Raw genomic sequence first — 141,558 nt, 5'->3', positions numbered from 1 at the left:
AGGCAAATATATAGTCTTTGACGCCTATTAGTTATAGACTGTCAGGACATCAATCAAAGCCAAAAGATATATACATGAATTTGCCCCAAAACACTAAAAGGTGTTGATTCAATAATTTGCGAAACTAGCATAATTGTATTAAGTAACCAGCTTGCATTTTGCAGGGAAATGAAAGAATAAATAAAAATGGAAACACAGAGAGAGAAAGAGAGATTATACCAAAGAAAAAGAAGACATTAACATAATGCAAGATACCCTTTTTTTAAATATTTGCAAAATAACTGAAATTACATAGTAGCATAACCGTTAACTGATACTAATACTAGAATACGAAGACCAGAGAGCTAGTCTTTTGGAAAAGATTATTTCCCGTCATATGGGCTACTTAACAATTCCTAACAAATGCCCCCCAGCAGGCTTTATTCTTAGCTAACCCCATTAAGCTCCAAACATGCACATTGTAAATGTCTTGTGGTTCTGGTACAGTGTGGTACAGTGAACAGACTTGGCTAACATCATGTTTACTGTACCACTTATTTTAGCGTCTTCTTGCAGCTGTTTCCCTTTGAGCATTGAAATAGACAGCTGCAACAGGGAGGCCCAGTTCGTTTTCTTCTGCAAACTTTCTGGTATTGAAATGATCCCTTGATGAGGGTGTACTTATCACTGCTTGCCTGCGTTTCTGCTTGAAGAGGAGGAACACAAACCTGTGGATCCCTATGTTTGGCCTTGGCATTTCATAGTTCACCACTTCCCTTCCTGGTGTTTTATAGAGCATGTATAAAACCATAACAAATTAAGTTAGTCCTGTTCCTGTTACTTCATTCTCTATCATATGCTCTCTCTCTCAGTGGATTGAAAGGACTTACCAAATGTGGCATCAGTTGTGCCGGGTATATCTGTCACTATCCTGTGAGATTTTCAATTCAAGTTCAAAGAATCAGTGTATTGCTTAAAGATGTGTATTCTTAGTTTGATTTTCTTTTCTTATTTGATAAAACTTATTACCTTTGTTTTAGCATAATTAAACCTGGAAAATCAGGAAATCATGAACTCTAATGTAACAGTCATATATAAATAGAGAAAGTGTAAGCTGCCCTATGAAAAGTACAGGGTTTTTTCTTTATTTTTTGTAATTTTGGGGTTTGGATTATTTGTAGGTAAATGCTTAGTGCCAAAATGCTCCATGTAGTCCTGCCTCAATTAAATCATGCCTTGTTACTTGCCCTAATGTACACAGGGCATAAGGTAAAAGCTATTTTGGTATTAAAAGTTCTTATACAGACATATATATATATATAGATGATGGAGTTTAATTAAGAGAAAATTAAAGGAAATATTACACTACCAGTGTAAGTGCTCCCTCAGGTAAGGGTCACTAGGACCAGGAACGTCTGGGTCTGTCATGACCTGCAGTATTATAGAAAGACGATTGATGACTCTTTATGATACATGGCCTAGAATAAGATTCAAAGAAAAGAAAGAGAAGCTATAGAGGTGCTGAAAAGTGTAGTTTACCAGGGTGAAAAAGGATCTCATATCGCCTCCATGGACATCAACCTTAGGCTTGTTAGTTACTGAGGATGGAAATAACTCATGGCCATTATATACCTGCTTGTTGGCGTTGAAAGTGACAGTCATTTTCACAGATGGGGTGATAGCATCGATAACATCTCCAATCACTCTCCCCACTACAAGAGGATCTGACAGTTTGGCCATCCCAGGGTGAGATAAAAGAGACAGGCAAAGGAAAAGGGAAAAAGGAGTGATGAAGACTGAAGACTGGAAGTTGTTATAAGAGTCTGGATAAGCTTATATGCTTCTTTTCTCTTTTGGAAGGTTTCTTATTGGGCAATGAAGTAGAAGAAGCCCCCATATTTATAGTGCTGAGAAGCACCCTCAAGCTAAATTGAGATCCACTAGTGGGGGTTGAGGGAAAAAAGAAAAGGTTAAGAAAGTGGAACATCAAAAACAGCAAAAGTTTATAATGTTCTGTTATCTAATAAGCTATACCATCAGAACATGTACTATTAGGATATATTTCTCAAAGGTGAGCCATTGCAGGACACTCTTACTACTATATTTTGCTATAAAATCTTTTCTTCAATGGCATAAGTTCACTTTTAGCACATTTATATTACATTTTTACTTTGTTTATATTATAAGGTTAAGTTTGATTTGATCAGAACCTAATCAATAAATTTATAAAACCTTATGCTCATGAATTCATATCACAACAAGCATATTCATTTATCATTGAAATTGAATATATTTGTTTAACATTTTTCAAGCCGTTACTTAGAGTAGACAAAAAATTTCTCTGGTACTAAAGACCATACCAATTTGTAACAGGCGCTGTGATGAAAGTTAACAGATAGAGAACAATTGTCTTTGTTAACAGAAAACAATAGATATCTAAAGTTTTCAAGTTTGGGATATTCCCTAGGGCCCCCTCCCAATGCTATTGCATACTCTCAAGGAAAATTGGTACCCGGGAGAACTCGTTATAGGAGCGAGATTCCTTCTAGGTCTCCCACACAAGGATAACATTGTTGGTGTACATGGGACATGGCTTGTGTTATTTACCCTCTGTTCCGTTGGATATAGTACATGGCCTTTTTTCCCTCTCTATCTTAACCATTGGTGTAGGAGAGGACTTGGAAGGACATTGAGGATTTTATTTCCCCTCTTTTTCTCAAAGGTAGGAGTTGAAAGACATGGCTAATCAACGAGGAGAAATTAAAGAAAAAGAGAGGTGGGACTTAAGGTAGTACGAACTTATTTTAAGGACAAAGAGACTGATTTGGTGCAGTAATTGGTTTGGCATACAGATCCCTTTTTCTCCCAGGTGCGTTGCCATTGAAATGGATATCTAGACAACATTATGCCAAAGGGTTGATTTCTTCAAAATCAAAGCAAGGGAAACCCCTTAAAGTTTGTCAAGGCAGAAAGAGAATATATGTTCATTAATTAGGACTTAAGGGAAGTACTCTTTAGAAAGAAATGCCCAAGGAAAAGAAACAATATTGTGGGTCTCTCCTACATCTACTACTCTTTTATATATATATATATATTATTTGTTAATTTGTGTAGCTGTAGTTATCCCTGCAGAGCTTGAAAGCCATGAATTTAAATGTGGGTCTCCACTGAAGCAGTCCCCTCATTTTTTCTGCTCTTCTTTAACATAATGGAAAGGCAGAATTTTCAGCAGATCATCCTGGTAAAAACATTGTCAAGCTGGGGAGAGACTACTCTTGACCTTTTGCATTAAAGGTAAAAAAGGGGAAATTCCTGAGATGCATTTATTTCAGAACTTTCCCAATCTAACCATTCACTTATGAACATGTTACTGGTTTTAGGGATATTTTAAGGAAGGGGTTTGGACTTTTGGAGCATAAAGGAACTCCACCAGCACAATTAATGTGCCGGTGCCACAACAAAGACTGCTGTAGTGGTGAAGGGTCATTTCAGAGTAAAGAGATTTCAAGTTGGGGTGTCATTTCTCTACTTGAAATAGTAGTGAAAGAGAGTGGGGTTCCTATATTTGGAAACTCTTGCACTTCTTTTCTTCATATTCCACCCTGGAGTTACCTTTTGATAATATAAACTACTGACTTCCAACCATGTATTTTATTCTACATACTTTTCCTTCACATCTGCCCTTCCTTTTTCCAGTTTTTTTCTGCCGAAAGGTATATATCAGTGCTTCTTCTGCCAACAGTTTATATGTGGCCACTGGCCCAGACTAAACATCACATTCCCTAGGAAACTCATGGTTTAAATGAACTTCAAGAATATTCGAACATTATTTCCCACCAACAAATTTGTAGGTATATATATATATATATATATCAAAATATGCAAACCCATATTTTTTCCTGTCACCCTTTTCCTTTCTTCATTGTCTTCTCCTACAAATGTAGATAATGTAAGTGATTTATGTGCTTACATTTAATTATAACCAAATCTTACATTTATAAGGGGACAAGTATTTAGAAGAATAAATAACAAGACCGGCTAGCCATTACAAAAAATATAAAAATCATAAGATAATTATACTAGTATATAAGTGACCAATACATATGAAGCAACTCATTTTGAGATAAATACTCATGTCTCATGTATAAATCTTTTTACTCATTTTTAAGATTCAAATTATACTACTATTTATTGTTACCTATTACATGTGAATATATATTTTAAATAATAATCTTATAAAATTCAAATATCTCTAAAGTGTAAAGTTTAGTCTATAAATAAAATATAATTATAGTTAAAATGTTTAAAAAAATATTAATCTATAAATTATTTAATACTATTAAATTTAAAAAAAGTTAATGAAATTCGTTCAATGCAACAAGAATTCTTATTTACAAATGAGATTAATCTTAGTAATATTTATAATAAAAATATTTTTAATGCAAGTCGTTTTATACAATTAAAATTTTTATATATTTACCTAATAAGATTAATTTTATTAATATAAATAATAAAAAATACTTAAAATAAAAAATTTAAAATATGATAAAAAAATTTTCTTATATAGTATAGATAAAGTCTCTAAGTTAGAAGTTTTAAATCCAAACCTTTAAATGTATAAACATGTCACGAAATTTACGTATAAAATCTTTTAAAAAGCATTGCCGACTACGGTAGTCCTGTTGTTTAGAATATATGTGGAGCAAAGGGTGCAAGTATCCAAATTTAAGCTTTAAAGTATGTACCTTTTCTGTTTGAAAGGCCAAAAAGAACATCACCTTCGTAAAAGTTTTCCTTCCCTTTAGGAAAAAAGAAAAAGAAACAAGTAAGAAGCTTTGCCTAATTCATTGCATTTGCAAATGCTTCCATGCATCCAATCAAGAGTAAAAAGGCAAAGACTATTTCAAAAGTCTTTTGGTTCTTGCAGTGCATGCAACTGCTTCGACCGTGGAGAATTAGGCAAGCTTTAAAGCTAGTGGACAATAATTTATTTATTTACCTTTTTCCATTATAAAAAGCTATAGCACATTGCTTGTGCATGCATGACACCTCCACTCCTCCATTCTCCTAGGGTTTCTATGTTTTATGTCTTCTATATTTCTAGGTTTTTTGCATTATTCTTGAAGGGCTTTCTCTCTTTACAAAATTTTTGGAACAGTTGGACCTTTTGTGGAATGGGGATTGATAAAGTGGTGACGTTCTCCCCCCGACAAAAAAATATATATATATAATTATCTTAATATTTGATTTATTTATGAGTTATGTCTTGGTGTTTACTTGGATAGAATATCGAATAATATGTACATATAAGATAAAATAGCATTATGACGACTACTTTACCATGTAAAAATTTAATTATAGTAAACATTACTTGTGCATAATGAACGTACATAGATGAGGTATTTAAATTGTTTAATTATCTAAACTATTGAGGTAATGCAGAGTAATTAATAATCACCAAGCAAGATTACTTAAAATTATTGGCAGAGCGGCATAAATTTAACTACAAATTCATCATGTTTGGAAGAAAGTAGAAAATGCTCTCTGTGTACAGGCAAACCTTCCCTTGGATTTCACCCTCTCAATCTCTTAGCAAACACATGATTCGATTTTAACTAGTTAGTATTATAACTATCAAAAGATATTACTAATTATTTTCTTTTATAAAAATAAAAGTTTATAGTATATAATACTATTAGCAAAATTAGTTGATACCTTTACAAGGTGGAGGTTTTGATATATGTTATAGAGGCACCATAGCCACCCTTGATTCCTGCTCTCTCTCTCTCTCTCTCTCTCTCCTCCGGAGTTCACTTGATAAATTAATATCTAGAGGCCTAGGTTGCCTTTACGTGATTCTCTCCCTAGCTTTGGGTAAAATACATATATTATTAACCTAATAATAATTCAATTAGATAATATAAAGATGGTGTTGCTTAATGATGTGTGCAGGGGGGCCTTGCAACACTTGTTTTTGGGAATGTATTTGTTGAAAGAAAGCAAGCATTTTCACTTCTTCTTTGAATTATTCATTCAGCTTTAAAATATGTTATCATATGAATATTTCTAATTAACTAAAAGTTTACATACGTGTATCCAATAGCGACAAAAAATTTAATCAATGCCACAAAAAGTAGGACTTTCATGGCTTCGAAATGAATAATGCATTTTGTTTTTTCAAAGGCTAAAAGTAATCTATTAATCATAAAAGAATGTAGAAAAGTTTGTCAAAAGAGATCAAAGAAAATTTCCCCATCAAAAGATCACATTTTGAGAGCAAGCAAAAGCCCACAAAAGAGCATCATGAAAGGTTTCATGCACCTCTTCCACTCATCCCATCTCTTCCATCATTAGTTTATCCATAATGATGAAAAATGAATAAGGGGTTATTTGATAAACCCAAAATAAAAATTCAATATTAATGAAGAATTAAATATTGTTGAAAATGACTCTCCCCCTTTCTTTTCTCTCTTAAACAGTAGTTTGGATGATTAAGAATCTGCCAAGTAGTAGTGAAGGGATGACATGACCAGATGAAAGAGATCAAATAGCATACTAAATAATGGTGGAGAAGTCTGTGAGAAGTAGTATATTAGGTAGCAACACTATGAAGGCTGTTTATGTTTAAGGCTTGGGGGAACAAATTCCATTTCCATCCAACAAGAATTGAGCTTAAGCAATCTGCTTTTGCTTGTCAAATGGGCAAGGGCCACCCCTGCCCAATTCACATAATCAGGGCTTGAGCCTTCCTACCCAATCAATTCTTACGCAATAGGCCGCTTTCATTGTCAATATGGATGGGCATCGAAAGAGGCCTCCAAGCTCTTTCCAGCCTAAATAAATTAAAAGATAATATTCCTTTTTTAAAAAAAAAATTTTCTTCTTAAGGCGTCACTGAACTCCCAAAAGTACCAACTCATCCCTCTATGTCTCACTGGTAAAATTCTCACATTCTTCGAAGTGGTAACTTCCAAGCTTCGAACTTTCGCGACTCCAATCTTAGTATTGTTGTCTTTTTGTGACAACACAAACAAAAGTACCTAATTCGGACACTAATACTAAGTTGCATTCAATGCACGTTGCTGGCTGCTTTTTGGAAACTGGAATAAATATCATTAGGCACTGTCGGTCGCAGTGAGCCCTGTGGATCAAATTCTAACTTGGGTCTTTTTCAAGAAAGAGACTCTTGCTTCCATCTACTTATTTCAGGTAGGAATGACAAGTGGCCAGATCAAGAAGAAGGTCTCAGCTGCATCTGCCAGAGCTCATACGAGAGCTAACAGAGCCAGATCCAGTTCGTTTCCAGGTTGGGTTTTTTAATTTTCTTTTCTTCTCTCAACTACTTTTATTTAAGTGCTTACAAAAATTTCTGGTGTCTATTTATTTGGGATCAATTTATTGTCTTTGAGTATTTATGAGTCAAACCCATTGTTACTTACTGTGTCTTTATGAAACTTCCAATTTTGGTTTGGTTGATATGTTCTTGAAGAAATGGCAAGAAATCTTTTTTTTTTTTCTTTTGCTCAGTAAATGGAAAAAAATCTTATCGAAGGATACATGTTTGGATTTAAATATCTGATTCTTGGGATATGTATGCTATTGCTTTCTCTATGTTTATGCAGATTCCACACTAATTATGTGTAAGTTGAGAGCTGGTCTGCAGCTAATTATAATACTTTTTCTGCTGCTGTTGCTTTTGTTGCTTCTTTCCTGTTCTGCTGTAGTTCTAGTAGTCTTATCAGTTTTCCTGCTTTAGTATTTGGTTGATGAAACTTCCATTGATCCCGAAAGGTAAAAAGAGATTTTATATATATATATATATATTTGCGGTAAGGACTTAATCCAATCGAAACTTTTGTGATAGAATTATAAAATGAAAACTTTAGTTATTAATGTTTTAAACCACATGTTTCAAATATACTATTGGAAAAAGCTTGATAGTTTTTGCACGATCAGAATATGAAAATCACCCATGTTTTAGGCAAATAAGCATCTGCTTCCCTCTATGTCCCCTTTTTACGTGAAGATCTAGCAGACTCTGTATGTTTCAGAATGTGAAAATCAATCCATGTTTTGTGAAAATCTAGCAGGGTCTCTGAGTTGTGGTCTGCATTCTTTTTCTCTTGTTTCAGCACAAGAAGAAGATAGATACGTAGATGAACAAAACATTGGAAAAGGAATCCCTGTAATGCCTTTTGATAAAGGGACAATGTTACTTGGTTCTTACTTCTCAAGAACAGTTATCTATGAATTTTTAGAGAGTCCAAGAACCATAACCACATTTTGCTCACCATTTTCTCTATTCATGCTGTCTTTCTAGGTTTCTGATTATCACCTGGTGTAAAATCTTTGTAAAATTTATAGCTTACAGATTTGGATGAATATCACCAGTTGTAGATCTTCTATCTGTCTTCTTTCTTTAATTATTTCTGATATGATGGATATTATGGTATTTTCTCCCTTTGCAGCAATGATTGCACCTATAGCAGTAGCTTTGACAGTAGGTCTTATGGGATGGGCTTATCAGGCATTAAAGCCACCCCCGCCAAAGATATGTGGCTCAGCAGATGGGCCTCCTGTCACTTCTCCTAGAATTAAGCTCAGTGATGGGAGGCATTTGGCATACAGGGAAGCTGGAGTTCCCAAGGAAGAGGCTAAGTACAAAATTCTTGTCATTCATGGCTTTGACAGTTCCAAAGATATGAATTTACCTGCCCCTCAAGTATGAACTTCTTTTGATTATTTACAACTTTGCACACCTTATCATATATAGTTCTAAACCATGTTGCTGGAATTTACTTTGTTACTTCTCAATAAATATGGAAGAATGAAAGCTAGTTTGCTATTTAGACATGCTACATGATATGTTTATGAGCACTTCCATTCATTCTCTATAAAATGCTAGTACTAGTACTAGAAACAGAAATGTTTCATTGATTTTGCTTAGCGTTTTATCCACTTATTGGATAAAAAGCATATTTCAAATTCTTTAGTACACTTGAGAAGAAGGCTGGAAAAAAAACCCAATCACATGTGTGCATTTAGATGTTTATATATGTAGCTCAGCAGTACTGAGCAACAGACAAAGGGACCAAGTCATGACCAAGCACTCAAGGAGCCAAGTGCAACTATAACATCTGTAGTGGTTTGCTGGCACCAGTGCTTCGGTCAAGCAACCAAATATTGACTTAATGAAACCAGATTGGCATACTTTACAATCCCAGCATGTACCAATATGTAGTCTTCTCAGATCAAAACATCATGAGCTGCAAGTTGTCAACTTGGAATGTGCAATTTGAATGGATTTTCTAGAAAATGAAAATATTGGTTGTACAGTTATTAGGAGAGAAGTATGGGAAAATGTGTAGCAGGGTTTTGGAGTGCAAAACCGTATGCTTAATTCTTGAGAGTGGCTAATTTAGTGATAGGCTATACGTGAGACTTTTTCCATTTCATCCCTCAAAGAACCTTGCTTTGATGGAACATAACTGGTCAATCGCGCAATTTATATTGTTTCATTACCTACATGATTTAAGTTGGCTTTGTCCATAAAGCTGAAATATTTGATATGAGAAGATGTTGTGAAGCTAGCATTATGGTTTGGTTTTTCAGGAACTTATAGAGGAACTCAAGATCTATTTCCTCTTCTTCGACAGAGCAGGTTATGGAGACAGTGACCCAAATCCAGCACGCTCAGTGAAGAGTGAAGCATATGATGTTCAAGAGCTAGCTGACAAGTTGCAGATTGGTTCTAAGTTTTATGTGATTGGGATCTCTATGGGAGCCTACCCTGTTTACAGTTGCTTAAAATACATACCTCATAGGCATGTTGCTCAATTTATTTGCAAGCTTCCTATATTCTTCCTTTTGACATAGCAGAATTCTTGCTTTCTAATTATACTAAAGGAAAGGAGCTACCTTGGCAATGTCATTTTTTTAATCTTATTTGCAGATTGGCTGGTGCTTCCCTGGTAGTTCCATTTGTCCACTACTGGTGGCCTTGTCTTCCGGCCAATTTATCGAGCGAGGCATTTGACAGGTTGCTTGCACAGGACCAATGGTCATTTCGAGTTGCTCATTACACTCCTTGGTTATTCTACTGGTGGATGACCCAGAAATGGTTCCCTTCATTGAGCATTGTGGCTGGTAACATGGCAATTTTTAGTCAAAGTGATTTGGAGATATTGAAGAAGTGGTCAGAAGCTCCAATTGTTGGTCAGGTTGTTACAGTTCTTATAAATTGATTTATCATAAGAAAGAAAGAAACTGCTATAAATTAATGCATTGCTAAAGTTATGACTAACGTGATGCTTAATGCCACTGGGCATACATTGCAGAACCTTCTCCAAAGAGGAGTAGTTCCTCATCAAACTTATGGTGGTTGACAATAAAAGATGAGATTTTAAAAAACACAAGAAAGAATTTGTCTTACCTTGAGTTTCCATAATGCAATTTTCTTAGACATTTGATTCCACTATCAAATACATAAGTTATAAACTTGCTTACTTTTAAAGCAAGGTCCCCAACTGATGTTGCTTAGCACGTCTGACTGCAGGAAAAGATTCGACAGCAAGGGGTTCATGAATCTCTTGATCGAGATATAATGGTCAGTTATGGAAAATGGGAATTTGATCCCATGGATCTAGTTAATCCTTTCCCTGACAATGAGGGCTCTGTCCATATTTGGCAAGGTTATGAGGACAGAATCATTCCATTTCAAGTAAATCGTTATCTCTCAGAAAAGCTTCCTTGGATTCATTATCATGAGGTTCCTGATGCTGGACACTTACTGATTTTTGAGAGCAAAAACTGTGAAGCTGTTTTACGGGCGCTGTTGCACAGATAAGACCACAACTCTTCATAGTAAGATCTATACTGCACTGAGCATTGTACTATATTTAGTGAACTGTTCAATGTTTTGCATGTGTGAATTTTCTTTTCTTTTCTTTTTTTACCTTCTTTGGGGGGATGGGGGGTGTTCTCAGTACTCAGGAGGGTAAGAGGGATTAAACCTTGGCTCCATTAAAGGACTAACAACTGCTATACCAAGTTTAGATTGTTCTTTAATGAGCTGTATGATGGTCTTGTAGAAATGTAAATGACAGGGCTCTCCCCCAAGATAGCAATGATTTATCAGTATAACAATTATAAACACTTGTGCTAAAATTCTGAAAGGGAATCTAGTTTTACTTTATAAGATAGAAACCAACACTAACTCCTCTAAACTTGTTATTTACCTAAGAATTTCTGCCGATTTACTGTTGAACAAATATTTGATGCTTCCAAATCAAGTACATTTTGTCATCTCCAGAAAGGCCACACCACTCGTGTAAAGCTCTAATCAGTCAAGCTGGGGTAAGCACATTATTTTCCCAAGTCTAAGTAGACACTGGAAAGTAACTCAGGACTTTCAAAAACTGATAAATATAGTAATTGCTTGGCTAAGAATAATATCCTACCAAGGAGGACTTCACGCTATAGTTTTCGTCTTGCAATTCGCCCCAATTGGATACCTGAATCAGCTGCAAGAGACTGGTGTGAATCATTCAGAATGAAATCTGTAACGATTGAGTTTAGTTTCTGCTACTTCTTTTCCTTTGTCCACGGACACAGACGACGAGAGGATGTCTGTGGAGGTCTGAAATGGCGAAACAATGACTTAAATAAAAGAAAAGGACCAAGGGGTGGCACTGAAACGAGGGCCAGAGCTTCGACTGTACCTAACTAATGGAAGGCATTTGTCTTATAAAGAAGCGGGTGTTGCAAAGATGATGCTTAAATACAAAGTCGATGTTTTCCATGGCTTTGATAGCTTTTCCACTTGCCATTATCTCAAGTGAGGAATCCATTCAAGAATAATTAATGTCACAGGGGAAAGGTGTGGTTGGATCAGCTACTGCTTTTCAGGGAGGGCTAAAGTTTTTGTTGGGATATTTTGGTTTGGCACTGATTCAAACCTGAAAACACTCTTGTATATGTCTGACAGACTGAGTTAAACCTAGAGATGGAAGCCTTATTTCAATCTCAACAATGAACTAAGATCAAGCCCTTCATTAGCTTTATATCTTATAGAATCTAAGTGGTCCTCCTCAATTTTGTCATGACTTGTTTATAGAACTTCTCCTTCATTTTGTCCGTCAATGGATAAGAAATATACAAAAATTATATAAAAATCAACCAAGATTTCACCCTTCAATTGGGCCAAGACAACAGTTATCGCTTTAGGATATGACTTTCGATAATGCAATTGTATTGCAGGCAGTTTTTCATGTTTTTATTTAAAACTGTTTGAACTTGATGGGAAATTGGTGGAAGATAGCTTGTTATATGTTAGATGTAATTCCACTGGTCTAGCTAGAACATTGTTTTCGAAGATGCTCAATGCTGCGGATGATCATATGTTAGATACTTTCCTTTCCTTTCCCTACTCTCATTCGATCCAAACACAATGTTAGGTCAGAACAAGTTGATGGGATACCTTTTGAGTCCCCTACGTCCCTCTTGTTTTGGCAACATCCCTAAAAAGGACTGAGAGGGATGTGGTTTTTTTGGCTTTAGTGATAGCGGTCCCCAAGCATGACACAGGCTGTAACGACCCACTACTACGGCCGTTACCAACGCATAAGTCACGGAGGCGAGCCTACACAACCCAACAAGCTTTGTACATATATTAATCTTACAAATAAGTTCTTTGCTTTATCATATACTCTCGATCTTGTATAACCAGAATTACAAATTTAATTCTTAAACACTTCTAAAAATTCTTAATTAGAGATTTAAAATATGTGTTTATATTTGATGCACTGACATAAGCTATACACTGTCAAGCTACCAAAATGTGCCACCTCATTTATAAGATAAAACTAGAAATCATTAGGAGCTTAAAATTAAATATTAAAAAATTTTCAACATTTAATGAGGTAAAAACTTAAAATTTTTTTTTTACTATCTCTAAAATCTCCTCCACGTTTCTCTCTAACCTTTTGATCTCAAAAATTTTTAGATCTTCCATGTCTCTCTAAAAATCTTTAGGATCTTGTTTTTCTTCTTTTCGGTTTAAAGTTGTTTTTTTCTTTCAGGTTTAAAGTGCAAAGGGGAAGAGTAACTTTCTCTCTAAACTCTAATCCATCTTTCCCTCTAAACTCTAATCCACCTTTCCCTCTAACCTTTCTCTTGTTCTTTTTAAACAATCGAAAATTTATTCAAGTTCAGCTTTACTTTACATGTGATTGATTAAGATTTGAAATCGATAATGAAATTTTCAATTTAGAGTGTGAGATTTGAAATTGAGAGTCTTCGGTCTATATTCTTGTTATTGATTTAATTAACTATTTTCATAGGATCATAATGTGGTATTACTTTTTACTTGTTACTCATGGATTGATTTTTTTTAAAGAGTACTCACGGATTGATTTAACAATCTTGGTTCCTTAAAACATGAGACATGCAAGATTTTTATTTTGATTAGTTCCTATGGTATTAGACATAAGTTATGTATGTTATACTGTTTTCGTAATCTCCCTAGATCTAGATCTAGGAACAAGTAGAGATGATAATAGTGCAAAGGAGAAGAACTCATGGAAGGGAATTTAGAGAAAAGGTAAAAACTTTTAATTATCATCGCTCTTGATATTGCATAATTTTATCAAATTTAATCTTAATGGAAGAAGAAGAGGAGAAGAAGATAATGGAGTTTGAGAGAAAAAAAAATAGTTGAGAGGAAGTTGGAGAGAGAAAAAAAGATTTTTTTTTAAATATTAGTATTTTTTTAAGTCCTTAATGGATTTTAATTTTACCTCATTAATTAGGTGTCACATTTTGGTAGCTTGACAATATATAGGAAGATATACATTGTCAGTGCAAATATAAATTCTTAATATATATGTACAACACATCTTCAAATGTAAACCTTCAAAGATTACACCATTCAAAATTAATCAAATAGCAACTAAGGGCCTCGACCCAAAATAGTTTTATGAATGCACCACTTTATTTAAAAACAATAGACAACGTGACATCTAGATAGTGGAGTGACACGAAGGAAGTGCTATAAGACACCAATTACCTATGCAGCAAGTTGAGGTTCCCTCACCACGACTGCTCCCAAGTAATTCACTTATCTGCCATTGTCAACTAGTTAAGGTTATACCTGTCAAAATGGACTTAGCCCATTGGATTGGCTCATTTTTATAAAATATGGAGTGAGCTGGGCCTAAAAATTTAGACCTATATTAAAATCGAGTATAAATGAGCCAACCCACCAAATCAAAGGGTCGGGGTGAGCTGGGGCGAGCTAGCCCTATGGGCCAAAAAAATTAATAATTTTATATATTTAATTATATAAAATTAATAATTTAATTACCAATAATATTACTTATTTTATATATTTCAATGTGTTTAATCTTTACTTATCAATTAATAATTTTAATTTATGAATTAAATCATAAAATAATTTTATTAATAGAAATTTTATTAAGTAAAATTATAAAAATAATTTTTTTTAAAAAAATGAGCTTGCCCAACCCAACCCATGGGCTAGCTAGGGGTGGGCTAGGGTTGAGGTTTTGATAGCTCATATAAAAAATAGTTTGACTTGGCTCAACCCTATTTTCTTAACCCACAAGGGCTTAGGCCGAGCCGGACCGAGCCAGCCCATATTGACAGCTCTAGTTAGGGTGAGCCTTTCATACTCAATGAGTGGACAAGAAGGGAAACACACATTAAGGTAGAGTTTTGGGATAAAAAAATAAAATAATAACACATACATATGATGAGATAAACTGTGCATAGAGTTAATAAATTGTGTGTAAATCAATATAAGATGCTTGAGTTTAAATCTCAAAATTAGATCATCAAGGTATTCTGTAAATTTCATACTTATTATAAAACAATTAACCATGGCCATTTTTAGTATAGTAAATTTCCAGTATGTCATGTAAACAAATAAATCACAACCATGGTTTTCTCAAAGCAAGTATAATAGTAGTGTCATGCTTAATTTGTAAAAACATATCAATTAAGGTATCTTTGGGTAAGTTTAATATATAACCCCATAGGCTCTCTCTCATATCAATAACCTTAACACCTACTCGTGGGAACTTCTCACGCCATCAAATATGAGTTAGGGCTTTAGGTCCTTTTTACCTACTCGTGAGAATTTCTCATGTCATCAAATATGAATCGGGACTTCAGGTCCCCCTTTATTATCAATTATCAATCATCAATAACCATTACTTTGTGCACAAAAATCGTACAAATTTGATGTAGTAATAAGACTGTAACGACCCAAGTCCAACTACTGACTCAACAACTTTTTGGGCCTAAACCACATGACCTTCAAAAGCTTATTCGTTTCAGACTAAATATTTATATTTATTTTCATGAAAACATATATGCATACATTATACAAAGTCATATATAAAAATCAGAAATCATACTTTGTATAAGCCACATTCTAAATCCAACATATAAGATTCATATAGATATCTATTTTGCATGCTCAACCCGATTTTAATAAATCATAGGACAAAATATCATATATCATGTACAAATTCATTTTGAAGCTAATTTTTAGGGTGTGAAAACACCGAAGGGATATCAGTCAATTACCTGATATTGTTAATTTCACTTTCAAACAGCAAAGTAGAAAATCTTCCTAGTAACCTAATATTTCAAGAAACACATACAAAAATTGGAACTGAATTTGCAACCAGATCCTATAAGGCGACTTTCCGTTGACCATCCTAAGCACTTATGGTGTGTAGCAACTTCTATTACAATTTAGGAACATTTTCGATTAATAAAGTAATATTATATATATATTTGAATTAATAAAATTTTCAATAAAGTTGAGAATTAAACTTAAATCATAAAATCAGTAAGGATTTTAATTTCAGATAGAAAGATAACACTAATTTCATTCATAAAAATCATATTTAACATTTTTCATAAAATTTTGATATTTTAATAAAATTTACTAATTTAAGAAATAAATTTATAAAATATAAATATATATACTTTTAGATATAAAAAATAAAGTAGAAATCGCATATCCAATATTTATGAATTTTACAACAGAATTTATCATATATTAATTAAAATCAAAATTTTAAAAAAATTAAATGAAATTTTCTATTTTCTGAAATTTCCAAAATCTAGATGGCTATTTGGCCTCCTTTGAGCTCTTGTAACTTTTAACCTGAATAATTTTCAGTGATGAAATCAACACCAATATGAATTATTCATATCATACTACAACACCAAAATTTGTTTCAATTAAAAAAAGTAAAAAATTCCCAAGTTTCGAAAGTCAAAAGTCTCAAAATCGTCACAAAAATATTCAGATTTTTAGGTTTTCAGTATCAATGTACCTACTTTGAGGCTTTAATTCTCTTAACACAGGAAGCTTCTAACTGAGCCATTGACGCCATATTAAATATCTCATTTCATACTACAAAAGCCCTCAAAGAAACGACCAAAAATATTACCAGAATATGGAGTTTCGGTGACCCAAAGTTGAATTGTCAAAACTTAAGCTTAAACTTTTGAGGATCATGTGGTTTAAGCCCAAAAAGTTATTGGGTCAGTGATTGGACTTGGATCGTTACAAGGACCTATACCCATAAAGTATACCCAAAAAAATAGACCAATAGAATTTGAAATAAGTAAAATTAATTTCAATCATAAGCTCAATAAGCATGTATGTATATTTAAATAATGAAAGCCGTGAGCAATATATAACCAAGTTTATCATAAAATCAGTGAATAATAAAATAGCAAGTTCACATATGCAAATCAATGAACATGGCATAGTTAAAATATTTCACTCAAGCATCATGAAAATTGCCACCAAGGCAAATTAGAAAATTCATTAACGACCACTCTAGGGCCTTTATACGGGAGTGTAATACATATAATTTTGAATGCTTCAAAATAGAGTAAACAAAATCTCATCATATTTCAGGGGCTTGTTTCCCATTTGGTAAATAGCTTAATAGTTTTGTATGCCCACAAAAACAATTCATACAAAACGAGGTTAATAATCATTTCTAATCATTAACAGCTGATGCAATCCAATTGCAATTCAATTATAAATATTGGAATTCAATGTAATTGAATAATATCTAAACAGTGAGCATATCGAACATATTTAATATATTATATTTACCATTCAATAATACTTTAAAAAGGAATTGCCCACTCACCTCTTCCGTAGAAATTCACACCAATTTACTAACCATTCCTTTTTATTTGATTCAGCTTCCCTTAGCAGATTCCAGCAATTTAAATGTTCACCACCCAAATCCTCTTCACCCTTTTCTTTTTCTAGCAAAGATCAGATTTGCTCAATCAAATTCCTAGCAACAACATGTCACCACCAATTAATAAAATTTGTGATGCTTTTACATTTACTTTTTTGGCCAACAGAATATTAACAACTTAAACCTCAATTTCAATCATTAATTCTTACTATTTTTTATATTAATTTTCCACATCCATCAAAGTTTAAGCCTCGGGTTAGTCAAAGTTTTCAATATAATTCCTTCTTCACTAATTTTGCTTAGAAACTAAGCACCAGCTCAATCAATCTCCTAGTCATCAACAATTTATATTTACTTAATATATTTTCTAGGACTATCTACTTGTACATGTGACAGGCAGTTAAAATGGTAATCTAATTTCAAATTCCAATTTATTTCCTTACCTTCCCAACTTCACCAATCAGCCTTTGGTACTAAGCCACGGTTTGGAAACATTTTCAGCAACTTCTTCCTCTTATAATCCCTTACAACAAGGCACATTTAATTAATTGAACAAGCACAATTTTTTTTTTTTTTTATAAACCGTAGCTAATTTGGGTGAGCAATTAACCATTAGTTTCTAGCACCTTACCTCATTGACAGCTTAACTCATCCAAATTCTTGATTTTCAACACTACTTCACCCACATCACCAAATCTGCCACGATGAGTTCAAAAGCTATAAATTTCTTAAACTTAAATCTTTAAAGATTAACTCATAATTTCCTAGTCTACACATCAAACTCCCGGCTCCTAGCTTCCATTTGTGGGGCCTTGATCCCTTCAAAATAAGTAGGTAGCCACGGGTTGCAAGGAACCAATAGGAATCTCTACTATATATTACATGGATCACCTTTAAAACCAACTTGAAAGAATTCCATAGGAGCCCTCGGGTTCACTCAAATAATGAGGATAATGGAAGCTTGAGTGGCTAGATTTTTTGTAACTTTAGCTCTCTTTGGAAAGTAGGAATGATAGAAAAAATCTTGAGAGAATTTCTTTGGAGTTCTCGGGCTTTCCAGGAAAAGAGGGGGCAGAATGTCTAAGCTCCAAAGAATGGGCGATTCCCCAAGCTTAGTTCCTTTCAATTCAATCCTCTGTTTTTTTTTTTTTTGTTTGTTTGCAATATTTCCTTTGCATAGGAGGACAACATTGCTTTGTCTCCCCTCCTCATTGGTGTAATTTTGTTCCTTTTATTTCTTTCTCCTTTGGTTGTTGCATGGGTGGTCAACTTTGTGTTGACCGCCCATTTAATCCTTAACATCTTCTACATACATATTTGTTTTTAATTTAATTTAAGGATAGATTAATTGCCAATAAGTTCTTCAACTTTTTTTATTTTCCGTTTAACCCTCCAAACTTTTTCTCTTTCATAATTTAATCCTTCAAACTTTTCATATATTATAATTTAATCCTCAAACTTTTTGCTAATTAAAAATTCAACCCGTTAACTTTTTGTTTCAACCATTCTTTTGGCTTTATCTATCTTCTATTATTTTTCTTGTACTCATATACTTACAAAATATCCATTTTACATGTCATCAATATATCACAATAATATTTAAATATATTTAAACATATTTATGCTTTATTTTTTTCATAACGACACGTAGGTCCCATCATGCTACATTTCTTTAAATTTATTTTAATCTCTCCCATTTTGGCCAAACCTAACTCCATGAAATCGACCAATAATGTTTTATTCTTTTATTCGGCCATCATCTTTATTTTAATATTATTTTATTATAAAAATATTATTTTAATTTTACATCAATTTCTCCACTCTCACATGACTTTTCTCATCATCAATAACCACAATTCTTCTTAAATTTCAAATAACGTTTTCGTTTAAATAACATCCCAAGGATGGGATGTTACACGGGCTATTAGACAAGTGGTCTACCAGTTTTGTCTAGTGAGTAGTGACTTTTTGTTCTTAGTTTGTAGGAACAAAGAAAGCATGCAAAGTTGACACAAAATATACCATGAGTGAACCAGTTCAATTCGCATTCTAGCTAGACCACATTAATTTATGGCTAAGGACATGATTTCCAAATTCCAATATGCAATTGTTTTACAGGTCAAGTTTCTATCACTTAATTGCACTTATATGAAAATTAGTCGAAGCTTTTAGAAAATTTTACAAGCATGGGTTGAATATATGTTTGATATTTGCTATAATATAACTATGTCTAGCTAGAACTAGTCATAAAGATGCTGCAGATCGTCATAGCTGGTTTTGGCATGTAGGAGGTGATGGATGAACTGGGTGTATATGTTTTGATATGTGACAGAGCTGGATATGGAGAGAGTGATCCAAACCCAAACAGTATGGTGAAGAGTGAGGCACTTGACATCCAAGAACTTGCTGATCAGCTTCAACTAGGACCAAAGTTTTATGTGATTGGGGTCTCCTTGGGGACTTATGCCATCTGGTCATGCCTTAAATACATACCACATAGGCATGTTCATGGCTTTTGCTTTTTCAGGCCTTAAAGTCGCTTGCAGGTTAGCCGTTGCATCTCTAATAGTGCCAGTCATAGACTTTTGGTGGCCTTCTTTTTCTATTTTATGCATCATGTGAAGTAATGTTCAGCAAGTTTTGTGTCACAACCCAATTTTCGGGCCATGACCGGCGCAAGGGCCCAATAAGCATAGCCCACTAGGCCCTAGTAAGCCTTCCTATATAAACTTGTATATTAGCCCATTTATCATCCATATTCTCTTTTAAGATCTATAACTCATAATATTCAAATAATAACTTCATTGAAATCAATTCATAAAATATAAGCTTATACTCATAATGGTATTCATCAATCATAATATACATAAATAGTTTACCAAATGATTCTTAGCAAATTACATCCAGTTTACATGTACACAGTCAAAGACTCTGACGTCAGCGGAGTGAGTCTGGGCGTGGGTGCTAACACTTAGTATCATGGCAAACCTACCGAACAATGGATAGGGAGGATCACCTCGTCCTAGGATCCAGTCACATTTTACTCAGAAACCTGATGCACTTATTTTAAAAACAAGCAAGCAGTATGGAAAGTTTAGGAAACATGATGCACTTATTTTAAAAACAATGCAATTTAGTTTAATTTCTTGTTAAAACCCCATAATTTAGCCTTTGATTATTTATTCCTTTAATGTTGACAAAAATCCATGATCAACCATGAAGTTGGAAGGTGAAAATTACTGCAAATATCCACACAAAATAGAAAGTTTGTCAAATCCTGTTCTATAAAATAATTACGACGTCATTTACATGCTCAATAGAATGTTTGCATATTTAGAAAGTTCGAGAAATCGTTAATCGACTTAATGGTACCATTAGGGGTAATATCGTCGATTAAGCCTCGAACTAGTTCAAATAGGAATTTTAAGGTGAAATTAAGAGTTTCACAATCTAGGGATGACTCAAAATGGTGATTCGGAGTTCGAGGATCAATTTGGAGTTAAACCAAAATTTTCACTATTTAGGGGTAAAATGGTCATTTGCACCTAGGGACAAAATGAGAATTTTAGAAAAGATTTTTTAGCCCCATTTGACTTATTGGAGTATGATTTGAGTATTTGAGTATGATTTGAGGTTTATAAGTGAAAAATTTTAATTTTCGGTATAATTTGGAGTATAGGGGTAAAATGGTAATGTTGCCACCTTAGGGGAAAAATTGTAATTTTCCACCACTAGGACATTTGTGCAGCACATGGTCTTCCCTTATCCTCATTTTGACCTTTGACTAATCATGTGGTGAAGAAAAAGGTTTAAACTTTTTAAAGTTTTAAAAATGGACCAATGGAAACATGCCATGCGTCAAGCTAGGATATTTTATTATTTAACTTAAAAATCAGCATAAATCAGCCCATTATCTCTCCAAATATTTGGCCAAGCAAGGAAGAGAGGGAAAGAAAGGAAGAACAAACCCTAGGTAAAGAATTTCAAGAGAAAAAGTGTGGAAAATCAAGGAAAACAAGTGAAAAAGGTAGGATTTTTCAACTTAAGCTTGAAACCTATTTTCCTTAAGCATTTATCCTTATTTTCCATGCTTAAATTACATGTTTTCATGATGAATTCATGGCTGGTCAAAATGGGTAAGGAGAGAGAAAGATGTTGGATTGATTTGATTTTAAGATATGTTAGTGTTTTTAGTTAGTTTAGCATATTTAGAAACAAAACAACAAGAAAAGAATCCATTTTCCCCATGAATCTTCATTGGCCGAATCTTCCTTGATGTGTGTGGGTGATGGATTGTTATTATTTCAAGAGAAATGGCTTAGAAAATGATGAATAATGGTGAGAAAATTAAGTAGGAAAAATCACGGTGTTAGTACACTATAATGGCTGAATTTTTCCATGAAGAAATGGGAGGGTTTTGATGCTGAAATTAGTGTTATTGGAATTGTATTTAGAGAATTGAAATATTAGAAATGAAATAGAGCAATTTGGAGCCAAATCAGACACAATGGTCATTTAATCGGGTAATAAGCCGAATTAGGTCAGCACCGCATTTAAGCGGTAGTCGGATAAGTTGCATATCATATCATGCATATACACTGAGCCTGAATTGATTTTATAATGGTCAAGCATTAATGTGGTGAATTACGTATTGTACATTGTGGATAGGTGGTGAGCAAATTACACTGGTAAAAGTACAGAGATTGTGCTTGAAGACTGAGATTAGGAGTACATCGACTCCTAGAACTATGAGTGGACAATTTATCGTATTAAATATCTAGAGTAATTATACTTGTTTGATGCCTTTATTAAATGGTGAGTTTAAATTATAAAATATTATGTTTTTCAATTAAAATGTTTTTTTAATAAAAATGAAATTTATACTGATTTTGAATCAAATATTGTTTTGGGAAAATTGAGTATATGGAGGCTGTGTTGAATTTATGATTTTATATGTTATTAAAACTGTGGCTTATGACACTATGATAGCATGATGGCTAAATTTTTGGGGTTGACATGAAATATATGAACAGTTTTGGATTGGTCTCGGTAGACTGGATTAAATTTTATTCGCCATGTTATGCTATTGAAAATTTTATGGGTCTTGTGGTATATTAAATGGTCACTACAGTGATGGGGGTTTCCATGGACTGCCTATGAGAGGGGCACAGTAACCCAATTATATATTTACCTTCGGGGGGGGGGGGGGCAGATGTTGGATAAAGTATCTTCTGAGGTAAGATTTGAGTGCACCTCACGTTCGGGCCACCACGTGAGTGTGAGACTCAGCCAACGCCAAGGAACAGCTGTGTGTCAAATGCGAAAACATGTTTATGGGTATGGGACATTTAACAGCCTTGGCGGTCTCAGTGGGATACCTTGACGAAGGTACCCGTGAGAATGATTCTGGCAGCGGCCAAGTTTAAGAAATCCATAAGTCGAAAAATTTTGACAAAAAAAAATTGTTTGGTATAGATTGAAACGAATTTTGCGTTATGAACATTATTGAGATATAACGTTTTTATATTGTCTCCATCTACTCGGATATGGAGTTTGCGGCCAAGTTTTAGATGCTTTTGATGGTAATTGTTTACTCACTAGGATTTTATAATCTCACCACCCTCCTTTCCTCACATTTCAGGCTCAGAGAATTTCATAGTTATCTAACTTTGATAAGGACCTTCATTTGGACTTGAATCGGCAAAAGCTGTAGGTTTTCAGCTTCCGATGCATTTTGGTTAGATGTGGGCCCACTTGTCGCTATAAAAGTAATTTTATACTTTGGTTATTTGCTTTATAGTATATATGAATATAATTAACTTTTATGCTATAAGAATTATTTACCGATAGCTTTATAAAAATTATTTTACAAGAAAATAGCTTATTTTATTGAATATTTTTATTATATTCAAATGGTCAAATTTTCACTACAAATGAACGTTTAGATACTTAATTTGTTTTTAAATCACTAAATATATATTTTCTGCTTACCTATTACATTTTTAGTAAGTTTTGAGATTTTCAATGAAAAATGACGAAAATGCCCTTGTGAGCCAGAAAATAATATTTTATTGTTTTGATTTGGAAACGACTTATGATTTCTTGAAATGCGAGATTTAATAACTGTCGCTCACCAGGGAGATGCGAAAGCTGATGCTAAGCCTTGTAGGGTTCCGATCGACATTCGGGTTAATGAGTGTCTATCGAAATGTCGCGACGATTGTCATGGGCTCGATGGGAGTTCCGGATCGAGACAAAGTTTCTCGTCGCGACGAAAATGGAATTTCGCTGCAGAGAGAATAGTGTTTGTCGCGCACACACGAAAGTTTCTCGCCGCAATGAAAATGGAATTTCGCTGCAACAAAATTCAAGGCAAGTGGAATTAGGGGGATTTTTGCTATATTAAAAATCCGTTCCTGATGCAACGAAAATCAAATTGAACACATTTGACAATAATCAATTTTTCAACATTCAATACAAGCATATATTATTTTCATAACTTTTTCTATAGCATATAAAAACATATTTATAGCATATATATATATATACAAGCATGTATACAACCACCACCTCACCCAGCTCATGTGCACTCCGCACCGCACATAGCTGGAGTCATCGTGTGCACCCCCACATCGCGCACAACTAATGCCATCATGTGCTCCCCCCACATCGCACACATAGGCAATCTCATCATCCACACTCCCTCACCCCGTAATCACCGGCATGTGCACTCCCACACCGCACATGCATGGTCATAATTATCAACACACAACATATATATATATATATATATTTATATATATACCAACATAATACAATATTACATGGATTTATCACAGTCACATTTCACAACGTAGAAACATTTCATCAAGAGCTTGTTCCCATGCATGTTTGTAAGAAAAGACAAATAAATTCTTTCTTGTGATTCATTCAACACACATGCCAATATCCCAAAACATTTAAATGCAAGTTCACTCACCGGTCTTTGTTGATGCTTTGATTGACTCTAACTTCGACCAATGCTCCGAATGGAGATGTGGGATCTCGTTGGAACCTATCACACCCAATAGCATCTCAATCATCCAAATTGGCATTAATATAATTCCAAAAGCTATTTCCTAACTCAGGTTCAGCTAGTTTTTCCTAACTAGCTTCCAATCACCATTAAGTGGCTATTTATTCATTACTGTAGTCACCCTAAAAATGAATAAACAACCTCAACAATAAAACACTCATAAATCCCATTGTTAGCCATTATCAATATCTTAAAAATCAATCCTAACTTATTACTCACCTTAAGGTTTCGTTGTAGTTGAATTCCTTTTCAAAAGCTTTCAAACTATTGTGGGAAATCTCTCACTCTCTCTCTCTCTCTAGAACGTCTAGCTAGTGAGAGACAATATTAAGGAAAGGCTTTTGAGGGTTCTTAAAGTGTAAAAGTGGAATAGCATGAAAAACCCTATGAAAGAGTGGGCAAAAGCATGAAACTTGGACTTTCTATTAGAGATTTATGGAGGATTCAAGGTTTCTTCCTATGGAAAATAAAGAAAAACATGACATGGAGATAAGGAATGGGATAAAGAAGAAAGAGCTGCTAGAAGTTGCTGGAACTTAGATAATTATGCTTCAAGTTAATCCAAATTTCACTTAATTTATCAAAATACCCTTAACATGGTGGCTTTGTCTTCCTCCCATCCTTTGTGTAACCTTTTTACTCTTTTGATACTGAGACAAAATCCATAATAGTTTAAAAATACTCGGGTTCACGAAAACGTAAAAATTTAGACTTGAGATGCAAAATGACCATTTTTTCCCTATTATGGAAATTATCAGTGTTTCTATCTTCTTCATTTATTTATTCCTTAGGCTTACTTAGACCTTAATAACATTAGAAAACTACTTCTAGGAGCTCACCATGAGAAATGACGAAATTACTCTTGGTTCGAGTTATAGCGTCTACTTCTAGTTATCGGTCTATGGAGGTCGAGGTTTCACAATACGAGGATATTGGGTGTCACATTTTGCTTGGTGAAGAACCCTCTATTTAACATATCATATCCAGAAGATGTGCTTAGTTTGTTTGTTATTTTAGAGTTAAACTTCAAATTATATTTTGATCAATTCTTAGGCACCCAAATCCTAAGAGAAAGGAAAAGAAACATCTAGGCAAATACAAGGCAAATTATTCCCATTCACATGGAAATCAACCTGTCAGAACTTCGCAAGATACAACGAAGATGATAATTCATATGCATACATTATTATTACTATATGATTACTCATAGGCTAATACAGAAACCTAGAGTTTCGATCAAGTGGAGATTGACAAGGGGCGAAATCCATGCTTAAGACTAGCCTCCCAAACTTTGTCAATGCTGAAAGTGGTGCCACCGCACTCGTTGACTTCCCAGCCTTCTGGACCATGAATTATGCCAGCCGCACGACTTGCACTCATAACCCTTCTCGGCAACCAGTCCTGTTTCAATTTATTTTTTGTTGAATTTTTAACATATTATACAACTAAAATAAAAAGAATGGTCTCCATGGACCATACTGATTCCGTTCATCTTCCACAAATTCATTTCTTGACTCTGTAGTGCAATGATACAAGTAATGAAGAAAAAAAGTGCAAATGTAGTACTCAAAGCACATCCCATCGTTTGGGAATCAAATTTTTTAAATTCCATTTGGATAAGAAAATTTTGGTCAGATAAGTAACTACTAACCTCACAAGAGTGCATGTTCTCCACAGATTTGGGAGCCTCCATAGCCGGTGTAGTATGATAGTAGCAATCTTTGCGGATTTGATTTGGAGGGAATATGGAAAATGGAATGAATAATGTTCCTTTTGGTGCCTTGGACTGTTCCTTATCAGTCAGTCCGTCTCCCACCAGCCATACCTGCAAAAATATATCAACGATTAAAACAATCAGCATGTAAACATTATACAGGAAGATACAATCATAAACCAAAGAGATTTTACCTTGACATCATATCTTGCTGAAAGAACCAAATTGCTTTCAAGCTTGTTATCATACTTTAGCAGCTTCTTGTAATCATCCACTTGCAATGTGACCACCTGCTCATTATAAATTGAAGTATAAACTCTTTAAATCCCTTAATTTAATGCTTTGATCCTATAGTTTTCCAAGGGATTATTTGAAGTTTACCTGGATACCCTTTTGGCATAAAGCTTGAACCAAGAGACAAGCATCCTTTGAAATTCTGCCTCTAAGGAGTACTTGGGTTGTTTCTTTAGGAATGTAGTTTAGAACAATAGCTGCTGCTAAACTGCTTCCATCTACAACCTTGATTTTAAGCTGAGGGTGCCTTTTGATATAAAGCTCTATATTTCTGCTAAACACCTCATGCTGCACACACACACAGACACACGTGTATATAGATATATATACAGTAAACTTGAGAAGTTTGTAATAAAGTAAACATAATTTTTGGATTAGAAATATGTAGGCAGTGAAATTTTAAAGGCTGCATTAACAATTAAACATACCTGATTCAGAAGGCCTAAACTCAGCACCTTAGCTCCCTTCTTATCTGCATCTTGAATAGCTTCTCCAATCAATTTACTGATAGTTTCTCTTTGCCATTTTGAGAAATACTACAGGAAAAAAAACATATGCAGATTAAATTATAATTAGGTAACACTCTGAAGAATCAAACGCCAAGATGAAAACATGTTAATTTCTTACTTGCATATTGTACTTGGGAACAACCCAAGCTTGAAGTTTGAGTTTCTTAAAGGCGTTCCTCTCCGAAATAAAGGCATGGCCATAAATCCAAGTCAAGAGCACAGACCAGAGCGTGACAGGCCACATAAACAGGAGGTACCATTTGGAAGCTTGGGGCTTGGAGGACAATGAAGGGAACCCAAGAGGCAGATGGTAGATGGAGTCTGGCGTGGTTAGATGAGTTAGATGAACCACGTCAGGTGACTCTGCCTCTCTTTTGATCGTGGTTTCATACAAAGTATCTGTCCACTTGTCCACGGTGCCATAGACATAATCATAGAATGGACAGTATAGGGAGTAATTGGTACGAAATTGAGTGTGATGTAGAGAGTGAAACCTGTCATAAAATAGAATGATGATTGGAAATTTACCCACATATATACCTAAGTACATATAAACAAACATTAATTAATCTAGATATTGTATGTTTCGTTTTATCTTTCCTCGTAATAGACAAAATTCATGAATTTTACTTGGATTTTGTTTATAAACAAATTTGTAAGGAGAAAACTAGGTACTTCTGTACTAGAGAAGAAAGGAGTAAAGCAAGAGACTTACGATGGGGTGTACACAATGTACTTGAGAGGAGGGAAAATGGTGAAGGCCCATTCCGGGATGAACTCAAAGTTGCAGTGTCCCATGTTGCTCAAGAAATCAATAACAGTAAAGTAAGTAAACACTCCGATGATGGAAGCTTTTCCGATATATATCGATGTCGATATTGGTATCAGAAAGAGCACATAATAGGAAAGTACTTCTGCGAATGGGTGCACAAATGCTGCCAAACAAAAATATTTGCATACATTAGAAGGGTAACCTAAGGAAGTCAAAAAATTTTATTTTTATTTCTACCTCAATACTTTGAAATTAAGACAAATTAGCACCTCTTACATTAATTCGTTTAAATTCAAAATCGTTACAAATATAAATCTCAAATATATGACTTTTATGAAATACGGTACATCTTATCCTGACAGTCTGATCTTCAAAAATTAAATGATGTTTTTATCCAAATTGTAGGCATATGAATGGTTAATTGGCTTACAGGTGTTGGGCTCGGTGACAATGGAAGAATGGTGATGGGAGTGGTAACGAGCGTAGAGGTAATGGTGGTGCAATGCCCTGTGAAGCCAATAGTAGACGAACTCTGCAGGACCCCAGTGAAGTAACAGTGTGATTATTGTGCCATCTGCCTTAAAGAAGGGCATGTTGAACTGATCTCTTAATACTACGCCCGCCGCGTAGAACAAAATTCCGTTCACTACCATCTGATCATCCCTGCCAAAACATCCAACACAATTCAGAATACAGGGTTAAGGACCTTGCGCCAAGAAAGCACATAATTCATTCTTTATTTCTTATTAATGTACGTCATCAATAACATTAGTTTTAAATTTATTTAATTTTGACTGGGATGACTCGGTGTACTGAAAGTCAACATGGAGGAAAATGCCAAAGAGGGAAACAGCCAAGTTACAACGGTCTAGCTATTGGACTGAATCTGTAAGATTTACATAAATCAAACGTGAGTAGAAAGCTAATATACGGATTTTATAGGTCTGAGGCTTCCAAAAAGAATCTCTTAGAACAGCCGTTGATGACCTTTTACCTAAATGAAAAATTACTTGAAAAAATTTGAGAGGAAGTTTGAATGATTTCCCAGAATTGAAAGCAAGAAGAGAGAGAATGATAGTCTGCAAAAAAAAGGTGGTAGCTGAGAGAGCTAACCAGCTCCTTTCTCTGTCAACTTGCTCGAAGTCGAGGCTCTTGTCAACAATCCTGTTGTTTCCTTTGGCAGTTCGGTAGCGAGAGACAGAAATCCATAGCTGGTGGTGAGCGAGTCTAAACAAGAGGAATGGGAAGACCAGGAACATGAACAGGTTCCTCTCATTTTCTGCTGTGGTTATGAAGGAGTATGTGCTGTAAATAGCCCCAGGGACCAGAAGAGCATACTGCCAAAATTCATTCACAATCAATGTCGGAAAATAGCATTTCTACCGAAAGTTTCAGTTCTGCATTAGTCAATAACTCGACACTTCAACTTTCACATTGTACTCTATTTCCCATCCTTTGACATATTTCATAACTCTTTAGAAACAATGAAACAGGCCTAAGAAAGGATTTGATTCAACAACAAAAGGATAGATACAAGTCCATCAGCAATTGCTTAAACATGAAGTATAAGTTTTTTAAGCAGATCAACGTAAGAAAAAGAAGCAACAAAAGCTTCGTGTTAAAACTTTATGATTTTCGTAAAAAAATAACAACCCTCAAATCATCTGATTATTTGTAAAAAACACCTGTGTGATTATATATTATTATGCATATTTACATATATAAAGTGCATGTAGGTACGTGCATAACTGTAACTCAAAGTAAAGAGGGAGACGAAGTACCTTGAAGTACCCAATAGACTGCCATGGCGAATCGGTGAGAATGCCTGGCTTACTAGCCATGTTTCTCCACCACTCTTACTGCCCTTTGCAGTATGAAATATCGGGTTATCAACACTTAATACATACATACATACATATATATATATATAGTCGGTTGCAAACTAGAAATAGTTTAAGCAATGAGATTATAGATTTATTGTATAAAGAATTGGTAATTAAATTACCAATGTAATTTAATTAAGTCTAAAATCTCGAATCTCAACACAAGAACGAAAAAATTTATAAGATTGAAAAGAATATTTATTACCCATAATCTATTGAGATTTCATATATCTTAAAAAAAAGGAAATGACCTTTATCTTCTAAAGCAGAACCTAATTTGTGCATATCTTTTTTATTCAAACCATAGTGTATTACTGTATTAGTTCCCCACAAGAACAAAACGTATTGAATTGTAATACTGTCATCGCTATTAATTGAGGAAACTTTTTATTTCATATGTAATGAAAAGCCTAATTTGGAAAAAAAAAAGGAATTATTTTTACCAAAAATTAGTTAACATCGTCAATTATATACTAACAATGGAAGAAATTTAAAAGTTAACAATGGAAGAAATATAATTTGACAAAATAAATATTAAAAAAATTAATAAAATAAAATGATATTATTCGAAAATATATATTAACAAATGAAGTAAAGGGCTTATTTATAGGTTAATATTAACCCTTTATAAGATAACGATAATATTAAAAGATTATATTTGAATGGATTAAATCTTAATCTTACTCCAATTTAATCTACATTTAAATCTAGATATATATAATCAAATCTAAGAGTTCAAATCAGATAACACTTTTATGTCTAGCTTGTTGGGTTGTTTGGTCTGTTTGAGCGACCTGACCTAGTCTAAACTCTTAGGTTATAACATAATAAATATTTACACATATATTCATAATACTCTCCCTTAAATGTCTATTGTATAAAAAATATACCTCCATTGTTCCTCGGAGATATCGAAATATGTGTTTAATTCCATTTCAATCTTTTCGAGTTGGAGAAAAACTATATATTACTAATAAATTTACAACAAATGATATATCAAATAATGTATTGCTAGTCAGATACATTAGTGTTTCAATTACATTAAGATATGATACTTCAAAACCTAGAAACTTTTCATCATCCTCATGAGGTTAGAAAGAGTCTTTTCTTACATCTAGTGACCTTACAACCCATTGGTGAACTCAATAGATGTGCTTTTGTCCATATAGAATCGTTTTAGCACTTTTACCATATACTTTGATTGATTGACAAAAATTTTATTTGCCAAGTGTACAATCTGAAAATCTAAACAAAACTTTATTTTTTATAAGTCTTTTATCTCAAATTCTTTCTTTAAGTAATCCACGGCTTTTGATAACTATTCAAGAATTTCAATAATGTTTAAGTCATCAACATAAATAGCAATTATCACAAATTCACATTCAAATCTTTTTATAAAAACACATGGCCATATAGAATCATTTTTATAGCCTACTTTCAACAAAGTGATCATACCACACACGTCCGAATTATTTTAATCCATATAAAAATTCATTTAATTTGATCGAATAAATTTTTCGAGAATTTAAAATTTGTACTGTAGGCAACTTAAGTCCTTCAACGATTTTCATAAAAATATTGTTATCAAGTGAGCTATATAAATAGGCTATAACTATATCTGTCAGACATATTTCAAGCTTCTCATGTATTGTCAGACTAATTAAAATCGAAATATAATTACATCCACTACAGGAGAATATGTCTCTTCATAATCAATACCAAGTTTTTGGGTAAAACCATATGCAACAAACCATGCTTTAGTTCTCACAATCTCATTTTTCTCCATTTCATTTTCACACAAATACTCATTTATATCTCACTGATTTTACATCATTTGATGTACGGATTATAGGTTCAAAAACTTCACATTTTGCAAATGAATTCAATTCCACCTTAATTGCGTCTTTCCACATTGGTCAATCATTTCTATGTTTACATTCTTCAACAGATGTAGATTCAAGTTCCTCATTTTCTTTTATAATGTTGAACGCTACATTATATGCAAAAATATCATTGATGTTTATTTCATTTTGGTTCCATCTTTTCCCGTAATGACATAATTTGTTGAGATCTCTTCATTTTCGATGATTTTAAGTATTTGAATTTTTTTGAAATTTTATCAATTATATCAAATGTTTCTTTTAGAGTTTCTATTTCTTCTTTTTGACCATCTTGTATATTTGTTCTTTTTCTTTTTTAAGGATTTTATCTTCAAAACTGATTGATTTTCCATGCTTCTGGCGTGCCTTGTTTTATAAGGTCATCAATTCTAATAAGAGTTTTTACAATTGGTATATAAGATTTAGTAATTCACTTTAGGTCAGTAAATACGTTTGGTAACTGATTTACTATATTTTGCAAATGAATTATCTTTTAAACTTCAAGTTCACATTAATTTATTCAAAGATTAAAACTAGATAAGGATCATGCATTCTAAGAAATTTCTTTTTTCAACTACTTATTTTCTCCCTTTAGTGTTGGAAAAACTGTTTCATCAAAATGACAATATTTTGTAAACTTTGTTATGAATAAATCTCTTGTTGATACTTCTAGATATATAATTATAGATAGAGATTTGTATTCAATATATATTCCTAATCTCATTTGAAGACCCATTTTTGTGCATTGTGATGGAGCAATTAGGACATATACCATACATCAAAAAATTCTTAGAAGGGAAATATTTGGTTCATAACCATAGACTAATTGTATAAGAGAGAATTTATGATAATTTGTTGGCCTAATGTGTACAAGTGTTACTATATGCAAAATGGCATGCTCCAAGCAGAAATGAAGAGTTTGGTTTTCATAAGCAATGGCCTTTCAATCAATTAAAAGTGTTTAATAAATGATTTTATTAGACCATTTTGTGTATGGACATGAACAAAAGGTTATTCAACCTTTATTCCGACTAATATGCAATATTCATTAAAGGCTTGATATGTAAATTTATCTGCACTGTCAAGACGAATAGTCTTGATTGCGTAATCAAGAAAATGTACTCACAAACTAATGATTTAAGCGAGTAATCTTACAAATGTCAAATTACAAGTTGATAATAAACATACATATGATCATCTAGTCGATACATCATTAAAACCATAAAAATATCTAAATAGTCCACATGATGGATGTATGGATCCACATATATCATTCTAAATATATTTCAAAAGTGTAGGGGATTCAATCCCAACTTTAGTTACCGATGGCTTTATAATCAATTTTCCTTGAGAGCAAGCAACACATAAGAATTCATTATATTAAAAAATCTTCTGGTTTTTCCATGAATGACCACAAAAATTTGTAATAATTTTTTGTATCATTGTTGATCCAAAGTGGCCCAACCGGTCATGCCAAATATTAAAATTATTAGTAAATTTCTTGTTTACTATGGCATGAGTTTCAATAATTCTAATATTTGTTTAATATATTCTAAAGAACATAACAAGTAATTTTTTCAATACACACTTCTTATCAAAGATAATTGATATAATATAGAGGTATTAAGTGTCTCTTTCATTTATTGTCTCAATATAATATCCATTCTTTAAAACTTAATAAATTTCTTTGAGACTTAATAGAAAATAATACATCTTTTATTTTAAACTTTATTCCTACGGTAGTAAAATATTAGCTAGTCAAGAGGTTATACTACCATATATTGTATTAATATTGGTTTCTTCCATTGTCATGTGCGAAAAATATTTTTTGTCTTTAAATATAGTGTGCATTGTAGCACTGTTTGCTAAACATATATCTGTATCATTTTTTTTTTTTTGAAATAAGGGAGGCATTTATTCAGTAAAGCTCAAATTACATAAGTCTGGGCCAAGATATGCCCAATATATCAACTAACAATAAAGATAAGATATTTGGTGGAGGAACCTCAAACACATGGAGGCCTAGGGGAAGATCATGTTGTTTAGTTGCCTTCTAGTCAGCGCAACTATTGGCTTCGTGCAACACATGAGATATGGAGTAGGACCAATTTCTCTAAAGAAGCATCTTTATATTCTGCACAATACTTGCACATGGATCCAAATGAAACTTCTACTAAGATAGCCTCTGAAAGGCAAGTTTAAAGTCGGTTTCTATCAAAACCTTTATGAAACCTTTTTCCCAACACAATTCTAGCCCCTTTAAAATTGCCCAAAGCTCTGTTCCAAGTGAGAAAGAGATGCCAATTTTATAAACAAACCCAAATAGCCAATTGCCATTCCCATCCGTAACTAATCCTCTTGCTACGGCATCCCCTGGTTGGCCTTTAACAATGCCATCAACTTTCAGTTTCACATAGGGGTGATCTGGCTTGACCCAAGAAACAAGAATTTCAGACCTTATTCTCGGTTGTTGACAATGCAAACTGTCCCAAGCCTCCTTGGCTTTAGCCCATATCTGTTGAGATGCATTTTCTAGCCACTAAAAAGATTCCTCGAATAGACTTAAATTCCTCCAATACTAGAGCATCCAAAGTGTGTGAGTGAAGATAACACCCCATGGCAATGTATCATAAAGCACATTACTGGTCATATTTTCTTAGACCCACTGTTGCAAGTCTAATGCAAAGAAAGTGCTTGAGAGCAACTCTGGTTTAATTTTCAGCCACATATCTCTAGATGAGGAGCAATCTCTCAAGGCATGTATGATATTTTTTGTAGTATTACTGCATCTGATACAAAAGCTGATGAGCCTAGACTTCTCGTCATCAACCATTCTGTTGCAAGGAGAGATTCATGCAACACACGCCATATGAACATCTTGACTTTCCTACAGCTCCTAAGGTTCCATACCTGACGCCATTGTTCCATTTTAATGAGATTTGTTTTAACTTGGCTTTCATAAGCAGTTTTGATAGAAAAATTGCCACTGCTTGTCAAAGTCCAAAAACTAATGTCACTCTTAGTGTTGCCAGGGTCGATGAAAGATACTACAATCATTTGGGTTTCATATGCTGGTAGGGAGTCAGAAAGAAAATCTAAATCCCAGTTTCCATAAGCATCACAGAAGCATGCTACTAGTAAATCAATTTCAGCTAAAGACAAATCTCGTGTAGCAAAGCCAATTAATAGGCCACAAGGCAACCAAAAATCTAGCCAGAATTTAGTGTTAAGCCCATTGTTCACAATCATTCTCAAACCCTTAGCAATGACCTCTCTCCTTTTTAATATACTACTCCAAATGTGAGAGTCAGATGACTTTGCTTTGACTGAAAATATATCTCTATTCTGCAAATATTTCTTCTGCAAAATTTTGACCCATAAGGAGTCCTTTCCTTTCCACAATTGCCAACCAAGCTTAGCAAGCCAAGCCAAATTAAATTTTCTGGTCTCTCTAATTTGTAAGCCACCTAGTTCTTTAAGAAGACAAAGAGTGCTCCAATTCATAGCATGAATTTTCTTCTCACCACTTAAGTGTCCCCAAATAAAATTCCTATATAACATGTCAATTTCCTTAGCCACATGAGTAGGGATTAAGTTGGTTTGCATAACATATGAAGCCATTATGATAGTGGTTGCTTGTACTAATGAAACTCTGCCCACCATAGAGAGAAACTCATTATTCCACTATTCAAGCTTTCGCTTCACTTTACTGCATAAAAAAGAATAAGTAGTTCTTTTAATCCTACCATGAAGCATCGGGGTCCTCAAGTATTTACCAAAATCTTTTGTGAGGTTGATGCAAGCAGTTCAACTTAACTCTTTAGCTCTAGTGGGGTTGATATTCGAAGAAACAAGCATTCTAGATTTCTCAAGACTCACTTTCTGGCCTGAAACTAAGCAAAACTTATGAATGATCCGCATCATAACTTGCAATTGGGTCTTGGTACTAGTTCCAAATAACATGATGTCATCTGCAAAGCACACATGGGAAAAAGTTGGACCATTTCTTATCAGGGATAGAGGTTTCTAGTTGCCCAATTTAACTTCTTCATTTATAAGCAAGGATAGTTTTTCCAAGCATAGCACAAATAAGTAAGGAGATAATGGGTCTCGTTAGCTAATGCCTCTAGATGGAGTGAATTTTTTAGACTGTTTACCATTCCATATAACAGAGAAAGAAGGAGTCTAGACAATATACCAAATTAAAGAGATCCATTGCGGAGAAAGGCCTATCTCTACTAGGAAATCTTGAAGAAAAGACCATTTAAGTTTGTCATAGGCCTACTCTAGATAGAGTGAATTTTGTGAGGCTGTTTGCCATTCCATATAACAGAGAAAGAAAGAGTCCAGACAATATACAAAATTGAAGAGATCCATTGCGGAGGAAGGCCTATCTCTATTAGGAAATCTTGAAGAAAGGACCATTTAAGTCTGTCACAAGCCTTCTCAAGGTCAATTTTTATAGCCACAGCTCCTTATCTTCGCTTCATACCCCGCATTGTGTGAATGACTTCTTGCACTACAATAACATTATCAGTTGCTTGACACCCTGGTATAAAACTACTCTGTGTGTTACTAATAAGCTCATTCAGTAATGGACGTAGTCAATCGACAAGAATTTTGCTAAGCGGGTTCAGAGGTATTGAACACAAACTTATAGGGTGAAATTGGTTAATCTTCTCAGGTCCTTCCACTTGAGGAATAAGAGTAATAAGTGTATGGTTTCAGGATGGTGCAAAGGAGCCTTTGAGATAGGCGTCTTGTACAAATTTAATGAGATCATTACCAATATGCCTCCAATTTTTATAAAAGAAGCTTGCTGGAAATCCATCATATCTCGAGCTTTTGTTGGGATGCATATCAAAGAGAGCATGTTTAATTTCGTCACTCATAATCGGCATGGCCAAAGTTGATGATTTTTCAAGGTCCAATCTCCAATATGTGTATGACAGTAATGATTCACTAACCCCATCATATGTGTATAAATTCATAAAGAAATGAACCACTAGCCTTAAAGTTCTAAAAGATCTGAGCACCAAGAGTTATCTTCTCTTTTAAGAGCACTTATCTGTTTCCTCCTCTGTTTACTCTTCACCATGGCGTGATAGAACTTGCTATTACCATCTTCGTATTTGAACTAGTCTATCTTTGCTCGTTGTTGCCATATTACTTCTTCCTGGTGTAGGACTAAATTATATTATTCAATGAGAGAGAATTCAAGATTCTGGAGATAATAATTGGGCCCAAATCCTCTTTACCCTTTTTTTTTCTCTAGCAATGATCAGATTTGCTCAATCCAATTCCTAGCAATAACATGTCATCACCAATTAATAAAATTTGTGATGCTTTTACATCTACTTATTTGGTCAACAGAATATTAACAACTTAAACCTCAATTTCAATCATTAATTCTGGCTTTTTTTATATTAATTTTCCACATCCATCAAAGCTTAAGCCTCGGGTTAGTCAAAGTTTTCAATATAATTCCTTCTTCACTAACTTTGCTTAGAAACTAAGCACCAGCTCAATCAATCTCCTAGTCATCAACAATTTATATTTACTTAATATATTTTCTAAGACTATCTACTTATACATGTGACCAGCAGTTAAAATGGTAATCTAATTTCAAATTCCAATTTATTTCCTTATCTTCGAACTTCACCAATCTGCCTTTGGTACTAAGCCACGGTTTGGAAACATTTTCAGCAACTTCTTCCTCTTATAATCCCTTACAACTAGGCACATTTAATTAATTGAACAGGCTCAATTTTTTTTTTTATAAACCGTAGCTAATTTGGGTGAGCAATTAACCATTAGTTTCTAGCACCTTACCTCATTGACAGCTTAACTCATCCAAATTCTTGATTTTCAACACTACTTCACCCACATCACCAAATCTGCCACAATGAGTTCAAAAGCTATAAATTTCTTTAACTTAAATCTTTAAAGATTAACTCGTAATTTCCTTGCCTACACATCAAACTCCCAGCTCCTAGCTTCCATTTGTGGGGCCTTGATCCCTTCAAAATAAGTAGGTAGCCACGGGTTGCAAGGAACCAATAGGAATCTCTAATATATATTACATGGATCACCTTTAAAACCAACTTGAAAGATTTCCATAGGAGCCCTCGGGTTCACTCAAATAATGAGGATAATGGAAGCTTGAGTGGCTAGATTTTTTGTATCTTTAGCTCTCTTTGGAAAGTAGGAACGATAGAAAAAATCTTGAGAGAATTTCTTTGGAGTTCTCGGGCTTTCCAGGAAAAGAGGGGGCAGAATGTCTAAGCTCCAAAGAATGGGCGATTCCCCAAGCTTAGTTCCTTTCAATTCAATCCTCTGTTTTTTTTTTTTTTGTTTGTTTGTTTGCAATATTTCCTTTGCATAGGAGGACAACATTGCTTTGTCCCCCCTCCTCATTGGTGTAATTTTGTTCCTTTTATTTCTTTCTCCTTTGGTTGTGGCATGGGTGGTCAACTTTGTGTTGACCGCCCATTTAATCCTTAACATCTTCTACATACGTATTTGTTTTTAATATAATTTAAGGATAGATTAATTGCCAATAAGTTCTCTAACTTTTTTTTTAATTCTCTGTTTAACCCTCCAAACTTTTTCTCTTTTACAATTTAATCCTTCAAACTTTTCATATATTATAATTTGATCTTCTAACTTTTTGCTAATTAAAAATTCTACCCGTCAACATTTTGTTTCAACCATTCTTTTGGCTTTATCTATCTTCTATTATTGTTCCTTTACCCATGTACTTGCAAAATATTCATTTTGTATGTCACCAATATATCACAATAATATTTAAATATATTAATAAACATTTATGCTTTATTTTTTTATAATAACATGTGGGCCCCACCATGCTACATTTCCTTAAAATTTTTCTCTCTCCCCCACTTGGGCTAAATCTAACTCCATGAAATCGGCCAATAATGTTTTATTCTTTTATTCAGCCATCATCTTTATTTTAATATTATTTTATTATAAAAAAATTATTTTAATTTCTCCACTCCCACATGACTTTTCTCATCATCAATAACCACAATTCTTCTTAAATTTCAAATAACGTTTTCTTTTAATTAACATCCCAAGGATGGGATGTTACACAGGCTATTAGACAAGTGGTCTCCCAGTTTTGTCTAGTGAGTTGTGACTTTTTGTTCCTAGTTAGTTTGTAGGAACAAAGAAAGCATGCAAAGTTGACACAAATACATACCATGATCGAACCAGTTCAATTCGCGTTCTAGCTAGACCACATTAATTTATGGCTAAGGACATGATTTCCAAATTCCAATCTGCAATTGTTTTACAGGTCAAGTTTCTATCACTTAATTGCACTTATATGAAAATTAGTCGAAGCTTTTAGAAAATTTTACAAGCATGGGTTGAATATATGTTTGATATTTGCTATAATATAACTATGTCTAGCTAGAACTAGTCATAAAGATGCTGCAGATCGTCATAGCTGGTTTTGGCATGTAGGAGGTGATGGATGAACTGGGTGTATACGTTCTGATATATGACAGAGCTGGATATGGAGAGAGTGATTCAAACCCAAACAGTATGGTGAAGGGTGAGGCACTTGACATCCAAGAACTTGCTGATCAGTTTCAACTAGGACAAAAGTTTTACGTGATTGGGCTCTCCTTGGGGACTTATGCCATCTGGTCATGCCTTAAATACATACCACATAGGCATGTTCATGGCTTTTGCTTTTTCAGGCCTTAAATTCGCTTGCAGGTTAGCTGCTGCATCTCTAATAGTGCCACTCATAGACTTTTGGTGGCCCTCTTTTTCTATTTTATGCATCATGTGAAGCAATGTTCAGGCAAGTTTTGCTTGGTGAAGAACCCTCTATTTAACATATCATATCCAGAAGATGTACTTAGTTTGTTTGTTATTTTTAGTGTTAAACTTCAAATTATATTTTGATCAATTCTTAGGCACCCAAATCCTACAGTCTACCAGAGAAAGGAAAAGAAACATCTAGGCAAATACAAGGCAAATTATTCCCATTCACATGGAAGTCAACCTGTCAGAACTTCGCAAGATACAACGAAGATGATAATTCATATGCATACATTATTATTACTATATGATTACTCATAGGCTAATACCGAAACCTAGAGTTTCGATCAAGTGGAGATTGACAAGGGGCGAAATCCATGCTCAAGACTAGCCTCCCAAACTTTGTCAATGCTGAAAGTGGTGCCACCGCACTCGTTGACTTCCCAGCCTTCTGAAGCATGAATTATCCCAGCCACACGACTTGCACTCATAACCCTTCTCGGCAACCAGTCCTGTTTCAATTTATTTTTTGTTGAATTTTTAACATATTATACAACTAAAATAAAAAGAATGGTCTCCATGGACCATACTGATTCAGTTCATCTCCCACAAATTCATTTCTTGACACTGTAGTGCAATGATACAAGTAATGAAGAAAAAAAGTGCAAATGCAGTATTCAAAGCACATCCCATCCTTTGGGAATCAAATTTTTTAAATTCCACTTGGATAAGAAAATTTTGGTCAAATAAGTAATTACCAACCTCACAAGAGTGCATGTTCTCCACAGATTTGGGAGCCTCCATAGCCGGTGTAGTATGATAGTAGCAATCTTTGCGGATTTGATTTGGAGGGAATATGGAAAATGGAATGAATAATGTTCCTTTTGGTGCCTTGGACTGTTCTTTATCAGTCAGTCCGTCTCCCACCAGCCATACCTGCAAAAATATATCAACGATTAAAACAATCAGCATGTAAACATTATATAGGAAGATACAATCATAAACCAAAGAGATTTTACCTTGACATCATATCTTGCTGAAAGAACCAAATTGCTTTCAAGCTTGTTATCATACTTTAGCAGCTTCTTGTAATCATCCTCTTGCAATGTGACCACCTGCTCATTATAAATTGAAGTATAAACTCTTTAAATCCCTTAATTTAATGCTATGATCCTATAGTTTTCCAAGGGATTATTTGAAGTTTACCTGGATACCCTTTTGGCATAAAGCTTGAACCAAGAGACAAGCATCCTTTGAAATTCTGCCTCTAAGGAGTACTTGGGTTGTTTCTTTAGGAATGCAGTTTAGAACAATAGCTGCTGCTAAACTGCTTCCATCTACAACCTTGATTTTAAGCTGAGGGTGCCTTTTGATATAAAGCTCTATATTTCTGCTAAACTCCTCATGCTGCACACACACACACACACACACGTGTACACATATATATATATACATATATATATATATATATATATATATATATATACATACAGTAAACTTGAGAAGTTTGTAATAAATTAAACATAATTTTTGAATTAGAAATATGTAGGCAGTGAAATTTTAAAGGCTGCATTAACAATTAAACATACCTGATTCAGAAGGCCTAAACTCAGCACCTTAGCTCCCTTCTTATCTGCATCTTGAATGGCTTCTCCAATCAATTTACTGATAGTTTCTCTTTGCCATTTTGAGAAATACTACAGGAAAAAAAAACATATGCAGATTAAATTATAATTAGGTAACACTCTGAAGAATCGGACGCCAAGATGGAAACATGTTAATTTCTTACTTGCATATTGTACTTGGGAACAACCCAAGCTTGAAGTTTGAGTTTTTTAAAGGCGTTCCTCTCTGAAATAAAGGCATGGCCATAAATCCAAGTCAAGAGCACAGACCAGAGAGTGACAGGCCACATAAACAGGAGGTACCATTTGGAAGCTTGGGGCTTGGAGGACAATGAAGGGAACCCAAGGGGCAGATGGTAGATGGAGTCTGGCGTGGTTAGATGAGTTAGATGAACCACGTCAGGTGACTCTGCCTCTCTTTTGATCGTGGTTTCATACAAGGAATCTGTCGACTTGTCCACGGTGCCATAGACATAATCATAGAATGGACAGAAAAGGGAGTAATTGGTCCGAAATTGAGTGTGATGTAGAGAGTGAAACCTGTCATAAAATAGAATGACAATTAGAAATTTACCCACATACCTAAGTACATATAAACAAACATTAATTGATCTAGATGTATGTTCCGTTTTATCTTACTCGTAATAGACAAAATGCATGAATTTTACTTGAATTTTGTTTATAAAAAAGTTTGTGAGGAGAAAACTAGGTGCGTCTATACTGGAGAAGAAAGGGGTAAAGCAAGAGGCTTACGATGGGGTGTACACAATGTACTTGAGAGGAGGGAAAATGGTGAAGGCCCATTCCGGGATGAACTCAAAGTTGCAGTGTCCCATGTTGTTCAAGAAATCAACAACAGTAACGTAAGTAAACATTCCGATAATGGAAGCTTTTCCGATATATATCGATGTCAATATTGGTATCAGAAGGAGCACATAATAGGAAATTACTTCTGCGAATGGGTGCACAAATGCTGCCAAACAAAAATATTTGCATACATTAGAAGGGTAACCTAAAGAAGTCAAAAAATTTTATTTTTATTTCTACCTCAATACTTTGAAATTAAGACAAATTAGCACCTCTTACATTAATTCTTTTAAATTCAAAATCATTTATAAATCTCAAATATATAATTTTTATGAAATACCGTACATCTTATCCTAACAGTCTAATCTTCAAAAATTAAATGATGCTATTATCCAAATTGTAAGCATATGAATGGTTAATTCGCTTACAGGTGTTGGGCTCGGTGACAATGGAAGAATGGTGATGGGAGTGGTAGCGAGCGTAGAGGTAATGGTGGTGCAATGCCCTGTGAAGCCAATAGTAGAGGAACTCTGCAGGACCCCAGTGAAGTAACAGTGTGATTATTGTGCCATCTGCTTTAAAGAAAGGCATGTTGAATTGATCTCTTAATACTACGCCCGCCGCGTAGAACAAAATTCCGTTCAATACAATCTGATCATCCCTGCCAAAACATCCAACACAATTCAGAATACAGGGTTAAGGACCTTGCACGAAGAAAGCACATAATTCATTCTTAATTTCTTATTAATTTACATCATCAATAACATTAGTTTTAAATTTTTTTAATTTTGACTGGGATGACTCGGTGTACTTAAAGTCAGCATGGAGGAAAATCCCAAAGAGGGAAAAAGCCAAGTTACATGGGTCTAGCTATTGGTGTGGTACCAATCAAGGGCCCGACAGCCATATGACCGCCTTGCCAATAATTACCATGTGCTGGGGACTGCAGGCTGCAGCACACTGCCCGATAAGTTGTAGTATTAGTTTCTTTTTATTATATACAAAAACAATGGTTTTATCTTTGTGAAGAACTGAATCTGTAAGATCCACATAAATCCCACGTTATTAGACAGCTAATATACGGATTTTATAGGTCTGAGGCTTCCAAAAAGAGTCTCTTAGAACAGCCGTTGATGACCTTTTACCTAAATGAAAAATTACTTGAAAAAATTTGAGAGGAAGTATGAATGATTTCCCAGAATTGAAAGCAAGAAGAGAGAGAAGGATAGTCTGCAAAAAAAAAGATGGTAGCTGAGAGAGCTAACCAGCTCCTTTCTCTGTCAACTTGCTCGAAGTCGAGGCTCTTGTCAACAATCCTGTTGTTTCCTTTGGCAGTTCGGTAGCGAGAGACAGAAATCCATAGCTGGTAGTGAGCGAATCTAAACAAGAGGAATGGGAAGACCAGGAACATGAACAGGTTCCTCTCATTTTCTGCTGTGGTTATGAAGGAGTATGTGCTGTAAATAGCCCCAGGGACCAGAAGAGCATACTGCAAAAATTCATTCACAATCAATGTCAGAAATATAGCATTTCTACCAGAAGTTTAAGTTCTACACTTGTCAATAAGTCAACACTTCAACTTTCACATTGTACTCTATTTCCCATCCTTTGACATATTTCATAACTCTTTAGAAACAATGAAACAGGCCTAAGAAAGGATTTGATTCAACAACAAAAGGATAGATACAAGTCCATCAGCAATTGCTTAAACATGAAGTATAAGTCTTTTAAGCAGATTAACTTAAGAAAAAGAAGCAACAAAAGCTTCGTGTTAAAACTTTATGATTTTCGTAAAAAAATAACAACCCTGAAATCATCTGATTATTTGTAAAAAACACCTATGTGATTATATACTATTATGCATATTTGCGTATATAAAGTGCATGTAGGTACGTGCATAACTGTGACTCAAAGAAAAGAGGGAGACGAAGTACCTTGAAGTTCCCAATAGACTGCCATGGCCAATCGCTGAGAATGCCTGGTTTAGTAGCCATGTTTCTCCACCACTCTTTCTGCCCTTTGCAGTCCAAAATATCCGGTTATCAACACTTAATACATACATATATATATATATTTATATAGTCAGTTGCAAACTAGAAATAGTTAATATTATAAATTTTTTTTACACTTTTTTTTTCTATTCAATCGCTGTTTTTTTATTAGTCAGTGTCAGTGCTTGGCCCGCCTCCAAAATTACTTTCAAAGAAGAGCTGACTCACAATGTTACTCTAGCATTTAATTATTAATATGGTACGATATATGGTATAATTATCAATATGTTACCAATGTAATTTAAATAAGTCTAAAATCTCGAATCTTAAGAGAAGAAGGAAAAAATTTATAAAATTGAAAAGAATATTTATTACCCATAATCTATTGAGATTTCATATATCTAAAAGAAATGGAAATGCCTTTGTATCTTTCTAAAGCATAACCTAATTTGTGCACATCTTTTTTATCAAACCATAGTGTATTACTGTATTAGTTCCCCACAAGAACAAAACGTATTGAATTGTAATACTGCCATCGCTATTAATTGAGGAAACTTTTTATTTCATACGTAATGAAAAGCCTAATTTGGAAAAAAAAATGAACTATTTTTACCAAAAATTAGTTAACATTGTCAATTATAAACTAACAATGGAAGAAATTTAAAAGTTCTAAGCAAATTACTTTTCGAATAACATTCAGCTATCAGAAGGGAGACAAAACTGTTTAGTTCCGTCCTTATCTAAAACTAAGCAGCAACTAAACAAGACAAATGTTTAGGTACACTCCTCGCTGTTGTTTTATTAATAATCGTCGGTGTTAGGCCCTCCTCCAAAATTTCTTTCAAAGAAGAACTTAGTCACAACGTTAGTGTAGCATATAATTATTAACATGGTAAGATATATGATATAATTATCAATCTGTGTTTTTTTTTTCTCAGTCAATAACCTTATCAATCAGTTATTAATGTATTTTAAACAAGTCTAAAATTTCGAATCTTAAGATGACAACTATAAAAGTTATAAAATAAAAAGAAATATTTGTTACCCATAATCCATTAGGATTTCATATATCTAAAAGAAATGAAAAATGAGGGATGTTGTATCTTTCTAACACATAACCTAATTTATACACATCATTTTTATTCAAAATCATAAAAGACAATATAAATTTTATTAACAGTTACGATCTATCATCTAATTAAAAATGGTTATTGAGAGTAACAAAGAGACATTCCTCGAAATCTATATAAAAAATTAAATTATAACATTACAAAATATTTTTAACAAACTAATAAATTTGAAGAGTAAAAATATCTTTAATAATATTATATAGTGTAATGTAATCTGATTGTATTATTTTTGAATTGCAATCATGTGATTATAATGTGATTGTATTGCAATCTTATATTACAATGGTTTTTTTTTAATTGGAGAAAGAAGATTCGAACCCTACTCTTTAGGCAGAGGGATCATCCATCAACCTGAGCCAAATACTCAGATGCAATAGTTTGTTGCAAAATAATCACCGTAATATAATTTAATTAAGCATATTACACGAAATGTGCTCTTACTTTCTTCACACCAAAAGTTGTTTTGTTAGCTTTTGGTTCTAATGTTCATGGATCTATCATTCTAGTATGGGGATTAATTCTTTTGTCCATGATTAATGCAATTAATTTAACATTTAGCAGATAATAAAAAACTTAATCAAGACTTATATATGCTGTCAAATAAACTAATAATCTAAGACTTAATAATACAAGATGAAGATTACGGAATCAAGCGTGTACCACGCGGGACACATTGAAAATGAGTAAACAAAAAAACAAAATTCCTCTCATTATCCATTGGTCGTCAATTTTCAACGAGTGGCGCATGTGGGAACCCTAGGCCCTTGTCTATCTACCCAAAAGCTCTCTGAATTACAGATTACATCAGCCACATTACACTATGACTCTCGGGAAGTTTTTTTTTAACTGGAAATACATGTATTCCATCATGCAAACTTCTTTATTTATATTACACATAACACAATAAGAGATATTTTTTTCGTATTTTATCTAAATTTCATCACTTTCATTTTAAAAGGAATAATACAGTATTAAAATTACGTCTGACTAAATATAATGGCAGGATGAAATACTAAGAAAAAAATCATAATTTAAAAGGTAATTAATTATTTTGGTATAGTTGTATACTTTGGAGCTTAAGTTTAGATTTTCCCTCTATTAGCATTTTTCTTGAAAAATAATTACATGGACTTTATTTTTCTAGCTTACCATAGCTTTGGCCCCCGCAAGGAAAATTTTTCTGGACTGGATTCCTCCTTGATAAAGATGTGATTAATAATCAATACAATATGAAGTGATGACCCTATGATAGATTCGGATCTTAATAATTTTGAAGTTAAGTTAAGCTTTTGAGAGAATATATATATATCACATGTTTAAGCTTTTGGCTTTTCCCTGATTTGGTCCCCAAAATTGTTCTGATACTCTCAGGCTAAGATGTTATGAATTTGATATTCTAGCTGGGACTTGGAACTTTTATTACTGCCAATTATGCATCAGTCTATCTTTATAACTAATGTCAAAGCATAAATACCTTATAAAAATTCTACTGAATTACATTATAATATATAAAATTTTTTAATGTGTAAACAATTTTCAAGTTTCAAAAGTTATAATTCATATGGCATACAAAGAAAAATTAAAATCTAACTGATAGAAGAAGAAAAAAATGTAAGAAAAATTAAAGGGTAGCATACATTTAAAAACAAAATTAGAGGTTATAGGAAAAAACGTTTAGAAAAAATTAAATGCACAATTAATTTTGTAAAAACATTATAATACTTTAACTTTCTTTAATTATTTTTCTATTATTAGCATAGAAAGAAAATAGTTTGACAGACCATAGTTGATGTCTATTTCATTAACTGAGAAGAAAATTTCTTAATTTAAGAAAGTAAATAATTATGTCTAACAATGATTAATTAGATTAAAAAAATTTAAAGATCCGATGAAGCTTTAAACCAAAAAGAGATAACAAATTTATCATATCAATGTATAGATATTTTCAAAATGGGGCCAAATTGAAATTCTTGGAATCAGTGGCTATACTTGATCATCGGCGTTTTCTTATAGCTTGGATTATAAGGAACCATAATTAATTTATCTAAATCCAAAATATTATGTGGACAAAATAGGAGAAAGATTTAATATATGTCAAATCAAAAAGAAAAAAAAGAAGGATTTGAAGACTTGGCATCGAATCAAATTATAAGATTTTTGCAGGGTTCGGTGAAATGAATCACATGCCTCTGTCTCAAAAGTAAAAACCGTAATCATAAAATGAATAATAATTCTGGATATTATTATTATTACATTAATCAATAAAATAAATAAATTAGATTTCTGGATAAGGTGCCAGCATGGGAAGCGATATTCCATCTCAAGCAAGCAATAGTGACTGACGTGACGCAGAAAGAAACGTGGCATAGCATGGCACACCCACTATTGAACACCACCCATTTACAGATTACGAAAATATCTCCACGAATTGCCCACATGCAATAAATATCGTTCTGTTCATTCATGCAGCCTCAACAACCTTCCCAGTTGTTCACATCTGCGTAGGTGATAACTGCAGATTTTGACCTTTGCCACTCTTTATCAAATGTTGATATATAAATACAAAAGAATACTTCTTACCTTATCTTGTTCATGAAAATAATTTTATCTTCCCCATCAGTCACGGGTACTGCTGAGATAATTAACTATTGGAGTTCATATTTGTAAACTGTCCAGTTCCAGCTTAATCGGTTTGAGAAACACGTGGAATCGATCCAGTTTGAACCTATTAAAATACAATTATTGACATTTGATTTAAAAAATCCAGATTTTGACATGTTAATATCATTGATTTAGAAATAATTACCTTGTTAATCAATAGAAAATAAAATTCAACAATGGAGGGAAAGCTCTTCTTTCCCCAAATCATCACCATTCACTTTGGATAGAAAAACTGGTAGGGTTGGTAACATGCTTATTAAATTGGACCTGGATAAAGCTTGTAATAGATTGGAATGGAATTTCATTGGGAGACTTCAATGTTTTACAACATTGATCTCTCTTAGAATTATGCCTCGCATTGGTATTTTTTTTTTTTTTGAGTAAAATACTTTAACATTTTTAAGTTTTAATCTAAATTTTAAGTAAATTCATTAATTTTTAAAATAAATATTCTATCCAAAAAATATAAACACAAGATTATGAAAAAATTAAAATATATATTTTTTGTATTAATTTAAAAAATTATTCTTATATTTAAAAAAAATAAAACAATGAGAGAGCACTGCTCGATGCTCCCCAACAAAAGATAGCACCGGTCCCCCAAGGAAAGGGGAGCATCGGTGGTGCTCCCTCTCTAGGGGAGCATTAGATCTAGTGCTTCTTTTTGAGAGGAACACTTTGGAAGCCCCATGTGGTGCTCTCTATTTTTTTTTTTTTTTAAATATAATAATAGTAATTTTAAATTAATAAAAAATATATAATAATAATTTTTAAAATTAATAAAAAGTAAAATTATTATTTCAATATTATCATATCATCAAACTAACAAAAATATTAATTATAGACTAACAGTTAAACTTATGTGTCTAACGCATAATATTTTTTAAAGTAGAGAGTTTATTTTAAAATTTAATAGATTTATTTAAATTTAAAATTTCAATTAAAATTTAAAATTTAGATATAGGTATTTTTTTTTCAAAAAAAAAAGCAAAGCATGTTTAGAGAGAAGACTTACCCCAAGGCTCCACTGATTACAAGCGAAAGTGTTCAAACTGGAAAATCATTCCCTATGAATTTATACAATTTCCCTAATATCATCACATTCATAATCTACAGAAGTCCAAAGTACGATCAGCATATTCACAGTTCCAAAAGTTCCTGTTAGTCCTACGTCACAAAATCATAACAGCACATATCCAGTACTTGTATTTGTCATGTTAAGCTTTCCATCCTGCGAATGGTAATAAAACTGAATCCATCAAGGGGCATCAGACTAGGAGATCCCCTTCCCATTATATTTCCTTTTTGTATGGACAATAGTTGCCTCTCAAAATCAATCCTGAAGGTTGGGATTCTTTTAAGATTTTAATGAGCGGTTCTGATTTAATTCTGGACAATTGCATTGTTATTAATTCCGTGGATGAATTTTGTTCTTTCTCTGCTCAAATCATTCACCAATCACCATCACAAGTCCAAGATTCTGTTTTCAAAAAACATTGATTTTCTCATCTTAAAAAAAAAAAAAAAGATATTTTTCAATGAAATTTTTATCAAAAAACCTTCAAAAAAAGGTTTTATTGATAAAAATATTTATTGAAAATACTTTAGTCCTTAAAAATTTTTCATGGAAAATTAAATATTTTGTCAGAAATGCTTAAAAATTATGAAAAAAATAAAAATAAAATAATCATTTAACTTAGGCCCAACCTTTCATCTAAAAAGACTCAAATTTTATAAAAAATATATTCAATTTCTATCCAAAGAAACTCAATTTTGATCGAAAAAGGCTTCTACAATATGCATGTGTGCGTAAGTGTTTTGTTCGTCGTGAAAAAATTACTAAATATAATGTTATCCAATTACTGAACTATCTTTTTCATTAAAATTAATATAAAATGATATTACACTACTTGGTTCTTTATTTGTTTAGAGAATTTAATTTTTTTTACAAGAAAAAAAAATTTGCAAAATATTATCCAAAAAAAAACTGTACAGAAAAGCTTGACCAGTGATTGATATGTAGAGTTTGTTTGACTCACCGATAGATTTATGGAATAAAAAGAAACATGTGCATATTGTACTTGGACTTGGATAAGCCTGCCTATCTAATATGTGTGAGACGAGGACTCAATGTTTACTGTAATCTAGCTCAGTCCAGCTGAAATTCGGCCTTGTGCTCTACTCCAAACTTAGCCTACTACAATTCCAAGCCCAGACCTGCAATGGAGTGGTCCATTCTCTGGGCCTGCAAAAGCTTTAAAGGCATTCTTTCTGCCTGCAAAAGACGGATCAATTTAAAGTAAAACTTGTTATAAATTATAGTAATTAAATGTTTTTTTTTTGCCTTTTAAAGTTTCATCTCACAAAGGGCAAGTCAATTAGAAAAAATTTTCACACAAAAATTGAACAATTTTCTGTTGGTACAACAAAAAAGGGTTGTTTATTTTTTGGGGTTTTTTTTTAAATAGGTTAAGAGGACTTGAGCAACCATGTTGTATAGGAGAAGAATGGTGTCCCAAGTTAAAAGCAACCAAAACAATAGAAAAATGGTGGTGTTGCAATGGTTTGTAAGAGCAGCCAGCACAGTCCTGCAAGGAACTACAAGAATATTCTTGGGCATGGTATAAACTCATAGATCATGATGTCATGGTAGGAACCCTGGAAAATCATATGCCTAATAATTGTATTTGTACATGACATAAGAGCAGAGAGCATGCCAATGAACCCATTTCCACCAAATCCCTTTTTACTTTATTTTTTGCCACTTTGATTTTCATTTTTTCTTCGGTTTTTTAGGCAATCTATGGAATTATCATTGGCATCTTAGTTGATGTTAAAAAAAACTAGATATCTCATGGTTATTCAATTTGTTTGTGTAGTAAATTTGCATGAATGAGGTTGAACAGTCATGACATACACCATGATTGTCCTTAAACTTGGGAAATGATGAATATTCTTGAATTGTTTTCCTCCTCCTTCCATGCCTATGATAAATTCTGGGTATCAAACCCCTAAATAGGTATGGTTTCTTCCAAACATGGAAGGAGGCTCAAATACGTGGTCATAAGCCTTCACCTCACCACATTTCCTTGTAATTTCCTTCCCTTTTAAAAGATGGGGAGCCACAGAAAAAACACTTGAGTACCCATTTTAACTGACAGGATAGTTGCCCCAAACTGGCCCCTCCTAGCATTTGAAAAGCATGTAACATCACTTCTTTGAGAGAGTAAAATATTTTTTTTTTTCAGTTTTAACAGAAAGTATATGAAAATTTATTAATTTTTAAAATTAATATTTCATCTCAAAAGCATAAATACTTTTAACAGAAATTATAAAAAAAATTAAAATATTTTTTTATTTTTATTAATTTAAAAATTATAATTATATTTTAAAAAATAAAGATGCTTCCTAAGAAAAGAGAGCATGGACCGGTGCTCCCAAGGGAGGAGAGCACCGATCGATGCTCCCCGAAGGAGGGAAGAACCATATCCATGCTCTCCAAACATAGAGTTTTTGTTTAATCAATAAAAATAATAAAATTATAAAAATTAATTAAAAATAAAATTATCTTTTTATTTTTACTATTTTAATAAGATGACGAAAATATTAATAGTTGATTAACGGTTATATTTATGTGTTTAATAAAAAATATTTTTTAAAAATAAAATATCTATTTTAAAAATTGATGAATTTTCATATAATTTTGATTAAAATTTAAAAAATATTTTACCTTATTTTACCATTGGGGTTATATTTCATTAGCTGTACTTGAGAGTTGGGAATTACCTGTACTTTGCAAACAATATTCAAATCACGTTGCTCCTAAGCGACATGAAAGTTACTGCAAATCATAGGGCTGGTATTCATCTTTCATTTTGAATTTTTGAGTTGAATAGAGCAGGTCAATCACAACCCTTGGGGCCCACAGAGAGGAAAGCACAAAACCACTAGATCCTCAAGGAATCATTATATTCTCTCTGGGAAATTCTTCCGTTTAAACTTTAAACTTTAAACTATATATCAATGATTGATAATTAGACTCATACTTTACTCTCCAACTTTGCTTTCTGGTTTGAAGAATATTCCTAGTAAGCTATAGCAGACCACCACTTGACAAGGATGCTGCACTGACTGTGCCAAAAGTAACTCATGAGAAAGTGGCAGCTGCTTAAAGGGAAAAGCAAGCAACGAATGCAGGTTTTCTAAACTGCTGTTCTGTCTGTTAACTAATTCCTTGATAGAAAGGCAGCTGCAAGCATCTGCAAGTCAAAGGAGAAAGAGAAGGCAAGGAAATCAAACATCATTGATCTGGGGAGTCACCTGAATCTCAAATACAACATTTCTTTTAGTGGAATTTGAATGGTGAGTAACCTGAATCTTTCCTTTATGGTATATTGCTGAGATGATTTAATTGAAGTATAGTTGCTAGGTATACTTTTTTCTTCAAAAAAAGTGGTGATATTGCTGATTGATTTTCTGGGAATAATTTCTCAGGCCACACGACTTCCTGCTCCACAGGAAACTGATGGTTCACTAGAGGATCCTCCAGTTAAGTCACCAAGAGTCAAACTCAGTGATGGAAGACATCTAGCTTACAGAGAGAGAGGTGTGCCCAAGGCCAAATCAAACTGCAAGATCATTATTGTTCATGGCTTTGGAAGCTCCAAAGAAATGAATTTTCAAGTTTCCCAAGTACAAAACATTTAACTCTCTTCTCAAATTTACAGTGCTTTGGATATTAAGATAATTAGGCTTTAGAATATAGGAAATAGATGGGATATGAAACAGAAAAAGGGTATTGGTAAAACTTCTAGAGTTTATTAGTTGGGCAGAAACTAGTCTTTGAATTCATAGGAATTGCCAGGAAAACATATTAGGAACCCATATGGCATGATTTGGAGTTTTTTTTTTTTTAACAGCAATATTCAGAAGAATTTATTGAGTGTTTTATATGACTAATAAAAGTGCATGTATTTTTCACAACAATAGTTGTTATGTCATCTTTTCTTGAAAATTTCTTTAGATTGTTTAAAAATCACCCTTACTAAAAATTCTATTGTTTAACAAGGAGAATCCTGTTACACCTTCCAGTCAAGGAAGAAAGAACGTGTAGGCCTAAATCTGTGAACGTTAAATGAAGTTAACATCAAAGTTGGTTAAGTTTCCAGGAACTAACAGAAAAGTTGGGGATATATTTTCTGCTATATGATCGGGCTGGCTATGGAGAAAGTGACCCTAATCCAAGGCGCTCAGTTAAAAGTGAAGCATTTGACATTCAAGAACTTGCCGATCAATTACAGATAGGACCCAGGTTTTATGTGATTGGAGTCTCAATGGGATCATACCCCATCTGGAGTTGCCTCAAATATATACCACAAAGGCAAACCACTCAAATGTTCTGATGCAAAGTTTTGCTGCTTCACTCCTGTCATTATATATTTTACTTACCTCAAAACCATTTGTGCAGGCTAGCAGGTGTGGCTATGGTAGTCCCAGTCATTAATTATCGATGGGCCTCCTTTCCTGACAGTCTGACAAGAGAGGATTATAGGAGAGCACTTGTCAGGTTGTTATATTGGATAGCAAAATATGCCCCTACGCTGTTACACTGGTGGGTTACTCATAAATGGTTCCCTTCACCTTCTATCATGGAAAAAGAGCCTGTATTCTTCAATAAAAGAGATATAGAAGCACTGAAGAAAACAGAAGGATTCCCCATGCTCACCAAGGTAAAGATAACATTGTGTTTGCACAAACAAGGGACAAAGAAAAGGCTTCTTACTGAACACAAAATTTGAAAACAATTCTTCTACATCAACATAAATCTATACTTGCACAATAACAGTCAAATGATAATCATGTTGACAATTATGTTTGTGTCAACAGGAAAGATTACGAGAACGATGTGTTTTTAATACTCTCAGGAATGACTTTCTGGTCTGTTATGGTGATTGGGACTTCGATCCAATGGATCTAAGTAACCCATTCCCTCCGAATGAAACCTCTGTTCATATCTGGCAAGGTTATGAAGACAAGATTGTTCCATTTGAACTTCAACGATGCATTTCAAGAAAGCTGCCCTGGATTCAATATCATGAAGTTCCTGATGGTGGACACTTGCTTGTGCATTACAATGGTTTATGTGAGGCCATACTTCGAGCACTGTTGCTTGGAGAGGAGCATCACCCTTATAGACCAAATGCAGATAAAATTGTACCCTAAATTATTCATGGTTTCTTTCATTCTTTAAATGTTTATTGTGTAAATGCGTTTTGGTTTTAGAATGATAAGCCTGTGTTACATCAGATTCATTATTCGTTATTCAATGAATGAGAATTCTTCTTTCTGCTTAGTTCTCATTTTTTGTCATCTCTACATCTCATTTTATAGCGTTACACTACAAAAGCTTGTTACAAGTAATGTATACATGAAGTAAGATCCCCAAAACGTTTAAATTGTCTAAGGGAGTTGCAATCCACATAAAGAAGAGCTGCAATCTTACATAACTGAAATTTGACAAATTACCACGGATGCAGGGCTTGACAGAAGCAAGACAATCGGGGAACAGTTTGCTGGGCATTCTGAAGTAGAACGCAAAACTGACTTGCAACTTCAACTTGTGTCAAGAGATAGAAACTGAAGAATAGAGTAACTCCAGAGAGAGCCAGTCAATCAGAAAAGTAATCCAAGTAGCTTTCAGAATATAGTAGAATAGAACTTCCTCAGCAGCATGGCTTGGATTGAAGGAATACTATTCAAGCAATCACAACAATGCAACAAGATACAAATACAATCCACTTTCTCAAATTGTAAAATGGAAAATCTTTTACATGACTTTATGTAGAACTGAAATGATTGTGATACCAAATACAGGAAAGCCATCAGTAATGCAGGGAAGACGTTTAAAGAAAGCCTAAACAAAAGGGCAGAGAAGCATAGCTGATGCAAACCAAAACGCATCCTCAGAGAAACTTATTTGTGTCATTCACTGAAGCAGATGTTTCCAGTTCCATTGGTCTGAAATTCAACAAGATGAAAATCGTCAAAGGGGAAAACAATCCGAAGAAAATTTTGATAAAAAATACATATGTCATCCTTGCGTTTGATGTGTAAGGCTAATTAGGCAACCAGCTACGCACCTTGTTAAGCATTCAATGCATTTATTTAACCAGGTCAGAAAGTTCAAGTTGGCATTTTGACATTTCTTAATGATCACCCCCAAAGACCATGAAAGACGAAAGTATGCTATGAATGTGCTGATTGTGACCTAACAGAAGCACCTGGTACCACATTATGAATAGAATTCATACTTGCACATGCACATCTATAGACACACATACAAAACCAAAGGTGGAAATAATCCAAACTCATGCTACAGCTGCAACATGACCATAATTTTAGCTAGACATATGTAGCATTTCACCACATGAAAATTGATTAATTGTTTCGAATCGACCAATAATTATGGAACATATATAGGACATACTGCTGCTTGTCTTAACATTCTACCCATCGGTTTGAAGGACATCCCAAATCTCGGACTTGTCCTTAAATTGTTTGAAAGAGATGGAAGACAAGATTATAAATGTGTTCCAAGTTCAAACTAGTAATTTTAAGGTAAGAGAGGGCCCAAATGGAATTCCTTGTGCTAATTAACCCTGACTATCATTTCCAACTGTTACCAAGTATAGTATTTTATTCAAATCAAAGGGTGATGGGGAGGCATCTGAGAATTTGACTCCTTATAAGGGAATTTTGGCAGAAACCAAGAGGCATGTGGCGCAAACGTGTCAAAAACTGTGCCCAAAGTGGGGACCACACCCATTGCATGTATTAAGGTGGCCATGGCAGTTACAGTTCCCTCACCTTCTCACCCCACTCAAAACCAAAAGCAAAGAGACCCCTTCCTCCCCTCCACTCCACAGATTCCCTCCTTTTGGGTTCTTTTCAACACATGAAAAAAGAGAACTTGGTTTTCTTTTCCCAAAACTTCTCCCAGCACATCACATTCAGGTAGGTGTTTACATTTCTTTTCCCATTTCTCGATATGGTTTCTCTTCTTCATCATGCCTTACTTGTTCATATCTTTGATAGTTTCTCTTGTTGGATTTCTTTTCTTTTTCTTCTTGGATATCTAGTTGATCTATACACTTGCATGTCGGTGTTTCGTTTTCCCAACGGCACCAAGCTTAAACTGATGCTCTCATTCTTTCCCGGATTTCTACTTCTAAACATTTGTTATTTATGTATCCAAATGCATTGATGAGTTCAAAATTTTGACATGCTCTACATTCTTTCCTTGAGATTGATTTTATATTTAGAAATTTTTTTATAATATAATTTGTACTCAGCTATGGGAAAGTAAAATCTCTGAATTCAAGCACATGCAATGGCCAAAGATTATTCAGAAAACTAGAAAAGGAGAAACCAACAATATAGATATATGAAATCCTTAGGTAATATTTAGGTGCCACAAGCCCAGCATGGAGATAGACAAAAACTCATCATTTCATGTCGATTTGGACCCTGTTTAGAGCTTCACATCAATATGTTAGATTTTATTTATTTATCTTATTTTAGAGACGAGAGATTTCAACCCACGTCTTCAACAAGTACTTATTATTGAGTTAAATGCTCGGTGAATTATATTTTTATTAAAATACGGTAATTAATTACTGCTAAACTATGCCTTGTCTAATGCAAAGAAAAGGCTTAAATGCAATCAAATTTTGGTAATATAAAGGAAAAGGGAAAATGGAAACAGAGCCACTAGAGAGAGAAGAGTATCATTATCTAAATGGATGGTTGAATTGAAGAATATTTAAGGACTTAGGCCTAATGTTTTGCCCTAGCCCATATGGTTTAAATTTTAAAGGCTATCCTTGGGGCCCTTGGGGCATGTTAGCGGTATGCATGCATTGTAAAAGGCCAATTCATTTTGTCTTTTGACAAAGAAAATAACTCCTGGAAATATACACATCAAAACAATAATCTGAAGCTACGTTCAAACATTATTTAATAAAAGGATAAATTTAATGTTTCTTTACTTGTCTTCAGGTTAATTACCTGCTTTTCAAGTGTGTCAACTATTTTAATCTAGATGACAAATTAACTTCTACCATAAACTGTATGATTTTTTTGTGTGTTGAAACTTATGTTTGAGCGTTTTTGTCATAGCATAATCATAAAGCATAGTACCTGTGCCATCTTATTCAACACAAGAGGGCAGTCTCCAGTTTGCGGTAAATAATGGCACTTTCTGAATCAGAAAGTGTAGCCTATGGCGGAATCAAAACAGGATCACTGGTACAAGCACCACAATCACCGCATGAGGAAGCAACACCGGATCAATCCATTTCTTCCTTAAACAAACAGAATTCCATTTTCTCACTTACTCTTGATGAAATTCAACTTAAGAGTGGGAAGACTTTTGGGTCCATGAACATGGATGAATTCCTTGCCAACTTGTGGAATGTCGAGGAAAACCAAGTTCCATCACAACTCAACCAAAATGAACCTATCAATGACAAAGGAATGGGCAGCCAGCCAACTCTAGCACGACAAGGCTCTTTTTCCATCCCTACCCCACTTTGCAAGAAAACAGTGGATGAGGTATGGTTTGAGATACAGAAAGAGCTACCACAGCAGCGAAAAGCTAACAACATTACTGATCATGAACCTCCTCAGCGGCAACAAACATTTGGAGAGATGACTTTGGAGGATTTTCTCATCAAAGCAGGAGTTGTTCAAGAACCATCGGGATCTTCCCAACAAAAGAAGGTGACCCCTATCATCCAGACCAATGGCACAAATTTGGATGCAAACTATGGAATGGGGCATGTGATAGGATCTTCTCAACAAAAAATGGTGACACCAATTCAAAACAACAATGCAAGCTTGGACGCAAACTTCGGAATGGGACATGTGATGGGGCTATTCCCAGGTCACCAAATTGTCGCCAACAACTTGGCAACAGCAGGCAATGGTTACGCAGCAGCATATCCTATTTTCACAGAGTCTAAAATTATTATGGGGGAATCTTCAAATGGCGCCAAAAATGGGAGCGGTACTAATAGTTTGTTAGAGCCTGCTGTGCTACATAAAAAGAAGAGGATCATAGATGGTCCACCAGAGGTGGTAGTGGAAAGGAGACAGCGCCGCATGATTAAGAATCGAGAGTCAGCAGCAAGATCTCGAGCAAGGAAACAGGTTCATACTTATTTCACATGCAGATATAAATTTTTTTTTCTTTTGAGAGCTCTTGCTAGCCATTCGTGTACTAAATATTTTTGGTTGCCCATGAATTTCTTTGCAAACAGCATTTAAAGTGCACTGTGGAGATAAAATACCTTCAACTGTTACATTTTGGACTCTCATCATGCACATTATTGACCGCCTTCAATTGCAGGCATATACAGTGGAGTTGGAATTAGAGTTGAATCAGCTCAAACAGGAGAATGCAAAGCTAAAGCAGCTTGTGGTAAACGGATACTTTTTTTTTCTTGTAAAAATTGAAATTAATTGGTTCTTTATATAAAAATATGCTAAATAAACACTGCTTCTTGATTTTAATTTTGAGCAGGAGGAAAACGAGCAAAGGCGAAAGCAAGAGGTAACTCTCAACTTTGATGAAGATCCAAAAGAAATGGTCTAAATATATATGTTTGCTGAGTTCTTGCTTCCCTGCTTTTGGCATCCAAACTTAAAAAAGATACAAATGTTCATCACTCTATTTTTTGAGAAACAACACACAATTCTATGTTGCTTTTGTTCCTTGCATCATCGTTCCTATGTCAGTATAATGTTTTCTTCAATCATGAACACATAACAGGTTCTTAAGAGAAAGCAATCAACACATACACAAAGGAAGGTTGATAGGATGAGGACATTAAGGAGGACAGTGAGCTTGGGATGGTGAACTGGTAAAAGAGAACCACAGTGCTCAGCTTCATTAGGCAGTTTGTCTTATGTATGTCTAAATAAGAGTGTCTCCAAATCTATTACAATATTAGTGTCTCTCTCTTTTATGTTTTTTCTTGAAGGGAGTATGTGAATAAGTTTTAAGAGTGTGTAGCATGTACTTATGTTAAACTCTTGTCCAAAGATAACAAGCACTTATCTAAATAGTGCTTTTCATGGCAGTGATCGTTACTGTGAACAACCCCAGTTCCTGTGGGACACAGATGTTTGTCATTATGAACTTAAAATTAGAATAGCTTTGGCACCTTTCCTTTCTCTTTGCATTTTGGGCAATGTTTTGTGCTTCTGGCTTTTGTGACTATCTACTATCTTTGGACAAGTAATTTTAAAGATTAAGCTAAAAACAGCTCAGAATAATTCATGTATTTTTCAGTATTTCCTCCAACTTAACCTACTTCCTCATTACAGAATTCAAGATACATAGATATTTTGTACACATAAAGTACTCAATAACGATTTTTTAAATTATAACTAAATGCCTTAAAATTTTAGAAAAATTCTAATAAGTATGGATTCCTTTATTGTATTTAATCATATTTTTATATTTTTATTTTAAGTGAAATAAATTTTTATAAATAATAAATAATAACGTGACATTGATGACATTTTTTACTTTTCAGATTAATACTACATGCACATAAATATGACATGATGATATTTTAATTAATAATAATTAATCAATTGAAAGAAAAGTATAAAAGTTTGATCAAACAAAATTGAAAAATACTAGTTTATTTGAATTTTCTTAATAATTTAGAAATTTTTTAAAGTTTTATGTCTTGCAATTACAATAATCATTTTTTAAAAATTGATATGAAAATATAAGAATAATTCAATTAATTTGAAATTAAAAGTTCTTTGTTAAATTAGAAAAACTAAATACCCAAATTAACCCTTGAACTATATAAAAAAAATCAATTAAGTCCTTATCTTTTTATTGTATTTAAATAAATTTTAAAATTTTTATTTTAAATCAAATAAGCTCGTTTCACTAACTATAGATTAACTTTTGTTAGTCAACTATACAATTGAAAATTTTTGCCACGTGCCAGATGACATGAATTAAAACTTACTAACTAGGAATTGGATTTTCCCTTTTTACTTAATCACATGTTCAAAAATAATTAGATTAGGGATTTAAAAAAATTTAATTGCTTCAAACTAAGTCCTGGTCACGATTGTCCTTAGCATGGAAAAGGTTTTTAACAGAAAAAGCAATTGAGTTTAACAAAAAACCCAAACGTCATGGGTTAGGGAGATGATTGAGAAGACCTTTTGTAGCAAATCTTTCTCATGATCATAACACCTTCAAGATGAATATCTGCTTCAGGCTTGAGAGACTCATCTTTAATTTGTATCTATTTCTCATCATAATGAATTTAAAAAAGGAGGTTAAATTTTATCTTTACAACCTTATGTTGGAGATTACAAATAGTGCTTCGTTCAATGTCGAGAGATTCAGTTTTGATTTCAAAAGAATGTTTCTTTTCAATATATGGGATATGCTGATCATCAATACGAGGTTTCAAATTCTTATTCTCACCATTGCATGAACAAGTTTTCAACTGTGAAGCAACATTATGATAAGAGGACGAATTTATAAAAAAGAGAAGAGCTTTTTTTAAAGGTTGATCTTTTTGCTCTAAATCTCTACCCATTATTTATTGAGATAGGAGATAATTACGAGTTTTGGAAGAAGAGTTTTGACAAATTATTTATTGAGGTAGTATGAAGAAAGGTGTAACAAATTTGAAAGAAGTAAAAGAACAATTTCACTTTGAGAAGGATTGTTGTTTTTCTTTATTATGGAAATTAATATAAGTTTACATAAATAAAATAAAATGACATATTAACATGCTAAGCGCAGATGACATATAATAAAATTGTCAAATTTACCATTGAGTAACGAAAGTTAATTCATAATTTATAAAAAGAGTTTATTCGGCTCGTTTGCAGATTTATTTGAATATAATAAAAAGATATGAACTTAATTAAATTTTTGAACATAGTTAAAGAATTTATTTGAGTATTTAATTAAATAAAAATTAATTTACAGAAGTAATTAAACTTAAATAGCAGTTTTTAAGAGAAAAAAATAGAAAGGTGTCAATTGAAAAAAAAAATGTAATTACTCTAAATATACCTGCATAAGCATAACGTCAACACGTGCACGCGGTAAGGCAACATTAAAAAATTGATAAAAGAAAATAAAAGTGACGACGTATTAAGTCTACGGCTAAAGGAATTTTGTTTTGTTTTATTTTATTTTATATACGCATTACATTATAATCGCTCCCGCTTTTCTTTTTTTTTTTTTTTGATCTCTCCAAAAAAGAAATTTGCTGATTTTGATCTGCTCTTTACTTGGTTGATTCTCAGGTAATTGAATCTTTAAACTCTCTAAGCTGATTTTCCTTTTCCTTAATTTCACTTGAATTTCAACCTTTATTTCTCTGATTTCTCTCGTTCTCGCGTTAGGGTTTTTACTATTTATCTATCTTCTTAAATTTTCAAAATTTTCTTTTTAAAAATCTTTCTTTGCCTGGTTGAGGAGGTAATGAAGGAAGATAAACGTTTGTCAATTTTCATTTTGAATTTCTCTCTTATTTTTAATTGGTGGTTCAAAGGTAATTATTGAGCTTTCAGCTGCATTTTTTTTGGTTTCCTATTTATGAATTTAAATGGATATTATTTTTCATGAATCCTTTGGGGGATTTTTTAGTGGGTTTTTGATGATCATTGTTTTCGTTTCCGTGGATTTAATTGAATTTAATTGGGGATTTTGATTTGTGACTTAAAATCAACAAAGTTTATTGCTTTAGTCTTCGAAAAACTAGCAAAAAGGAAAAGAAGAAGAAGAAGAAGAAGAAGAAAATAGTTATGGTTTAACATTGCATGAGAGAAAATGCAGGTTTGTAAATATGTCTAGTTAAGTTCAGATATATGTCCGAAGAATAGTTGATACAATTTGCTAACACTCTCTGTGGTTTTTACTTTTGTTTTTTAAGATAGTTGCTAAAAGCAAAAGCAAATGGTAAAATGCAAAATTATAATTGGTTTAAAAATAAAGGTCTAAAATGGTACACTCCTTTAACGTAGTTGTTCTTGATGAAAGTAAAACTGTGCAATTTGTTTTCCAAAAAATTATGCTTTTAATTTTTAAGCTTTCAAATCCTAATGCAAAAGGCAAGAACTGAACAATATGTAAGGTGTCAGTTTATTAGGAGGAAGAGAAGTGAGTTACTTGACTTTTGGGGTTAATGGTCTCTGGTTTATGTGTACAGATTTGGAAGTTCTAAGTGAGGAGATTGACGGAGAGAGAAAAAAATGTTAAGTGGGCATAATTTAAGCCGAGGGAATGCAGGATCGTCGTCGGATATGCCACCATTGCCTCAGTGTTTGCCTTTGGAGCCGATTACATTAGGCAATCAGAAATATACACGGTCTGGAGAATTAAGCCGGGTTCTGGGTGTTCCTTTTCGAAGTAGTACATCGGAGGATCACACTTTTGGAGTTGCACATCCTAAACCTTCCCCTCCAGTGGCAACGGAGGAGCTTAAGAACTTCAAAGAAAGTGTTCAAGATGCCTCTAGGAAGGCCAGGTATGTCTGTCTTCTTTATTGCAACCATTCCCTGCAGATAATGCTAAATTTGTGGAAAGGTTTATATTTAATGGATTATGGTATAGTTTATGAGTTAGTTTAGTGACTTTTCATTGTAATTGTTTGGTGACAAGGGAACCTTTAAAGTTAAGCCGGTGATGATAGGTACTTTCACTGGAAACATAATGGGCAAAAAACAGTCAACATGGTACATGATTAGTTACAATGCAAGCATTGCTCATGTATCATGGTGCGTATGCAATATATTCTCTCTGCATGCATGTAGATATCCTGTCTTCACACATGGGCTTGCCACTTGAGTAATGTAGGCGATTGTCATAGATAGAGGTTATATAGTTTGCCTGCAATTCAGAGGCTTTTTCTCACAGTTGTTCTTTTTTTTTTTTTTTTTTCTGTCTGCACATGTACATTGTGCATATTTTATCTTGATTTTGATGCCGATTGTCATATTTAGATGTTATATAGCTTGCCTGCAATTCAGAGGCTTTTTCTCACGGTTGTTCTTTTCTTTTCTTTTTTTTTCCCTGTCTGCACATGTGCATTGTGCATATTTGATCTTGATTTTGATGCCTGTTAGTCATAAGTCGCATGGACAGTGTTTGGTTATTGAATCTGCATTGTGTTTCTAACAGGGATAGAGTAAAAAAGTTGCGTGAGTCAATTTCTAAACTGGAAAGGTATAAAGAAGCCTTAGGCTCAAAGAAGCAACAACAAAGTGATATCTCAAGTGGGGTAAACATTGCAAAGATCGGGAGCCAGATTCATAGAAACCCTCATGACATAATGACCCAAAGGTTGGAGGATAGGCCAAAAGGGGTGGGGCTAAACAAACGTGTTCGCACGTCAGTTGCCAATTTACGGGTTTGTATTTCTCTATTATTGCTGGAATGTTTTAATGTTTCAACCTACTTAGTCTTCACATGCATTCCTGAAGACATTTTTTGTGAAATTCCAGGCAATGTTTAAAGACAAATCACTTGATCTTTGCTCAGCAGTGAACAAAGTTTTTTGTTAGGCATAATTGAGTTTGCCATTTTATGGCAAAAAAGATAAAGAAGTACAAAAGATAGGCCAGTTACTTGAAAACTAATAGTTTAATTACACACCTTCCTTTTTCTCTTTTTTATATTATGCTTCATTAATTCTATTTTCTTGTTTTCTCTTTTTCTTTTTTCTTTCTCATGAGACCAGGCTGATAATAGGACTGCTTTGAATCCAAGGCAGCAGGGAATAATAGAAAAGGATGGTGATGTGCTTTCAGCTGTTAATGGGGGTTCTGCTCAAATTGAAGAAAAGATCTGCAGATTGTCAGGTGAAGGTTGGGAAACAAAGATGAAAAGGAAACGGTCTGTTGCAGCTGTAGGAAATAGAGTTACTGCTGGTGACTGGGATCTAAAACGAGCTATGCAACAGAAGCTGAGTTCTGAATCAAAGTTGCGATCATGTGATACACAGGGTTTCAGGTGATTGTCTAAGGATTGAACTTGCTTCCTGGTTCTGATTAAAAGGAAAAGAATACTATCTAGTATGGCTGCATTGAGTATAATAGTTTTTGACTTGAACTGCGTATGAAAAATTTGGCTTAGGCTTGGGCTAGGAGTTTTATGTGATCCTGGATATATTGCTGATGAGGCTTGCCATGGTAAACAAAAATCCTTTTTTGATTGTCTGTGGGCATTTCATCATTGTTATCAATCAAACTGGCAGTTTAGTAGTAATTGAGGAAGAAACATTCTGTTCTACTATTTATTGCTGATAGATTTGATGATTGCAGTCATTATTCATAAGGTATGGAAGTTTGTAAATTTTGTTCTGTATGTAGAAAATTTATGCAGGTTCTTAAATTTGACTACTAATAAAATCGCAGTCAAGCATACAAATGTCCAGGCTTAAGAACTTTTATTGTATTCTGGATTGACAGACCTTAATGCTTGCATTGTTTTGTATTTCTAATCCTGCTTTGTTGTTTCTATTTTACCTGCTTTTAATTGTAATATAAATATAGATTATAACTGCTTCTTTGCTGGTATAACTTTCTTGAATGCTTGATAAGATATTATCATTTTCTGATGAAAATGAAGAAAGATTTTTTCGGCCTCTATCTTAAGGTCTTGTCACTGGATTGATTATTTTCTTCAAGTTTAGGCTTTAAGTTTATGAGTTATGCTGATCCACAAATTTTCAGCTGTTTGTCAAATCTGTTCTGTATTAATGTTCTCTTACTCTTATGTTAATGGGGTCTTTTGTGCATACAGATCAAAATCTTCCCCTGGAGTTAGTGGAATCAACAGGTCAGATGGTTCTTTGGAAGCTGCTGGTTCAGATGCCAGTACAGTGCTTAGGAACGAATTGGAGAGTACCTCTATTCCTCGGGATTGTGCAGCTATGCTGGAGCAGAGGGTTTTAACGAAAACAAATAATAAGTATGTGCCTTCATTTTATTTCTAGCAGTCTGTAGTGAAAATATGTGGGCAGAAAACTTACATAGTTAACGGCTATCAAATTTTACATTTAATTGCCGAGTATGATATTCATTTAATGTTTTCTTCTCACTGGTTATTGATTTCTGTAATGGCTCTGTTTGTTAGGGCAAGTCTCCAGGATGACAACCAATCAAGTGGGCAGACTACAATGCTAAAAGGAAAGGTTTCTAGGGCACCACGAAGTGGTTCCATCATGGTGTTAGACTCATCTTCGAAAGTTCACCTCTCATCTGGAGCTTTGCAGGGTTGGGAACAGCCAAATCTAAATAAGATACAAGCGTTAGGTGTTGGGAGCAATCAAAAACGGCCAATGTCTACAGGTTCCTCTTCGCATGCTATCACCCAGTGGGGTGGTCAGAGACCACATAAAAACTCACGTACGAGGAGAGCAAATTTAGTGCCCCCTGTCTCTAATGCTGAAGCTCAGATTTCATCTCAAGGCTTTGCAACACCTGATTTTGGTGCTAGGGCATCTGTTGGAACTGGTGGATCACTGCTTGGCAGCAGTATAGATAATGCTACTCTAAAAATTAAGAGGGAACCTGAGAATGTGTCTTCTCCATTTGGGTTATCAGAGAGTGAAGAATCAGGAGCTGGAGATAGCAAATCAAAAGAGAAAGGAATTGATTGTAGTGAGGTTACTCTGCCTGCATCGTAAAAGGCCGGGGCTTTCTTATTACCCATAAGGAAGAAACAAAATAACGTTTGGTACTTTACAATGTAATGTGATTTGATTGTAAGTAATGTGATTGTAGGAAAGATAACATTGCAGTGTTTGATATATAAATAATGTAATAATTAAAATGTAGAGAAGATAACATTGCAGTGTTTGTTTTATATTAATTTTTAAAACTATTTTTATATATTAAAATACAAGTTTAACATGTATTTTTTTATTGTTAATTTTTATATAATGTTATTTTTAAATATATTTTAATTAAATATATTTTTTATTTTTTATTATAAGTATATATTTTATTTTTATTTTTAATATAATTTTTTATATTGTATATTTTATTTTAAATTTTTTTTAAAAGATAATATTTTATTTTTATTTCTTAATACGTTTTATATATATACATTAACGTGATAACTTTCTTTCTTGTAATCAATAGCAAATTGGTAATAAAATATTCATAATTTGCAATCTCTAATTAATTTTTTTAAAAAAATTACAAATTTAAAATAACTTGTTATCAAGTTAAAACAAAATAACAAGCATAACATCACCAAAATCATATAATTGAAAATCATAAATGAAGTTCCCTGATTGATGCTTTAAACCAAAAGTCATAAAGTTCTAATAAACTAAAGTTGAAGTCACCTAAAAGATAGACATATCATTGTTAAAATATAAAAGAGTTCAAAGTTAATAACACTGTTAAAGTTTACCCTAAATTGATAACTAGTTCTTTGCAATAACAATGCCTATCATTTAGATAGAGCCACTAAGCAAAGTCTTCACATAAATTTTCTGCAACTCCTTTGACAATGAAAATAGATAATTTATCTTCCACATATCACTAAAGATGATATGTCTAGCCTTAACAATTTCTTCGAGAGTCAAACCTTCAACTCCTTGAACTATCTCAGCTACATGCTTTTTCAACCTCGCATCTTCAGCCATGAATTGAAAACAACTTGCTAATTTATCAATTCCTTCCCTTGCACCTTGACAGATTTCTCCAATTTTATCCACACTAGATTGGAATGCATGAACAATGTTGTCACCATTACTTTTTGTCTTAGTTTTTTTGCGACTCATCTCTCTGTCACCTTGCTCTATAGTCCTTCTTCTAGCAGCAGTGGATCCCTCACTATTGGTAGCTTGAGCAGGAGAAACATCATCATCAGCATTGTCATCTTCATTAACATTCAATGCACTGAAAGCTTCTGAAGCTACCTTTGTTGCTGCAAATGCAACTTCCTCAATTTCTATGTTCTCCATTGCATCAGTTGGTAACTCTGCTTCTTCCCTAGTTGCTCTATCCTTCCCAAATATAATGGCGAATTGATCAAAGTGAGGGAAAGGCTTGTTTCTAAGTCCTGCAACAGTTGGGTGACTCTATATATATAACCAAATACAAGGCATCAAAAAACCATGTAAAACCAAATATATGCCTAATTTTAGAATATAACAATGTTGTAAAATAAATTAGAATCATTACCTTAACCCAACCAATCCAAACATCATCATCACAAGTAACACATTTCTTGACATCATCCCAACCGAATCCAGAAGCGGAATGCGATATCATCTCAGCAATTTCCTTATATTGTGTCTTCAACAACCTCATTCTAGAGTTAATATGGGGGATAGCCCTTATGTTGCAATTTGGGATCCTTTCTTTCATTTATTACTCAAGTTGTTGCAAGTGACCAGGCTTGAATGTTCCATTATCTCTACCCCAACTTCCTTCATTCACAAGATCAATGCAGCAGTCAATTAAGACTCCATCTTCAGTAGGTGTCCACTGATGGGTGGATCTTTTGCTTGTCTTCCCTAATCCTTGAGATGATGCAACTTCCATCTATAAGTATAAAACATAATATAGAAACGACATAATAACAAATATATAGTATACAATAGTTAATTAAAAATTAAAGAAGAAACATAACTTATCTAATTAAGAACAAATACAAATATGTCTCAATCAACACAAATTTGAGTTATTACAAATAAAGCATACAACATTTGTTGAACCAAATAAAAAAATTAAGTTTCATTTCTAGAAGCTATCAAATCATTCCACATTTCTTGTGCCAAGTTATTTCTCCAAGTAGTCCATGCATTTGATGTCTCAATGTATTGGATCATATCTGCATTTTTCATCGCTTCTGATTCCACATACTCTTCATCCATTTCATCCTCAGGTGGATCATGTGTCATTTCTCTCCTAATGTAATTGTGTAACAATGCACAAGCAGAGATAATTCTACATTTTGTTTTCACTGGGTACCAAGACTTTTCTCTAAGTATTGTCCATTTCATCTTAAGGAATCCAAAACATCTCTTAATAACATTGCTAGCACAAAAGTGTTTGTAATTAAACAGTTCTTCTTTTGAACGAGGAGTACGATTTTGTCTCCATTCATTCAAATGATAACGCTGACATCTATATGGAGTTAAAAACCCCTTTCCATTTGTATACCCAGCATCACATAAGTAGAAAAAACCTATGATAAAAAATTTATTTTTAGTCCATTACTCTAAAATAGTTAATAATTGAGTGTATATTTTCCTCATACCTTTTGGGACTTTCAATCCATTTCTTCTAAATATTGCATCTCGAAGAACCCTAGAGTCTGAAGCAGAACCCTCCCATCCAAGTAAGATATATATGAATTGCATATCCTGTGAACATACCCCTAACACATTTGTAGCAGTTTCATTTTTCCTTATTCTATATGTAGGCTTATCAATTTTCAGGGCATTGACTTTAATGTAAGTTCCCTCTAAAGCATCTAAACAATTCTATTGTTTCCAATAGAATAATGACAAAAATTATCCTTTAGTTGCATTTTTAATAAATTCTTATACTCAAGTTATAAATGTTTAAGAAATTTTAGTTTACCTTAAACCATTTCCATCTGAAGTAAGTTGAATTCTCGGGTACAGGCTCTGGCTTCTTTAGCAGTATTGATTGCAATCTTAAAACAGAATTCAAAACTAAACCAAAATGCTTACTCATTGTCTCACCACTTTTAACAAATTCTCTCTTTATGATCCTATTCTTTGCATAATGAGATATGATGTACAAAAAGATAGCCTCCATTTCCTCAACATTCATGTTTTTTGTTGGTGTAAGCCTACCAATGCATTGAAGTATATTATTATATAGTTTATAAAATGCAGGTCTATCCATTCTAATATTTTCAATGCATGTTAAATCAGAATCAAACACTATTCTCCTAAAATTCAATTGCCTAATAATATGTCTCCTATAAGTATTAGTTTTGGATCTTTTACGCTTTCTAATATACATTAAAATATGATAACATCCTTGAACCAAAGTATTAGCTAAAAATATCATGTTAGAATAGCTCAATGGCTAATACAATAGCAAACATGATCGTTGCAGTTTGCTCTTGAGAAAACCCTTCCATTGTATGAACTAACAATATAAAAAAATAATTAAAATAATGAAATATAAACATTATATAAAAACAGCATTTAGTAAGCACAAAGTTAACTTTTCATGTCTACCTTACAAATATTCAATTTATATAAAAACATTATATAAGTACATTTTCATTATTTTTAAGTTAACTTTTTGCACTCTTTTCTTGCACCCTAAAATCTAAAAAAAATTATAATAGTTTTCTACTGTCAAGACCAATTTTACCCTAAACAAAATTTAAAAAAATGGGAGGTCAAATCTTAAAAAAAAAAAAAGTAAAAAAAGAGTAAAAATTCAAATTTAAGGTTACAATGAGGTTTTTTGGGGTCAAAACGGCAACAAACCGCCTTCGACTATTTGTCAACACGTAAATCTTGATAAGTTACATGGATTTAAAAAAAAAAAATCACCCCGACTGGACAACTGAGCGTAAAGTTACGACATTTTGCAGTTGAGTAAGGGAAGAGATTCCTATACAAACCAATGAAGCATTTTTAAAGATAAGATGTTTTCACTATGTACAGAAACACGTGACACACTACGTACAGAATATGTGACACGTCATGTAAAGGAACATGTGACACGCCATATACAAAAACATGTAACACGTCATGTAAAGAAACATGTGACACGCCATATACAGAAACATGTGACACGCCATGTACAAAAACATGTGACAAGTCATGATTAGATTGTTACACGTCATGTTGAAAAAAAATACCGTTGTTATACGTCATGTATAAAAACATGTTACACACCATAGTTCAAAAAGGTTATTACACGCAATGTTGAAAAAAAATATTGTTGTTACACGTCATGTTGAAAAAATATTGTTGTTACATGATATATTTAAAAGTTTTTTGTTACACGTTAATGCTAGGTACGAGTTCTGCTCAAAGCCAAGATCCATGGATTTGGTAATGCTAGGTACGAGTTCTGCTGCTTTCAGCATTTCTAATTGGATAGAAGTTCTAATTGGATAAAACTTGAAAACTATTTGATTACCCTTATTTTGTTGAGGGAATAAAAAAAAAATTGCAACACCAAAAATTACAACCAAACACGCAACATTTTATTTCATCACAATTACTTGTGCCTTTTGTTGAAATTAGCCCAAAAATCCAACCTCTCTTGCCGATTAAGGGCCAAAATTGTTTCAGCGATAAACCTTAAAATACAAATAAGAAGAAAACCCAAATTAACACAAAAAAGTCAGATTAAAGAATACAAGAATAAGATAAAAAAAAGGAGAAAGAAAAAGAAGAATGAGAGATTTTAACCCACAATTTCAAATGATGAAGAAGCAGAGCTAGAAAAAGGATGAATGACTTTAGCAAAATGGAGAAAAAGCAGCAGAAACCCCAAAAACGATGATTTTACTTCGGGTTTTTGAGTAATTTTTTTAAAAGATGAAGGGTAAAAATATCCTTAAAGACATTGCAGAGTGCAATGCAATGTGATTGCATTGGTTTTGGACTGCAATCTCATTACATCCATTGGCTGCAATGTGATTGCATTGCAATCTTATATTGTAGTGGTCTGTTACAAAACAAGCACTGTAAAGTAATTTAATTGGACACATTGTAGGGAATGTGACTTTACATCTCTTATACCAAACGCAACCCAAATGTCTACTAATGAAATTGGAGATGGAGTTCGAAGACAAGGAAGGAGTGGAAGCAATGCACCACTCTTGACAAAACCAATTGTTCATCCAATGAGGGAGAAGTTGGAGAATCTTACTACAACCAAACCAATTCAAGCTGCGAGATCTGCTTCTGATAATAAATAATGACGTGACGTTGATGACATTTTTTACTTTTCAGATTAATACTACATGCACATAAATATGACATGATGATATTTTAACTAATAACAATTAATCAATCGAAAGAAAAGCATAAAAGTTTGATCAAACAAAATTGAAAAATACTAGTTTATTTGAATTTTCTTAATAATGTAGAATTTTTTTAAAGTTTTATGTCTCAAAATTACAATAATCATTTTTTTAAAATTCATATGAAAATATAAGAATAATTCAATTAATTTGAAATTAAAAGGTCTTTGTTAAATTAGAAAAACTAAATACCTAAATTAACCCTTGAACTATATAAAAAAAATCAATTAAGTCATTATCTTTTTATTGTATTTAAATAAATCTTAAAATTTTTATTTTAAGTCAAATAAACTCGTTACACTAACTATAGATTAACTTTGGTTAGTCAACTATACAATTGGAAATTTTTTGCCACGTGCCAGATGACATGAATTAAAACTTACTAACTAGGGATTGGATTTTTCCTTTTTACTTAATATCATGTTCAAAAATAATTAGATTAGGGATTTAAAAAAATTTAATTGCTTCAAACTAAGTCCTGGTCACGATTGTCCTTAGCATGGAAAAGGTTTTTAACAAAAAAAGCAATTGAATTTAACAAAAAACCCAAACGTCATGGGTTAAGGAGATGATTGAGAAGACCTTTTGTAGCAAATCTTGCTCATGATCATAACACCTTCAAGATGAATATCAGCTTCAGACTTGAGAGACTCATCTTTAATTTGTATCTATTTCTCATCATAATGAATTTAAAAAAGGAGGTTAAATTTTATCTTTACAACCTTGAGTTGGAGATTACAAATAGTGCTTCGTTCAATGTCGAGAGATTCAGTTTTGATTTCAAAAGAATGTTTCTTTTCCATATATGGGATATGCTGATCATCAATACGAGACTTCAAATTCTTATTCGCACCATTGCATGAATAAGTTTTCAATTGTGAAGCAACATTATGATAAGAGGACGGATTTATAAAAAAGAGAAGAGCTTTTTTTAAAGGTTGATCTTCTTGCTCTAAATCCCTACCCATTATTTATTGAGATAAGAGATAATTACGAGTTTTGGAAGAAGAGTTTTGACAAATTATTTATTTAGGTAGTATGAAGAAAGGTGTAACAAATTTGTAAGAAGTAAAAAGAATAATTTCACTTTGAGAAGGATTGTTGTTTTTTTTTAATATGAAAATTAATATAAGTTTGCATAAATAAAATAAAATGACATGTTAACATGCTAAGCGGCAGATGACATATAATAAAATTATCAAATTTATTACTGAGTAACGAAAGTTAATCCATAATTTATAAAAAGAGTTTATTCGGCTCGTTTGGAGATTTATTTGAATATAATAAAAAAATATGGGCTTAATTAAATTTTTGAATATAGTTAAAGAATTTATTTGAGTATTTAATTAAATAAAAATTAATTTACAGAAGTAATTAAACTTAAAAAGCAGTTTTTAAGAGAAAAAAATAGAAAGGTGTCAATTGAAAAAAAAAATGTAATTACTCTAAAAATACCTGCATAAGCATAACGTCAACACGTGCACGCGGTAAGGCAACATTAAAAAATTGAAAAAAGAAAATAAAAGTGACGACGTATTAAGTCTACGGCTAAAGGAATTTTGTTTTGTTTTATTTTATTTTATATACGCATTACATTATAATCGCTCCCGCTTTTCTTTTCTATTTTTTTTGATCTCTCCAAAAAAGAAATTTGCTGATTTTGATCTGCTCTTTACTTGGTTGATTCTCAGGTAATTGAATCTTTAAACTCTCTAAGCTGATTTTCCTTTTCCTTAATGTCACTTCAATTTCAACCTTTCTTTCTCTGATTTCTCTCGTTCTCGTGTTAGGGTTTTTACTATTTATCTATCTTCTTAAATTTTCAAAATTTTCTTTTTAAAAATCTTTCTTTGCCTGGTTGAGGAGGTAATGAAGGAAGATAAACGTTTGTCAATTTTCATTTTGAATTTCTCTCTTATTTTTAATTGGTGGTTCAAAGGTAATTATTGAGCTTTCAGCTGCATTTTTTTTGGTTTCCTATTTATGAATTTAAATCAATATTATTTTTCATGAATCCTTTGGGGGATTTTTTAGTGGGTTTTTGATGATCATTGTTTTCGTTTCCGTGGATTTAATTGAATTTAATTGGGGATTTTGATTTGTGACTTAAAATCAACAAAGTTTATTGCTTTAGTCTTCGAAAAACTAGCAAAAAGGAAAAGAAGAAGAAGAAGAAGAAAATAGTTAAGGTTTAACATTGCATGAGAGAAAATGCAGGTTTGTAATTATGTCTAGTTAAGTTCAGAGATATGTCCGAAGAATAGTTGATACAATTTGCTAACACTCTCTGTGGTTTTTACTTTTGTTTTTTAAAATAGTTGCTAAAAGCAAAAGCAAATGGTAAAATGGAAAATTATAATTGGTTTAAAAATAAAGGTCTAAAATGGTACACTCCTTTAACGTAGTAGTTCTTGATGAAAGTAAAACTGTGCAATTTGTTTTCCAAAAAATTATGCTTTTAATTTTTAAGCTTTCAAATCCTAATGCAAAAGGCAAGAACTGAACAATATGTAAGGTGTCAGTTTATTAGGAGGAAGAGAAGTGAGTTACTTGACTTTTGGGGTTAATGGTCTTGGGTTTATGTGTACAGATTTGGAAGTTCTAAGTGAGGAGATTGACGGAGAGAGAAAAAAATGTTAAGTGGGCATAATTTAAGCCGAGGGAATGCAGGATCGTCGTCGGATATGCCACCATTGCCTCAGTGTTTGCCTTTGGAGCCGATTACATTAGGCAATCAGAAATATACACGATCTGGAGAATTAAGCCGGGTTCTGGGTGTTCCTTTTCGAAGTAGTACATCGGAGGATCACACTTTTGGAGTTGCACATCCTAAACCTTCCCCTCCAGTGGCAACGGAGGAGCTTAAGAACTTCAAAGAAAGTGTTCAAGATGCCTCTAGGAAGGCCAGGTATGTCTGTCTTCTTTATTGCAACCATTCCCTGCAGATAATGCTAAATTTGTGGAAAGGTTTATATTTAATGGATTATGGTATAGTTTATGAGTTAGTTTAGTGACTTTTCATTGTAATTGTTTGGTGACAAGGGAACCTTTAAAGTTAAGCCGGTGATGATAGGTACTTTCACTGGAAACATAATGGGCAAAAAACAGTCAACATGGTACATGATTAGTTACAATGCAAGCATTGCTCATGTATCATGGTGCGTATGCAATATATTCTCTCTGCATGCATGTAGATATCCTGTCTTCACACACGGGCTTGCCACTTGAGTAATGTAGGCGATTGTCATAGATAGAGGTTATATAATTTGCCTGTAATTCAGAGGCTTTTTCTCACAGTTGTTCTTTTTTTTTTTTTTTTTTTTCTGTCTGCACATGTACATTGTGCACATTTTATCTTGATTTTGATGCTGATTGTCATATTTAGATGTTATATAGCTTGCCTGCAATTCAGAGGCTTTTTCTCACGGGTGTTCTTTTCTTTTCTTTTTTTTTTCCTGTCTGCACATGTGCATTGTGCATATTTGATCTTGATTTTGATGCCTGTTAGTCATAAGTCGCATGGACAGTGTTTGGTTATTGAATCTGCATTGTGTTTCTAACAGGGATAGAGTAAAAAAGTTGCGTGAGTCAATTTCTAAACTGGAGAGGTATAGAGAAGCCTTAAACTCAAAGAAGCAACAACGAAGTGATATCTCAAGTGAGAGAACAAGTGGAGTAAACATTGCAAAGATCGGGAGCCAGATTCATAGAAACCCTCATGACATAATGACCCAAAGGTTGGAGGATAGGCCAAAAGGGGTGGGGCTAAACAAACGTGTTCGCACGTCAGTTGCCGATTTACGGGTTTGTATTTCACTATTATTGCTGGAATGTTTTAATGTTTCAACCTAATTAGTATTCACGTGCATTCGTGAAGACTTTTTTTGTGAAATTCCAGGCAATGTTTAAAGACAAATCATTTGATCTTTGCTCAGCAGTGAACAAAGTTTTTTGTTAGGCATAATTGAATGTTCCATTTTATGGCAAAAAAAAAATAAAGAAGAATAAAAGATAGGCCAGTTACTTGAAAGCAACTAGTTTAATTACACACCTTCCTTTTTCTCTTTTTTATATTATGCTTCGTTAATTCTATTTTCTTGTTTCCTCTTTTTCTTTTTTCTTTCTTATGAGACCAGGCTGATAATAGGACTGCTTTGAATCCAAGGCAGCAGGGAATAATAGAAAAGGATGGTGATGTGCTTTCAGCTGTTGATGGGGGATCTGCTCGAATTGAAGAAAAGATCCGCAGATTGTCCGGTGAAGGATGGGAAACAAAGATGAAAAGGAAACGGTCTGTTGCAGCTGTAGGAAATAGAGTTACTGCTGGTGACCGGGATGTAAAACGAGCTATGCAACAGAAGCTGAGTTCTGAATCAAAGTTGCGATCATGTGATACACAGGGTTTCAGGTGATTGTCTAAGGATTGAACTTGCTTCCTGGTTCTGATTAAAAGGAAAATAATACTATCTAGTATGGCTGCATTGAGTATGGTAGGTTTTGACTTGAACTGCGTATGAAAAATATGGCTTAGGCTTGGCCTAGGAGTTTTATGTGATCCTGGATATATTGCTGATGAGGCTTGCCATGGTAAACAAAAGCCCTTTTTTGATTTTCTGTGGGCATTTCATCATTGTTATCAATCAAACTGGCAGTTTAGTAGTAATTGAGGAAGAAACATTCTGTTCTACTATTTATTGCTGATAGATTTGATGATTGCAGTCATTATTCATAAGGTATGGAAGTTTGTAAATTTTGTTCTGTATGTAGAAAATTTATGCGGGTTCTTAAATTTGACTACTAATAAAATCGGAGTCAAGCATGCAAATGTCCAGGCTTAAGAACTTGCATTGTATTTTGGATTGACAGACCTTACTGCTTGCATTGTTTTGTATTTTTAATCCTGCTTTGTTGTTTCTATTTTACCTGCTTTTAATTGTAATATAAATATAGATTATAACTGCTTCTTTGCTGGTATAACTTTCTTGAATGCTTGATAAGATATTATCATTTTCTGATGAAAATGAAGAAAGATTTTTTCGGCCTCTATCTTAAGGTCTTGTCACTGGATTGATTATTTTCTTCAAGTTTAGGCTGTAAGTTTATGAGTTATGCTGATCCACAAATTTTCAGCTGTTTGTCAAATCTGTTCTGTATTAATGTTCTCTTACTCTTATGTTAATGGGTTCTTTCGTGCATCAGATCAAAATCTTCCCCTGGAGTTAGTGGAATCAACAGGTCTGATTGTTCTTTTGAAGCTGCTGGTTCAGATGCCAGTACAGTGCTTAGGAACGAATTGGAGAGTACCTCTATTCCTCGGGATCGTGCAGCTATGCTGGAGCAGAGGGTTTTAACGAAAACAAATAATAAGTATGTGCCTTCATTTTATTTCTAGCAGTCTGTAGTGAAAATATGTGGGCAGAAAACTTACATAGTGAATGGCTATCAAATTTTGCATTTAATTGCCGTGTATGATATTCTTTTAATGTTTTCTTCTCACTGGTTATTGATTTCTGTAATGGCTCTGTTTGTCAGGGCAAGTCTCCAGGATGACAACCAATCAAGTGGGCCGACTACAATGCTAAAAGGAAAGGTTTCTAGGGCACCACGAAGTGGTTCCATCATGGTGTTAGACTCATCTTCAAAAGTTCACCTCTCATCTGGAGCTTTGCAGGGTTGGGAACAGCCAAATCTAAATAAGATACAAGCGTTAGGTGTTGGGAGCAATCAAAAACGTCCAATGTCTACAGGTTCCTCGTCGCATGCTATGGCCCAGTGGGGTGGTCAGAGACCACATAAAAACTCACGTACGAGGAGAGCAAATTTAGTGTCCCCTGTCTCTAATGCTGAAGCTCAGATTTCATCTCAAGGCTTTGCAACACCTGATTTTGGTGCTAGGGCATCTGTTGGAACTGGTGGATCACTGCTTGGCAGCAGTATAGATAATGCTACTCTAAAAATTAAGAGGGAACCTGAGAATGTGTCCTCTCCATTTGGGTTATCAGAGAGTGAAGAATCAGGAGCTGGAGATAGCAAATCAAAAGAGAAAGGAATTGATTGTAGTGAGGTTACGCTGCCTGCATCTCAAAAAGCTGGGGCTTTCTTATTGCCCACAAGGAAGAAACAAATGTCTACTAATGAAATTGGAGATGGAGTCCGAAGACAAGGAAGGAGTGGAAGCAGTGCACCACTCTTGACAAAACCAATTGTTCATCCAACGAGGGAGAAGTTGGAGAATCTTACTACAACCAAACCAATTCAAACTGCGAGATCTGCTTCTGATAAAAATAGAAGGTTCTTAATATTTTTCGTTGGCTCTTATTAGTAAGTTGTTTATTTGTCTTGATGAAATCTGACAAATGAATCATATTTCTTTGGTTCAGTAAAACAGGTCGTCCACCTTCCAAAAAGCTGAAAGATCGCAAGGCTTCAACACGTGTTGGGTCGATGCTAAATAATGTTTCTTCAGATTTTACAGGTATTTACTAGGCCCATGAGTCTTTTGGCTGCAAATTATGTCAAGAATTAGAAGAGTATCAATTCTATTGTGTTACTATGATTGCTCTATGAAATCTCTGATGTTCTAATCATTTTGCATGGGTGTTTTCAATCTTAAAGGTGTGCATCAATGATATGACTCTAATATGTCATCTCTATGACCAGACATGATATTTGAAAAATATTTTGCTCTTGGTTTAAGGTTAGCTATCAACAATTTATATGTGTGTGCTTGTATGGAATTAATATTTCTTTTAATGGAGCTTTATTTTTTTTTGTTTAATTTTTAAATTGGAATGAATTTCAGAATCACTCCGATCTGTATACATATGCCTCTACATTTTTTGTGAACTACTAAACTTGCTGAAAAATCCCTGAAAGTTCCTGGAGTGTATTCTTAACGGCAATGTGTTTGGGATGCCATGTTCAGGTGAATCTGATGATGATCATGAGGAACTATTTGCAGCTGCCAGTTCTGCTCGTAATGCTGGCAGTACGTATTTCTCTCTCTTCAATGATATCCCCCAACCGCCCACCCTCCCAAAAAAAAAAAAAAAGAAAAAGAACGTTTTGAGAATTGAGCATTTATTGTGGTATATATTCTTAATCTGTTACTTGTTTCTGTAGGTCTTGCTTGTTCTGGTCCATTTTGGAAGAAAATGGGATCTATTTTTAATTCTGTTAGTTCAGAGGACACATCTTACCTTACACAACAGGTACTATACGGGTACTAACAGATGTATGATTTATTAATACCTTGGGGTTTAGTTAATCGCAATTTCCTGATCTTCTATTTTGATGTTGGATCAGCTAAGTTTGGCAGAAGAGCTTGACGAGAGTTTGTCACAAATGTTTGGCGATGGATATAATGTTCTGGTAAAGTCCATCACTTTATGTATCTTCCACTAAGACCAAATCTCTTTTTATTGGCTATAAACTGCCAAGTACTGTTATGTTAAATCTTAAGAAACAGAAAATTAACTGGAAATTTAGTCAAACTTTGTTGGCAAATATTGATATGTCCTGCAATTTCCTCAGGGTGTTGTGCTGCAGAAGGATGCTCCTAATTCTGTTGAAGAAATGGCCAAAACTAATGCTTCAAGTGGAAGATTTGATATAAAAAAGTTGGACAAGGTTACTCCTTTATATCAAAGGGTTCTTTCTGCTTTGATTGAAGAAGATGAAAGTGAAGAAATTTACCACCACATTGAAGCAAAGAATATGTCCCTGCACTATGCAAGTGATGATTCCCATTGTGGTTCATGCAACCAGATGGATGCTGAATCTAAAGATAGGGACAGGATGGAATTTGAAGTTGAGTCGAATGCAGATTTTCAATGTCAGAAGAACTCTCTGTTAGACAGACTCTCTTGTGATGTGAGTGTTGCATCTAACACATTTAGGAACTCCAGCATGTCTAATTCATTACATAGTAGTGAACGGTGGTTGGGAGATGATGATTTTTCACATTCGGATATGGGGCCTGTGAGCGAAATATGTTCAACTGACCTGGGTCAGCTCCAACCTAAGGAAATGAATGTTTCTGGTATTTCTTCTGACTGCCAATATCAGTTCTTGTGTATGGATGATAAGCTTTTGCTGGAGTTACACAGTATTGGTCTTTATCCAGAGACTTTGGTGAGTTTTCTTTCATTCTTTGACTGATTGATTAATTGTACATAACTTCCCTTATGAGTTTCAGTCCAGGAGTGCAAAATTGATATCTTTTCTGTCAGTTATTTTGAAGATTTCTTTTACTTCTCTATGTGGGTATTAAATGTCTTTGTGCTGCTATCTTATATGATTTTCCTTTTATTTATTTATATATTTTTGCCTTTGCCTTTTTGCAGCCTGATTTGGCAGAGGGAGAGGAAGCAATAAATCAGAGAGTTGTTGAACTTAATGAACGTCTTTATCAACAGGTTGCTCTTCATAACTTTTATCAGTTTTCACAGATATATGCAACTTGGATTATTTGAGCATATTTTGACAATAACCTTGTTGCAATTTACTTTCTTTGATTTTCTCTTCCCATGATCTCTGTCTTTGTGCCAAAAGATCTCTTTGTTTTGATATTGGATAGTTACGTATAAAAATCTTATATAGCAGGCTTTTGCTTTTAAATTGCAATTTTCAGTATGTTTGAAAACTTTGTTTATCAATATGTAGATTCGGAAAAAGAAGAAAAAGTTGGGAAAGATTGATAAAGCCATTCAGAATGGGAGAGATGTAGAAAGAAGGTGGGATAAATAGTTGATCTTCTAATGTTGTTAATAACCTTATGAGTGATGCTTCAACTTAGAATAATGTGTTTAATTTGCAGGAACATTGAGCGTGTTGCAATGGACCAATTAATCCAGATGGCTTATAAAAAACGTTTGGTAATTCTCAGATTTCCTGGTGCAATTTTGTTTGAAATATTTACTTAGAGCTGTTGAGATTTAATTCTTTGCCTTCCTTGTTTCGTATAATATTATTTTCTGGTCTGGATTGGATTTTACAAGTTTCTTTGATTATTAAAAGGAGTGCAGGGTTGTTAAGTGTGATAATTGTCAACATGTTGATAACATTTTGGCAAATGTTTTATTAAGTAGCTAGGAAACTAGGTTTTTATGGAAAGCATACAAGCTATGTGCTTTTAGGCAAAAACTGTCAACATCTATTTGACATTGCCATGTATTTAGCTTGTTTAGTATGGTATAATTGATCGAGTTTCTACAAACAATTTATGCAGGCATGTCGTGGGAGTAATTCATCAAAAAGTGCAGTTCGTAAGGTTTCAAAACATGTTGCATTGGCTTTTGTCAAGCGAACTCTTGATAGATGTCGAAAATATGAAGAGACAGGCAATAGTTGCTTTAGCGAACCCACATTGCAAGATGTCATGTTTTCTGTACCTCCATGCAGCAATGAAGCAAAATCTGTTGATTGTATTGGCTCTGGAACTGCTAGTAATACTTGTAATGAAACTTCAAACCATCAAGCAGAAGCCAGGGGCTCAGGTATGCAATCTATATTTCTACATTCTCTTCTCATGATTGTATTATGTCCCTATAGTATACTCTACTAGGTTATGCATTTTGGATCTATTTAGAATTTGGGAGCTTTATTGTTTTAAGGGTAGGAAAAATTAGAAAGTAAAATATTAATTAATTTTATCATGTCTCATTTAATTCTTAAGCGGCTTATTCATGTTCATTTTGACTTCTGCCTCAGGTGCTGTTTCTAGTACTTTTGAGAGGTATGATTCTTCAGATGCTCTTCCATCTGTTCACTCATCTGAACATGCTGTTTCCAAGTATGGATCTATGTTAAACAAAGGGAGGAAGAGGGAAGTACTAATTGATGATGTTGTTGGTAGTGCTTCTTCTAGGGTAACGTCAACTCTTGATGGCACTGTTGGTGGAGTAAGGGGAAAGAGAAGTGAAAGAGATAGGGATCAAAGCAGAGATAATTTAAGGAATAGTTCTGTATCTGGAGCTGGTCGGACATCATTGGACGGTTCCAAGGGTGACAGGAAAACGAAAACAAAGCCCAAGCAAAAGAATAATCATGGATATAATGGCAGGCTTTCAGAACCGTTGCTGCCTGCCCGTGGATCTAGTAAGCCTTTGGCTAATGCTGGCAACGTGACTGAAAGAGAAGTGAGGTTATCATCTCCTAGTAACATTTATCGGAATTCATCTAAAGAAGCAGATGAACCCATTGATTTTCCAAACTTGCAACTAAACGAGTTGGATACAATGGAAGACTTGGGTGCTTCCAATGACCTCGGTGGGCCCCAAGATCTGAGTTCCTGGCTAAACTTTGATGAGGATGGCTTGCAAGACCATGATTCCATAGGTTTAGAAATACCAATGGATGACCTCTCGGACTTGAAATTTGCATTTTGAAATCCCTGCCCTTTGCTGTGGCCGGTTAGGTTACTAATTACCAGCCTGTCTGGTGCAATCTGATCACAGAAGTGTAATTATGATTCATTTTTCTGTACATATCATATGTTATGTAATGGAAGAATTTTGTTTGCTTGATCCAATGAAATTTACTAGAAGCAATTATTTCACTTCCCTTTGAGCAGAATTCTCAAGCTTACTGCCATCGGTTAGTCCATGTGTATCATTGAAAGCCCTAATAAACGATAGCAAACTTTAAGTCATATACCTTTCCCTGATGAGTTCTTCGTCTTGTATACTAGTTGCATGATGTCCTAGTATTCTTATAATTAGGCCAGCCCGCCTTGGTCATTGAAAATGGGCTGTCCCTCATATCTGATATTAATGTCCCCAGTGAGCATTTAGGACCCCCCAAATAGGGCCCAAATCTTCAGATTGTAGTAAAGAGCAAAGACACTTGACCAGGATTTGGTTTTGGGTTTTTGACATAGAACGTCCATGCTAAAAGTTTGCTGAACATCTCCTCCTGTCAGGGTAGGTGAAGGACTGCAGTACAACCGATCTTTCAGGGGAAAACAATGTTCTGGTTACTCAATCCAGAATTGGTTCTCTGTCTTTCTCTAGATATAGTTTACTGTCCTAAAACAAAGCTTGAAGGATAATAATATAAATGATCAGCTGAAAATTCTTGATTCTTTCCTTTATATATATATATATATATGTATATGTCTGCCTCTTACTCATTATTTTATTTATGAAAGGTCAGGGGAAGTTCAGCAATCATTTTGGTCAATGCCAAATAAGCTCCAATTTTAAAATGGAATTACTTAACACAAATCCGTCTATGAATGGTTCAAGCTCTTCTGCAAAGCTGAAACCTTATTATTATAATCTTTAAGTATATGATTAACAATGTTCTGGTCAACCAAAACTATATAGCTTTTATATTCAATATATAAAATCATTGACTAACTCATCACTTTTAATCCAAAATTTCACCAACTTTCTTTTAAAAAAAAAATTTGTGTTAATCAAAAGTTTCATCCATAACTATTAATGATAGCATAATTAGAGACAGTGACGCAACTCAAAATTTTACATAAATTGTGATTAAAGGATAATTATACAAGATCATAAATTTATATATTTCAAATTTTATACATATAATAATAAAAAATAAAAAATCATCGACTGTTTCTCTCCACCTTCACTTTAGCTCCGTTACCGATTAAAGACATATTCATGTTAAATCATATATCAATTTTAGGTTTTTTTTTTATGGAATGAAGATTTATTTGAACCTTAGACGTCATTCGATATTTATAAATATATAAAAATACATTTTTAAAATAAAATAAAGTGAAAAAGTAATTAACGAGTTATGATCACTATTTATACCAAAAAGTAATGACAGAAGCAGCATTTAATAGGCTTTGATGGGAATATTAAAACCTAATCCTAAAAAGACGTATGCATTGAAGTTATGCCGCTAATATATTATTTGGTCGGGATTTAGCATAAAGCATGCTGATATTGAGCCATATGTATTACTTTTCCCACCCCTCTTTCTTTTGATTTTTTAATCTATCTATCTATCTATTTATCTATATATATATATATCCTGTTTGATGGATATCCAAAAGTTGAGAGAGTCTCCACCATAAACAACAAAACAAAATTGATGTTACCATATTAAATTTTAAGGATCCCACATCTACATTTTTAAACTTATTTTTTTATTTATGAAGATATGATACTAAATAGTAAAATTATATTACAACTGTTATGAAAAAGAATTTATCCCTTAAATTAATTAATTGATACCTTCAATTTGATTATATATTTGTTATTTCTTACTTCACTTCTACAATAACATATAAATATAAGAGCTAGAAAAATTTTCAATAAACTCGAGGAAACCAATTTGAATTAATTATATGTACAATGTTATTGTTAGACAAGAAAATGCAAATAATTAATTTGCTTAACATTATTATATGATCTTGTATACGTCCGAACAAAATAAAATACAATTATCATTTTTTTATAATAAACTGAAACACAACTTGGGACAATAATATTGTCACTTACTTTACCATTAATTTTCCTTAGGCACCATATTTCAGCAGGCATCTACCATGTGGTAGAGCCTACATAATAATATATATTAATAGTATAACCTTAGCCATATGATGATCTGGTATCTTGAGGATCATATCATGCCTTAAAAAGTTGGCGACAAGCAACAAAAGGTTTGGAAAACTTGCATGCCAACAACTCTTAATCATATAATTTTTCTTCATGACATTGATTTGGGTTTAAAATATTTTTGATTGACCCAAAAATAATGAAGGCCAAAAGCTCCATTAAGCTGTCAATCCAACACGTGTGATGAGAATGGCAGACATTCAGACACATGCACCACCATGCATGCTCTCTTTTCTTTATTTATTTATTTCTGAAACATAAACCAAAAAAAAAAACCCTAATTTGTACTGTTCTAATGGGTTTCGATGGTTCTGCCATTGATTCTTCAACAGAGGCATCCTATTCAAACTGTTGTCTCCTTTTCTCTTCCTTCAGAAAGGGAGGTTGTACTGTCTTTCTTACCCTAGTGCACTATACTAATTCTACAACATAGAGCATAGCAAGAGTAGTCTGCAGCTTTTATCTTCATACATTACATGTCTTTTCAGAGACATAACGTAATTGTAAAGATGCAGAAGGCAACAGGTTTCAGTTTCATGCCTGAATTAAAACTGTACAACTTAATTTGTATAATATAATTTAAGTTGCAATTAACCCAATCTCTTTTGTCCACCATTCATTCAAGTTGCTACATGTTTTTTACGCTAAAGGAAACAAAATCCCTCTCTCTCTCTCCATTTTAATTAATTTTCACTGTCTTTTTCTCCATTAGAAAACCCTCTCACAACCACTTGAAATAAATGCATATATATATATATATATATATGTATTAGGGCATTATACAGAGCTATATATACAATGGAAAGAAACCCACTTTTGTGTCTCTTTTCCTCAGCAAATTTTATTCAAGGAAACGACAGTGTCTTCCATCTATATTCTTCTCTCCTCTCTTGTCGTTTCTACCCTTTAGAAATATGGAAAATACTCACCCTTCTCTCCTTCACAACCACTTTCTTTTAATGAAAGAAACAAACAACCCACATTTCCCTCTCTTTCCCACCATTTTCTTTTTATTTTTTTTAATAAATAATATTAAACTTATTACAAGAAGACAATGGTTTCAGTCTCTTTCTCTCTCCACCCTTTTGTTTTTATTTATTTTTTATTTTTAAAAGCCTTCTACACCATTCAAGAGCCACTAGAGTCAATGTTGACAACTGACTCATTATATAAATATATATATATATAATTATATATGTATACCTCACACTTTCAACTTTCATTGTTCATGATGATCTCTTAATTTAATTTCTTTCAAGAAAAGAGAGAAGCTCCTCCCTTCATTGCACATTAAAATTGATTTTTCATTTACAAGGATAACTTAATAATCAAAGAGATAAAAAAAAAAAAAAAAGAACAGAAAAAGAAAGGGCCTATCTCCTCTAAAGTAGCTTGATGATGGGAAATCCAATTTGCATGGCTGTGAAAATACAGGATTTGTGATTGCTGATCAGGCTGGCTAGTGGGATTCTTTCTTTTTATCAAAAGTTTGAGAAATGATTCTGTGATGGTTGCACCATATGCAAGTCTGTTGTTGTTTGGCATGAGTGATCATCACTCATCAAGGACCTAATAATCATAGAATAAATAAAATTTTGGTTACCATGCAGACTTAATTGACCCGTATATGAAATGTATTAACATACGTAGATAATATATAAGAAAGAAAGATGAATGATTTTGAGGTGTGACGGAAAATAATATATGCCTCCAAGAAGAGAAATTAATCATGATTAAGGTTGGCATGTTTTTTGAGTAAATTTCTAGCTGAGCTGATGACTACTCCTAAAAGATAAATAGCCACCCATGTCCATGATCTTTGTCTAGATTCCAAATCACGAATTTGACAAGGGACAGCCCCCAAAGGAATGTTCTAATTTGTTCAAAAGGAAGACACAACAACTAATTAGAAAAACATGGTTTATGGACCATTTTTTTTTTTAATTTTTCCATTAGGGTTTTAACTTCTATGTGCGTGTGCGTGCGTGTGTGTGTATATATATATATATATATATATATATATCAAATAGTAAAAATCTTACTCTCGGGGACGGGACGCCCAAAGAGAACTAAGTGCTCGTAATCGCCCATAGTACTCGCCGATCACCAAAAAACACCTTGCTGCCTGTCTAACAGTCAATATCCGAGGCAGCTGGTGAAGAGTTTGCTGTCTTAGATTATCAGCCTACATTACAAACACAAAGGTCATTTAATTTGTCAAATCAAATGAAATGGAAAAAGGGGTTGGGAATAAGGTTAACCACCCAAGACAAACACAACCACCATATTAGAAACTGAAGTGAGTTCCTAATTTGCATTGGCACATGGATGGATATACATGGCTTACCACAATATATACATATATATATTTCGAAGGGTTGGAATGTTGAAACTCATGTAACTTGTCTTTGTCTTAGGATTGGGTCCATTTCAATTTTTCAATCACTCATTAAAATAATCAATCACAACTTTCCATTGACTGTTCAAGCTAAGGTTGGCTTTTATATTTCAACACATATCACTATCAAACCACCTTTTGATGGAAATGGTTTTAGATAAAAATACCCCATCAAAGCCATAGCATTCAACATTGCAAATGGACTTCTTACAGGTAAAGCAATATATATATATATTCCCCATAAAATGATTATTGATAAACCAAATAGAAACAAGGCATCACCGTACACGTGGCACGCGTGATTAGGCTGTATAAAAATACGTAAAAATCATATTTCAAAGTTGATGACTAAGATGTGATAATGATATCCCGATAACATTAATGGTCAAAGACGAAATCCATGATAATGAACAACCTTAAGGCCAGATATCTGTATTCCAACGAATAAAACAAACATTATCAGATTCCAGGATTGATAAGCAGCACGCCTAGTAGCATATTTTAATGACTAGAGTTATTTTTCATATGATTTTTACTTTAATTTTTTTTAATATCTAGGAAAAGTCAAATTTGAATTGTTAAATCAAGATGAAAACAAAGTGTAAGCAATTAATGGGACTCTTTACCTTGGCGGTATAGCATAAAATTGCGGCGCAAAACAAGAAAGACATATATATATAAAGAATAAAATGAAATGGACTAGAAAGGAACATTTGAACTACCTGTTAATCAGTGTCTGAACAGAAATATAATTCTTATTTTTCACCCATATATATATTTATATATATAGTGCATGAAATATGGTATCTACCTAAAAATGGTATCAGAAAATATTATTTTTCAGTTGAGTTAGCTCTATTTGTCATGATCAAATGATGTGGTGCACTGCATTCTATGTAAAACTTCTTTCTTCCAACAATTTTGACAAAAAGCATTGGTCAATGTGTAATTCTAAGCTTTTGAATGCTTATAATCCAAGCAACCCAATTTAGAAAAAAGGAATAAATTGGAGTTGAGAATTGAACTGATATGTTTTTTGATAGGTGGAAGTATTGTAAGAACCTTTTGATAGCATTTGAGGTAGACATGCAGGTGTCAACTACTGAAGGTTAATTACCTGGCGAACAAAGCCTTCAAGATTGGCAAGCTTGCCCAAGGCAACAGCCATTTGTTGCATTGCATCAATGCCTGGCCCGCCAGCAACAGTGTCAATTAGAGACTGCTGGAGCTGTTCCAGGCCTTGGGTGAGTGCCTCTTCTGCCTGTTGTGAAGAATGCTGGAGGCTGTAAATCCCCATCACTTGCTGTTCTGTTAACGGGTCTAATTGTGATATTAACATCTGACCAATGATAAAACCCAAAAAAAAAAGAAAGGAAAGAATCAGAAGTAGTTTAAAGATGAAACTGCCACTGGAAATAGTCATTTTAGTCCCTTTTTAATTCTTGAAGATGAAATTTTTCCTCAAGTTCAGGAGCAAAAAGTAACTACCTATAATAGTTAGCTGATAAGGAAAGTTTATGTGAAAAATATTGTAAAGTTGCTAAGTAAAACTCATAAGAAAAGGACACCTCCTGGGTTTAAGGGCATTTCCAGGTTGTCAAACTCACTTTTAAAGCAAAAGGTGTTCTTAAGAAGGGAATATTCAGTTCAGTAAACTACCCTCCTAGGCAATATCAGCTTGGTCTTTTCTGAAATTGCTAAAAGGGACCACATGTTTTCCTTTCTTTCACCCCCTCCTTTCGACATGACTCAACATATTCAGCAGGCTTGCTGTTGTCTTAATGTACTACTTGCTCTATGACATAAAAGGGAAATTGTCACTTAGATATTTCAAACCTTGATGAGCTCGGAGGGCCTAAAACCGCCCATCCAAAGGAAGCAGCGCTCCGCCTGCGTCGTCCACATCCCAGTTATAAGATGGAAAACATCAGTTTTTGCAGCCACTCCCTTCAACCGGAAAATCTCATCATAATGAGAAATGTAGCCCTCTACAATCACTCGAAGGTCACTGTCGGAGAGGTGGGCATGCAATCCTGTTCTTAGCTCGGACATGTGCCTCTGATCATCTTCTAACCATCTTGAATATTCCATGTCAAATATTGCAGCCCCTGGACGAATAGACAACAACAATAGTGATAATATTGAACTAAAGCATGATCCCAGTAACTACATAGTCGTATGAATATTTTAAATCCAGTCGACCAATTGATACACTAGTAATCTTAATATAAAGTTCAATGGTATTTTCTAAGGACGGGAAACAAATAAAGAGGCATGTCTTGATTTGCTGAAAGTGGAAAAAGTCATATACCATGGATCAATAATTCATATAATTACTATTGGGGTTAACTTTAATGTTAGGAAAAGGCTAAACAACCTTTATAATAAGTGGGGAAGAATTTGCATACTGAGGTTGGTCAAAATTCTTTAAAAATCCTCCAAAATTGACTAAAAGCTTCAGGAAATGGAAAAAAACTATGGGTCAATGTTCAAGTAGCAATCATCAAATTGGAAAAAATTAACCTAGGCAGGTGTTTAACTAGGCAACTTTTTCATTTTAAACAAGGAATATTAACAAAAAGGTTCTTCTTTCCAAGTTTTCAATGGCCTTTAAAATCTAATAGTAAGTCCAACATTAATTCTTTTTCTTATAACTTACCAGAGCTGATATTTCCAACTGTAGCAGAACAACCTCCCAAGAATACTCCCTATTACACGAAATCCGAAAGTCAAAAGCACATTAATATTAAAAAAACAGAAGCAAAAATAAAGCCCCCACCAATAAAAGGCTAAAAGAAAAATATTTTACTTGCCAATAAACTTTATTTTCTCTAAAGGGAAAGAAAGGAAGAGACAGAAGAAACCTGAGATCGTGCTCTCTGAAGATCTTGCTCAAGTTGAGTTAGCTTTATTCTACTTGTTTCTAGTTGCTGCACATATGCCTGTTTAGACATTAAAAAGAAAAACAAAAAAGAAGCTTTGGCTTCAGTTACAGATACGTAAGCTAGAAACTACATGCAAAAGTGTTCTCGCATGTAATGGTTTTATGTTACCTTTTTCCTAAGACGGCTTTTCCTTGCAGCTTCTCTGTTTTGAGCTAAACGTCTCAGTGTCTGAAAACAATTGTAAAAAACAGATTTAACTCAAAAAAATTCATAAAGTACCCAAAGAACAAAGAGTTGGGTTTTGTTATTTTTACCTTAGCATCAAGCTGTTTCTCAGAAGTTGAACCTCTTCTCTGCAACATTATAAAAAAGTGTATGTATTAAGAGATGTACAATGAGGGGAAGTATATACCCATTTGATATTTGATATAATAAACGAAGAAAGGGATAAAAAGAGAGAAAAAAAAAAAAAGCATGCAGTGGTTGGTGATTTAAAAGATTCTTATCAAGCACAGACAAGAAGTTGGTCACGAAAATGAGAGCATTTGGCAGTTTGGTAGGCTGGGGAACCAGAAAAAAAAAGGGAAATATTAAAAAAGTTTATTTTATTTGCTTCAGTTTTTTTACTAACAGTAAAACTAATGATAGCTTGGGCAGTTAAAACCAGAATGTTAGTTTTTTTTAAAAAAAAAACTATAAATATAGTGAAGAAATAAGAATATTGAAGATGCTAATAATTAGTACTCTTAGAATTTTTGGAAGAACAGAATATAATGATTAGAGAGATCTCACAAAATTTCTGGGAAGAGTTGCTGATTGCTGATGGTGATGTGACTCTTGTTCTTGTAACAGGTAATCATGAACATGGTAAGGGTAGCAAAAATCATCAAAATCTGCCATCGTTTTAGGTTTGTCTTGTGGTCGTGGGTGTAGATTTGGGGGTTTTCTAATTCCAAAACTGGTTTTTAAAGGATAAAAACAAGAAGTTTATCTGTGAGTTATAGGGATTGAGTAAAGTGGGGTCATAGTTTTGAAGAGAAGAAAGAGTGGCAGTAACAATATTGTGCAGATTCTCTCTTTGCTTTTCAATGTGTACAGCTCTTTCTCTCTCTCTCTCTCTCTCTCTCTCTCTCCCTCTCTTCATGTCAGACATTCATCAGAAAATCGTTCAGGAATCAGAAAAACTCTGTCTCCTTTGATTTTCTGTAGGTTGTTGGGATCTGTGTCTTTGTGTATAAAGATATGCTCAGAGAGAGAGAGAGAAAGAAAGAAAGAAAGAGAGAAGGATCAGAACAGTAATAATAACAAAAATGATACCAACTTTTTCCTGAGTTGTTGGGATAGGGAAGGAGAGTGTACGAGAGAGAGAGAACTGGGGAGATTAATTATTAAGCATGTAACTGTAGTTTAAAGACCTTTTCTTGTGTTGGTTTGGCTGATTGATTCTGTGATATTCCTGTTCTTGAGGTATCACTTGCCATCTCTAATCGTTGTTGCTGCTGCTGCTGGTGTTGCTGTAGATGCTGTTGGTGCTGCAGAGGCTTCTGGTCAAAAGCCTGATGATCTGAAGAAGATGCCTTTTTGCTGATAGGAGATTCTGGTTCCAGCTGGTTCTCAGTTTTGCTTGAGAGAGTATTCACTGCTGATCCTGAGTCTGTGCTTTCCCCTCCCGACTTTGAACTTCCCTGGATTGAGCAAAAGTTCACAGACAGGAATTAATAGAATAATCCCAAAAATGATCAAGAATCACCTCAAGGAACTCATTTAAACAGCATTAAAGAAACACTGCAAAACCATAAGTTTGTCAACTCTTTGAATATAGGAAACCTCTTCTCTTATATTTACAAATGAAACTGAAAACAAAATACTGGTCCACCGTCAAGCACGTTTCTATATATTATCCAAAAATCAAGTACTGCTCCTTGTATCGGAAGACATGGTCAAACAATGGGAGAAAAAGAGGTGAGGAAACTACTCTTGGGGTTTGCTGAAATCTAATTGGCCAAGAAGGGAACATCTCCAGAGTAGCTGCAGGTCTGCCTGTTGTGAATAAAGCTGCAGAGAATCACAAAAGCAAAATCTCAGAGGATCATCCAAAATAAAGACAAGCAAGATTTTTCAACGATATATGATATCAAAGCCAAAGAGGTTGAAGCAACCTAATGATCTGCCTGCCTTTTCTCTTTTGTACAGTTATGGAGTCAGTAAAATCATGCTAAGCAGGTCAGATTTCTATGTTTGTAGCCTCATGCCATTCAAGTGTCTTGCCTCAGTATCATTACTGTATTGGAAATGGTAACCCCACCCTCCCACCCCCCCTTACTTTTCCCCTCTAGACATATTCAAAACTCTCTTTTCTCTCTCTTTGAGCTGTAGGAGAGTTGGTTAAGCTTAACAAACGTCAGAAAATAAGTGAATGATAGGAGAGGAAAGGAGCATACGTACGTCCTTTAGCCTCATCATTTCTAATTTTCACTCCTTGCAGCACAATTGCTTCTTCTAGCTCTCCAAAATCAAACGCAGATCCTTCTTGATGGCTGACAGACAAAAATTTACAGCTCATCAATGAGCAGAACAATAAAACAAATTAAAAGGATCAAATTTTGAAAAAAAAAATTAAAAGAGTAGGAGAACTTGAAAGCTGATGGCTGTATGTGGAACTATTGAAACATACATAAAACTTGTAGGAGCATTCATTCCATGAAGAACTGCATAAGGAATATGGTGATGGTGATTTGAAGGTCCTGAGTCTGATAAACCTGTCTCTCCAACTCTATGGTTCGCCATGCAAGACTTGTTCTTTAGACCATTCTCCAAACCAGAAGCAGCTGAAAATAAAAATATGTTGCAGAAAAATTAAAAACATTGTCTTGAAAAGACAGAAAACTGTTTCTGCTCCAGGAAAAAACAGAGGAAGCAACCATTCTCAAGAGTTTCTATATGTTTACCTCGGCTATGAGTTTTAAGAGCTAAAGTTTTTTTTGGCTTGGGAGCAACCCTGCCAAGAGAAGAAGAGGCACGAAGAGAGAACGAAAGAGAGAGAGAGAGAGAGAGAGAGAGAAAGAGTGCAGAGAGACAAAAGATCAAAGCTTTCTTGTCAAAGTGAATCTAAAAAGAAACAAAGAGGGTCCAGTCTTTTTCTCAGATATATCTCTTCTCTCTTTGCAACTTTTGATCCTTCATGGGTGTCTCTTTCTCCTGCTGTCTATCTCTACTTCTATGCGAAGAAACCAACCTGATTGATTAGTCTGCTCTTCTTTTTTTTTTTGGAGCTTTTTGCTTTAATACAACACCTTCTCTTCTAGAGTGTAAATATTTGTATCAGATTTTGAAACTCTTTTCTCATGGTACACAAAATCTTGGCCTTGCAGACCTGTCCCTTAGGGCCAGACCCTCTCTTTGAGTTCTGTCTTCTTGTGTGGGGCTTTGAGTTTAATTAAAAAATAAGAATAAAAATTCAAACAAACAAACAAAAAACTACAAAAATGTGTATAAAATAGGCAGTGGGGTCTCTGGCAGGAACCCACTAGAATCACTGACTCCTACTCCACTCTCTCTCTCTTTGTAACCGCCTGTGTTTTTTCATTGGTCCTTTTTCGGGGCCTCTTCGGGCTGCAAAGTACTCATCGCAGAAGGAAGACAAATAAAATAAATGGATAACAATGCATTCAACATTGAATATTAGATGACAAAAGGTTTTCTTTTCTTTCATAATAAAAAAGGGGTGGTAAAAAGAAAAAGAGTATCAAAAAAGGAGAAAGTTTATAAAAAAGGGGGTGGTTTTCTTGATCTTTATAGTATACATCTCAAAAGGGGAAGGGGAGATATGAGTTTACTTTTGACAACTAAAGGTCCCTTGAGAGAGAGTGTCTCATTTTATTTTATAATAATATAAGTAATAGTATTTGTTTCTTTAATGTTCTGCTCATGCCATTTCAACCAAAACAATAGAATACTCATCAACAAGCAAAACCCACTTGAATATTAAATCCTTGATCTTGAGATGAATTTGTTTGGTATTATCCCCTTTGTTGATGGGTCAACATCCATTCCCTGTCATCACCTAAACCCATGCCACATTCAGATTCCTTTCCCTTAATAGAAATTTGTTTCTTTGGGAGAGGGCCTCAGGCTACAGAGTCATTTGCAGACTGGATGTCACATAAGTTCCTGATTAAGGGCTTAATTCCCATATTAGGTGAGGTTTCCTTGTTGTCAGTGTCCCAAACTTTGCCTCTAGACATGTAAATCAAAGCTTGTCCCAATCCAAAAAGCTACCCTTCAATTGCAGACTGTCTAACCCAAAAAGAATAACAAATGAAAAGTTAAAGAAAGCTACAAATTAATTAATTAGTATATTTGAGTCTAAAAGATTGTTAATAAAGGGTTTCAGATATCCATGAGCAGCATTATTGAGGACATACTATTATATTATGGTAGAGAGAGAGAGTTTTAGGAGATGGACCCATAATCCTTTCACGAAAGAGGTGGAAGACAAATATTTTATGTTGTGCTCATCTGCTACTTTTATAGGTAAATATGCCTTCCACCAATTATTCCTTCATGATACCAATGATTGGTCTAAAAAAGAAGGAGAGGGTTCGGGATCAAATGGAGAAACAGTTCATGGGTTCGGTGATTATGTAGTTTAAGTCCATACTTTTGTTCCCAATAAACCTTACAACATGTTCCTCATATGCAAGATTTTCAACAGCCCTTTTAGATTTCATAGATTCCATGGATCTAGCATTCCTTCAGAAAAACAAACTGTAGTTTCTTTATATCTAGTTTTCCATCCTTTCCATGTCTGTAGAAAAGTTGATTGGTCGGGATCAAATCCTAGTATTAATTATACCTTTAGAAGATTTCGTTTAGCTATAGATTAAGTCATTGCTTGTCATTTAAGCATATGAAACTGAATTATACTTGTATTGCTTATTAATTTGCATAAGATAGTGGCTTTAAACTAAACCCCAACTTGCATCAGATTCTTGATTTGAATCATTACCGCAGTTGCGTGACAGGGTTATGTATCAGTTTATATCATGACCCTGCCTGTCCCCAACAGGTGAAAAAAACTCTCGGTTGTAGTTGGGATGCCATGGGGAGAAGCCGTCATCAATCAGCTGTATCATGATCTTGACCTTCCATCACAGGGGAGCATATAATCATGTTAGCCAATGATTAGCACTGGACCCCAACCCCATATAAACATAATTAAACCCCTTTTTGGGTTCTTGTTTATGCCGAAGAACACTTGATTTGTTAATCCCTCTGCTTAGATCCTTGGTGGGGTAAAACATGAGCAACTTCATTATCTGTATAACTAATGAACCACAACCAGCTGCACCTAATCTAGTTGTTATTACTTCAAATCTTCTCCTGATTTATTATATTATCATTTTAGCATAAGCTAACAACTCTATTATTAAAATATTAATGAAACAAGGAAACAAAATTAATGTGACTAAATAAAGTATCCCATTTTCCCTCACCCTGCTTCTCTCCCTTTACTCTTGTCTTGTTACAAATCAATTTCCCTTTGTCTTGCTTCAAAGTTCAAATCCAGTCTTAAAGTTTTTATTTTTCTCCATTTATAGATCCCTTTAATGGCCGAAAAATTGAAGGTGCTAAGATCAAAATTAAGAGATGGTGGACTGTAGCTTTGGTTATCCTACCCCCAAATTGGTAGTTAAAGAATTGGTTGAATAACTTTTCCCTATAGCCAGCTATACAAGGGGAGTAGGTGCTTTACAATTTTGTATGTTTCTACATACTTTTCTTTTCTTTTCCCCCACTTTGGTCAAGTATCAAGAATTTGAAGAATTCCCTCCCAAATGGGCCATTGAAGCTATGATTTTGACCATCTGCTAACAAGTTTCTTTGTCATACTCTGACTAGTATATGGAGTCTAAAGGTAAAACACTTTTTTCTTTTTGCCAGTGTTCTGTCCAACCACAAGTTCTCACATGGCCTAAAAAGAACACATGCAATGCAATAGTAAGCCACTGTTGGAACATGGCCTAAAGGGTTTCCCTTACAGCCTTTCAGCAAGGTAGCCATGAAAGAAAAATACAGAACAAAAAAGAACGTTCAACTTACAGAAAATGAAATTGCAGTATCATCGGATCCTAAAGTCAAGGTCCTTAATGCATGGTTGCACACGTGAGAAATGCAGCAGTACAGTAAACTCCATGTGACGAAGGAAAAAAATTCATCAAATTGAAAAATAAATGTTCACAATCTTACATGGCAAGGCGGCTATATAAACAATGAATAAGTCAGGCATTTAAGGACAAATCAATCACTTGCTTGCAAAGATTTCACCAAATCTAGTTCCAATTAAGAATAATAATCCAACAAAATGGATCAATGTACAAAAGCTGAGCTATATTCCACCATAATAACTAATGCTAGATAGTGTTGAAGTCACAAATGAATTGTTAAAACCACAATAGTAACAGTAATACTAAATCAAACTTCCACATAAATTCAGTCAATATAATACTGCCAACCAGAACAGGAGCAGTTTAAGTGGTAGAGTGACAAATTAAATTTGCTCAGAATTGATAGTCATCAAACTACTCAGTAGTCTTGATGAAATGTACATAAGTCGGCCACAAAGAAAAGACAGAGATATAATTGAGGAACCACTGGAAGTTTCTTTCCATTCCAGTGCTGGCAACATTCCAGCGGAAATCCCAAACCTGCAGACAAGGTAAAGTCACCATCAATGCCATCCCCCATTGCAGACCCTTCACTTTCTTCTCTTGCTCTAATACACATCCACACGCGCACACTTATGCAGACTCGTTGTCAAACTCAACAGCATCCCTAGAGCATCCCAGTTTAAATAAATACAAACAGTAGATAGATGAACACAAAGTAAAGCACATCTCTGTCCAACGACACAGGAAACAAAGAACTCATAGATTACAACCTGAATTCCTTTCTTCAGCTGAAATAAATGTAGTATGCAACCATCCTTGTAGGTAACAATTCTGTGAATTTCGCCAACGAAACACATATGAATATAGTCTGATTACATTTACAATCAAAACCTGATGTACAAAAAACTCTAATAATAAGGTGCACAGATCTGATTAAGACACATCCAGTTCATGATATGTGCTGGTAGATCGTGAAGGGAGTAAGCATTCACTAATTTTTAGTGAATGCACTCACCAACGCCACCCCACACCCACTACACCCCCCCCCCCCCCCCCCCCCCCCCAAAAAAAAAAAAAAAGAAGCAGCAAAAAAATTGAAATAGTACTCTTCATGGTGCATTGTTAAGGGCTCAAGAAAAAAAGGGTTTCAACTTTCAAGTACTTCTTTTTTTGAAAAGCAAAAGTCTTAGTACTTCGTGATCTCTAATAGTTGCCTGCACCTGCAGTATGCCATTTCATCAATAGCATATAAGAGCCAATCAGAAATTGCAAAAGGAAAATCCACCCTGTTTTTTTGTTAAGAGAATAAGTCAAAGCAAGGAACCAAAGATATGAACACTGCTGGTATTTGGTTTAACAAGAAGCAAGGTGATAAAATGACAAGGAAAAAATATGTGCAAATTGTACAAGTACTAAACCTCATTAAAGGCTTTGCCCAGTAGCTTTATCTTGAACAGCAGGAGCTAAGCACTTGCTATATAAACTCAGAATGTTTTCGTCGTGTCCTGTTATTTCATCAATTAACAGACCTAATCTGATTTCATTTTATAGGTCATAACATATGTCAATATGGCCATGTATATTGCATTTGCATTATAACAGTTGTTGAAGTATTTCCTACATCATCTGCAAACCAATAGTTTTGGGAAAAGGAAGCCACTGAGAAATTAGTTCCCCTTCGCCTTTTAAATATAAAGGTGGAGACTGCTACAACTTTCAAGCAGAGAATTTTCAAATAACAATCAAGTTTTTCAGAAGAAATCTATTAACCATGAGTGTAATAAAAAAGCAATTCATCACAATTATCAATCTTCCCCTCACTGCTTAAAATCCATGAACTCCAGAATGAAGTTATTCCCATAGGCTAGGCTCGTGTATACACACAAAGCAGTACATTATTTTGGATAAAGTTCTTTTGAAACTTTAGCTTCATCAAAGCTGATAATATTAGACAATAATACAACAGGAAGAAGGGCAGTCCATGTGACAGCAGTGCAAATTACAGAGGGAGAATCTTCAATGTTGGAATAAAACAAATAGGTCAATAATAACAATGGAGAAAACTGACAATTTAGTGAAAAAACAACAGTATTCTTTTGATTGCATATATTTTTCCAATCAAACTGAAGAAATACCAGCAATCATTTAGAAGATGCAAAAATAAAGGATGTTCAGGATTTACATTTTGTAAATCTTACCTGCATATCTGCTCATATAATTTATAACTCAACCAAAACTTGAATTTAACAATGCAATTGAGAGAATTTTACTCATATTCAAACTCCACCTCTACATGCATATATTTCCTCATAAGCTGAACAATGGATGAGGTGAAACTGGCCAATATCTGGCATTCTTCACGTGATTTGGCTTCTGAAACAACCCCAAAAATAATCATTTTTTTAAGATTTGGGCATCGTTTTAGCAGCTCCTCAACCCAATATGAGAAGTGATCATTAATTACTGTCCATCCAAGCTCCAGTACCCTCACATTCTCCAAATTAGAAAATCCTTGGACACCATAGTGCATGACACCATCTCTCAATTCATAACTTAATGAAAGATGGTTCAGCTGAGGAAAACAAAAAGCAATTGTTTCCAAATCCACAACCTCATCTTCATCATCAAAGGCCACGTCCCAAAGCCGAAGCTTCCTCAATTTCGAGGATCTTGAAATCATCTGGTAGAATTTTGGCCAGATGATTGTGAAGTTGCTGACATCAACAATCTCAAGATTATCAACAGTCTCACCAATGTCAAGATGTATCACACTAACATCATCAATCTTGAAATATTTCAAAGTACCTTTCCCAATCAGTTCAAAAAGTTCAAGGGCACAATCCCTCAAGTGCAAACGCTCAATACTATCAGCCTCCAGCATAAATTTATCCAAACTAATTTCTTCAACATAAATACTCTTCAATGTTGGGCTGCTCAGTTCCACTGTCACCTGTGCATCTGACATTGCTATCTCTGGATTGACAAGTTCCAAGCTCTCAAGCTTTGGACATGCAGTGAGCAAAAGGCTCAAATCCAAAGCTGAAATACTAACATGACTCAAAGAGAGGGACTTCAAACAAGGGAATCTCTGAAAATTAGGTTCAACCCCTGTTATAGAATTGTGGGCTAGTACCAGCTTTTCCAGCTTCTGCCTCCCACAAATTTCAAGAATGTTAACATTTGGGCTGGTCCGGACATTATAAGACAACCGACGCAAGGTTTCCCTAGTATACATGAGCCAAGCAATAACAATTGAAGCTGAGAACTCATCAACATCATCCATCAAAATTGATAGGCCTTGCAATCCGGTAGTTTGGAATATTGTTTGAGTAATCAGGATCTCTAATCGTCTAGGTGTAATATCACGATAAACAGGCCAATCACCAGAATTAAATTCTAGGGTGTGAAGGTGTTTCCGACATGCGTCTCGCCATTTTTGACATGTTGCAGAGGCTATCACCACATCTCGGGCACCTCCAAGCCGAGATAAAATGTTTCCAATGACTTCAACAGGTAGATGCTCCATTGCCAATATAGATCAAAAGCCTCAAATCCACAAATTGAGTTTTCTGAAGATAGTCAACTAGATATAAGCAAGCCACCAAATTCTTCACAAGTGAACAAATATAAGGTTGAAATCACGGCCCGAATCTTTCTTCCGAGCAATCTAAAAAAGGTCTGTCAATAAAACAAACACAGGAACTACTCAAAAACATGGTTTTCATTTAGATCTTCAAACAGATTCCTCATCCAATTGAAGCAATCTAAAGCATAATATAGAAAAAAAAAAGAACTAAAAAAAGAAGAAAGTTGTTGGGTTTCACAAGAAAATTTCAAGTATCATAATTTCAGCTAGATTCCAACTAAATGAAGATCCAAAATTAACCTCAAAATGAAGGATCAAAGTCAAAATCGAGTATTTGGGTACTTAATAATATGAACGTTTTACAGACTAAAATCAATTCAGTGACTCAAAAAGGAAAACAAAATAAAGTTTAACACAGAATAATCCCAGAATTCAAAATAAAAAAAAATCCAAATAAAAATTGATCCAAAAAAAAGGCATCAAAATAGAAATTTAGCATCTGGGTATTTAACAAAAATGTCATTCAAAATAGTAAAATAATATAAAAAATAAATCAAATGCCAAAATAAACCCACCCCCCCCCCCCCCCCCCCCCCCAAAAAAAAAAAAAAAAGAGAACTTACCAGAAATGAAATCAGAGAAAGAGAAGATTGGGATTTTCCAAATGGCAGTGGCTAAAGATTTTGAGTGAGTGAAGAAAAGAATAAATAAGCTTTGTTGGAGTTGGATTCAAAGTTTTTCCTTTTTTTTCTTCTCATTGGTTTTGATTTTAGAAATTTATTTATTGGAGAATCAAATCAGACGATAACGTGAAGAGCCAACGCTCCTCTCCTCCTTTCTCCTCTGTTTATGCAGCAGCCCTGGCTGCCAATGCCAGCCCTGTTCCACGCCAACGAGGGTCCTCTCCTCTCCTCCTTTTATAAGGGCGCGCACACACACACACATATATTTTATGACAATTTATTAGTTCTTCTTTTTTACTACATATCAATTTATTCACATTTAATTATTATTTAACATACCTAAAATGTTTATTTAAAATGTAATTTTATTGTTTATATTGTGAATTTGTGATCATATAACATAAATTTTTATATAATAGTTTGGACAGTTTTGGTATTCTTTGTGAGAACAGATTTTTCTAAAATAAAGCTATATTAAGTTATATTTAATTATTACCTATACTAATTAGGATTTTTGTTAGTATTTAAAAATTAAAATTTTTATCTTTATACCATTTTAAATATTTCCTTATATATATATATATATATATAAAGTGAGTTTAATTTTGAAGAAAAAAAATTCTTAATTTCAACTTTGTTAATTATATTGTGTGGACGATTTTGGGAAACTTTGTTAAACCCAAGTCCCAACAACTAACCACTAGAATTTAGCTTATTTATAGCAAAGTGTAGCCTTTTTTTGTGACCTTAGAATCAGAATATTAATAAATGAATATTTTTATTTTATATAAAATAATATTTAATTATTTAAATATTACATGAATGAATAACGATACAATGTTGACTGACAAATGTAAATAACTTCAATGCCTACTCGTGAATGCTTTTAAATAATTTGTATGTGATTTTCAGAAAAACAAAGTTTACAAGTAAATATTATTCAATCTTTTTTCATGCATATTTACTTATTTTAGCAAGATTTCATTCATTTCTAAAGAGTAAGACGCTGCGTTTTAGTGGCCACACACAAAACCAAAACGACGCGCTTCAGACAGCTATAAAGGGCAGTTGGAAGCCTTTCACTTCTACACCTTCCGTTCCAGGCTCTGTCTCTCCAGCGTCGGGACGGTGTTGGAAGAAATAGAGTAAAATGGAAGCTCTGAAAATCAGTCTAATTTTGCTACTGTTAACAAATCTCCGATCCAGTACATCATCAGCAGATAATCACCGCTACAATGTAGGAGATCCCGCCCCTTTATTTGTCAATAAAGTGGGTCCCCTCAACAATCCCAGGTAAACCCCCCCCCCACCCAAAAAAAAAAAACAATATTCTTTGAATACTGAAAACTTAATCTTTACTTGCTTTCTTCATTCTCCCTTCGAGTTCCATTTTTTTTATTTGGAATTTAAATTGTTATGTGTCTTTTAAGAAATTGGGTATTGCTTAAACTGATGTTGGAATCAATATATTTAGATGGGTCAACGTTTGATTTTCATTTTGTCAAAAGCCAAATGTTGTAAAATGTTTTGGGTTATTGAAGTCTAATAGTGTTACTTTGTACAAGAATGTCGAAGGGTACGATCTGAATTGTAGTTATGCAACGACCCTGTTGTGTACCTTTGCTGCTTGTCAATAGTGAAAAACGAGGAATAGCTATCCTTTTAATGTTTTAGCTTAGAGGTTTTAGAGATTTAATGCTTGAAATAACTAAATGCTTGAGCATTTTGAAGAACACCACGCTGATGATTCGAAGAAAAGTTTATTACAATAAATTGAGCAAGTTTATTTTCTATGCAGTTAGCTGCAGTTTTGCTAGATTGGTTATCTTATAAGTTCTCTTAGGGTAGAACTAGAACTTAAACTATAATGACTCTTAAGAACACACTGCCTTGGAAAATTGATAAACGACTATGGTTTTATGTTATCTGTTATTACTTAGCAGAAGTCAAATGTCAATTTTACTTGAAATGCTAATTTCAATTTCACTTTCCAGCTACCATGTATCCTTCTGGTCTTAATTCTTTTACCGCAAACTGTTTTTGTATTGCAGTGAGACCTACCAATACTATGAATTACCATTCTGCCGTCCAGGTTAGCCTTCGGGTTCAGTGATTTGATTATTCAATAATTATCAGAAGTACATTTTAACCCTGATATGATACATGGTGAACATTTTTCTTTCTTTGAGTAATGTGAAATTAGTATTTGTTAACATTCAATTAAAATTTTCAAGTCGTAAAATTAAAAATTGGTTAAAATAAATTATTCTATATTTATTCTACATGGATTTTTTAATACCGAAACAAAGTAGTTTTGTCCTGCATTTATTGTGCAGGACTGAATTTTATGATATATATATATATATATGTATAAGTTCAACAGATAATCTTATTAAATTTTTGTTAGGATCTAGTTTCTCTGTCTGGGACCAGGGATTTGTTTTTTTTATTTACAGTGAAAACTCCCGATGTTATCACTTAAATGTTTTTTTCTGTCTCCTTTTTTCTAGCCATAAGGTAAATGGTAATATTGAGGTTTCATCTGTTCCAATTTTGAGCATGTGGAGTTTGTAATAGTAACTAGTAAGTTGGCATTTTATGGCTTGCAGATCCTGTAGTACACAAGAAGGAGTCCCTTGGGGAAGTTCTGAGTGGTGATCGTTTGACCAGTGCTTTATATAAGTTGAACTTCCGGGAGAACAGAATTGCGGAGACATTGTGTCACAAGAAGCTTGAAGGAGATGATGTTGCAAGATTCAGAGATGCTGTAATTAATGATTTTTACTTCCAGATGTACTATGATGATCTTCCATTTTGGGGTTTTGTTGGGAAAATTGAGGAAGACAGTTGGACACTTGAGGAGAACACACCCAAGTATTTTCTATTTAAACATGTGCAGTTTGATGTACTTTATAATGGCAACCAAGTGATAGAAATACGTGCATTTAGTGACCCAGATCAGGTCGTTGATATAACAGAAGATGTTGGAATTGATGTTAAGTTTACTTATTCAGTCACCTGGAATGCAACCTCAGCTGCTTTTGAGACCAGAATGGATAGATATTCAAGAGCTTCATCCCTTCCAATCCTCCAGCAGATTCATTGGTTCTCATTCATCAACTCCATTGTCATTATTATGCTATTGATGGGGTTGCTTACCTTGCTTTTCATGCGGCGTCTGAAGAATGACTTGAGAAAGTAATTTGCTTTTGGTATTGTTGACAATTTTAATTAATTTTAGACCTATAGAATGGCTTTTTGGTCCTTTGAGGCTAAGGTTTGTTGCATGCATAGCAGGTGTTCAACTGGAGATGAAGAAGAAGAAGACAAGGAGGTTGGTTGGAAATATATTCATGGTGATGTATTTAGATGTCCGCAAAACCTGTCCTTGTTTTGTGCTGTCTTGGGCACGGGTACTCAACTGCTGACCTTGTAAGCTACTAACTACTGTTCTCCTATCTGCTTGGTAACTTGTTCATGATTGTTAAGTTATCAGCTGATATATGATCAAGTACAGCAAGAATAATAAACAAAGCCTTTTCTTGCTTGATGGCAGTGGCAACTGAGATACAATTGTTATGATATATGCATTGGGGGTCTACTTCCTTCTTGCTGATATAGTGATATATTTTAATTAAACCAATCCTTGGTCACCATCTTATTCTTCTTTTTCCTCTTCTTTTTGCATTCTTCTCCCCATTGCCTTCTGTTTCAAAAATGTTTTTATGCTTTCATATCTTTGCAATCCATCATCAAGAAATGTAATTTTGATGCCTTCTCTGTCCAAAACATTATTGCATATTTATAATACTTTCAAAGAGTGGCCATTATGGGGTTTGATTTTCAAATCAAATTCAAATGCTCACCCTTTCATAATTTTAATGGTGCTATGCTATTGTAGAAGCATTTTAGAGTAGGATTTTTAAAATGGTAACTCTCAGTGCATGAAAGTTTATGATTTTTCCTAACATTTGCATTTCCCTTCAGAGTTTGCTGCTTATTTGTGCTAGTATGTTTTGGTGTCCTCTATCCTTACAATCGTGGAACACTAGGCACTGCGCTTGTCACTTTATATTCTGTGACATCTGTAGTTGCTGGGTACACTGCAGCTTCTTTTCACTGTCAGTTTGCTGAAACTGGATGGGTAATTATCTAATACAATTTAATGTTGCACATAATGCCTTTTTTTCTTAAAAAAAAAAAAACTGTTAGCCTTATTTATTGAATAAAAAGTGTCAATTTCCAGGAAAGGAGTGTTCTACTGGCTGGAATCCTGTATGCAGGTCCCTTTTTTGTGATAGTTTCCATCCTTAATGTGGTTGCTGTGTCTTACGGGGTCACAGCTGCACTCCCTTCTGGCACCATCATGGCTATTATTCTCATATATGCCTTTCTCACCATTCCGTTGCTTGCCTTGGGAGGGGTGCTTGGGTACCTCTTTAGGTCTGAATTTTATGCACCTTGTGCTACAAAAAGATACCCAAGAGAGATTCCTCCATTGGAGTGGTACCGAAAAACTCCTTTTCAAATGTTTCTTGGGGGTTTCTTATCATTTAGTGCAATTGTCCTTGAGTTACAACACTTATATGCGAGCCTGTGGGGATACAAGATATGCACTCTTCCCAGCATTTTGTTTCTCACGTTCATCATCCTCATCCTCCTCACCACAATGTTAAGTGTTGGTTTGACATACATTCAGCTGTCTGTGGAAGATCATGAATGGTGGTGGAGGTATGTGCTCTTGCAATTTTATATGCATGAACATGTTCATGCATAAATATGCACACTGAATACAACTATAGACACACTAATGAAGATTGGTGTCTGGGGCTTCTTTACTTCATATGCTCTTGCCTCATTTTTTATAAGAACTTCATTATGATATAAAATCTCACAGAGCAAGGAGGATGTTTCAATTCAATTTAAAATTGCTGCCAACCTTTTGGGAAAGTTTGCATCTCTTATACACAGACAGGATTTTACATTCATTTAGGGCTGGTCAATGTTTAAAACTGGTGGCAAAATCTCAAACAGCTGGCTCTTTTTAGTAATTTGCAAAATCATATATTTGAATAAATACTATTAAGAGGGTTCTTAATGTTCTTCGATTTTTACTGATTTTATTTTGCGTGAATGATGTTACTGACTAGCACATGATTAGCGTGTTGATTGAAAAAAGACTTTCCTCTAACTGTGGATGCTGGAAGAGTTTGCCTTAGGTGCTTAAGTCTTGTTTGTTTCCTTACCTGGTTAACTATTTACTTTGTTTTTGAATTATTTACACTATCAAGCTGGAGGTTTTTGTTTTATCTCAATTATAGAACTATGTTTTTTATATTAGTTAATTTATTTTCTTTTTACATTTCTTTTTCCTAAGTTTTGGGTGTTCTGTTTCAAATCTTTTTCCTTCTAGAACACCCACCCTATACAAAAAATTAACTTTTTGGTTTTGTTGTATCTGTTTAGATTCTAGGAACAAAAATGTTAAGGTTTTGGAAACCACATTGACTGCTTGTTGGAATATTTTCCTTTTGTTCCTTTTGGTTCCTGCTTCCCCGAACCCTCAAAGTAACTTCCTTTCATTGATGAAAATAAGTGCAAACATACTTTGTTTTTCCATAATTCCCCTTGCATTGCTGTAGTATTTTAAACACTTGGTGTTTTTGCTTGATACAGATCTGTGCTGTGTGGGGGGTCGACTGCTATGTTTATGCTTGCTTATTCGATCTACTTCTACCTGAGGTCAAGTATGAGTGGCTTATTGCAGCTATCATTCGTTATTGGCTATAATGGTTGCATGTGCTATGCATTCTTCTTGATGCTTGGCACAATAGGCTTCTGTGCCTCCCTGATGTTTGTTCGCTACATTTACCGTGCTGTTAAGAGCGAATGACTATGCTTCTGCAGCTCGACGGTAATGGTTTACCATTTTGTCTTGCTGCCATCTTGCAACTGCCCTATCCCCGTAATCATATTCAAAAAATTGAAAAAGGGGAAGAGGGGTGATCGTGGAATAGGGAAAAAGGAAGCAGCAGGGAGAGATCCAAACATTTTAAAGGATGTGATATCTGCAAAAATTTCATGTAAGCATGAGAGAAAATCATGCCTGTCTTTTGATGCAATTAACTTTTAAGGTTGAGAATAGGTTGGAACTCTTCACTTGTTAAAAGATTCATATACATGTACATTGTCCACAGGTTAAAAAGAAAGCTTTTTTGAAAGGTTTATGTGCGGAGGGTGTTTTTACAATGCATTTCTTCATTTTTACAAACTTCTTGTCATGTTCTTACAAAGTAAAAACAAGTAAACGAATTACAAAAATAATACGAGAAATAAGATGATCAAACCTAGATGATTTTAAATTATCTCTACTTTAGAAGCAAAATGTTGAGAGAAATCAAACCTGATCCAAGTCATGAGATATTTGACATAACTTGATGAGAGCAGATGTTAATCCAGAATTCTAAGGAAAAAAACGTAAAACTGCCAGGGCTCCCTCCTATGGACCCCCGCAAGGCTCTTCTTTAAACTGCCATATCACAAAATTTCAGTCAAGTTTGTTAAGTAAACTGCAGCTAATACCCCATTTGACTTTGCTACGGTCTACACCAAATTTGTAACTTTTGAGACTTCGTTGGGAGGCTGGAGACCGGAGAGTGACAAACCTTACTAAACCACCAACCAGCCAACAATATGCCCTCTTTAATCAACCATCCAGATCAAGCAAAAGTTAAGTGACAAGTGAAGGTCCCGTTTCTTTAGTCTTTAGTTTGTATTGGCACCTGTCACAAACATTCACGGGACTTTAAAAACACCCATCTTTCGTTTTGGACACTTTTTTTTATAGTGTACTAAGTTAGTGTGTGCAGATTCCTTGGAATTATTCTTGGGGTGCAGTTTCCTTGGATTCTTGTCTCGTTGTAGATCATTTTGCTTGATTGTTAATACCCTGCTGTTATTTTCCTTATTTTGTTCTTTTTCAATGCTTCAAAATTTGTTCTTTCAAGTCTCTTTCGCAGATTTTACTTTTATCCAGTTCTGTCTGCCTTTGATGGTTTAATCTGCGGTTGAAGGTCATTTTTATTCTGGGTTTTTGATCTTGTTGGTGGGTTTTTAATTCTTTGCAATTCAGCATTGTTGTTAATTTTGCTTCCTTTTTTTTTTTCTAGTAAATTGATCGATTTTCATTCTAGCAAAAAGGTAAAACACTCGTTAGTGCAATTCGGGACCATCTTTGATAAATCAATGTGTTGAAATAGGAGAATTTGTGTTGACTTTGCCTTTTATTTTGTTTCTAAAAACAATGCTGAATTACTTCAAACGATTAACTGTATTTTGATCATTTGGGTTTTAATAACCAGGTTTGAGCAATGATTTGTATCATATTATTCGATGTTTGAGCATATTGGTTTATGTGAATTGTAAGTTTCAGGAATTGGGTTTTGTGCTGCAAATATGGCAGCTTGTTTGTCTCCTTGTTTTGTACCATTTGACTCTCGAGCATCTGTTGGAGTGTTCGCCTTATCCAGAAAATATAGTTTGAAGGAGAGGTGGATTAATGGAGCTAGTTTCTTGAAGGGTTTTAGCAAGAGGGGTTCATTGGGTGCTTGCCAAAGGCAAAGAGATTTTCCAAGTTTCACAAAGTTTAAATGTTCTGTTAACTCTAATAATGCTAGCCCAAATCATAGTAAAGCATCTTTTCTGGATTTACACCCTGAAGTTTCAATGCTTAGTGGTGAAGAAAATGATGCACTTTCTAACCTGAGAAATGAAAATTATTCTAAGAACATCACCAAGAGCTTGAGTGAACCCTCCAGCCCAAGTAACTATAGTGAAGCTAAGATCAAAGTTGTTGGTGTTGGGGGTGGTGGGTCTAATGCCGTTAACAGAATGATTGAGAGCTCAATGAAAGGCGTGGAGTTTTTGATAGTTAACACAGATGCTCAAGCCATGAAGATGTCTCCTGTGTTGCCAAAGAACCGTTTACAAATTGGCAAGGAGCTGACTAGGGGTCTCGGTGCTGGTGGGAACCCAGAAACTGGCATGAATGCTGCCAGCGAAAGCAGAGCAGCAATTGAGGATGCAGTTCATGGTGCAGACATGGTATTTGTGACGGTAGGTTCTATTTCACATGTTTAATTGCTAGAAGCTTTAAGCAACTCCAGTAGTAGATTCACAGTTTGAATTTAGAATTCTCTTGCTATCATCACTTCCTTGAGAAGGAAAGTTATGATATTTTTTGCCTCAGTTCTACTATGGAAGCATAAAATCTATGAGATTGAGTTTTATTTTCCCCCCTATTTCGCTGGTCTTTTGGCTAAAAAATATGGTATCTGCCACTCTGCCATACTTTTGTAGGATTTGGGTAGCATATGTGTGAACATGACTTGCAATATAAAAGTTACTACTTTTCTATTTGAGTAATTTTTAGTTTTTATGTCAATAATGAATCAGTAGTCTTTTCTTTCTTTTTTTGAAGATAAAATTATTAAACCTGATTTCTCTAAACCATTAGCTGCAGTAACATTTTGGAACATTTTGATACTTAAGTTAGATTAAGAACCACATATTCAACCTAGAATGATAATGTTGGAAATGATATTATATTTTCTCAAAGTTTCTAAATTTTAGAGGGTGCCAATTATGTGCTCCATTGTGTGAGTTCATATGTTTAGTGGATGAGGGGGAATTAAATTCCAAAACAAGGTCAGAGGAGTTGTTATGAGTGTAGCTTCTTCTAAATGTTAGAAACAAATCTTCTGCACTTGTGGGAGCAGAAGGCTGCTATCTGTTTGTTATTTTTATTCTTTTATTGGATTATGTGGTTTTACCTAGGGCATTAAACCTGCAGGCTGGAATGGGTGGAGGAACTGGCACTGGTGGGGCTCCAGTAATTGCAGGCATAGCAAAGTCAAAGGGAATCTTGACTGTTGGTATTGTTACAACACCCTTCTCTTTTGAGGGACGGAAGCGGGCAATTCAAGCTCAGGAGGGAATTGCAACCCTACGTGAAAATGTTGACACACTTATTGTTGTTCCAAATGACAAGTTACTGACTGCAGTTTCACAGTCCACCCCAGTAACAGAAGCATTTAATTTGGCAGATGATATACTTTGGCAAGGTGTTCGTGGTATCTCTGATATAATTACGGTAGGTATGCAAAGCCAAAAGATGAAAATTAGTGATAATAATCCTTCTCTCCCTCTTGGTTAATTGCTCTAAAGCACATATTTTTCTGAGTAATACACTTTGTTCTTGCATTTTGTCTGTGTATGTGCTTTAGTTCATAACTAATGCACGCCCATCAGGGTAGGCAGGTAATTGATTCTTTAGAAATTTGTTAATAGTCAAACTTCATTGTTATTCATAGATTAAAAACCTTTCATTATTAAGGGTCGTAAACTGGCTTGCATTTATTTCTAAATCTGAATTTTCATATTTGATGCACTTAAATGTGCAAAATTCTATTCTTGCTTCTTATGAGTGATTGTAAAATGCTACTGTCATTGCTGGAGCAAATAGATACAATTTTGTTCAATGTAATGTTGTTAATTGACATTCCTTTTCAATAGGTGAATTGGTGTCTGGAGTATTAAAATATTTGACTCTGGTGGTGTTTTGAAATTATTAATCTAATTTGTTACAATTGCATTCCACTTCTTGTATTGAAGTGCAAATATGTTCTTACATCAACATGTCCAGCAGAGGTTCCTTGTATTCATCAGTTCTTTTGATTAGGGTTTTGGGAATCAGATTTCTTGGTCAATTAATTTGGCGTTTTTGTGTTATTGTCTGCTGCCTAACATTTGCAGAATTTTTATGCAGGTGCCAGGTTTAGTTAATGTTGACTTTGCTGATGTGCATGCTATTATGAAAGATACAGGGTCTTCTCTAATGGGGATAGGAACTGCAACTGGTAAGTTTGGTCATTGCAGTCTCCTATTTTTACTTTGACTAAATTAAAAGGAAATAAATTTGAGGGAGAGGTATTAGTAGCTTGACCAGTGGTGGTTCATCGAATCTTACTGCTTCAAGTTTGATATTTATGATCTAATTACCAATAATGTCACAACACTTGTAAGTTGATGCCTGTTGCTCACACACCAAAGTAGTGATCTGTTAACTTTTTTGCTCATAGATCACGATATTAACATCTTTATGTTAAGAACGAAGAGATAGCTAATCTTTACTATGGCATAGGATATTAAAATATGAATGATTTATGAGACTCGTACCTTGATTATGCTTTCCTTCAGTTAACTGTTTAAATTATTTTACACATTACGTAATTAGTTTAACTACTTTTCAAAAAAAAAAAGTAATTAGTTTAACTTATATATAAATATTTGTACTTTCCTCTTATCTCTTTTATGTCTTGACACTTTTCCTTGTTTCTGTCATTCTCTGACATCTTATTAAAATTTGTAGTGATATTTGAAATAGTAAGTAAACAGAAGAGAAGCACAATTGCATCAATTCATGTGTTTTTCTTGTATAAAAAACGCTTGTTACTTTTATAATAACTTTGATTGTTCCCTTTTTTCTCTTATAATATGATCCCATTCATTTGTATCATATATGATATCCTATCCATTTTTGCCATATTACTTTGGCCCTAATCTGAACAATGCATGTCTTTCGGGTGTTTACTGTAGATGGTTGGTATAATTGTTAATATTTTGCTGAATTGCAGGCAAGAGCAGGGCAAGAGATGCTGCATTGAATGCCATCCAGTCACCTTTGCTAGACATTGGGATTGAAAGAGCTACTGGTATCGTGTGGAATATAACTGGCGGAACTGATTTAACTTTATTTGAGGTGGGCCATAACCTTTGGCTTGTATTATGTGCACACATTTTTAGGGATATTTTTGGGGTAGTTCATAGTTGAAATATTGGTTATGTGTTGGACCCTAGTCCATGTTGTTGAACATTTTCAGATTAGTAATGATCCCACTGCTTATGTCAAAATTTTCTTTGACTTGTAGGTGAATGCTGCAGCGGAGGTTATTTACGACCTTGTAGATCCAAATGCAAACTTAATATTTGGAGCGGTCATAGATCCATCACTAAGTGGCCAAGTAAGTTTAGTAGTTAGAATGCTACAAGCATTAATCTGTCACTATTTTAGCGTTGTGACCATCACTATTGGACAAATTAGAAAAGGAATAAAGAACATGTTATAAAATTCTCTACCTTGTCATCCAATGGCCATCCCAAAAGTTAATAAAAGAAAATACGGAAACAAGCCTTTAGAGTTTTTAGTGAACCTTCCTGACAGTTTGAGATTATTGTTTCTCTTAAATATTGAAGATGGAGTAAATAAATCAGGCTTCCTCTGACAAAAGTAGTATTAGAATTGCCCAAATGATAAACATAGTTGTTTCCTTGTCATCTGTTCATGCATCACGGTCGAGATATCCAATTAGCAAGATGAATGAAGTTAGTTGTTGAATGATTTGATCGTTTAAAACAAAACCTTAATGTAAACATACTTTGTATGATGCTTATTATAGATGAGCTTCCCTTTGCTTGTAGGTCAGCATAACTCTGATTGCCACTGGATTCAAGCACCAAGAAGATAGTGAAGGCAAGGTAAGTGCTTTTAGTGTATTCCCTTTTCAGTTTAGTTTCATCTTCTTCATACCCTTTTGATCTGGGAATATGCAGGGAGCTCAGCTTGTGCCTGCTGAAGTTTCCATCGGTTTCAACAGACGTACTCCTGATACAGATGATGGTTCGCCAGAGATTCCCGAGTTCCTAAGGAAGAAAGGCCGTTCACGATTTCCTCTACTCTGATTTTGTTTTCTTGAAATGTAAATCTCCTCTCCTTTATTGTTTAGCTTTGTTAAGCTTTCTTTTCAGAGGATTAGAACCTAATAGAATGCCTCTTTGGCAATGCAAGTTGTTTTTGCTCTTAACAACTAATTGACTGCAAATTTATTTGCTTGAACTTTCTTAGATACCAATATATAGATCAAATATTTTGTCGGCAATGTTACGTGGAAATTATTATTGGCAGAATTTTTTGTTGGAACGGAAGAAATTAAATCTGTCAAAAATTTCATAAAAAATCGACTGAAAATTTGTCCGAAATATATCTTGAAAATAGAAAATAACTTTGGTCGGACCTAAATCCACCAGTAAAAATACACTATTTTTCGAAAATTATTCCAACAAAATTAATTCCATAAAAAAATCCTTGTTTTCTTATAGTGATGAGATTCCATCTTAAATATTAAACAGCCAAAAAAAAAGAATAATTGAGACAAAATTCATGATAATATTTGTCCTTTTATCACCATCCTTGTTCTTTTAAGAAATCAGGCTTAGATACACGACGACTAAAATAATTAATAGGATGACTTCTAGCTTAGCTATATTCTTTTTCTTCAGAATTACTTACTTAATATAATTTGGAGCTAAAAGAATCTTTTGTCCCTAATTCCCAACAAGTAAAAGAAAATTTTCAAGTGGGCTAAGGTTAATGGTATTTGGCACAATTTAGAATGAAAATATCGGAATCTAGTTTTGAGTATGTCCACATCTTTCCCTCACGAAATCGAATGCTCACCTTTTTCCACCTCATACTCTTATAAAATCAAATACAGCAACCCCACTGGAGGCCCCCCAAGCCCACTGTCCACCTTTAAACCTTCTTTAAGGAAAAATACCAAAAAGAAAAAGAAATATATTAACATATTAAAGCCCACCACCCCTCTTCCAAAAAACCGAATCTTATGTATTCCAACTCCACAAAAGCCACACAATTGGAAGACCATCAGCTGTGATGAAACGTTTGTGCATTGCAAACCATACAAAGCCAACGCTTGGTGACGTGCACTTCGACTTCCCACCCATTCTTTCCAAAGCAGCCTTAATATAAATAACCCTATCAGACTCTCTCTTTTGCACTCGCCGTTGTAGCATTATCATCATCATCATCATCATCATCATGATGCAGCAAGATTTGCCCACCCGCAACAACATGACTACTCCCGACCAGAATTTTGCTTCCAAACCCGTCGTCGCCCCGCGGGTTCCTACCTTGTCCTTCATGTCCAACGATAAGCCTAGTTTCGGGCATGATCAAGATCAAGTCAAGTCGTTGCATGACGAGTCTTGCAAGGGTGGATACAAAGTGGAAGATGGTTGCAATAAAGGGTCATCATCAGTTTTGGTTCCTAGAGGGCATGCCAGCGATGGAAATGATGCTGTTGAAGCCTTGCAAAAGGATTCGGGACGTGAAAGGCTTAAAAGACACCGAGAAGAGGTAGCAGGTAGGGTTCTGATACCAGATAAATGGGGTAAGGAGGAGTTGCTCAAGGATTGGATTGATTATCCTTCCTTTGATTCGTTGTTAGCTCCCAATGGACTTGCTTCAGCTCGTAAAGCGCTTATGATGGAAGGAAGGAGGAATGGTTCTCAAAGATTGAGGATACAAAGTATGTGTTGAATAGATTAATATTTTCTGATATGAAAATTATATTAGTAGCAAGAGCTTGATGTTTTTGCGGTTTCTTTATCATATTTCTGTAAATCTCATTGACTGGTGATCACCATTTTTAGGCCATATGAAGTAGATTGATAAAAATATGTATGCAGTCTTAAATTTCCACTCTATCACTGCAATATTGCTGAGATTTGATTATAGAGTGAGGCATATATCTCTCTTGATTGTAAAATATGCTTATATATATCTATATAAATGGTTCACAGATTGAAACCAGACATTTGGAACCGCTGCTTGGATATTATCTTTATTTTCTAAAAAAAGTTGATTTGTTTCAGCAATACTCTACCTTTTCTGAAAGGGGGATGTTCATAGTATGAGATAAGCACATGGCAGGCTTGATGATACTAATTAGAATATTTCTATCAGACAACCAGACAAACAAACATATAATGAGAATCTAAATTATTGTTGGCTGTATGGGATCTTCCTTTCTGACTGATGAAATTCAAAGAGATTGAACTGTTGTTGCGTTGAAAGATTTCTACTCAGCAAGTCACGGTTATTGAACATACTGGATTAGATATGGATGAACATGCCTATTATATATATCAAGACACTTTGATGAAAAAGTAAATCTGATATCTCACCTTCTCTAGTTTCCTCAAGATCCAAATGATCAATCATGACTATATATTATAGTTATTAGAAAACAAATGTTCCAATAAAGAAACTGAAAGAAAGAGGAGAATGCCATGTTTCTGCAGGCTATCTAGATGCCACAAATTGCCCCCATAAACAGGTTATCAAAAACTTGCCGTAGTTTGATTTTTAACTCACTGCATCTAGTTTCTTTATTTTATTTGGATTTTGTTATATCGGATGTATAATGATGATTCTAATGTCTTTAAAATGAACCATTCAACCTTAATGTTGATAAATAGCCCACTGCTAACATCCCATGTTCATCTGTCTCACCAGTCGTGAGCTTAAGCTCCTGCTTCGTCCCAATAGCTTGTATGCATTCTTCTAATTGGTCTGCCTTTTTCCTTCAATCTATTCTCCCTCCTGTGTACATACAGTATAGAAGAAATTAATGTAACTCCTGAACAATTTTCCATGGAAATATGTATATGTATACAGGAGAAAACTTTTTTTAAGGTACTTGAATCAATTATTTCTGATGCAATGGTTGGAAAACTATTTCTTAAGCACTCAAGAAATTGTGTCAGCCCACAGAAATTTGTCTAAACATTATTTTGTCTGTGGTAAAGCTATACATCCTATGCAACAGTTTTGAACAGTATTGTGAAAAGCAAAATGCTTTTGCATTTCAGCCTCTCATTCATGGTGCAGAAAGATGATTCTTTCCAAGATACAGACAGTTTAAAATATCTGATGATTTGAAGGGTTTTATGAATGTAAGTTATCAAAATGGAATATATGTTTGTTGCTTTTAAAATGTTTGATTCATAGGGTAAATTGGATATCAATCATTACCTCTAGAAGTCTCTCGATCCCTCACTGCATCTTCCTGATCCACATGCAAGATGAGATTGGCCAAGTATCAATTAGTAATAGCAAATTGAGGAAAGAAAAACTACATAACAAGAATATTTATATTTTCTATTCATATCTTATTTCTTTGTCAAAGAAATTAATATTAGCTCTCACCAGGAATAGTAATTTCTTCAAATGAGCATTCTCATTTTTCAATTGCTCCACTTTTTCTTCCAGAAATTTTGCATGCTCCTATAAAGAAGGGGACAAAAGAAAACTCTGATATAACAGATTAGTCCTGTAAGTAATAACAATATTTGGTATGCTGTCATAGTCCTTGAGAAGCAATAATACAAGTAAGGGTGTGTCTGTTACACAAGATTATGAAGAGAAACAATAATGCAATTAAGTATTATGCTTTGTGAATACTTAAAAATCTTGTATACTACTAGATTCAAGATATATGGGAAGGCATGGTACACGAATGAAAAGCTGAAATGGACAGTAATTCTTCATGTTCCTTATACAGAAAAATCTAAACAAGGTCATGTTAAATTAAGCTGTGCTGTTGTAGTAAAATCTTCCAGTTACTAAAGCACAAGAGAAAATGAAGTTAAAGAAAAAGAGGAATTAAGAAATCAAAAGAATCACTACAAAAAAAAGGTTTTTTCCGACGGAAAAAATTCCGTTGGAAATTTCCAACGGATTTCCATCGGAATTTTAAAAAAAATTCCAACAAACTTTTACGACAAATTTTTGACGGATTTTCAACGGTAATAACTTTTCCAACGAAAAATTTTCGTTGGAAATCCGTCGGAAAGTTCAAGGACCAAAAAAAATTTGAAGCCTGGTAAAGTTTCCAACGGAATATTTCATTGGAAAAGTTATTACCAACAGAAATTTTCTCACGAAAGATTCAGTTGGAAAATTCCGTTGGTAATAGTATTATTTTAATTTATTTTCTTAAAATATTTTTTAATTTTTATAAATTTTATTAATCTTTTATAAAAAATGGATATTAGTAAAAGAAAATATATACATATTGAAGTTAATAATATTTAAAAGTTTAAGTATGTTTTTCTTTGATTAATTTTGTACATTTTTTAAAACTTTATTGAATCATACATTATAAATTAATTTTATAACATTAAAAAATTTTTAAAAGAAATAAATTTGTTAATTTTATGAAAATATATGATAAGATATAATAATCAATTAAACAAAAAAGAATAATACTTTATATACATTTTAATTGTAATTAGTTAATATATATAAATTAAGAAGATAGATTTATAATATAGTTATTAATATAATATATTTAAAATATATTAATTTATTATATCTATGTATACAAATTAGAATCATAGCTATAGAATATATATATATATATATAAACCTGCATTATTCAGAAAAAAATATAACCTATTGTATTAATATGAAACTACAAGTTATATTATTTAATTGATATAACTTTATAAGTTAATATATATATATATATATATGTATGTATATGAGAAATTCAAATATCATACATATATATATTAATATGTTTTATATGTAAGCTTATCGTAAATTTTATTTATATGATTACAGTTATTAATTTTATGAGTTATTATCATATTTTTTATAAAATTATATTGATAATTAATTATACAAATTGAGTAATATTTATCAAAGTATAACATATAATTTGTGTCATTAATATATATAATAAATTTAATAATATAACATTATGTTTTATATTGAGTAATATATAAAAATTTATTTATTAATAAATTTTAAAATATTAATATTTGTGTTAGTGTAAAGACTTGAACCTATGTCTAAATGAAAAATGAATTAGACTTTAACTAAGTCTACCACCCACCCAAACTAATTTTAAAACTCCCCAACTTAACATTATGAAAAATGACCTGCCACTTGCAAGTCACATAAACCACATGTTTTGTTAATTTCGCGAGCCTATATAAGCTCTTCTTTGATGCATAAGATTATTTATTCTATTGACGAGTATCTAAATATATTTATAATATAAATATTTCTTTTTTTTTATTTTGATTTTCTAATACTAAAATGAACTTATATATTTAAATATATAATCTTTCTCTGGATTAAAATGAAACTAAAAATATATATTTTATTTAAGCAAACTAGTTTAGATCCAAAACTAATTAAAACAAGCCCAAATTAAGGAGAAAGTTTCTAACAGTCTGGAATTGGCCCAGCTCAAAGAACCACAGAAAGCCCAAATTTACCAAACCGGATCTACTTCCCGAGGCCCACACTGTTGCTCTCAAAACGCACCGTTTTGGTGCTTGAATGGCCACTTATGAACTTGCAAATGGCGTCGTTTTTAAGAATCTAACTCTAAGTATTTAAACTTTTTTTTCCCTGTCGTTCTCATTTTCTATTCTCTTTTTCTCTCTCTAGTTGCAACCTTCTCTCTAAAAATTTTCACCCTGTCCATCCCTCTCTTTCTTTCAACCGGCGCCTCGGAGGATCTGAGCATAATATGATGAAACTTTTTGGTAGGGGGAAAAAGTCCTCCCCTGATGTGTCGTCGTAATCATTCGGACACTCGGCATCACCGTCTTCGTCTTCGGAGTCTCCGGTGACCAGTCCTGCAAGACTTATTCGGTCGTTGTACTGCAACAAGAAAGGGAAGTTTTGGATGGATCCGAAAGCCGTCGCGGCTTTGTAGCTTGTTAAGGGGCTAATTGGAGTCATTTCGGTTTGTGGTCAGGCTCGTCAAGGGAAGAGCTTCATTTTAAATCAGGTACTCTCATTTCTTTTGTCATTTTACTTATTTTGAATAAATTTGGAATAAATTATGTTATTTTGGTGCATTGGTAGGCGAAATGAAGAAGTCTAGGGTTTGTGACTTTAGAAGTAGAAAATGTTGTAACTTTAGGGTTTCAGAGGGACCAAGTTTGTAAATTGTGATTAATTGGAAGGCTTTTGGGTGTACATTTGCTGTTTGTAGAAGCCATAATTTGTTATATCTGTATTGGGAAATATCAGCATGAAGTGCATATTAGTGGGGATAAGACTAATGAGGTTGAGTAATTATATGCTTTGGAGAAGAAAGAACATTGGCAATAATAATTATATTTTTGAGTTTATGACTTATAAGCAAGTATGAGTGTTGAGAATTATATAATTGTTTAAGATGAACATATTCAATCTACAAATAGTAGTTGCATGTGAATGTTGTTTTGAAACTTATTCTTATTAACTAAACCTGATCAGTTAAGGGATTTTCATTTTAAGACACCAAGATTTGAATTGGATTAACTTTATTTTCTCTCCTTTTATTATCAATCTTTTTAGAACTTTCGACTGGTGAGTTATCTGTGGTATCAAAATTAATTGTTTTATACTTGAAAATGATTTTCCCTTATTGAAAACTTGTATGGAGATCTGTTCTATATCACCTTTTTGATATATATTGTCTCTTGAACCTATGAGTGAGGGCTTTGCTTTTATTTGTGTTACAGCTTCTTGGAAGGAGTAGTAGGTTTCAAGTAGCATCAACTCATAGACTGTGTACAAAATGGTTTTGGTTGTGGAGTGCACCATTAAAGAGAACTGCTCTTGATGGAACTGAGTACAATCTTTTGCTATTAGATACTGAAGGAATAGATGCCTATGATCAAACGGTTAGTTCACTTATATTTTATGGGACTGGATTGGTTATGATTTGGTTTGGTTATTTTGATTGCTTGAGTTAATTATGCTTTTATTTTTCAAACTTGACAGGGAACATACAGCACTCAGATATTTTCCCTAGCTGTCCTTTTGTCTAGTATGTTCATCTACAACAAGGTTTGTACTTTTTTCTTCCCCTCTTTGAACAAGAATTTCATTCTTTCGAGTGGCTTGTTAATAAGCTTTTTAAGCCATTCTTCCCAAGTTTTAACTTTATATTTCTGATATATAGATGGGAGGTATAGATGAAGCTGCCCTGGATCGTCTCTCTCTTGTCACTCAAATGATAAAACATATTCGAGTCAAAGCTGGAGGAAGAACAATAACAGCTTATGAACTTGGGTAGTTCTCGTCGATATTTGTTTGGCTTCTTAAGGTAATATTTGGGTAAGATACGTGATGAAATATGTGGGGAAATATGTGAAGAAATTAAAAATGCAATGGCGGAAAACATGAGTGAATTTATGGCACGTATGGAAAGCATGATCATGACTAATGCACTTTCAAAACAAGGAAATGCGGGACCTTCAAGCTAACATCTTGACAAAGAAGATCACATTTCATGATATAATGTCTATGTTTCACTGCTACACTTAGATACTTGTTAGTATAATTATTAAATAACAATTTTAGCTTTATATTTATATGTGTTGAACTTTTTTAGATATTGTATGTTAGGGTAATTTTGAATTGTATTGACTTTGAATCTCGGTTTTTAATCTATGTTTCTTTTATATAATATGAAATTCAAATGTAGATGTAAATGGATATTTTATTATCGAAATTGAAATTGGTAACTTTTTTTGGAAAAGCATTAGTTGAAGGATAAGCAATTAAAATTTAGTAAAATAATTTCCGTTGGAAAAACATTTCCAATAGAAAATTCCGTTGGAAATGCTTTTTTGAATATAAAAGAATTCTGTTGGAAACCAATTTCCAACGGAATTTTTCGTCGAAATTTTTTTTCCAACGGAATTCCAATTAGGTACCTTATAAAGATCTAATTTTTTCCAACGGAATTTTTTGTTAGAAATTTCCAACGGAAAGTATTACCAACGAAATTATTCGTTGAAAATCCGTCAAAAAATGGCATTTCCAAAGAAAATCAACCTTTTTCCAACAAAATTTTTCGTTGGAAAAAGGCTAATTTCTTGTAGTGATACCATATACACTAAAAGGAAAAAAATGACAAAACCAAGGAATTTACATAATCCAAACCAACAAACTTCTGATTAACCCTTATTCAAATTTTCTTATAAGGAGCAAAAGAAGACGAACATCTCTGAGTCAAAAAGGAAGTAATGCATCTTCTGCTTGCTGATTGACAGTGAATGATTTACGACTAAAATAAATAGGCCAACAGCAGAATACTGCAAGCATTGTTATTTGCACCAAGGCACATAGAGTTAGAGACTTAGAGTTCATTGTTTTTTGTTTAAGAAGATGAAAAGAAAATCTTGAAACCATGTCATAGAACAATGCAATTTCACATAATGAAATGTAGCCATTGTAGCCAACAAGAGGAAATAAAAGAATCTCTAGATAGAGAAGTAATAAGAACAAAACATAATAAAGGATACTGATTGAAAAGAAAGAAATGATCATTTGATACTGATATAATAGCTGATCAGAACATCAAGAATGCTAGAATATTTGAAGCTTCTTAGATGTGTTAGAGAATAACACCTGCATGGACACGTGTAAGCATTTTGACAATATAATTAGTGCTTAGTATGCTTACTTGTTGTCAATATATTTGATGTTAGGATAGTATAATGTTGTGTTATTTTTCATCTTACTTGTACACCTGTTAAGTGGTTGTTATAGGTGTTATTCTCTCAAACATCTTGTAATATATATGATCACTGTGTGATAATCATGTACAATCAATGAATACCCTGTTTTGAATATCAGCTCACTTGTTCTCTCCAAACTTCTTTCTATTTTGAGTTATAGTAAAAAAAAATCATGATTGTAACATGGTATCAGAGCAATCCTCAACCCCTATAGGACCTTAGACAACCTTCTTTTAATATTCTTAAGTTCTTAATGGTCGTCTTTTAATAACTTGTTTCCAGACTAGTCCACTATTATAATGACAACACCTAATATAACTCAATAACCTCCACCAGTCTTCGATGGCTCCAATTATGGTGTATAAGCTGTGAGAATAAAGACTTATTTAAAAGGTGATAATCTGTGGAATGCTGTAGAACAAGATGTTGAACCACAAGTATCAAGGGATAATGCTCTTACTACATAAGTCAAGTAATATAAAGAAGATATTGCAAAAAAGTTTAGGGCTTTTTCATTCATTCAGTCTACTGTATCAAAGGACATTTTTAGCAGAATTATGGAGTGTGAAACAGTTAAAGCAGCCTAGACTAAGTTACAGGAAGAATATGTTGCGACATCTAGAACAAGACATATGCAAGCATAAAACTTAAGAAGGCACTTTGATGATACGGATGAAAGAGAATCAATCAGTGAAAAAATATATAGATCAGCTACTTAAGCTTGTTAACCAGATCAAAATGTTTAGTGAAGAGCTTAAAAAGGTTCAAGGTAGCTGAAAAGATTCTTAACAGTGTACTAGGGAAATTTGAAGCTAGAATAACCTCCCTGCTACAATCAAAGGATCTACTTGACATTTCAATTACAGAAATTGTCAATGCTTTACAAGCTGCTGAACTGAGAATATCAGCTAGAGATAAAGCTTCTGGGGAGAAAGCCTTCCTTGCTAAAGGCAAAGGTAAAGCAAATATTGAGGCATTTACTAGGAAGAGCTTCAAAGACAAAGACAAGAAGACTACTCAAACTGGTCAATCTTCAAACAGGAAAAGCAAGTTCAAGTTGTGTTCCTATTGCAAGAAAAAGAATCATATAGATAAGCATTGCTGGTTTAAGTTAGATGCAAAATGCAAAATATGCATGCAACTAGGACATACTGATAAAGTTTGTAAGAACATAGCAACGAAGGTAAGCATGCACAATCTAATGAAAACACAAAATTAGCAGAAGAAATGTTGTTCATGGCTCAATCAGATTTAGAAAGTGATATTGACAACAATGAATGGCTTCTTGATAGTGGCAGTTCACAACATATTGCACTTTCTAAAGCTGTGTTTGTTGATCTTGATAAAAACCATCAATCAAGAGTGAAAATAGGTAATGGTATTTACTTATAGGCATATGGCCAAAGGAAGGTTCAAATACAAAGTTCAACTGGACACAGGTATTATTTGATGTTTTGTTTGTACTTTTTTTTACACAAAACATTCTGAGTGTTGGTCAATTGTTAGAAAATGGTTATGTTTTATTGTTTAAGAACAAAACTTGTAGAATTTATAATCCTTCAGGTGGTTATCTAATGATTATACCAATGCAAAATAGATGCTTTTCTGTTAAATTTGAGCATCTATGTCTGCAAGTTGATGAAGAATCTATCTCTATGACTAATCTATGGCATAGAAGGTTTGGTCACTGCAATCTCAAAGCCTTAGAATAGGTCAGTAACACAAGTAAGCTTCATAAGTATAATACCTCGTACTTTGATATGGTAATTAATAAAAACTTACTGGATGCCAATTAAGGTTAATTATGATGTTTAGAAATGATGAAAGATGAAAGGAACACTTTCGAATAAAATATTCTACACACGAGAAAATAATAAAAAAATAATAATATTTTTATCGAAGAATAATTTGTGAGATAAAAAGTGATTCGAAAGTCAATTGAGGCTTAATAAGGTATTTTAGGTACCAAGGGGACAAGAAGAGACAAGAGGAAATTTTTGGAATAAAATAATATTAAAATATTAATATTTTATTCAATATCAAAATTTTTCATAAAGAAGGAGCATATGGTCAATCTAAGTGGAGGAGAAGAAGAATGAGAGAATTTTGGATAAAAATGGCGTTAATGGGGCCACGTGTCTTTATTAAGTAAAGATAGTGTGAGCAAATAAATATTTTAAATATTATGGGGACACCGCGTTGGAGTACAAACTTCATAATTTGTTTGTACATGTGTAAAAGAAGATAATAGAAAGAAGTTGGAGTTAAATGAGTGTTGGGAGGACTAAATTAAAATGGAAAGAAACAAAAAGGGCAAAACGATAATTTTACACAAAGCTTGGTCAAAGCTTCCAAAGGAAGCTTTGACTCTCATTTTTATCAGCCCAAAACAGTCCTCATCTCCTCCAGCAAGATGTTTCTTCTTCATTCTTGAAGCTTCCAATGCCATTCTCTCATTTTCCCATGGAAACTTAATTTTCTTTCCTTGTTTTCTTTCCATTTCCTTTCTTTTCTTGCTTTTTTCCTCTCCCAACTCCTTGTGCACCAAAGTTACAACTTTTAACCTCAATTTCCAGCACACCTAAACCCTAGGAGGAGAAGAAAGAAAAAGAGAGAAAGGAAGAAAAAAAGCTTGATTTTAGTGATTCAAGCAAGGAACGGTAAGAATTCTTGTTTTTGGCTTGAGTAGTTTTTGAAAATGAGTTAGTGACCTAGAGAAATGTCTTGTGGCAGCAAAGATTGGCTTGATTGGAGAAAAAAATCGATAACATGTAAGCCAATAAACCCATGGGTACATGAAGGACTCAAAGTGGAAAAGGAAAACGGTAAGCATAACACTATGTTTTAAAGCCTACGGTTAGTTGAATATCGTGAGGAATTATGGTTGTTGAAAGGATTTATTTGCCTAAGTTAGTTGAAAATTATTAAGATTGTATGGCATATTGTTTGAAAGAAATGAAAAAGGAATATTGTGGATGAAGGATTGAGAAACAAAGTATTGAAAGTTAGATAGATAACAATGCATGTAAACTAGGAAATAATCGAGTGAAAGTGAGAATGATTATTGCTGCCATATATGTGGATTATGTATGGAAATATAAGATAGATTTTGGTGGAAATTATTTAGAAAGGTTGAAGTAGACACGTGACATCATAATTAAGTTACCAGTGATATAATCTAAGGAATTTCATAAGCAATGATATAAGTAATTTTGGTAAAAATGTATTAAGATGTGAGTTAATTGAAGATGGTTTTTCATAATAGAATGAAAAACATAAATTTGAGTAAGGATTAATTGATTGAAGTGCTGCCCGTATACATATGTAATTAAATATATTGAGTTCGTATTATTGTTAGGAAGTGCAAAGATAAGGTTAGAGTACTATGGTGGCTTGCTGGAGTAAATAATGAACGACCAACCAGTGAAAATAGTTAGAAACACCTCTGATCAAATAGCGATGTAATATCCCGCTATAGTAAGGTGAGTGAACCGCATTTCAAAATCATTTTGAGAATGTGACTATTTTGTACAAAGCATTTGAATGATTTTATACAACTTTATCTTAAAATAAGTGCCTTGGGAACAAGCTTTTACTAAATGGTTTTATGTTGTGATATGTGGTTGTTATTGATTCATGCACTATTTCATTATGATGATATAAATATATATATATATATATATATATATATATATGTTGTGCATGATAGTTGATATTGTGTATGATGACTATAACCGTGTGTGTGCACGATGTGGGGGGATGCACATGCCGGTGATGATGGTGGTGTGGGAGATGGATGATGATAGTGCCCGTGTGCACGATGTGGGGGGATGTACATGATGACACTTATTATGCACGATGTGGGGGGATGCACATGATGGCGCCGGCTATGTGCACGATGTGGGGGGATGTACATGAGTCGGGTGTGATTATGCTGATATTGGTGTTATCTATGCATTTATATATATACATCTATGTTTATGAAATCAAAGTTCATGAATATGGTATATGGTTTTGTATATGTGAATCTTGCATGTTGAACTTTGAAAGTTGCTAAGTATTGTCAAATTGGTGTTCATTGCAACAAGGAATTTGGTTGTAGCGAAATAGATTCTCGCTGCCGCCAGAAACTCTTGGTGATGGTGTAGTACTGTCACTTTGACAGCAATTTTGACCACCTTTCGATCAAAATTGGGCAAAGTGGTAAACACTAAAGTCGTAGCCCTTCCTCTTAGCTTTCTAATGACCTAACAAGCATGTCAATTGGACCCATGTAGTGGAAGATATGCTTGAAAAACTGAACCATAGGCAAATCGAGAATGCCTTTTACTACAGCGAGAATGAAACTTTCTGTTTCGCTTAGCATTTGGCTGGTTTTTGCCATATTTTCCACTTCTCCAATTTCATGTTGAATATGAATTCTCTATCGTCACATGATTTAGTGACCAAGGGTTCAATTGAGGGTTTTAATAAAGACTTAAGCTAAAGTGCATTATGATTTCAAACTTTTCCTTATTATATTGCTTGTTCCCTTCTTATGTTCACTCACTGAGTTTATACTTACGTTTTCAACTTCATGTTTGCAGATTCAATGGTCGTTGATACGTAGATTGAGGTGTCCGTATACCCCTATCCCTTGGGTAGGTATCTTGACACTCAGTAGTCATATCTCCCCATACAGAGTTATTTCGCTGACGGTCAAAGTCTTTGTATAGGTTTCATGTGAATTTGTAAAGATATATTGACAACTATTTATGTATGATTTGAATTATGATGCTAATGTGAGCATTCACTTGGGTTTTATGAGTTGCGTTGGAGAAATCGACATTTAAACACTATTAAGTACAGATCTTAAAGAAATATGCTAGATAGATGGGTTAATATACAAGTGCAAATTAAGAGGCTTGCTTGGGCCTAGTGGCTATGCCTATTGGGTCTTTGCACCGATCATGGCTCGAGAATTGGGTTGTAACAATAAGCCTCCAAAGTTATCTAATAATGCTTCAGTATGCAGTGTATCTTAGCTTGGTAAAATTTCCAGAAAACCTTTTCCTTTAGTCAGTTCCAGTTGAGCCAAGTCAAAGCTTGAACTTATCCACTCTGATATAGGTGGACCTCTAAGTGTGGAATCACTGAATGGCAGTAAGTTTTACCTTCTGCTTATTGATGATATGTAGATGAAGTTAGATTTTCTTCATGGAGTTCAAGTCAGAAGTCTTTGCTTTGTTCCAAAACTTTAAAACCAGAGTTAAATTAGAAGTTGGTTGTAGAATCAAGATCTTAAGGACTGATAATGGTGTGAATATACTTCTAATGAATTCACTCATTTTCTTAAAAAAGAAGGGATAATCCATCAACTTACTGCTCCATGCATTCCTTAACAGAATGGAGTTAGTGAAAGGAAAAATAGAATAATTATGGAAATTTGTAGATGCTTGTTATATGAGAAAAGAATGCCCAAGAAGTTTTGGGCAGAAGCTACAAATATTGTTGTATATTTGTAGAAGTTGTTGCCAACACATGCTTTGAATAACTGTAAGTTAAAATTCTACTACGTAAGTATATGTATCGAATAGATAGTATATAAACAAGCAGAGTGTCGATCCCACAGAGAATTGATCTAAAATTTTACTAAGTACTAAAATTAGAACAATTTAATCTTATCCAAACGCTCAAAATTAATTTATTAACTAAAACTAATTAACTAAAATTTAAACCAATAAGAAAAATCAAAATAAGAATAACTTAAGAAAATATCAAATCAAACAAGCCTAGGATTATAATATCCCTCACACTTCATCTAAATCTTACCTCTCTTCCTTAACTTATTTCAATGGGTTGAATTGCTAACCTAAAGTCCTAAATTATTTATAAGGGTCTCCAGACTCATCTTAAAAAAATATCTATTTTAACCAAAACACTATATCCCTATGTGAATTGAAATTAAAATAGATTCATTAAGTTCAGGCTCTAATTTGGCTACATATGACTTATAGGTATATCTCTATCCTATACGCAAATCAATTAATATGATCATATGCTATCCCAATTTCAATCTACACTAAACTCCCTTTCCCAAGTTTGTTTAGGTTCCTAAATCAATTTAATTGGTGGCCAGACAATTAAAAGCATTAAGAACAAATTGGAATAAATAATTCAAATCTCATTAAAAAAAAGCAAGAAAGAGATTAAAAATTTAGATTACATGTGAGTTCAATCGCAATCCTATAAAAAGAAAATTAGTTACTCATACTTGCAAAAACAAATAACATTATAATAAATTCAACCATTGAGAGTAACAAGAAAAATAAAAGCCAAGGAAGAAAACAAAACAATATTTGTAGTCTTTATCTCCAAGTTTCAGCCTCAACTCCTAGCTTCTTGAATCTCCATAGGTTGTCCACCCTAATGTTGTTAAACATATCTTATTTATACGAATAAACTTAACTTAAAGTTCCTTAAGTTGACCTAGGGTTTGATTGGGCTTAAAAGTGTAATGAGAGGCCCAAAAATCAATTGTCAATCATTACAAATTTCTATTCCCGGCACAATACATCCAACTATTTTCTGACATGATTTTCTCTATCTTAAAAGAAGAACTGGGCAAAGTGGCCTTCATAAAACTTGTAGCTCTGTCTCTTAGCTTTCTAATGGTCTAAGAATTGCATCATTTGGAGTCCTGTAACTCGAGTTATAGCCAAAACACCGAAATATATGCAAGTAAACTTTTAGGTCTTTCAACACCTTACTTTCTAAAATTAAGTCCAATTTTTTTAGTTCCTACGAAAAATATAAAAACTAATAAATAACAATTAAATTAAAAGAAATAACATAAAATTAAAATAACTCACTTAAAAATAAATTAATTATAAAAATGACTAAAAATTAAGTAAATGATAATTAAAAATTGAGGACTTAGCTAATATTTACTAACAAAATTAGACTAAAATAATTCTATAAAATAGAATTATTAATAATATAACCCCTTTTGAAGCTTGGTATGGTTTCGTGCCCTCAGTTGCTCATTTGAGAATCTTTGGTTGTGTATGTTTTGTGCACATACCAGATACTTTGAGAGATAAATTGCATTAGAAAGCCAAGTCTGGAGTATTTCTTGGCTATAGTTCTCAAACCAAGGCATATAGAATTTATTTACCAAGCAAAACCAAAGTGGTTGTGAGTCGAGATGTAGTATTTGATGAAGCTTCCAGTCGGAACAGGAATGAACCTCAACCTCAACCATCATCTCTTATACATCACATTCAAGCTTCTGCACCTGATGATCAAGTTGAAATTGAAGATGATGAGAGTATAGATCATTTGCCAATTAGGGGAACCAGATCTCTTGAAGATATATATCAGAGTAGCTTGGTTGCTATTGAAGAACCTAGTTGTTATGCTGAAGCTTCTAAGGTTCTTATTTGGCTTAAGGCTATATAGGAAGAACTTCAAATGATCTAGAAAAATGGGACTTAGCCTTTGGTTGATAGACCTGCAAACAGAAACATCATATGTGTCAAATGGATATTTAAGAAGAAACTAAATCCTGATTGTTCTCTTAATAGATGCAAGGCAAGATTAGCAGCCAAGGACTACAGTCAATTACTTGGAGTTGACTATGGAGAGACATTTGTTTCAGTAGCCAAGTATGAAACAATTAGATTACTGTTAGCTCTAGCTGCTGCACTTAAGTGGAATGTTTATCATCTAAATATAAAATCTACATTTCTTAATGGCATCTTAGAAGAAGAAATTTACACTGAATAACTTGAAGTGTTTGAACTTTTTTCTGAATAGAACAAAGTATATAAGCTGCACAAAGCTTTATATGGCTTGAACCAAGCACCTAGGAGATGGTACAACAGAATCAATGATCATTTGATTTACCAAGGCTTTGTTAAAAGTTTAAATGAAGCTATATTGTATTCTCTCAAATCTGGTGATAAATTGCTACTGATAGTGTCATTATATGTAGATGACTTATTAGTTACAGGGAGATGTGAAAATGCCTTGCAAAAATTCAAAGCACAGATGCAAGCAGATTTTGAAATGACAGACTTAGGACGTATGGGATATTTCCTTAGACTTGAAATTCATCATTTAAATACTGGTATTTCACTATCTCAAAAAAGCTACATCTCAAAGGTTTTCAAGAGATTTCAAATGTTAAACTGTAAGACTGTTACAACTCCATTTGTTGGAAACAATAAACTTAGTGCAGATACTGGTAATGAACTCGAAGACCCCTCTACATATAGGAAGTTGATTGGATGTTTACTTTATGTCTGTGCCTCTAGACCTGATATACGATTCTTAGTTGCATTCCTTTCTCGATTCATGCAAGCACCAATTGATCAGCATATGATAGCTGCCAAGAGAATTTTAAGATACTTGAAGAAAACAAAACCTTATAGGATTCATTATATCAAGTCAACTAGAATTGCACTGTCAAGTTACACTGACTCTGATTTTGTAAGAAGTATTGAAGATGCAAGAAGCACATCTGGTTACTTACTTACTATTGGTAATGGTTTTTTCTCTTGGAATTCACATAAACAATCTGTAGTATCTCAATCTTCAACCGAATCTTAATATATTGCTGCAGCTGAGGCTTCAAATCAAGCTTTCTGGTTGAGAAAGTTACTTGTTGATATTCAATTTGAGCAAAATACTCCTACAGATTTGTTTGTTGATAACAAGTCTGCCATTGCTATTGTTAAAAATCTTATCTGGCATTGCAAGACTAAACATATAAATGTGAACTATCATGCCATTAGAGATATAGTGCAAAGAGGTGAGATCAATGTTCGATATTGTCTTTCAGAGCAACAACTAGCAGATATCTTGACTAAACCTCTTCAGAAGTCAAGATTTGAAGCTCTCAGAGCTCAGTTGAATCTCTCCATTGCAAGTGTTAAAGGGGAATGTTAGAGAATAACACCTGCATGGACACATGCAAGCATTTTGACAATATAATTAGTGCTTAGTATGCTTACTTGTGGTTAATATCTTTGATGTTAAGACAATATAATATTATGTTATTTTCATCTTACTTGTACACCTGTTAAGCAGTTGTTACAGGTGTTATACTCTCAAACATCTTGTAATATATATGATCATTGTGTGATCATCATGTACAATCAATGAATACCTTGTTTTGCATATCAGCTTACTTGTTCTTCCAAACTTCTCTCTATTTTGAGTTATAGTAAAAAAAATCATGACTGTAGCAAGATGTTTTTTGGGAAATACATTAAATCGATAAAAAATTTTTAAGAAAAAATAAAATTAACTCATGTTAGCATTCATGCAAAAGATCAAGGGCTTTACCACTAATATAAACCTTTTGCATTTAAAGCATGATTACTCTTTGACAAACTAAAAGGCACTGAGATAAATTTCTAAGTTCTTACAGAAATGTTTTTCATTAGGAAAAGTAGAGATAAGAGCCAAACGATCTACACTAAAGTTGTAAGACATATTTATTAATAACCAAAGATGTCTAAGCAACTTTCCACAGCATCAAGGGTTAGGCTACCAAATTGAAAGAGAAAATTTGGTTTATGACAAAAAATGATGTGGTTATTCTTAGCAAAATACAGGGGAGTCAATCTTTGGGTGGTACTTTCTTCTACCAAAGGTTATAAATGGTTTGCCACTTTATTGTGCCTAGGCGGCATTCTATGAATAGAACTTTTAATGTACTGACACAATGTGTAAAGAAAGAGAAAACCATATATGGCACCTCATTTATAAGTCAATTTGTATACCAAATCTTCTTAACTACTTAAACAATCTTTTTTGTCACTTGGAAAATGCCTAGCTACCAACAAATCTTTCTCTTTTTGAAAAAAAAAAGAGCAAGAAACTTCTACTAATTGGTAGAGTAGTTTTTGCAATATATATATATTTAGACTTAATGGTATTCACACCACTGAAAACTCATCTAACGGATACCCCTAAACAGTTGAAAACTTATACTTAATAAGATTTCTAAAGCTTGCGGCTATCAGCTATAGTTGTTTCACTCCATTTTGCCAAAGACAAACTATAAGCATGGTTATATTTTAAAATGTGGAAACTAATGGTTGAAAAGTTTGAGACGAGATTATTGACATGGAAAGCTAAGTCTCTCTCAATGGGTGGAAGAGTTGCACTTCTTAAGTTTGTGCTTAAGAGTCTTTCGATCTTTTTTATGTCTTTCTTCCAAATTCCTATCACTGTTAAGGAAAAGTTAGATAAAATTCAACGAAGGTTCCTATGGAGCGATATGGACGATAAAAGGAAAATACACTGGGTTGATTGGGATTCCATTCGCTTATACAAAGATATGGAAGGCTTGGGGGTTATTGATTTATGTTTAAAAAACCATGCTTTGCTCAACAAATGGATAGGACGATTCAACAATGAGTCAAACAGCCTATAAAGGAGAATTATTGCAAAGAAAATTAGAGGGAACGGGGACTTTTTTTACCTAAGGCAAGAAATCAAAGGATGGTTTTGGGGGTTTGGAAGAACATTATGAAACCTCTAGAGTTAGGAGATGCCGTAGCCTTGGTGGTGGAGGAGGGCATGGGTTTCCTTATTGGCAATGACAAAAGAATTGATTTTTGGAACGAACAATGGGTTGATGGCCTCAAATTGAAAGATGCATTTTCAAGAGTTTATGCTCTCGCGGTAAAAAAGAAAGGTACTATTGATCAATTTGGTGAGTGGGTTGGAGTTCAGTGGCATTGGCGAGATGGTGGCCTGAAAATTGGAGATTGAAATGGGTGAATCATAAAGATCCTATAGTTGTTTTACATAGCTGGAATGGGTTAGCAAAGTGTGTGGAGAATAGGGATATAAGGAGGATGGCTTTTTTCGCCATCTTTTGGTCCATTTGGCTAGCTAGGAGCGACATCCTCTTCAATGGTAAACTCTGGGATTGTAAACAAGTGTATGACATAATTAAACTCCGAGTGGCATGGTGGGCTAACTTGAAGTGGCAAAACATGAATATTTCAGTCTCAGAGCTTTCAAGAAAGCCAAGTATAGGGCTTCAACCTAGGAAAATAAAAACAGTTAAACTTGATGGGATTTGGCATTTAGCAGCCTGCCCCAAAAGGCATGGTTAAATTTAATGTTGATGGGGCTTCGTGAGGAAATCCAAGTAAGGGAGGTATTCTAAAGGATGAGGGAGGTAAATCGTTAGTTTAGTTTTCCTTATCTGTTGGGGTTACCAATGAGAATACAGCTGAGATCTTGGCGATCAAAAAGATCCTTCAAATGGTGGCGACATCTAGGTGGGCCAATGTTGATTGTGTAATTGTGGAGAGTGACTCGAAAAATGCAGTAAAATGGGCTAGGGAGCCATCAATAGCTCCCTAGAAACTCAGAACCACCATAATGCTTTTGGAATTTTTCAAAACCCAACTAAAGAGTTGCAACTTTCTGAAAACTTTGAGAGTTGTGAATGGGGTCATCGATTCTCTTACTAAGGCGGGCGTCGAGAGAAAGGATGAGTTCTTATGGGTTTTTGCTGAGGATGGTGATGATGGCATGATCTCTCAAGAGGTTAGTTAGTTGATCTTTTTTTATGTTTTCCTCATGGTTCTACTTCCTTTTGTTTTTGTTATGTTCACAAGGTAGTTTTCTTTTTTGTTTATCCATTGATGAGGTTTTTACTGTGGGATGGTTTGGCCTGTTGATATCGTGCTAGTGGGGGGACCTTATGCTCGTTGTTTTTTTCATCTTTTGTGCTAGGGTTGTGATTGTTGGATTGTATAGGGGTGTTTGGTGCTTTTGTGATTTGCTCCTTTGGATGAGAAGGTGGGAGTTTTTTTTCTTCTCCTGTTGAGTAGAGGATGATGTATATTTTGGTTTTTGGGGTTTGGAGGGGTTGTTTTTACAGGTTTTTTGTTCATAGACCAGAACGTTTCTTTGCTTTTCTCTTGAAATGTGAATGAATTTCTAGCTTTTTAAAATATAAAATATTTAATCACTGTACTATTTCTTTTTGATGGATCTCCTTTTAGATCTAAAAGGGTTCTCACTTTTTTTGCTTTTCATTTGTAACAAGGGGAGAAGACAAAGGGGAAGGAGATTTGAAGTGATGGCAAAATTTACTACTCACTAAATACTTCCTTTATGTTCTATATGGAAAGGAAATTATTTTAAATTAAAGTGAAAAAGGAATTATATATATTTTAATTTCCTACCAAATAATCTCTTTTTTCTTAATATTAGCATCAAGTCACCTCAATTTTATATACTTAATTGAAAATAATTAGCCAAAACGTATTTGAAATAAAAAAAGAACTAAACTACTGTATCAAAATAAGGAATGTGCTTGGTCATAACAAAAATAGAACCGGTCTAGTATTAATTTGGGCTCGGCCTAATCTAAACAAAACCAAGTCTCATCCCGAAAGAATTTGGGCTAGACCTTACCCGTGGCCCAATATCAGTTTATTACAATAGCTAGCTAGGGTTTTAACACATTTGCTGATTTCCTATATATCTCTCCACAGCCTCAAAAATCAAGGCTGCGGCTAGGGTTTCTCACATCTCTGGTAACATACAGTCTCTATCCTTCTCGTTAAACCCTCCTTTACCGTACTTCTCATTTCTTCTCAGATCTAACTATAATGCTTCAATTCTTTTAATTTTCTGATGATTTGAAAACTTTGTTTTACAGGTAAATATTATAGTTTTATTCGTGGAAATAACAGAGATTCCGGGATGAGGTAATTTTAATTCTTCATTCGTTTTAAATGTTTGTTTGAATTTTATCTTTTGGGTTTGTGGAATGTATGCTGAATTTAAATGACCCAACTTTATATATCAGGTTCTGATAAGTTCCTCTTTTTTATTTGTATCTGAGGCGTTTAATCTTGCTGTTGATTTACTGGACTTGAGTTATAAGAATTTGGCTCCTTTGGGTCATTTAGTCATTGTTGTAGGATAATCTGTTGGGTGCTTTTCATCTGTGAAATGGGAAATGGCTTTTTTGTTAGGGGTAATTATTTTTTGCTCTTATTCGATATTCTTTTTTCAGCTCATTGATTAGGCTGGTTTTGTGATTTATTAGTATGGGATTGGTGTCTTGATGTCCTTAAGTGGATTGATAGTTTTTATTAGGGTTTTTTCTTTTTGTGTTGGAAAATTTGAAGGTTTTTTGAATATGTGAACTTGAACTATCATTAGTTGGTGGGGGAGTTGTTTGCCGTTTCTGGATTGAAATAGGAAAGTCTAAAGCATTGATTGGAACTATGCATTATTTTTGGGTGTTCATTTTATGATTGTGAAATGTTTATGATGCCTAGATAAATCCTTCATGATTCTATTTATGAACCATGTGGTTGTTTATTGTTTACTTGTTTGTTGTTTTCTTTATTGAAAGATATTACATTTCTTATTTACAGTAAGCTTCAGAGTGATGCCCTTAGAGAAGCTATTTCCACCATTGTGGCTCAGTCCAAGGAAAAAAACCGTAAGTTCACTGAGACCATTGAACTCCAGATTGGGCTGAAAAACTATGATCCCCAAAAGGACAAGCGTTTCAGTGGATCTGTGAAGCTGCCACACATTCCTCGCCCTAAGATGAAGATCTGCATGCTTGGAGATGCTCAACATGTTGAAGAGGTAATGTTGCCACTTTATTATGTCAAACTTTGTTTTCTTATATTGCTTGGAACAATACTATGTATCTGAACTTATGCATAGGGTTTGCGTTATGTGAAATGTACTTTTAATATTTAATTGGTAAATTGTGAAATGAGGTTTTTCATTTCTAAAATGGTTTAATTTGTCCGCAGGCAGAGAAGATAGGCTTGGATTATATGGATGTTGAAGCACTGAAGAAGCTTAACAAGAACAAGAAGTTGGTCAAGAAGCTTGCCAAGAAGTATCAGGCCTTTTTGGCATCTGAAGCTATCATCAAGCAGATCCCTCGTCTCTTGGGTCCTGGTCTCAACAAAGCAGGCAAGTTTAATGTTGGAGCATTGGTATTGCATCTGATTTTAGCAATTTTTATGGCCTACTTGCTAAGGCATTCGCAGGGAGACTTAAGCTTATGCATTTTGCATTTGGCAGTTGTGATTTTTGGGTTGTGATCTTACATGGTTGAATGCGTGTACAAATGCAGGGAAATTCCCAACCCTTGTTACTCACCAGGAATCCCTAGAGTCCAAGGTGAATGAGACCAAGGCAATGGTGAAGTTCCAACTGAAGAAGGTTCTTTGCATGGGAGTTGCTGTTGGGAATGTAGCTATGGAGGAGAAGCAGATCTTCCAAAATGTGCAAATGAGTGTCAATTTCCTTGTTTCATTGTTGAAGAAAAACTGGCAAAATGTTAGTTTTCTTTGCTTTTGTTCATTTGGACTGCTTAGTTAATCCTTCCACATAATTAATTCATTTCTTATAGTATATGTCCTGGATTTTTTGACTTTTTTTTTGTTGAATAATATGATTGAATTTGTGTTGATTGCAGGTGAGGTGCCTCTACCTGAAGAGTACCATGGGCCCTTCAAACAGGATCTTTTGAGATGATATTTACTTTCTATTAGTGTTATGTACGGAGTGAAAGTAGTTGTTGGGATTAATAGTAAATCAGTTTTTTACTCAGAATGTTCAAATTTTGTGTTATGTTTTGTTGCTGGAATCCGTAGAAATATTATGAATTTGAGACCTTGGAAGTTTTGTTTTGCATATCAACTGAGTTTTTCCATTAATGTTAAAAATTTCAATCTTTCAAATATGCCTCCGGAAAAGAAATCCTCTACAAACAGTTGGCAGCCAAGATGGGTTAATGGCTATTGGCTGCCTTGCATGGTCTTTGCTATTTGGGACGTTTTATGGAGTGATTATGGCCTGGGTTTTGCTGTGGAAAACATTGAGTTTTAATTTTGCTTTAAAACTATGGACTCCTTCGCAGAGTAGGAACATGGTGTTTTAATCAATTACTCTATATAGCATGGGTTTAAAATATTACACCTCACATTCTCTATTAAATTGTTTTGTTAATCATAATAATGTAAAGAATGGAAATTACTCCAAATTTCGCCGGTTAAGAAGAAAAAAGGAAAGGGAAATGAAAACGGGCCTGATGGCGAAATGCTTGTAACCCAAACGGTGCAATTATAGGCGTACAAATGACAACACTCCACGGTCATGGCAGGCAAAGAAACGTATCAAAACGCAAAGAATTGAAAATTTCGAGTGTGGGCTCGAATGGAAGAAATGGTCTTTTACTGAATAGAGGCAGAAGCCTCGGCTAGCACCAAACTTGTTTGTTGTTACCAAGTGATTCTTGATTCCCCATCTTATTTCGATGTTTGGTTTAATTCTACGGCAAGAGTCATGACCTCTTTCTTCACAGGGTAGTTACTGGGGTGGGTCGTGTCCAAGGGCAATTTGTGAAGCCTTGCTCGACAACGCTGTCATGAGGAAGTATCTACATTGCCATCGGTGGGCTAACATGGACTGCTAATGGCAGTTTGCTGATTTTCCTGACGTAAGTCGTTTTCTTTTTCTGAGCGTAGGATCAGGAAGTCATTCTCTCTTATGAGCTTGTTTCCTATTTGGAATTTTGTGAAATCTTTGATACTTCAAAAACTGTATTACCTTGGTGCATGAAATCACTTTATCTGCCATATTTAACTAAAAGCTGATAGAAGATCGTAACATATGAGTTATGACCATCTACTGAGTTGGTGTTGGTTAATGGCATATTAAATTACACTCTCTTGAATTGATAAATATTGTTCTCTCCTTGCTTTTGTTTTCTTTTGTTGTAGTGCAAATTGTGATGTGCTATTATGCACCTGACGCTTGTGCTTCTTTTTGGAAGAGCTAATAGGTTCGTTTGATGGACCTTGATAAGAAAATTTAGATTCTCTTGACTAACCTTTTACCTGACTAGATATAAGACTTTGTTGGGTAATGTTGAAATGGGTCAAGAGCAATTTGAGGTGAAGGAACACCATCAGAATACTTGTTGTCCATTACTTTTCGTAAATCAGTGGTCCACTTGATGTTGTAGCAACATGAATTTTGAGGATTGAATTGAAGTAAGAGCCGAAGAAGAGATCAAAATATTATAAGAAACTGATTTGTCCATTCATAATATGGTTTCTGGTAGATAACTTAAAATGGCCACTTATTGTCTGTGGCGAGAGCATCAGAGAACTTCTGTTTTGTAAAGTTCTTTGTAACTCTTTCAGACAGCTCTCGTTACCATACTGGAGTGGACCTGTTGACACATGTATGATAAATTATGTGACAAACTTATTCCATTTCCAATAAATGTCTTCAAGAATAATAAATTACTATATTCCTTTGCTTGCTTGAATTCATGCAAAGTACAAACAGGCAAAAGTCTTGCCAAATTGGGATATAGTGAACCTATTCTTCGCTGCTATTATCAATACTTCACACCCTATAGATAAGCTTTCTTAGGTTTGTTTGATGTTCATTTAACTACAAAAATGGAGAGGAGAATTCATTTTTCCTTCCCTTTGGATCTTGATTTCCACATTGGTAGTGACACAAATAGAAATACAATTCATATTATGTAGGGAAAGTAATTAAGAAAGGAACTACACATGGTAAAACCCTGCAAAATTTAAATCTTATAGACTCAAATAGGGTCAAATAAATTTAAATTAGCACACAGGAAGGTTAAAAATAGCTAGAGTTGGTCTATGCCGGCTAATAGTCATATGATATCTTTATGACTTGCCATTTTATGTCTAAAATGACTTTAGTCTTATACTTAAATATTAGCCATATTCCGGAAAGGATTATGCAATTAAATCTAGTAAAATTTATGTCTATAATTTAAGTATGGTATGTATATATGTCTTTGGTGCTAAACATGGTGTTTCTATATGAATCATTATAGACTTGCCATACTTGGCACAAAAGACATATAGCCATGTCATACTTAGCACAAAAGACATATAGACATGCCATAATTGGCACAAAAGACATATAGACATGCCATAATTGGCACAAAAGACATACAGATACACGGCAAAAGTTGCCTTCAAAAATACCATAGTGTTCTCATGCCTACGTCTATCTTTTCGAGACCAACCGTTCATGCCTGTGTCTATCTTTTCGTTCAAAAAAGGTAGTGTTTTTTGCATTAATAGATCTTCCATATATGGGTTTTTTTTCAAAGATGCAGAAATTAAGAATTCTAATATCAGAATATAAAGAATATATAGAAGATACATTAATGCCAAAAACACTGCATTTTTTACCCAAAAGATACACATAGGCATGAGAAACTATGGTATTTCTACAAGGCAACTTTTTCTGTATTTCTTTGTCTTTTTTGCCCAATATGGCATGTCTATATGTCTTTTGTGCCAAGTATGGCAAGTCTATAATGATTCATATGGAAAAACCATGTTTAGCACCAAAGACATACATACTTGACTTACAGTATAGACATAAATTTTATCAGATTCAATTACATAATCCTTTCCTTGGATATAGCTAATATTTAAGTATGAGACTAAAGTAATTTTAGACAAAAAATGGAAAGTCATAAAGATATCATATGACTATTAGCTGGCATAGACCAACTCTAGCTGTTTTGAACCTTCCTGTGTGCTAATTGAAATTTATTTGGCCCAAGCAGGTGGGGACACCCTTTCTTTCCAATCTGAGTCCATAAGATTTAAATTGTGCATGGCTTTACCAGGTGTTTTTCCTTTCTTAATTACTTTCCGTACATAATATGAACTGTATTTCTATTTTTGTTACTACTAATGTGGAAAACAGGATCCAAAGGGAAAGAAAAATGAATTATGCTCTTTGGTTTTGTAGTTAAATGGATATCAAATAAACCTAAGAAAGCTTATCTATAGCGTATAAACTCTTAATAATAACAGCAAAGGACAGGTTCACGTTCCAATTTGCCAAGAATTTAGCTCATTTGTATTTTGCATGAATTCAAGCAAGCAAAGGAATATAGTAATTATTTCCTTGAAGACATTAATTTGAAATAGCATAAGTTTGTGATTCCTTTTAACAGTCTTGATCTTTCTAAGTTATGCTTAGTTTCCATTGTTTTTGTACTATCAAAGAGTTAATTAAAAACATAATCATAATAATAACATCATCATTATCTTACAATCTAGTTGATTGTCAATCTTTTCAAGGGAATTCTATCAATCAATTCAGGCAGAGAGTGGAAAGATAACCAATGCTATGAAACTGGTACAGAGTTTAAGGCAGAGATTTGACCATAACATATTTAGAAAGACTGAATAGATACAAAGAATTGGAATCCGAATTCTTATGATTAGATCTTTGTGTGCTGTTACCACTTACCAATAATCAAGTTAGGCATAGGCACGATTACATGTTCTTTCCTTGTCTCTTGCTTTCTTTGTTTCTTTCCTTTTTCTTCCTTAAAAAAAATAAAAAGGCGAAGTTTGGATCAGTGAAAGAGAATGATTTTACCTATCTTGAAGCACCGTTTTAGTGAAAGCAAGATTCAATCTAGTTCCTCTAATATATTGTCGATATACTTTAGTAAGCTAGATGGAGTTTCATAGAAAATATAAGTTAACTTGACTGACCCTGTGGGATCCTGTATAAGACTTTACTTGTTGAGTTGATCTGGTTTAAGCACGATTTGGGATTATGAACCCCAATCATACTACTATTTTCACATTTGCTTGTGGTAGATCACTTATCTGGTTGATGCCTTAGGTGCAAATTGCACAAAATTTCTTGAATGCTACAAGGGTTATAGTATGGTTTTGAGAAGGGCTGTTTGTTGAGAAATATAAGAACACATACCATTATAGTATGGTTTTTGGTAGAAAGGCAGCCACATATCGTTCATGGAGACACCAACAAAAATCTTATTTATAAAGTTAGTCATAAGTCCTATGGACAAATGGCATCTTTGGATTGGGGTTCACACGTCAACATTTTATGAATTATTCATCCAACGTGTAATTGCCTAGTTTATACATTAAAATGATTCATGTGCTTTAGGTAATTGGTGGACTGGATTTGGTTAACTGGTTTGGATACCATTATTTATTACTCTAATTACACTTTTATTACTATAGCAACAACTAGAGGTGTTATTTGGGACATGAGAACCTATGATTACCTCTCATTGCCCTGATGCTTGGTGCTGTGCAGTGAGTGGCATGGTTACCCATGCTTTGCCAGGTTAGGCTGTCTATTTGTTTTCTTCTTTTTTTAAATTAAGGTTTTTTTATTATTTCTATTATACTAGCGACTTAAAATGGAAAATTGGTCTTGTCATGCTTTGCCAGCCCGTAACAGCTCTAAATAGACTATATTGTTGAATCAAATTTCAGACTATTGAGTTATTTAAATGGAAGAATGTTTAACCTTACTTTATGAGAAACTGGTACTCTAGATTTGGTGCACAAAGAATATATTGTAATCCAGTGTTTCAAAATTTTCTTTATAGAGGGTTTCACCTTCCTCAAAATTTGTAAATCTGTTCCATAATGTGGAACAGTGAAGATCAATTTCTCCATCTATTGTCTCCCCTTTGTCCTGTTAAATTAATAAATTCTAATACTTAAAGTATATGGTTCTAAAAAGCTAAAGCAAAAAATTCAAATGCAGTTTCAGATTCATGATCTTGATTCTTGAAGCAATGAGATGTGCAAACTGGTCACATGACTTTCTTGTGAGTGATTACAAAGATTTAGATGTTTGATTGAGAGATGCTCTTACCTACAGTATACTAGCATACAGTAAAGCAGCTGCTGCTTCTATATGCTAGCAGAATATCGAGTATGTGGTCACTCTTAAGCAGTCACATTAAGGCTTTCATATCTTTACTCAGCTGCAGAACACCTCAAAGCCTCAATAGGCTGGTTTGCAAGCAAAGTTATCCCCTTTGGGACATCCATTAAAAATTGGAGCTCTTACAACATGATAGCGAAAAGTGGAGAAACAGTCCTGATTTTTGCTGACAATCTGCACCTCTGACCCTTTTGAACAGAACTCAAGGTACAATTGCTAATCTCTCTCTCTCTCTCTCTCTCTCTCTCTAGGGCATTTTTTTATTGGTTTTGTTCACATTGGGTAGCAAAGGTGAAAAAGGAACGTAGTTCTTAGATTTCTCTCTGTGTTCTCTTGAATGGTATATAGGAAATGCTCATAGTTAAGATTACTTTGTGTTAGACTTTTCCTTTTTTTCGTTATCATGTTGTTACAAACTATATAGCAGTACATTGTTCAATTTTTTGGATTTGACTGATGCTGAAAGAACTTTCTATTTTGCATTCACATGGAGAAATTCAATCTTGAAGAGGTAGGAAAGCACAGAGCATTGCCTAGAGACTGGCCTTACCATTTCCTGCATTCTAATTTATATTTCTTTGGGGCAACCAGGTGGCTGGTTTAGTTGCCTAACTAGTCATCCAACCAGGATGAGTTTATGCCCTACAGCTGCAATCTGTGCATATTCTTATATTGCCATCTTCTTAAATGCTATGAACTGTGTTTCCAAAGTTAGGCCTCTTCAGTTATGTGTTTAGAAGGATAGATATGACCAAGTAAATTGTTTCAATTGACTTTTGTCACAAATTGAATAGAAAATTTTGCCCACAAAATTTTCTCTTCAATTGGAGCAAAACAACAAAGAAAATTAAAGTCTCATTTTAATCTACTTGAGATATATAACAAATTGATAATTTCATTCATTTTTTTATTTTTCTTTTCCAATAGATAAATTATTCAAAAAACTAAAAATATGAAATAATGATAAAATCGAGGAAAATATTAAAATATTTTTGTGGATTATGAGAAATCAGCTTTAGATCTGGGTAAAACTCAAGCAATTCTTCCAGAAGTGACTGTTCTGCAACAGCAAACCTATGGCATATTATCTTAGAGAATTAGACTCATCCTCTGCATTTATCTACATTATTCTTTCCTTTTTGTAATGCCAATTGTTTTGAAATGCTTACATTGATGTGCTATTATGCAAAAGACCTTATTTTTCTTTGGAAGCTAGGTTCAGTTGAAGGAAGCCAAGGCCTCGGATGAAGGCTGTCAATTAATAACTTGTCAAATTTTAATTAAATCATATTATCTGCTATTTTATTTTTTTAAGGCACCAGTGGCCAAAGAAATACACAAATGTGAGACGTGAGCCTTCACTGAAATGCCTCTAAGCTATAGGGGATGTTGTTGTTAAGTTATTTCTACTTAAAGAGCCCAAACCAGGAGGGATATTTTCTTCTTGGGAAGAAATAAAACATTATGTTTCTACCATTTAATAATTCTAACAATTTGTACGACTTTCTAGTTCCATTGTTCATAAAAAATGAGGTTTCTGAAACATACTGAATGGAAAAACTACATTGAGTGCAAGCTCTCTATTGGCGTGTTTATAGATTATGAGCTTTAAACCTGATCATCTAAGTGGTTTTTGCCCCTAAGAGATAACCATTAGAGCAGAGAATTTCGAGGAGATGCTGCATCAGAACTTGGTTTTGTTTTAGCCCCTCTTATAACTGTCCTTGAGATTACAAAGCCTTATATGGATGAAACAGTTGGATTTGACCTAACTTAGTTCCTTGCACAATTTCAGTTTCAAATGAAGAGGGGTGACGTATGTGTGGAACGAGATATGGTGGAAGTACATTGCAGCCACAGTTATCACTTCTTCACCGTCCTCTTCTTTCCTTTGACCATTCCCCCTTACTTGCCCACTATCATGATATGCCTCCATCTGATACTTATATTAGTGAGGCAACTTTCATGATGTGGCAAATATTCTCTTTGTAAGTGTCGTAACGTGCGGGTCTGGGAACTCGACCACTAGATGTGGGAAAATAAATATGTTAAGAGTCGTCATCAATCTTTTTTATCAAGGTACGATTGGTCACCTATTAATTCAGTTTTAATCGACGAAGTCTTAAATTAATTTTAAGTCTGTCGAAAGAACAATAACTGGTTTACGATTTTTAAAGTTGGGTTTGAGAGTACGGTTATGCACAGGGAAGGATTAGTTCATTGAGACCCTCCTTTTCTATGTGCAAGATGGTCATCAAATCTTCGTTTGGAACATCAAAACTTATAGGCTCATAATCCTCAATAGCTTGATCTACAAGGAAATCAGCGATGACACTCCTTTTTATTGATTTTTATGACACATATACAATATCATACTCAGATAGTAGAACTTGTCATCGTGCTATTCTTTCGAAAATGAAAAGTTTTTCAAAAATATATTTGATGGGATCCAATTTTGCCACAAACCACGTTATATGATACAACATATATTGTCGGAGCCTTTGGGT

The 141,558-nt window shown here is 33.9% G+C and overlaps 13 protein-coding genes, 2 long non-coding RNA genes and 1 pseudogene across 21 annotated transcripts; 10 read left to right on the top strand and 6 right to left on the bottom strand.

Moving 5' to 3' along the window:
• Positions 1–242: 242 nt before the first annotated feature.
• Positions 243–1,877, bottom strand: ATC (centroradiali). The gene is made up of 4 exons (XM_007015787.3): positions 1,519–1,877; positions 1,349–1,410; positions 870–910; positions 243–759 (listed from the first exon to the last, which is right to left on the bottom strand). Exons 1-4 carry the CDS (start codon positions 1,717–1,719, stop codon positions 539–541), a joined length of 525 nt encoding a protein of 174 aa, XP_007015849.1. The 5' UTR covers positions 1,720–1,877; the 3' UTR covers positions 243–538.
• Positions 1,878–7,082: 5,205 nt separating this feature from the next.
• On the top strand, positions 7,083–11,145 carry LOC18590336 (alpha/beta-Hydrolases superfamily protein). The gene is made up of 5 exons (XM_007015785.3): positions 7,083–7,285; positions 8,448–8,701; positions 9,592–9,803; positions 9,932–10,199; positions 10,535–11,145. The coding sequence occupies exons 1-5, from the start codon at positions 7,195–7,197 to the stop codon at positions 10,823–10,825; spliced, it is 1,116 nt and encodes a 371-aa protein (XP_007015847.3). The 5' UTR covers positions 7,083–7,194; the 3' UTR covers positions 10,826–11,145.
• A 14,245-nt stretch (positions 11,146–25,390) lies between these two features.
• Positions 25,391–28,289, bottom strand: LOC18590334 (very-long-chain aldehyde decarbonylase CER1-like). Its single transcript, XM_088809478.1, has 8 exons — positions 28,035–28,289; positions 27,548–27,767; positions 26,951–27,326; positions 26,752–26,859; positions 26,411–26,611; positions 26,224–26,319; positions 25,967–26,140; positions 25,391–25,716 (listed from the first exon to the last, which is right to left on the bottom strand). Exons 1-8 carry the CDS (start codon positions 28,255–28,257, stop codon positions 25,552–25,554), a joined length of 1,563 nt encoding a protein of 520 aa, XP_088665604.1. The 5' UTR covers positions 28,258–28,289; the 3' UTR covers positions 25,391–25,551.
• An 11,071-nt stretch (positions 28,290–39,360) lies between these two features.
• On the bottom strand, positions 39,361–43,651 carry LOC18590332 (very-long-chain aldehyde decarbonylase CER1-like). The gene is made up of 10 exons (XM_018128141.2): positions 43,528–43,651; positions 42,859–43,082; positions 42,022–42,254; positions 41,540–41,759; positions 40,951–41,326; positions 40,751–40,858; positions 40,368–40,568; positions 40,181–40,276; positions 39,924–40,097; positions 39,361–39,673 (listed from the first exon to the last, which is right to left on the bottom strand). Exons 1-10 carry the CDS (start codon positions 43,585–43,587, stop codon positions 39,509–39,511), a joined length of 1,857 nt encoding a protein of 618 aa, XP_017983630.2. The 5' UTR covers positions 43,588–43,651; the 3' UTR covers positions 39,361–39,508.
• A 7,755-nt stretch (positions 43,652–51,406) lies between these two features.
• On the top strand, positions 51,407–53,725 carry LOC18590331 (uncharacterized). Of its 2 annotated transcripts, XM_007015779.3 has the most exons (5): positions 51,407–51,737; positions 51,870–52,067; positions 52,544–52,755; positions 52,843–53,104; positions 53,262–53,725. In XM_007015779.3, the coding sequence occupies exons 1-5, from the start codon at positions 51,735–51,737 to the stop codon at positions 53,595–53,597; spliced, it is 1,011 nt and encodes a 336-aa protein (XP_007015841.3). In that variant the 5' UTR covers positions 51,407–51,734; the 3' UTR covers positions 53,598–53,725. The 2 variants fall into 2 exon arrangements, with proteins under 2 accessions (XP_007015841.3, XP_088665579.1); XM_088809453.1 differs by lacking the exon at positions 51,407–51,737.
• Positions 53,726–55,248: 1,523 nt separating this feature from the next.
• DPBF2 (Basic-leucine zipper (bZIP) transcription factor family protein) lies at positions 55,249–58,618 on the top strand. The gene is made up of 5 exons (XM_018128502.2): positions 55,249–55,388; positions 56,553–57,584; positions 57,784–57,855; positions 57,958–57,987; positions 58,207–58,618. Exons 2-5 carry the CDS (start codon positions 56,625–56,627, stop codon positions 58,291–58,293), a joined length of 1,149 nt encoding a protein of 382 aa, XP_017983991.2. The 5' UTR covers positions 55,249–55,388; positions 56,553–56,624; the 3' UTR covers positions 58,294–58,618.
• A 1,981-nt stretch (positions 58,619–60,599) lies between these two features.
• On the top strand, positions 60,600–65,080 carry LOC18590329 (uncharacterized; annotated as a pseudogene). Its single transcript, XR_016028293.1, has 6 exons — positions 60,600–60,734; positions 61,640–61,957; positions 62,611–62,839; positions 63,170–63,441; positions 64,234–64,401; positions 64,567–65,080. The product of XR_016028293.1 is annotated as an uncharacterized LOC18590329 (transcript).
• Positions 65,081–72,035: 6,955 nt separating this feature from the next.
• On the top strand, positions 72,036–81,037 carry LOC18590327 (spectrin beta chain, brain). 3 transcript variants are annotated; one of them, XM_018127393.2, is made up of 17 exons: positions 72,036–72,170; positions 73,070–73,387; positions 74,043–74,283; positions 74,616–74,887; positions 75,679–75,846; positions 76,012–76,770; positions 76,860–76,954; positions 77,405–77,467; positions 77,602–77,690; positions 77,785–77,850; positions 78,013–78,612; positions 78,825–78,896; positions 79,144–79,214; positions 79,298–79,355; positions 79,709–79,976; positions 80,191–80,215; positions 80,336–81,037. In XM_018127393.2, exons 2-17 carry the CDS (start codon positions 73,113–73,115, stop codon positions 80,865–80,867), a joined length of 3,654 nt encoding a protein of 1,217 aa, XP_017982882.2. In that variant the 5' UTR covers positions 72,036–72,170; positions 73,070–73,112; the 3' UTR covers positions 80,868–81,037. The 3 variants fall into 3 exon arrangements, with proteins under 3 accessions (XP_017982882.2, XP_017982880.2, XP_017982881.2); XM_018127391.2 differs by having other exon boundaries at positions 80,191–81,037; XM_018127392.2 differs by lacking the exon at positions 72,036–72,170 and adding an exon at positions 72,251–72,696 and having other exon boundaries at positions 80,191–81,037.
• A 3,281-nt stretch (positions 81,038–84,318) lies between these two features.
• On the bottom strand, positions 84,319–91,669 carry TGA9 (bZIP transcription factor family protein). Its single transcript, XM_007015768.3, has 13 exons — positions 91,307–91,669; positions 91,033–91,186; positions 90,804–90,895; positions 90,334–90,413; positions 89,774–90,043; positions 88,673–88,711; positions 88,527–88,586; positions 88,338–88,415; positions 88,133–88,181; positions 87,310–87,581; positions 86,591–86,812; positions 85,118–85,260; positions 84,319–84,644 (listed from the first exon to the last, which is right to left on the bottom strand). Exons 2-13 carry the CDS (start codon positions 91,143–91,145, stop codon positions 84,557–84,559), a joined length of 1,506 nt encoding a protein of 501 aa, XP_007015830.3. The 5' UTR covers positions 91,146–91,186; positions 91,307–91,669; the 3' UTR covers positions 84,319–84,556.
• Positions 91,670–94,723: 3,054 nt separating this feature from the next.
• Positions 94,724–95,563, bottom strand: LOC18590326 (uncharacterized). The gene is made up of 2 exons (XR_001929609.2): positions 95,299–95,563; positions 94,724–95,192 (listed from the first exon to the last, which is right to left on the bottom strand). It is a non-coding gene; the product is annotated as an uncharacterized LOC18590326 (long non-coding RNA).
• Positions 95,564–96,770: 1,207 nt separating this feature from the next.
• LOC18590324 (F-box/RNI-like superfamily protein) lies at positions 96,771–99,031 on the bottom strand. Its single transcript, XM_088810234.1, has 2 exons — positions 98,738–99,031; positions 96,771–98,206 (listed from the first exon to the last, which is right to left on the bottom strand). Exon 2 carries the CDS (start codon positions 98,052–98,054, stop codon positions 96,795–96,797), a length of 1,260 nt encoding a protein of 419 aa, XP_088666360.1. The 5' UTR covers positions 98,055–98,206; positions 98,738–99,031; the 3' UTR covers positions 96,771–96,794.
• Positions 99,032–99,879: 848 nt separating this feature from the next.
• LOC18590323 (Endomembrane protein 70 protein family) lies at positions 99,880–105,029 on the top strand. Of its 2 annotated transcripts, none has more exons than XM_088810250.1 (7): positions 99,880–100,090; positions 100,849–100,889; positions 101,407–101,995; positions 102,095–102,229; positions 102,785–102,941; positions 103,044–103,528; positions 104,474–105,029. In XM_088810250.1, the coding sequence occupies exons 1-7, from the start codon at positions 99,948–99,950 to the stop codon at positions 104,688–104,690; spliced, it is 1,767 nt and encodes a 588-aa protein (XP_088666376.1). In that variant the 5' UTR covers positions 99,880–99,947; the 3' UTR covers positions 104,691–105,029. The 2 variants fall into 2 exon arrangements, with proteins under 2 accessions (XP_088666376.1, XP_088666375.1); XM_088810249.1 differs by having other exon boundaries at positions 102,092–102,229.
• A 337-nt stretch (positions 105,030–105,366) lies between these two features.
• LOC18590322 (cell division protein FtsZ homolog 2-1, chloroplastic-like) lies at positions 105,367–110,848 on the top strand. Of its 2 annotated transcripts, none has more exons than XM_007015762.3 (7): positions 105,367–106,912; positions 107,649–107,948; positions 108,624–108,714; positions 109,492–109,616; positions 109,786–109,878; positions 110,336–110,387; positions 110,468–110,848. In XM_007015762.3, the coding sequence occupies exons 1-7, from the start codon at positions 106,253–106,255 to the stop codon at positions 110,488–110,490; spliced, it is 1,344 nt and encodes a 447-aa protein (XP_007015824.3). In that variant the 5' UTR covers positions 105,367–106,252; the 3' UTR covers positions 110,491–110,848. The 2 variants fall into 2 exon arrangements, with proteins under 2 accessions (XP_007015824.3, XP_007015822.3); XM_007015760.3 differs by having other exon boundaries at positions 105,371–106,912; positions 110,336–110,392.
• An 837-nt stretch (positions 110,849–111,685) lies between these two features.
• LOC18590321 (uncharacterized) lies at positions 111,686–112,537 on the top strand. The gene has a single exon (XM_018127293.2). The coding sequence runs from the start codon at positions 111,753–111,755 to the stop codon at positions 112,251–112,253; it is 501 nt and encodes a 166-aa protein (XP_017982782.2). The 5' UTR covers positions 111,686–111,752; the 3' UTR covers positions 112,254–112,537.
• A 19,178-nt stretch (positions 112,538–131,715) lies between these two features.
• PGY1 (Ribosomal protein L1p/L10e family) lies at positions 131,716–133,945 on the top strand. Its single transcript, XM_007015758.3, has 6 exons — positions 131,716–131,808; positions 131,934–131,982; positions 132,661–132,880; positions 133,054–133,219; positions 133,383–133,588; positions 133,728–133,945. The coding sequence occupies exons 2-6, from the start codon at positions 131,978–131,980 to the stop codon at positions 133,779–133,781; spliced, it is 651 nt and encodes a 216-aa protein (XP_007015820.1). The 5' UTR covers positions 131,716–131,808; positions 131,934–131,977; the 3' UTR covers positions 133,782–133,945.
• Positions 133,946–138,333: 4,388 nt separating this feature from the next.
• LOC148761028 (uncharacterized) lies at positions 138,334–141,100 on the top strand. The gene is made up of 3 exons (XR_016028155.1): positions 138,334–138,439; positions 139,092–139,258; positions 140,847–141,100. It is a non-coding gene; the product is annotated as an uncharacterized LOC148761028 (long non-coding RNA).
• Positions 141,101–141,558: the final 458 nt, after the last annotated feature.

This window comes from Theobroma cacao, chromosome 9 (assembly GCF_053813885.1).
Source record: "Theobroma cacao isolate CCN51 chromosome 9, ASM5381388v1, whole genome shotgun sequence".
NCBI classification, from domain to species: Eukaryota; Viridiplantae; Streptophyta; class Magnoliopsida; order Malvales; family Malvaceae; genus Theobroma; species Theobroma cacao.
The sequence above is the reverse complement of the archived record's forward strand: the minus strand, read 5'-3'. Positions and strand labels throughout refer to the sequence as shown.

Coding starts and splice junctions, on each gene's coding strand:
- ATC (XM_007015787.3), bottom strand. CDS start 1,719: ATGGCCAAACTGTCAGATCCTCTTGTAGTGGGGAGAGTGATTGGAGAT. Junction 1,411..1,518: donor TGAGATCCTTTTTCACCCTG/GTAAACTACACT, acceptor ATAATACTGCAG/GTCATGACAGACCCAGACGT. Junction 760..869: donor CACAACTGATGCCACATTTG/GTAAGTCCTTTC, acceptor ATAAAACACCAG/GAAGGGAAGTGGTGAACTAT.
- LOC18590336 (XM_007015785.3), top strand. CDS start 7,195: ATGACAAGTGGCCAGATCAAGAAGAAGGTCTCAGCTGCATCTGCCAGA. Junction 8,702..9,591: donor TGAATTTACCTGCCCCTCAA/GTATGAACTTCT, acceptor TTGGTTTTTCAG/GAACTTATAGAGGAACTCAA. Junction 10,200..10,534: donor AAGCTCCAATTGTTGGTCAG/GTTGTTACAGTT, acceptor GTCTGACTGCAG/GAAAAGATTCGACAGCAAGG.
- LOC18590334 (XM_088809478.1), bottom strand. CDS start 28,257: ATGGTAGTGAACGGAATTTTGTTCTACGCGGCGGGCGTAGTATTAAGA. Junction 27,768..28,034: donor TGTCACCGAGCCCAACACCT/GTAAGCCAATTA, acceptor TTTGTTTGGCAG/CATTTGTGCACCCATTCGCA. Junction 26,860..26,950: donor TTCCCAAGTACAATATGCAA/GTAAGAAATTAA, acceptor TTTTTCCTGTAG/TATTTCTCAAAATGGCAAAG.
- LOC18590332 (XM_018128141.2), bottom strand. CDS start 43,587: ATGGCTACTAAACCAGGCATTCTCAGCGATTGGCCATGGCAGTCTATT. Junction 41,760..42,021: donor TGTCACCGAGCCCAACACCT/GTAAGCGAATTA, acceptor TTTGTTTGGCAG/CATTTGTGCACCCATTCGCA. Junction 41,327..41,539: donor TACATTGTGTACACCCCATC/GTAAGCCTCTTG, acceptor ATTTTATGACAG/GTTTCACTCTCTACATCACA.
- LOC18590331 (XM_007015779.3), top strand. Junction 52,068..52,543: donor TGAATTTTCAAGTTTCCCAA/GTACAAAACATT, acceptor TTAAGTTTCCAG/GAACTAACAGAAAAGTTGGG. Junction 53,105..53,261: donor GATTCCCCATGCTCACCAAG/GTAAAGATAACA, acceptor TTGTGTCAACAG/GAAAGATTACGAGAACGATG.
- DPBF2 (XM_018128502.2), top strand. CDS start 56,625: ATGGCACTTTCTGAATCAGAAAGTGTAGCCTATGGCGGAATCAAAACA. Junction 57,856..57,957: donor CAAAGCTAAAGCAGCTTGTG/GTAAACGGATAC, acceptor AATTTTGAGCAG/GAGGAAAACGAGCAAAGGCG. Junction 57,988..58,206: donor AGCAAAGGCGAAAGCAAGAG/GTAACTCTCAAC, acceptor AACACATAACAG/GTTCTTAAGAGAAAGCAATC.
- LOC18590327 (XM_018127391.2), top strand. CDS start 73,113: ATGTTAAGTGGGCATAATTTAAGCCGAGGGAATGCAGGATCGTCGTCG. Junction 73,388..74,042: donor GATGCCTCTAGGAAGGCCAG/GTATGTCTGTCT, acceptor TGTTTCTAACAG/GGATAGAGTAAAAAAGTTGC. Junction 79,215..79,297: donor GGGAGAGATGTAGAAAGAAG/GTGGGATAAATA, acceptor TTTAATTTGCAG/GAACATTGAGCGTGTTGCAA.
- TGA9 (XM_007015768.3), bottom strand. CDS start 91,145: ATGGCGAACCATAGAGTTGGAGAGACAGGTTTATCAGACTCAGGACCT. Junction 88,416..88,526: donor AAAGCCGTCTTAGGAAAAAG/GTAACATAAAAC, acceptor ATGTCTAAACAG/GCATATGTGCAGCAACTAGA. Junction 84,645..85,117: donor TGGGCGTCCCGTCCCCGAGA/GTAAGATTTTTA, acceptor TATGATTATTAG/GTCCTTGATGAGTGATGATC.
- LOC18590324 (XM_088810234.1), bottom strand. CDS start 98,054: ATGGAGCATCTACCTGTTGAAGTCATTGGAAACATTTTATCTCGGCTT.
- LOC18590323 (XM_088810249.1), top strand. CDS start 99,948: ATGGAAGCTCTGAAAATCAGTCTAATTTTGCTACTGTTAACAAATCTC. Junction 100,890..101,406: donor ATTACCATTCTGCCGTCCAG/GTTAGCCTTCGG, acceptor TATGGCTTGCAG/ATCCTGTAGTACACAAGAAG. Junction 102,230..102,784: donor GGTACTCAACTGCTGACCTT/GTAAGCTACTAA, acceptor ATTTCCCTTCAG/AGTTTGCTGCTTATTTGTGC.
- LOC18590322 (XM_007015760.3), top strand. CDS start 106,253: ATGGCAGCTTGTTTGTCTCCTTGTTTTGTACCATTTGACTCTCGAGCA. Junction 109,617..109,785: donor CTGATTTAACTTTATTTGAG/GTGGGCCATAAC, acceptor TTTGACTTGTAG/GTGAATGCTGCAGCGGAGGT. Junction 110,393..110,467: donor AAGAAGATAGTGAAGGCAAG/GTAAGTGCTTTT, acceptor GGGAATATGCAG/GGAGCTCAGCTTGTGCCTGC.
- LOC18590321 (XM_018127293.2), top strand. CDS start 111,753: ATGATGCAGCAAGATTTGCCCACCCGCAACAACATGACTACTCCCGAC.
- PGY1 (XM_007015758.3), top strand. Junction 132,881..133,053: donor ATGCTCAACATGTTGAAGAG/GTAATGTTGCCA, acceptor ATTTGTCCGCAG/GCAGAGAAGATAGGCTTGGA. Junction 133,589..133,727: donor TGAAGAAAAACTGGCAAAAT/GTTAGTTTTCTT, acceptor TGTTGATTGCAG/GTGAGGTGCCTCTACCTGAA.